This window comes from Anas acuta, chromosome 9 (genome assembly GCF_963932015.1).
Source record: "Anas acuta chromosome 9, bAnaAcu1.1, whole genome shotgun sequence".
Taxonomy (NCBI): Eukaryota; Metazoa; Chordata; class Aves; order Anseriformes; family Anatidae; genus Anas; species Anas acuta.
In genome coordinates this window covers 3598100-3742278 of record NC_088987.1, presented here as the reverse complement: position 1 = coordinate 3742278, position 144179 = coordinate 3598100, and the positions used below count along the sequence as shown (strand labels likewise).

General features: G+C 34.7%; 3 long non-coding RNA genes across 5 annotated transcripts; all 3 read left to right on the top strand.

Moving 5' to 3' along the window:
• The first annotated feature begins 48497 nt into the window (after positions 1 to 48497).
• Positions 48498 to 112289, top strand: LOC137861202 (uncharacterized). 3 transcript variants are annotated; one of them, XR_011099460.1, is made up of 9 exons: positions 48498 to 48671; positions 55922 to 56078; positions 71375 to 71450; positions 96050 to 96182; positions 108645 to 108737; positions 110218 to 110358; positions 111093 to 111197; positions 111295 to 111387; positions 111493 to 112289. It is a non-coding gene; the product is annotated as an uncharacterized lncRNA (long non-coding RNA). The 3 variants fall into 3 exon arrangements; XR_011099461.1 differs by lacking the exon at positions 111295 to 111387; XR_011099462.1 differs by lacking the exons at positions 71375 to 71450; positions 96050 to 96182; positions 108645 to 108737; ... (2 more) ...; positions 111295 to 111387; positions 111493 to 112289 and adding an exon at positions 59968 to 60232.
• A 5269-nt stretch (positions 112290 to 117558) lies between these two features.
• LOC137861221 (uncharacterized) lies at positions 117559 to 127514 on the top strand. The gene is made up of 3 exons (XR_011099479.1): positions 117559 to 117743; positions 118701 to 118723; positions 121135 to 127514. It is a non-coding gene; the product is annotated as an uncharacterized lncRNA (long non-coding RNA).
• A 5838-nt stretch (positions 127515 to 133352) lies between these two features.
• On the top strand, positions 133353 to 140500 carry LOC137861350 (uncharacterized). Its single transcript, XR_011099557.1, has 2 exons — positions 133353 to 133470; positions 140004 to 140500. It is a non-coding gene; the product is annotated as an uncharacterized lncRNA (long non-coding RNA).
• Positions 140501 to 144179: the final 3679 nt, after the last annotated feature.

Genomic DNA, 144179 nt, shown 5'->3' with positions numbered 1-144179 from the left:
CAGATATCAGCTTCCATTTCTTATCTACAGTTAAATATAATTCATATTGTTGATTAGTTCTGCAAGTAAGTTTGAACAATTGCTAGATTTTTTAGAAAATTTCAGACACCAAAGAGTAGTTTTTAAAAGTAAAAAAAAGTTTTTATTTTTTAACTGATTTGCATAGACAATATATCCAAATCTTTATCCAGATCTTTTTTTTTTTTTTTTTTTTAACCAGTCTTTAATTTAATTTAATGGGGTTTTTATTGAAAATGAGAATACACATTTGCTTTCTAATGTAAAGTACTCTAATTTAATCAGGAGTATGTAATTATTTATGTTTGAACAGGTATGTAGTACAGTGATTTTAGAGAATGATTTTGAATTTATGAAAATTATGAAAAAGGACTCAATTTTCTACATATATATCCGTTCTAATATAGGCATCACGTCTCTGAGTCACTCTGCCATTTCTACAAGAACTGAAGTCCCTAATTGCTTTTGCTGCAAGCATGCTGAATGATACAGAAATTAGCCTTGCATCTGCTGGCACAACAGTAGTTAAAACATGTTTTAATTCCTGAAATAATTGGAGATCCCACTTTCATTCTCTGTATTTATTTATATATAGTGTATATCTCAATGTAGTAGATACATTCTAGTGTTACACAGGCCAGAAGTGTATGGAAGATGTAAATGGGGAGTGGGGAAGCACTTTTATGCAGTTGGAAATGTCAGAAAATGATCAATATGTTGAACAAAATTTCACAGAATATCTTTGGAGTCCATTAATCAGTAAGTTAGCCTTTTTGACAGATGCAGTCATACGAGATCCAGAAAACCAGTTGCATTGGTTGATATTTTATGTCCTTTACACTAGAAAGTGCACTAAAGGTTACTGAATAACAAATACCTCAGTGTCCACAAAACACAGTGTCAGGAACTCTGGACTTATCACAAAACTTATTCTTTTACAACCTTATCCACTTCTCCCCTCACTTTACAAACTTTTTTCTCTAGCAAAAATCAAGTTCATAGCTGTGAATGGCTCAAGGTAGTCTAAGCTTCAGGAACAAGGTTGTCTGAATTTCCTGATCCTAAAAGTCTTTAGAGGTAGGAATGTTGGGAGGGTACCTTTTAAGGAATTATGATAGTTACCTATTAATGATGCATGTCCAAGTGAGTAGTCAAAGGAGTCTGTTTTCAAAAAGAAGCTCATTTTTTCCTCATCAGTTTCTCATAACACAGCAAATTAGAAGAGTAACTCATCTGACACATCAGCCATTTTGTTCACTTGGATCACCTAAGCAATTTATCCTCTTCATTTACTCTCCTCAGTGGTAAAAGTCAGGACAGTAAGACTTAGAAGTCACTAGGGAATCAGGTGGGGCTCCTACAGGTGTGAAGCTTCCTTCTTCGGGTTTAATGTTTGTGAATATTTCAATGTCTTTCACTGCACTCCCAACAATATTTTATACTCTTTTCTTACTCTGTATTCATTGTGCACAGCTGTCACTACAGCTAAATGCTGTTGGCCCTGGATTACCTCAATGCTTTGATCTTTCACTGAAAGTAAGCGCATAATAACTTTGGTACTGTACGTAATGATATTCACTGTTTCTCAAGGCAAGACAAAATGCAGCCTCATTCAGCAGAACAACAAAAGTGGGTCATCGTGCTAGTTTTGCTTTAATGTCACATTAGCTATTTCCCTTCACTAACACATTTCACATTTCTTTGTAATAAACATTCTTCAAGTGTCAACTGTTGGAAAGAATTCTTTTCTTCGCTCATTTTTGTCAGAGTGGAAGTTGCTGATGTACAGATAAGACCATCTCCTGAAGACCATCGCCAGTTGTTTTTACACTAGTATGCAGTATGTTACTGAAGTGAGAAGAATGGTTTTGATAGTGAAAGCTTTGTTATTCTCCTATTATCTATAAAATTAGTATTTGATTCCATACCTTTTAGAGTCAGTGAGGGTTTCCTTGTTCCTTTGGTAGGCTTTGAAATACACACAGCTAAAGAAACCTTTAAATTATATTATGTTTAAATTAAAAAAAAAAATCAAATGTTAATTTTTCAAAAGCATATATGCTGTACTAGCAGACAAACAGTATTGGGACTATTTAAGGAAATTAAGGCAGTCTTTCTCTCATGTATTTATAAGGCCATTAATTCTTTATCTCTGTAATAATTCTCTATCTTCTAGTTCTTGCTGTTAACAAATTCTTGAATTCTTAATTTTTTATTTTATTTTATTTTATTTTATTTTATTTTATTTTATTTTATTTTATTTTATTTTATTTTATTTTATTTTATTTTATTTTATTTTATTTTTTACTACTACAGAGTTTGCATGACTATGTAATATTGTTGCCATAGTGAACATTGTCTGATATCAAGGGGCTGACAATCAGGAAGAGTTATGAAAATAAATGATGTACTGTTCATAGTATTCAATGAAACTCTTGTTACTAGAGAAACATGATGATGTGTTGAAATTTTGAAAATGAATGATTGTGAAATGAAATAATTCTGTCCTTTACTTTTAAACTAGAAATGGTTTTGTGTTATGTGTGTGTGTATACACAGTATACATATACATATAAGCGTATAATATATATATCATGGAGAAAACTAGAATTTTTAACATTTATTTTACAGTATTCTTAGATTTTTCACCAAACTATGTTCATGCTGTCACAATGCTCTAGTTAAACTGTAAAAGTGATAGTCTAATTAGCAGACGTCACTAGGCCACTTATGTCAATTGACATTAATTAGCTGAGGGAAGGCAGGAGAGACATATAAGCCTTTCAGCCCTCTGGGGGAATCAGCCAGCCATGGTCCATCTCTTATCTACGCACAATAGAAAAAACAGAATGAAAAGGAGGAATTAGTTGTGGTACTTAGTTTCAAATACCTTGATTGAAATGTTCAAACTAACTATGGGTAGAACGTTGAATCCTAAGAGGACTTGCTCTTGTGCATAACAAGCTTGGAGGATAGAAAATAAAGAAGCTGTGCCTTAAAGGCTTACCTTGTGACAGGGAAGACAGGGTAGATCCCAAGATCTTCCAAGATCACAGGTCCTTGGAATGCTGGAGAGGGAAAATCTCATTTTCTTTCAACATTGCAACTTAAATAATATGTTCACTCTTTAGGAAGGGTTATAGTTACCTGTTTCAGTAAATGAATCTAATTCTAGTCTCAATTCTCATATGATTCAATACATGAAAGGAATCAGCATGTATGATCTTCCATTGATATTAGCCATTTATGTAAGAGGAACACAGAGAATGAAACAGAAAATGTAATCTTCTTCCCTTCTTCCCTCAAAATAATATAAGTAGTCTTTGAAGTTTGTATTTTTCAGATGTTTCTGCATGGAATTCACTGTAATGTTACCTATGGTATGTATGATTACAAATGTAAGTAGGCCTCATTCTCTTCCTGAGTTACTGGTTATGTGTTATTTTTTTTTAGTAAAGTAGAAATTATTAACCTCTGATATTAACGGATCTTAGTCCTAATTTTGACTATGAGTACAGTAAAATTTTTTTCGCTGTGTAATGTTAACTGATCAGTTCACATTAGTGCCTTGAAACAATCAATATCACACTGTGTTTAGAATTATCTTTTAAGGGACACAAAGTAGTCAGGTGGAAAAAAAATCTCAAGAGACCAGCATGAAACTAATAAGATTTGCTAATAGCTTTTGCTTTCGTAATTTGAAGAGAAACCAAAGAGTAGACTCTGAATACCCAGACCTGTAATTGGATATTGATCTAAACAAATATTCTCTTTCTAAGTACCTGTTAAAATCACTTATTGCTATTTGTTAGGACACATTATATTTATCTTTATTTCTGTAGAAGTGGTACTGCTGTTCTAAGTTATACAAAGATGCATTAGCAGTACGCTTTTAATAGACCTATTAGATTCACTTTGCTTTGATTTATTTATTCGGTATTTGAGTGTAGGTTGAGTATTCTATACAGCTGCAGAAAGAGGAGTATTGAAAGTAATGTAATTATCACCATTTATGCTGCTATTTATTTTGTTAATTTGCATGGAGCAATGGTTTATGAAGCATTTGTGTGGTATCTAGTTTTAAACCTGCCATACATGTATATGTAGCTTAATACCGTTTACCCTCCAGTTCCACTGAAAGATCCCATTTTCATAGGCATTTTCTGTTTTGCTTTTGCTTGCTTCCTTGTTTTTCATTGTTGTGGTGTTATAGCACAGCATTAACCCAGAAGTTTTTTATCATTTCTTTTCCAGACAGACTCCTGTCAAGTTAAAATGATGTAGTCACACAGGCAGAGATGTGCAAAGAAACAGAAAGTACCAGTGACCCATTTTTTCCCTTTGCTGAGTTTCTGAATGATTAAAAAAAATAAAATAAAGAAGCAAAAAACACACTCAGAAATTTGGAGAATTACATAAATTGAATAAATTTAAATTTAATACATTTAATTTAAAATAAAATGAACATAAATAAAACTTTTGTGGATACTTTTGCTCAGGAGAAAGTAAGACTTGAGAACTAAAGCATAAAGATCTAAGGCTACTTGAATTTTGAGGGTAGCATATATTTAGAATTTCATTTCTAGGTTCCTGGTGCTGTAATGTATCCAGAACTTTATGCTTCTAGGTGGGTTGAAAAAACTTCTTGCTCTGACAGATCTTCACGGTACAGGTAAAATTCCTTTTAAGGATCTTTAATAGGCAGCTGAATTGACTATATTGGAAGCAAGTCAAGCATTCCAGATCCTTGACTCTTAACTGAGTCAGAGCCTTCCACACCACAGAACAGTCACAAGCACGCTGTAGATTGTTAACATGAGTGGTACTTTAAATCCACAGTGTGCAACAATTGTACTAATAAAATGCATTACTTGCACTTCTAAATCTTCACTCTACAAATTCAATTAATTTCCATGGAATCCAATTTTGAAATACAAGAACTTTGCTCTTCTGCTGTCACTTTGTAAAGCTTCAGCATCTCACACGGTATTACAATGAATTTCGTATACAAACATGCCATCATGGCTTATGATGTGTGTTTGTAATTTCTAAAGCAAGCATGTAGTCTTGTTTAAAGACAAACTGGTAAATAAAAGTTTGAAAAACATGCATTGCCTTTAAGCATTTCAGTTTCTACCATCCTGTTTATCTCAGAAATTTTGGCAGTATTCCATCCTCCACTCATTTTATGTACAACAATTTTCCTGAAATTTTATTCATTTGAATGCATGTCTTCATCAGTTCTGACTTAGAAAAATAATTGTTTATTCTCTTACTTTGCATCAATGAATTTATTTTATCATATTATAACTCTAATTTTTCCATTTCGATCCATTGCTTATACAATTGTACAAAACACATGAAGCACAGTGCATTATTCACTTAAAAGATAGCCATGGACTTAAAAACTTTGCTGAATCAAGACCTAAAATACAGCACTTCAAACCCACTGTGTTTTAGATTATTTTATTAATAACCACATTTGTGTGTGTGTGTGTGTGTGTTATTTAGTTTAGTTTTGTTTTTCTAAAAAACCAGTAGAGTTTGGGGGAATACAGTAAAACTTTTCTGTAATTCAGGCAGTCTATGATCTTGTTATCCATGGACAACAAATATATGACATGCATAAAGGGGACTTATAGCCTTATACTGTGCTGATAAATTCCTTCCATGATTGTATATGAACAGTTAACACACTAACACACACATTGTAGGAACAATAATATAGTATATATTCATACATAAAGATATTTAAATATGGACACAATGCAGTCTGAAATTCTTCAACTGCTCCATTAAGTTTTTTGTGCAAAAATTTTTTTTTTCAATTTACACAACATCAGGATGAGAAGCAGAACTGGAATTCATCATAGCAAGACCCTTAAGCAATATATGTAATTAGGTATTATATGTGATTAGGGGTTTGAATTGCTTACATGCAAGTGGCACAGACTTCTTTAAGGTTAGATGAGTGCTTTATATAACTCAGGAACTGGGAAATTCATTTTATCTCTGGTATTGTGGGAGTGCAACTACTTTTACAGCCTTTCATTTGATGAGTTATAGGAACACTGAAAGACCTTCATCCCATGGAGTTTCAGAGTTTCACTAACCTGTGTTAGAAGAACCAGCTTCCAAGTTTGTGAACAGACTAAATTATCTAAGTTGCTTGAAGAGGAAAAAGTTTTGACAGCAGAGCTCATAGACAACTCTTGGCAAGAAGGACTGTGCTATGATTCTAGAGAGAGAAAAAAAAACAAAAAAACAAAAAAAAACAACAACAACAGCAAAAAGCATGGATTTTTTTTTTTTTTAAATTTATTTTTAGATACAGCATTTAGTAATGTTGTGTTTAAACGACAAAATTTGGCCAAATTAAGGTGTACTGCATATTCAGATGTTCAGCATTAGTCTTGAGGGAGAAGACTATAACTTCTATAAGACTATAACTTAAGGTGAATGAAAATTTATAGGTTGCTTCCACTTTTTGCCACTTTGCTAAGACTTGTTCAGATTTCAGAACATGTTTCAGGTGTCCAGTAATGCTGAGGTTACTGCTTAGATTTATACGTTCGGATACATTGATTAGCCTCTGTCTGTAGAGCTGTCTGGTGAATTGCCTGGTGTTTACTATCATACTGCTTATGATTTCTGAGAATATATATCTTTTATATATATACACACATGTAGCTATTTTTCATACTGTTATTGAGTTTTGTCTCAGAAACAGAGCCTGCAAGAAAAAAGTTCAGCTAAGAGATGAGCATAGTTAACATTAAAATTCCAATATTCTTGTACGTTTGTACATACTACCAAGGATTAATGTTATTGATAAAATTTTCAAACAATAACCTTATCATCTTATCCTTAATTCCTTTGCATTAGCATTAATTATGATGATCTAATTTAGTGTTGCATGAAAGATCAAAGATATAAGCAGGTCAATGGGATTTCCACTGTAATTCAAAATTAATTAACGCAAACATTAGTTTAAAGTCTTATTGTGTTTTGAAAATACTCTAAGCATATTGAGAAAATATTCTAGTGTTTGTGCTCACAAATGCGGAACATGTTTTATTAGAGCCTAAGCATGCTCATGGCAAGAACCTTCCTTCTGCCATTTTCAAAAGCTCAATGTGACAGCAAGTAGACAAAATTTAAGGTAAGACATAAAGACATACTAAAACTAGATAGTAGGGGCTAAATTATCATATTGTATAAATTACATAGATTCTTTAAAACCAGTGTAATCAGTGTAGATAGATTAATTTAAATATATCCAAGTAATTAGCCTTATATTTCATTACTGAAGGGAAAATGATAAAGCTCTCAAATAAATAAGAACACAGTGAAGATGTCTGTCTTCTGTTTGGCAACACAGGGTCTATCTTCATGACATAGTCATTGTGACTGTGCCTGTTTCACTTTCTTTTTACCTTTGGATAAGGCAATGAGAGCATAAAGCAGCTGAAGTAAAATTGTGGTCTCCTTTTTGTAGTGAAGATTGTGGCTGAGCTGCTTGATGACATTTAGAGAGTAATATAGTTTAAGGACACTGCTAGACCTGTGTTACCTTCTGCTCAGAAGAATAATATGATACTACATTTGCTTTTATTTGGAATATTTCTTGCCTCATTACTTTCAGTATCAGAGTGGCCCACAGTACATGCTATAATGCCTGACAAGAATAAAGGTCTCCTGGGAACAATATCTGGTCATAATCCCAGATAGTGATATATGATTTATGATATTGATATAGTAATGATATGCTGCAAGATGTAATTCGGCAGATAACAGAATGGTGTTCAGTATACAAATTATTGTGATTTCAGAGTGCAGGATACGATAAAGATCAGTGCATTGACATAATTGTCTTCATGTTGGTTACCTGCAGTTTTGTGCTGGTTCATGTCCTGAAGCTTCAAGAAGTCAAGGATTGCGACAAAGGTGAAGGTATGTTAATAGAAACTGGGTTAGGCTGCATTTTAAAAATCTGTTCTTTAGGTTCCCTGTTAGGGAGGAGTAGTACTTTAGGCAGAAGTACTTTAAAGGCAGATGTATCTTTCCTGGACATCTAAACAAAAGTTTGTGCCTGTAGGGCTTTACACTTACACCCTTCTCTTAATGAGACTTTTGTTCTTTACTTTATGAAAATGTGTTAAGAATTGAGAAACTCTTTGTAAAGCCACAATGAGATTAATAAAGATGAGATTAACATAAAAGCTCAACAGTTTTGTTTTTGAATTGGTTGATTCAGAACTGGAAGTCTTTTTATGTTAATCAAGATAAATTTAATTTATTTTTTTTTTGTTTTAAGATTTTATTCCTATCCTCGCCAAATGTATTTGCATTGTGCATCTTCATTTTTATAATAATAACAATAATAATAATTGCTATAAATAGAAAATCTGAGGTTTCAGAGCTTCCATTTGTAAATACACTAGAAGTTTTTCCAGCTGTGATAATAGCTTCCTCTACTTAAAGTAGGGTGATATATTGCTAGTGTTGAAACCAGGACTTCAAGGAACTATCTACTGAATACTAGGGCAACTAATTGAAATGACATTATTAACTCGTGTACCACTGCATTATCATTTTCCTTCCAGGGCATTACTTTCTTAATCTAACCAGTACAACGTACATGTACTCTGTTTTTACTTAGTTTTACTTACTTACTTTTACTCCTTAGACATGAGAAGCCATCCAGTTAATGGTTGTATGTGCAGTACTGTGTTCACATTTTGGAAAGAGCGTAGAGCACCCTAAAGAAAAGAATTATTATTAATATTCTTTTATGGTAACTGCAGTTTGACATCTGCACAGACTTTATGAGCAATAGCTGAATGTAATTAAGATAAGGAGCATTTATTACCATCCCACTCCTGTTTGTAAACAAGTAACTCATAGCTTCCAAATAACTTGTGCAGAAACTCAGACAGAACTAGTTAGGATAAGAAGAAATAACAGAACATTCATTTTGCAACAATAAATGAAGTAAGATTTCTCTATAAAATAAGATGAAGGAGTAGTCAAGGAATTTAACCTGAGAAATGGCACCTTTTAATTAATGCATTTTTTTCTGTGGTCTAATTCTGCCACCTTTTGTTTAGCTGAATGCACCTTCGTTATGCAAGCACTTTTCTTTGGAACTGAGTTGTGTGATAATGCTCAGAGGAATCAATCTTCACTTCTGCTTTTACCTGTGCTTCTAGCAAGACACAGATTAGACTCAGATCTTTTTCACAGAGTTCCATCTTTGCCAGCCACAGTACTAATGTAGGAATACATGCTCTGCCATTTTAGCAGACTGACCCTTTTTTATTCAATGTCTTTCAATATTTTAAAAATACCTTTTTTTTTTTTTTAATATATAAAAGGGAAATCATGATGAATAAAACTTACTAAGAGCTCTAGAAGTCAACAAGTTCTATTTTGATAGAAGGGAGATTAAAGTAGAATATAAAAGAAGACACAAATACAAAATTTATTGAAATTTAACAGTACTTCAGAAGATCACACTTCACTGCAGAAGAGGATTTTTCACTTTCGACACAGGGCAATGCCTTTGAAATTCAAGAGCTAAATGGAGCATAGACTGGGGACATCTACTGTTCTCCTCACAGCTGCTGCCACATCATGGAGAATATTGCTAACACAATGGAAAAGGAAATAAACTGCCCATCTGTGCAATGTAGACTGTTTTGTATGCTCATGGTTGATTAGTTAGAGAAAATGGAGTTGTGCTAATGTTAGGGCACAGTTCTGGAACCCAGATTCAAGTCCTTCCTCTGGATGATTAAGGTAAGAGCTTTTACTGCTATTTCCCTGTATTTCATTATTTCAGCCGTATTTCAGTGCTACTCCACAGCTGCAGTTTTCAGTTACCCAGCTTTGAGTTTTACCTCACCAGGGCAAGCTCACTGCTGAACTCATGATGTGAGGCTAAGTTCATCTCTGCAACTTTTGTTAGTTACATCCACAGCTTAGCAGAAATGTGCCAAGACTTTCTAGGAGGCTGACATGCTTCTTGAACTCAACTACAACTGACTGATTTTTCCTATGTATTTCACCAAATTTATTTTAATGTCTTTCACTGTGTTCTTTCCCCAAAATGGCCTTGGTAGCTCTGGCCTTTTACTATTTGTAATACACTCAGTAAATTACCTTTAGCTTTGATGCAGGAAAAGAGTGGTTTGTATTTCAACAGTTCAGGGACCCTCAGCACCTTAATTAACTTTTATTTTATTTTATTTTATTTTATTTTATTTTATTTTATTTTATTTTATTTTATTTTATTTTATTTTATTTTATTTTATTTTATTTTATTTTATTTTATTTTATTTTATTTTATTTTATTTTATTTTATTTTATTTTATTTATTTTTTTCTGGTTCTTTCCAAAAATTAAAAGAGTGTGGAGTGAGAGAGGGAATGCATATTTGTTTCTATACTTACATAAAAGAAAGAGTATATGAAAATGTTAACTGATTTTGCTTACCTTAAGATATCTATTTCAGCATCCATTTCTATTCTGTACATTTTTATTTCTGTTAAAAGATTTAGCTTTTAGTGGTGAATGAAAGAAATACCTGAAGCCTAGTTACTCTGAGATGGAAATGTCATTTTGTCTTTGGTAGCTAGAGGGATTGGTAAGAGGAAACATTTCCCAACATATCACAGAACCAGACAGTATCTAAAAGGTCATTTTGACTAAAAGTAGGAGTTAGAGAAATCTTGTGAAATCTTGAAGCCATGTCTGTCAACCATTATATCTTACTTATCTTACAGTGCAAAATTTGACTGGGTTGAGCCACAGATATGGAAAAAAATGCACCTGCTATTTTTTGATCTCAAGGTCTTTCTCCCTGCTTTCACTTTGCATCAACCATTGCCATTGCTGCTTCTAAAAGACATTATATTTTTTTACATTTCCCTCTTTTAGGTACAAAAGGTAGGACTGTGCTTCCTCAAATATAGCTTCCATCTAAATACTACTGCTGGCTCTCCACTTCTAAATCCTCAATTTTAATTATAGTTTCAAATATGTTTCTTTATGTCTATATGTTGTGCTACTTGCTTTGGGAGATTAGATAAATACATATATTTCTAAAATTAGAATAGTGTAATTTTCTTAAAGTCCATTTGGCAGGGTTGATCACAGTTTTTTTAAGTTCCCAGTTAAAACTCTGTTGAGGTCACATTTACTATTATAAAAATCAAGCAACCAGCAAATGAAAAAAGAATTAGAACAAATTAGAATGAAAATGAATTTAATTGTTTGGAGGTGAAAAAACTTTCCAATCTAAAGGCACAGTGTCTCTAGGGCAAATCAGGTTAAAATAAGTCTTTTACAGTTGACTTTTAATCATTTGGAACTTGTTCTTTGAGTGGTCAAGAATCATTTTCTCTGGATTATATGATTAAAGAGATCAAAGGGTTCATTATTGCTCCAAGCAAATGCTAGGAAGTTCTATTATTCTGCATGCAAAGAGAACAGGTCTACAGTTATCTCCCACCATTTCAAGACTTACCCCAAAAGTGCCCTATGCACCTTAATTAGTCATGTATCAAAGTCATTTTTTCACTAGGAGTTAAAAAAGGGAAAAGGGGTGAACTTTGCTCTCAGCTATGCCAATGATGACAGTGAAATTAGAGGGGTTATTCAGCTCTAACTGGGGGCAGAATTAGGGTCATGAAGAACACATAAGTTCTTGATGTTTGGGATTGTTTTGTCTCTGTTAATTTCCTGAAAATAAAAAACTGGCATTTTACCTCTTCATTTTTTTTTAAGCCTCTCACTTGTGTTTCCTGACTTTGATTCAGTTCACTGTTTCAACTTGCAGCCATGCAAGGAAATTGGTGCTTCTCTTGTTAGATGCTGAGAATGAAATGGCCTCTCTTTGGCAACTGCAGCTCCAGATGGACCTTGTGCTATGTGAGCACTCATCTCAGCCTTGGGATCACTCCAGGGATGCACTTTTTCTCCCTCCAACTTCCATCTGTAATCCCAAGTCCAGATCTACCACTGTCATGACTGAAATGGGGATTTTTCCCTTGCAGTTTTGTTTACAACTGCCAAGTTTTTACTGTTCTTGCCCTTTCAGCTGGGATTATTTTAATCCTGTACAAAGCTTCTTAGAATTATGTTCTCCATGGTAATTCATCTTGGATCACAAAGGGTTATCTGAGAAAATAACCCAACCAAGTCTACTGTAATTTCAATTAGATTAGTAAATTCTTAATTATCATTTTACTTTGATTCTTCAAGAATTTGTGGAGCTGTCCTGTTTTTCTCCTTTCTGCTTCACTGTAAACAGCTACACTCTACCCTCATCTGTCTTGTCTAAGGCATTAATACTGGCAGCTACAGGCTTTAATGACTGCCTTTAAATTTAAAGTGCCTTCCAGGGCAATTTACTACCATAGCTGACTCCTCAAGAAAACAAAGCAGTAGGACTAACGGGGTTATCATATCACTTAAAAAATAAGTGGAATTGCCTTGTTCAAACTGCTAGTACTTTTATTCTTAAAGGCACAGTCTCATAACACAAGGATTTAATAAGACCTGGACAAAATGTTGATATGGCCATTAGCCACTCCATAGACTCATGAGGTTGAGATAGCAGTTGGAATTTTTTGTTAAATGAGGAATGTGAAAAATTCAGGCAAAGGGTTTTCCCCTTCCTGTGGCTCAATGTATGAAGCACCATGATACTTGCTGTGTTAAAGAGGTTTTCTTATAGAACTGTCATGTCCAATATATAGATAACATTCACTGTCCTGGATTATGAAGGTATTCTCATAAATGTTCAGTCAAATATTTCAATACAAAGTAATGCAAATGGGAAATAAAATCACAGAACACAATTCATTGTGGATTACATGCTGAAAAACAATATGAGTATAATTACTTGCATTTCACAGAATGAATAAAGGAAGTCTGGAAAAATGATGGCACAAGAGAGTGCTTATTCTCTTTAAAAAAAATACCCTTTTATATTCAGTATGTACAGCAACACTAAAGCTAGAGTCCAGGATTACTTTTCCTTTCTGTAGTAGACTGTGCTGCCTACCTAAATAATTTTCTTCTCTTATGATGTTAAAGGTACTGTGTCAGCTGTACCACAAACATTTCATTTCTTTACTTTCAGAGCAGTCACTATGTCTCTTAGGGAGTCCTTACAAATCTATTAACTAAGCTAATGTAAGTTGTGAGTGCACGCTTCCTCTTTTTAGTCACTCAGCAGTTCTGAAAAGTGAAACAATTCTGTGCTTATTTAAAAGAATAAGGAACCTGCATCTTATGACATTAATTTAAATAACTATATCATACTGTTAACTTTTTCAGAATACATTTAATCCAACTTGCACACAATCCAATAGAAACAAAAATCACTTTTTACTTCATTGAGCTTAATGTTTTATTGATTATAAAATTCTATTTTCTTCATAACAACACTTTGGAGATATGAGAGAAATTTTCTGGTTTCTCAAAATAAGTTTTCCCTTTTTGTAAATTTTAGAAATACAAAAATTTACATGCTTTTCCAGAGACTCAGGATTCTCATGAGAATCCTTCTAAGTGTTTTTCCAAACTATACATAAATTCGAAACTTTCTTTATTTTTCCTAGCATAGATTTTAGCACTTTAAGTAGCAGTGCAAAGATTGTGCATCTGTAATTTATCAAGTACTGAAATCCTTGATCCTTGCATGTTTCTGGAAAACAAGCATGTGGGCTCAGTGACATGTGGCAGAAAAAAAAATACTGTTCTCAAGGTCATTGAACAAAGTTATATGTATATATATGGAGGTATGTTTGGTTGCAGAGTTGGTGTTTTTTTTTTTTTGTTTTTTGTTTGTTTGTTTTTTTAATAAGTAATGGAGGATAAAACAAATTGTGTATGGCAGTAGGAGGCAGGATTTTTTAAAATTCCTGTATATTTGCTTGAATATCATAAAGGTTACGTATAGTGAGGCAACTGTAAGTTAACTTCTTGTGAAGACAGGATTTGAGTTACACCTAATTTGCATCTCTAGAGATTTGACCAACATTTTTCTCCAAACTCTAAAGCATTCGATCTAAATAGAAGGGATTTATTTATTTATTTAAGGACAATACAAGTATGTTTTTTTTCAGTGGTTTAGTTAAGGCAGCTGACTCTATATCTGAACCAACTTTTCTGTCATACAATGATGACGTTACCTACTTTTTTAAGAGCATGTTGATCATCCTTTTAGGAAGTATGTACTATCAAAAAAGTATTCATTTCAATTCATTTCAATGAATTAAGTGGAAAGATGCAGATAAAATTGACTTTACTAAATTTTTTAAATTTTACTTTTCCTTTTTTTTTGGTATGATTCAACTAAATTTGCCTTTCTTTTATCCTGCCAATGCAAAACCTGTTTAAACTGGTCCAAGGGAATAGCTTTTTTTTTTTTTTTTTTTTTTTAACAAATCCCACCCACAATATTTATACTACAAATTCTTCCCTTGTAGCATAAATTCATCCCACTACAAATAATTTCCAAATAGTTTATGCAAGGGATGTTAAATATGAAAAAGGCAAAGCTAAGAGGAACACTGTAAGATGTCAATGGAAACATTGAAAAAGAAGACTGTCACAGTGTGTGCGATTAGAAGTTCAAACAGGAATCTACTTTGTTCATGGGAACATCAATCAAAATGCTGCAGCAGAGTCATTAGAGGAAAGTTTATCTGTGGTGCAGTTAAGAGCTTCTAAGACAGTTTTCTAATACAGGGTGTAACAAAGAGAACGTTTTGTAAATATATCCTAAGATTATGAATCTTTTGCAAGCTTGATTGCATATTTTAATTGCACTATAATTGTTAAACATATCTGCTTAGTATAATTTTATTTTTTAATTAAATCTAAATTCTTGGTGTTAGACAAGAATTCTGATGTCACATTTACAGTTCATTAGATTCATAATTAAAATGTGTAACTTGAATAGAGAATTAGTGAATATTTAATTTGGAAAAGCTTTTTATTTCATTGCCTCTGGAACAGGCTAGGCTAGGTTTCTGAAAATGAATTGTACATTTAACATCTACAAAAGCTCACTGCAACAGGAGGATTTCATTCTGTTACTAGCGTGTTCATGGATATAAGGCTCATACATACTACTTGCTGAAAGTCCCTGTAGCATCTGTGTTACAGGTATGCCTCCATCTCAATCTCACAGACTTTTAAACCAATGCTGCAGAAAAGTCTACACTGCAGAAAAAGGAAGCAAACAAACAACAACAAAAAACACAGCAGTGAAGTATCAATGTTATATCAAAACAAGGTAAATGGAAATAGGATCACGTCTTTTTCTGACTAGCTGTGCTGATTCAGACTATGAAATGTAACAGAACCCAGTGCTAACTTTTCATGTTTGATGGCAGTTTGTTCTAAAACACAATACATATTCTGCCCTCTTACTTTTACTCAAAAAGTAAAAATTAATCAATTACAGCAACAAATAGGTATCTGGAACTACATATACTGCATAAGAGAAATTTGATCTCTAGAGAAAGTATGTGTGATGAAAATTCGGTTTACTGAATCTGTAGATTGGCTTTTTATTCTCCAAGCAAGGACAGTATCAGTAAGGAACGCAGTTACAACACATTTTCCTCCTTGGAAACTTGACTCCTTTGGATGCCTTCTGTGACCCCTTAGGGACTGCAGTTCTGACCATTGAGAATTGTGCTGTGGAATTGTTTCAGTAAACAGATCAGTAATGAAGGTGAGAAAAATATTTCTGTTTGGGGTAGGTACTACACAGATAGAATGTTTTATGTTACATTTACTACAATTACATGTCACAGGAACCTTGTGCTTTAGTCTGAACCTTTCTTTTGGCCCCTTTTGGAAAGGGCTCAGTTGCTAAATTAATCATATATTTCCTTTCTAAACTTCAGTCACGCTGAAAAGCTGCTCACTGACCTCCATATGGAAGGTGTTCATGCAACCAAATACTAATATCTGGAATAAATGTGGAAAACTTGCTTCTCATGTACTGAAGTTTTAAGATGACTGCTGATGTTTTTATAATTCTAAAATGTGAAGGTCCTTCTGGCTCCATGTGCATGTGTTCTAGGGAGTTGATGCTGTTAGTTTGATGACTTGTATACTCTTTAGTTACTGTTGATTGCACAAAAGTATAATGGAGAGCTACAAACAGCAGTGAAACTTAATGCTTCAGAAATTTTAGTAGAGTAAAAAATTTAAAAAGGTAAGAAAATGAATAGTTGTCTTTAATGTGAATGACAGAAAAGGTGGATAACCTGGTCTTTCAGAACTTGATGAGAAATTTGAGAGGGATGTCTTCTGCACTGACGAATTATAGTTTATATATTTTTTCCATTTCTGTGTTACTTACTGCAGTTGACCGGTGGGAAGGGAAAGACCTGCCCTAAAGAAGATAACCCATCTCCTAGGTCTTGCAAGGGACAAAAATCAGCAATATGTCAGTTCTTGCTATGTCAAAACAAATTATTTAGATTAGTTTGTATTTACAGTGCATTTATGCTGATGATACAGGCTGGATATTTGGTAGATGATTCCAAACATATATACTTCCTCAGTCATAACCTTTCCTTACCAATAAGCTTATAACTATACATATGTTGTATTTGTGTGTGTACGTATACATATGTGTATATATCTATACATAAATATGATATATGATATAGCTTTTAAAAAATGACCAGATCAGTGTTCTGTTACCTAAAATACAATCTCTCTATATAGGAACACTCACTAATATAATATGCATATTCTATCAAACCATCAAAATTAAGTATCTCTGGCAGGGAAAGTGTATGGATTTCAACATAACTATGTGATATTTTCACTGATGCCTATAAAATATTGTCATCAATAATTTCCCTGTTATTGAATTTTTATGCTTTCTCTACATGAATTATGAATATAGAATTAATTAACAAGTTAAAATATATGATAGTTATATTTTCAAATAAAATTCGATTCAATTGAGTTAAAGTAGTAAAGTAGTAAAAGTAGTAGTAAAGTTAAGTAGATTTCAACATAAAAGATCTATATCAAAAAGATTATTTTAGGAATGTGAACATTCCATTGCCATTCCGTTGAATATAGGTTCTTTATTTTCAAGGACACCTAATAATTTAATAGTGTTATATACTGTGTGTTTTTTTTTTTGTTTTGTTTTATTAACAGAATTTGTAAAACCTTATAGTTATAAAATCACTAAATGGTTATCTTTAAAATTTATACTAGAATAAATGAAATAACTATCTAACCTGTTAAAACAAAGCTCCTCTGTAAAATTTCTACCTTGTAGTGATGTATTTGAATCCACTGGGTAGAAAAAAACAACAAACAACAACTATCAAAAAACCCACAGCCTTCTAAACTTTTTGAAAAAAAAAAAAAAAAAGTGTGATAAACAGATGTTTAAAACTAAGATCTTTTAAATCTTTTATCTATTTGTTTCAGCTGTAAGTTACCAGTACCTTGTAGACTCAAAGTTGAACTTTTATATCTTTTTTTCAAGACAGGTGATGATGGGGAGAAAATGAAATGATGACACAGAAGCAAAGCAAGTAAGTGCCATACAAAATGTGTAAACTTTTTCACCAGCCTGCCTGATTCAGCTTCCTTTATGTACTGTGAAATCAGAATAATGTTAGCACGTTCACAAAGTCATATTTATTCCTTCATAAATCCTTCTGCTTCAGAAACTAGACAATTAATTTCTGGTTATATGGTTTTAACTCAGTATATGATTGTTCTCCCCTCTTTTTCCTTTTGGTTTATATGCATGGCATTTGTTTTGATATTACACAATTTAACTGTTTTAGTACTTTCTGTTCATAGAAATGCAATTTATTATTATTTTTTTTTCCTGTTTCAACTTGTAGTGAAAACAAGTAATTCAATTCTTTAATTCTTTTTGCGTGTGTGACAACCCAGTTTTATTTTGTCTGTTTCAGTCTCTGAGTACTGGAGCTATTTGTACCCTCTATCACTGACACTTGCAGCCCTAATGAGTGTTTCAGTAGAGGCTCTGCTACAGAAAATGCAACAGACATATGCTTAAATATTAAATCTGCACTTGTGTGCAGAATTGTAAAATATAATGGAATATTATCATATTAAGAGGTTCATTTTTTCTGTTCTTGGATCTCAAATACATGTTATATAAAGCATGAAAAACAAGAAGGCTCTCTCAAATGAACACTGTCTAGATAAATGTACTAAAGTGCAGTGACTCAAGGCAAGACGTTTTAAGTAAATTTATATATATTTGGACTATTACAGGCTACAAAATCAGTTTTATGGTATGGATTCTTAATATGGTAAATATATGGCATCTAAGCTTCTAGCACTAATGACAATTTGAGACTTAAATAGATGCAGTGCACATGTCCTGTCTTTATCAACTCCATCTGTAAAACATAGATCACCCTCTTTTAGTCCCGAGCACCACTGAGAAAGCTATCTTCTAAACATTATTTCTAAAATCCAATATAAGTAAATATCTGTGGCAGCTGTCTACCAGTTTCACTTACTTCTTGTCAGAGCATTGAATCTGATCAGTTCTTCACTTACTTCTTGTCAGAGCATTGAATCTGATCAGTTCTCTTAATGTTTCCACGTACACTGTTTTCTCTGGTTCTTAATAGTCATCTGGCAGCTTTGAGAAAATGATTATCAATGAAAGACAAAGACCAACTTAAAGAAATCTGTTCTAAGAAATAAACTCAGAAAATGTAATTGAGTCTATAAATAGAAAATCAAAGCTTGCTGTTGAAGTAGGAAACAATGGAATATTTTTCAGTATAGAGGCATTTTTCTTTTCTTTAAGACAGGTCCTATTTTTGCTCCACAGAAATAAATGTAATAAAAATATCAGTACCAAGGACTTTAATTACAGAAGGATTAAATCCCTAAATATTGATTGACATCTATAATGGAAATAAAATTGGGACTTGAAGCACAAATACTGATATAAGGAAAAATGTATGCTAGTGTAGCTGTCATCAATTCAAAATCAATGATACTTCTCTGTAGTGCTCTGCCTAGCATTTCTCATTTGTCACTGGGAACTCATAAATATTTAGTTCAGTTTCTATATTTCCTGAGAATTCTAAATATATCAGATAGGGTCAAAAGCTTTATCTCTAAACCAACTAATGCAAGAGAATTTACATCAGAAAATATAATATTGGTTTTGATATGATTGAAATAATACATTTCAGTTTAGAGTAATACTTTAGTAATACTCTCACCTTACTTAATGCCCGTGTTTAATAGGTATAAATCCAGAGAGGCCAGTAAAGTACAGAGAATTTGACACATCTCAGAGAACGTGGGTATTATTTGATTTGTTCTGTTAGCACATCCTATCTCAGAACTAGATGGTAAGCCACATGATGCCTGGGGACATGCCCAAAGCTCTCCCTCAGGCTCTCACTCATTGCTGTTTTTCAATGCCACTTGCCACTTTGATTGCAGTTTGAACCCTAGACTCATGAGTAGAGAGAGTAACTCCACTCTCCCTTAGACCATTTGGGAGTCGTTTATGTCCAGCTCTTACTGGATCAAGTCATGAAAAAAACATGAAGATAGAACCAGTCGTACATTTTTTTGTTTTTACAATGGCTTCCTTAAGTACACACTCATGATGATTAATTTCAGTCTTTCCTAAGTTTAAGGAAACAGCTGTTTCCAAGTCAGTCAAACTTGTTTAAAGTTAAGATCTATTTTAATTCTGACATGTGCTATACTTATAAGGATAGTGGCTACACATTTTGGTCATCTCTGATCAAAGTAAGTCACTTCAACAAACCGAAAGTATTTCTTTTTTTTTTTTTTTCAATCAATTATTATTTCTCTCTCTCTCTCTCTCTCTCTCTCTCTTTTTTTTTTTTTAATTATATTTGTATATTATAGTGTATGAGAAGATATCCTGATGCCATTTAATATATATGTATATATATTTGTTCTTGCTATAATTGATATTTTAGTATTGATTATTTTTCATGCTTTCTATTAAAATAATTTCATATTTGTATGTTTACTATTCATTAAATTTTTCAACAAAAACACCTTTCGAAAATGTTGGAATTTTTCTCTCCGCCATTATCCACACGGTTCCTTTATACAACTGAAAAGCAATACAATGGATATGAAATTGGAGTTTTAAAAAATATTTTCTCGGAGAAGAAATTGAACATACAGTCAAAACAGATGACACATCAGGATCATATTCAGTGTTTACTTTAGCAAGCTAAGTACTTTATCTCAAGCTTATGAAAAATGTTATTGAAATATTGTGAAGTAATTGCACATCCTTTAAATTAATGGAAAAATTCTTTTCTAAAAAAATGGCAAAATAATTTCCATCTTGAATTGAATGATATTATGGAAATATTACAATTTAAACTCATAACTGTAAAAACTTACATTGTTATGAGAACAGTATTTTGAACATATGTGATGTTAATTACCTTTTCACAGTTTTTTGAGCACTGCTGTTTTAAAATAATTAGGCTGGCTAAGATAGAAAACATTTGCCATGTTAGTGCAAGCTGTTTCATTTTGTTAGTTGTATTGTGGATTAATAGATTATGAAGATAGCTTTAGAATGCATTTTCTCTCCTTTAGCTCAGATTTTTCTGATATTTTCTGTATTGGTCACAATAATAAACAGACAAAACCTTCCACCATATGAAAATAATACTATGCACAAAGAATGCCTTTGATAAGTATGGTGATAATTAAGTTTTCTCATTTATCTTACACAATTTTTGACAAGGAATAACAAACATTCTAAGTAACTTTGACTTGTTAATCAGTATTTTTTGATCACTAGTGGAGTACTCAGCGTTCCTTTATTGTCTTCATGTAATTTCCTTTTTTTTTTTTTTTTCCTTTAATGAATCTGGAAGAACCAGGAATACCTTCAGAAACTTTTTCTGATTTACTCTGAAATTGCTGCAGTTCTTCAAAAATATATTCTTTTTCATATAAATACTTATTTAAAGTGTACTCTAAGTTATAATACTTTATAATACTTTTATAATACTTTATGTATTTTAAGTTACAATTTTAAGTTATTAAGGTCTAGATCAATTGTAACATATCTTATTAGTTAATAAAGGTAAAAAGAACAAGAAGACAATAAATATATGTTGATTCATTTTTGAAGAGAGACAAATCATTTAAAAGGAGAAGAGACTGATTACACACCCTGATTAGGAATTTCTTAAGTGAAGCACCTGCTTTTCACAGCTGTGGTCTCTGAAGATGTAAAGAAAAAAATATTTTCTCTTTGCAGTGCAATCACTTTAATTAAATTCTGTAATTAAAGTATGGATATTATATTAATATTTTGAAATTTGGGCCAGAGGAGAGGGAGGATTGAATTGAATGATAGATGGCAGGGGAATAAACGAAGATGGTGGGAAGATAAATGCAGCAGAAAGACAAACTAAGAAACATACTACTTCATTTGGAATGATTCTATTTCCTGTATTTTGCTGTTATTGACCTGTAGGGAAAACTTAAAGTACTAATGAAGTGTTCTAAGCCACGGTGTCACTGCAATTTAATAAGTTGCTATTTCTTGATTGAGTCTCAGTAACTGACTCTGATTCTCTAAGTTTATTCCAAGTGCAGAATTAAACATTAGCTCAAAACTTTATAATTACTCCATAAACGATATTAGTTGTTTTTGAAGACAAAGAGAGGGTGTCACTGCAAGAGAAAATTAATATAAACTGAATATGTATAAATATTGTAAACTGGAAGCACTAGATAAATCTATTTTGCATTCCTATGATGGTAGGTATTTTACTACACAAGGTTCTTTAAAGCTAACTTGGTATTTGTTCCTTGCAAAAAAAGTGATTTTTTTTTTTTTTTTTTTTTGGGGGGGGGACGGGGGGAGCAAGACTTTGTCAACTGTCATTATGAATTTCCACTGCTAACTTGTATAATTTTGAAAGAAGCTTCATAACAGCAAGTAGTATTAATCCATTACATTTGCAAAATATAGTAAAACATGAATTTTTACATAAAGGGATGATACCAATGTAAAAAAATACTCACTGAGCTCTTTGCTGAGGCACCTTGCAAGAATAAAGACTACAACGAGCTGAAGGACCAAAGCCTACATCTAACCAGAACACAGACAGCATATCTGGCAACAAGCCTTTCATAAGGATTTAGCTGCCTTTCTACCAACTTTGGTGACCTCAGTGATCTTGCTCTGTGACAAAATTTCTGCAATGCTCCAAGACAGTCATAGATCATGCCCTCTTTTGTTTGAAGATGGAACTAAACTCTTTTGGACCCCAACTTAATGCACTGTGTGTTCTTTTTTGTGAATTTTCCATATCCACAGTAAATACATTTTTATAAACCTAAAAACCCAAAATTAATCTAGCTACAAGCAGGAAAGCATAAGATAAAAAAGCTATTTTTCTTTTCCTGCAGGTGTTTGAGTTAGTTAGGAACCAAAACACATGCTTCCTACAGTGAGAGAAATCAAAGCATCCATATGAAAGCAAAGAACACTACCTCTTCAAGTAAAATAAACAAGGTAACTTTTCATAGTTTTTATTTACAGGAGGAAGCTACAAAACTACTGTGGCTGCAATTATATGGATGCAGCAGCTTTCTAAATATGAAATAATATCTAGATTACATGTTGATCTGTTTATTTTGGTTTGTGCTTTCAGAATTTTTGGTTATTTTAATACTGACTGGCATGAAAAATCCACAGGATTCTGCACTTTCCATTTTCTTCTCACTGTGCTTGCTGACTCCACAAAATGCTGAATCTTAATTTCACTTAAGATTTTCCATAGTAGCAAAGGCATTATAGAAGAAGTAAATACACTTCTAAAGTACTGTGGACTCAAAAAGGGTACATTCCTTTTGCTTTTCAACAGTGGTATTTATTTTGAATACAATATAGGTTTGCAATATTGCAAATCAACATGTAATTTATATTCATTATTGATAAAGCAGTGACTTCAAATTAGTGAAAGTATACTTGAGTACTGCTTGACTAATACTGACATCATGAGAAATGATGAAACAGCCATTAGATTCTTCAGGAGGATATTTAACTGTTTTATTTGAAGAAGAAAGATTAACAGTACTTTTCAAACCTGTGTTGTTTACCACTAGACAAATATTTAACTAGCACATCTGAATTGTTTAAGACTTGTGTTTAAGCAAAAGCAATATTCTCATTATTGTCAAATCACTGCGATTGTCTGGTGGCATTATTGTTATTTTATTCTCATCAGACATGACCTTACATTCTGCAAGGTCTCTCCAAATGTTGACTGAATTGGTCATTTATTGATCATACCTTCATGCTAATGCATTGGAACTTTTCATATGCAATTGAAATAATTCAGAGAAAAGGTGACAGATAGATTCTCACAGAAATATACATTAAACTACCACAGGCAAGGATATTGAAAAAAATAAAAGAAAGAAAAAGAAAAAGGAAAGGTATTGAAAGGTATTTAGAGAAGGCATATCTTTTATTTATAGTCTTCTGAACTCAACAGTTTATTTTAGCTGCATCAGTATTTAAAGAAACTTAAAAATGGTATATGCAGTACTTTTAGTTAATTCTGAGTATTCATAATACAAAATGTAAAACATGAATGGTTAGATGAAATCATGATATATCATATGGTAAAGACAATAGATCAATAGATGTATTGAACTGTGAAACTGCAGAATAAAATCAACTCTACTCTCAGTATTAACAGAATGTGCCTTTGTAGACTTTCTCACATTTGGTATAGTTAAAATGTACCCCACATGCAAACTATTTTGAAGATCATGATGTTAAACAAAAAGAAAAAAATTAGTATGCAGTACACAGAGTCTTAGATAAATTGCCTTCTGGTTTATTTGGAAACTGTTCTTGAGTGTTGCTTTAATAAAATTACTTTACTATCTGTTTTTCAAACATCTGGTTTAATTGAACTCTAGAGATATAGGAGCCTAACCTCTAATTTACTATGTCATTAAGTAGAGAGGAATGCATAGTCTTACATACCTAGTATATATGGTTATTGTGAAATGAATTATATATTACTTCTTCAGATGAGTTCTCAAATATCAGCTCACAAATACATTACAATTATATGCACTTTCAAAACAATATGACATAAAGCAGAATTGTTTATGCTATTTCTACAATTAGAAACCCATGCAAAGGTCTCAGAAAGTTATGAAGGCCCTACATGGAAAGGACATGAGTTTCCAAACTGATAAAAGTCTGTACAATATTACTTCATTGGAGGTGGACTTAAGGACAAAAACGTCTTGAAAGATGAGACCAGCAAAAAGTACTGAGTTCCAAGTGTGCTGAAAGCTACATAGATTGCTCACTTTCTGTATGGTGGGTTGTAGCAAGCTTTCTAGCTTTACTCTCCTGGTATTTCTGTCACTCTTCCTTCACATAAATGAATGGATGCTTGAAGTTTTGTTTTCTACCATTCTTGAAGTGCTCTGACAGTAAATGGACTTCAGAAGCAACTCACTGTCTCTGCTTCATTCAGCCTTGCTGGTTCCAACTTCATGACTGCTAACAACAAAAATGTTTCATACATTTATTTTTTTCTTTGGTAGAATTAAAAGTTGTTCAGTTATGTTTAGTTTGATACAATCACATATGGAATAATAATCAAGGTTCAGCTTTCCTTCCTGATTTTTTTTTTTTGACTAAAAACATGCAAATTTTCATTAAAGTTTTCACCATACTGGAAAATTGATTTTTTAAAAAATGTAATTTTTCCTGTGGGAAACAGATGGAATGAGTATTTCAGTTTGTACAAAAAAATACTTATTGAAATTCAACTCTCTACCTACCAGTTAAGGAGATTTAGTTGACCCTAATTATTTTTTTCAAAATTAATCATATTGAAAATGAAGTGTGAAATCAAAAGCAATGTTGCATATGTTCACAGAGTTTTACAAACTAAAATCAGAATTTTACACAATTTATATATTGATCATTGAATTTATATCTAATTTTCTCCTTATTGAACTTCATTTAAAAAAGCTTCTAGATATAGCTTTCAGAAATCCTAAGATTGTGGTAATAAGACAGAAAATGTGACTATAATTGGACTGTGACTGAACCTGAAATTTGTTGATATTTAGGACACCAAGTCTAATTAATATATAAAAGAATTCATGTGAAATTTAGATCTGGATTCATTTTAAATGCTCACCAGCTTCAAAGTGTATGTTCTTATCTCTTCCTTTCCATTTTAAACTAGTTATTTGCAAATGGCCACATTGTAGAAACTCACTGTTATGTCTAAAATTAAATGCTTTAACTTAAAACTGTAATCTTCTTCTAAATTCACCTCTGTTCATATTGTTATAGTAGTATGACAGCCATAATTTGAGTATCTTTTGCAGGCTCTGTGTGGGATGGTTAGCTAGGGTGGAGATATTAGATGAACCTTTATTTTTAGTGAGAGACACTGCAGTCTTCTACAGTCTTCATTATCAGCTTTACCTGGCCTTAGCTTCACAGCTGAGACATGTACTTATCGCAGCTGGAAAACGTGACCTTAACAGACTAACTTGAATAATTTATCTTGAACACTTTAGTTTGAACATTTTGCTTTCTCACAGATGACAGTTTGTCTCTGGCCTTAAGAGAACAGCGTAATACTTTGAGGACAGACTATCTCAGAATATTCTAGGCCTTGTCCAAGCACCAGATACGGCAGCACAGAACCAAAGGGGATCCCCCAATTTCACATGCATGCTCTCACAACTGTGCGTTGCAGCCACTTCCATGCACTAATGTCTTTTGCCATTTTCTGCTACTCTTACCTCCTATTCCTGGTCATACTTGAGTTATAGTTTTCAAATTATTGGTTTTATCAGCAGAGCACTGCTTCACAGCTACATATAAAATATTCATACAGGGAGGAGGAAAAGGGCAGAAGTTTAGATCAAGAGGTATCCCTGCTTAAGCAGGGAGTAAGCTTTATTATTCATGATTTCATTTTCTGCACTCAAGACCTTCAGGTCACCTGCACACAAACATTCTTACAATTCTACATCTCTAGCTGGCTCCAACACAACATTTCATTTCCCCAGATATATCAGAATTATTTTGCAGGCAACAGACTGCACAAGTAACCCATTATGAAAGAAAAAAACTATTAATTAGGTGTGCTTTGTGCAGGATATTTTAAAACCCTCATTCACTTCTTAAGTCAGCATTAAAAGACCAGCTTTGAGGTGTATTTTATATATATTTAGAAATAAAAGTAATATTTTCAGACTTGAATGCCATAAAATTAGGTGCCTAAAGGAATATTTAGCTTAAGTATCTATGTTTACAGTAGTAAGAACTCACAGATTGTATTAGGATCTCAACAATCTCAACTCCGATCACTTAAAACAATAAGCACGGAAGCCAATGGTAGCTTTGTTTAAGTTAAAATGCCAATTTAAACATTTCAAAAGCTGCTAGTGAAGTGTATACATATCTGAATGACTCTTTAGAAATCTGTCTTCGCAATGGATGGACTCTAGTGTAAAGGCGTGAAATTGCACGACTGTTATTACACAGTAATTATAAAGAGTAAGATACCTTTTAACTTGCATGTATGTATTCTATTAAGCTTATTTTAATGATGAACTTCCTGAAGAAATGAGAGGTTAAATTATTTGGTCAGACTTCTATGGAAGAGAATCCAGAAGCCCTGCCTTGATTTACATTCTGCAATGTGCTTGAAAAGAGAACAGGGAAAGAAGATACAAATCTTTCTGGATTGGAGACAGAGTGACTGAGCTTTCAGAAAAAGCAAACCGAACACAGGCAGTAAGTAAGAACGAGGCTTATTCCTGTCCAGTGAGACAGAGATAATTCTGGAGAAGACCGTTCTTTTCATGATGTTTGCATAATTACATCCACTGCAAGTTTGAGCCTTGAACAGCTCCTGAAATGCAAGATAAAGGATCACTTCAATCTGTATTTGAAATCTTTCACCTAAAAAATATCTTTATTTTGCTCCTTTGTGCTGCAGTGCAAACTTGTTTTTTTATTGCAAGTGAAACAGCAGCCGCACATTTGGCAGGAAGAGGAAGTGTATTAGGTATGGGTCTGGTTGTGCAAATAGTTGAGGAATAGAGCAATTAGTTAACCAGTGGCTTACCGTTATTTATTATTTTTATGACAATTACACACTGCTTGATGTGTTTTATTTTTATTTATTTGTAAATCATTTTGCATGCCTGAGTGCCCAGGGAAGATGTGTGTATTTCTCAGACAGAACTCAGCACTGTCAGCTCTAGTTGCCATTTTTTCACATTATGGTTTGTCATTGTGACATATTCCTTTGATTCAGTTGGGAAACTGGAATTGGGATAGACATTATAGGAAATGTAACTTCTGTAGATTCCACCCATGAATAAAATAACAAGGAAGCAATTCTGTTATATAAGAACTAAGCAAGGCCTTTAGCTTTTGCTAACAGAGCTACATACAGTCCTAGTTCAGGTAAATGCTGATGGTATGTGGTAGTGGGGAAAAAAAATTCTCTCGTGGCTCTGAATAAATTGATATAACCTTCATATTATTTCCTTTGAACACTTTGAGTCAAGTGTATGAAGTTTTCCTTTGGTATTAGCAGAATTTTATGAAAGATATATTTTTTCAAAATGTTAACCTCTTATTAAAAAATATATATTGTTTTCTTTCAGTTCTACCCTGTTCAGGATCTACAGAGACTAGACTGATCAGTATGGTCTCTTTACACTTTTGATAGCAACCACTCCCTGTAATGGAGGAAATGTTGGTGCATTTTGTTCTGCTGAAAGGCAGATGAAAGATATTGATCTCAGATAAGTGCCAAAAAACGCAGACTCTAGTGAACTGGGAGAAGTGATGCCCACAGGCAACACAACTGTTTCTATCTGATTTATGTGAAAATATATGCTGGGTATTCATATGCCTGGGGTGAAAAGACTTATTGCACTTTTATATGTAGTCCTCTCAAATAACTCACTTAGTTGCTGAAGTAGCTGTCCCAGTAAATTCTAGCTGTCACAATGGTAGTGTGCTTTTTAAATTATTTTTATTTTTTAAATTGTCCTATGTATCAATAGGCATGGTGTATACACTGAAATTGCCTTGTGGCAGTTGCAATGACCTCTTTCTTCCTTCTTTTTCTAATTATCAGTCCAGATTCATTAACTGAAGAAAAGGAGTGCAGGTTTAAAACCACAGTGTGCTTTGTCAGGGCCTGATTAAAGTTGTCATGCTAAATGTTGTGCCATGATTTGCACTTGTACTAATACTCATAAAAACTTCTTGGGCTTACAATTATATCATCTGATGTGTACTATAAAGAGTATTTTTATTTATTTTCTGCAACTGAAACTAAAACCACATACACATATGCACATATATGCATATGCATTCAATGTAAAGCCAGTAAATAATATGCTCTTGTTCTAAAGATGAAGGTGAAGCAGAGAAACCATATCCCAGCTAACATTCATTTTCTTCTAATTTTACATTGAAATATTGATAATACATGTTTTTCATTTGAAATACAAAACACTAAAATGTCTCTGGCAAATGAAGAAGTAGGAAAGATACTTATTGTTCAGAATTCAGAAACAAGCTTTGAAAATAAATGTCTGTCTTTTTCCTATATTTTCTCCCTGTGAGGAAGAAGAATTTGCTTCTGAAAGCATTTAAAGTTGGTGGTACGTGATAGCAAGTTTAGACAATTGTCACAAAATCCCCAAACTTTCACAAAGTTCATATTTATCTCTAGCCTAGAAAGAGTTAAGAAGCCTATTTTCTACCGGAAGAAAACTTCAGACAGAGCAAAAGTTTTTGTTTTTACTTTTTTCTTTAAGATTTTGATTGAGATACTATTTGGAGGCAAAGTACAAATTTAATTATACAGTTTTACTACTAAAAAACAATTAGGGCAGATTCATGAAGCAATTACATCAATTGCCCTGTGGCTCCTTTTAGATTTAGTAAATGCTTTCATTTTTTTATCGGCTGCTTGAGCCGTAATAAAGCAGATGGATTTTAGTTGCTCTCAATCAGTGGTTAATTTTCAGATTTTTTTTCTTTTAGTCTCACTGAACTAAGTAGTGAGGGCCATAAGTTGTCATGTAAACTGCTAGCATATCTTTCAAAGGAAACGGATATTTTGTCATTGCAACTGCCCAATTACAAGTTTCCAGGCAGTGTATGAGCAGCCATCAAATTAAGTGAAGTCAAGTTTGGTAACATCAGTTCGTAATCTTCAGTATTTAATATGATTCTTGTCTTTGTAGTCAATTTTTGCATATTGGATTGATTTACTCAAATTGTTTGGTCAGTTTGAGATTGTAGGCAACATCAGTACAACACAAAAAATATTACATTCTTAATTGGCATTCTTAATTTTTTTCCTCTGAAGATAGTAGAAGTACTTGAGTACCACAGAACGGAAGTATCCAATCTTGCCACTCTTCTCCTATCATTTTAACTTAAGCAAGCTGAATTCTAAGAATTAGATCTGGTTATTTTCTCTTACACGATATTTTCTAGTCTACCAGAGAAAGAAATAAAAATTTCTGTAGGAAAATTATTTTAGGTATGTTATACGTATTTCATAAATATAAAGAACAATTCAAAAAAAGTTAGGGCTGAGACATAATGAAGGCAGAGTGTGTAAAAAATAATATTTTTTTTCCAGTTAAACATTGAGTTATGAACAACTTCTGTACTGTTACTTCCTGAGAAATTAAAAAAAAAATCTACAATTCTTATTTTTGAAACTTGCACATTATCCCAGTTCTACCCAAAATGTTTAAACTGCTGGAAAACAAAACTGTCAAAGTGCCAAAGCAGCAGCATCTTAGATTTACAAGGTAAGATTTGTGTAAGAGTGATCAAATGTGGTTTCTCTTGCCTTCCATTTGACTAAAGAATACTTTTGAAAGGAATGTAATCTTAATGACAGCAAAGAAGAAGCCAAATAATAAACATTACTGTTTTGTATCCCACTGTCCTCAGTCATAAAAATAGTAGTATGCGCAAGTGGCCTTTTTATGTATGTAGCATGAGGATAAATTTTGTCTCCTTGCTTTCAATTGAGTAGTAAACAATAAGCAAGGTCTATGATGAATCTTGATATTAGTACAGAATTTGTTTGTACTGAATTTCAATGGATAACAGAGTTAGCTAGAAAATCCATCATAGAGTACACGTAGGAGATGTACCTAAAGAGTTTTAGGATTATGAGATGCACACAGCTGGAGAGTTTTAAGATTATCACTAGCAGTATATTTTCTTTTTAACACTGTTCTTGTTTTGTTAAAATTAAAAAAATAAACTATGGTTCAAAAATGGTTTCTTTCTGGAATGCCGGTTAAGTAAGAGGATTGTAGAATGTCCTTTACTATACACTGAATTCTCCTTAATTGCTTTTAATCTGTAGACGACCACAAATGAAACACAATAAAGGGACTAACCTTTTCCTCTAAGCTTGATCGACAATGATCTGCAATTTCCATTTCCCGCTGCACTGTTGGAATGATTAAGCTTTGTTTGTTTGAATTTAGTATTTATGATTATAAATTATCTAGTCATAACCAAAGTCATTTGCATAAGAAAATTATCTTCCATCAAGTATGATTTTACTGCAAGTACTTTAATATTGTAACAGCCTGTTAGTACTATATGGATAATTAAAGGGATACTGTAAACTCAAATTTAGCCTATAATTTATACTTGGCTGCCCTGAACTACCATCCCCCCCAAAACCAATGAACCAAAACCAAACCAAACTGTTATTAAACTTACCATTACAGCTGAAGTGTTTTCCTGAATCAGGTCTTAATCCCTACATTTTGTTCCATTGGATGTCAAACTGGAAGTGGAAACTTCAGTATATAAAGTTGGAAAATGTTTACTTTTTCACTCACTGCATTTTTTAAAACCTTTAAAAAAACTCTCTTGAAGAGCTAATAAAGCCTAGTAGCTGGGGGAAAAAAAAATCATTTTATTGCTTTTTCTACTGGGTTGTTTATTTTTGTCTTGCAGGAAGGGAGGATATCTTCATCTTATGGCTGTGGTATGTGTCTAGAAATAAATTAATCTTTGAGCTTTCTCCTCCACCCCTCTCTTAAAAAAAATCTTTAATCCTTATACAAGTCCTAGCACTCTGGTACATGTCAAAGGGACTTCCTATCAGGTTAGTCAGACTCTTCTAGTCACTTAAAGGAAACGTAGTAGAGAAAGACTACTAATCAACTCTTTACTAGCAAGAGTGAAATTATTTGATAAAAGCAGTAGATAGTTACTGTAACTGCTTATTGTTATGTTAATTATTTTATATACTAGAATAGCCTTATCCTATCAACATCCCTAAGAATTTATTTCTGGACTTAACACTGTAACTGCTTTTAAAAGATCTCTTGCCCATGAGCTGGGTGAACAAGAAGACAGAAACAACTGCATAAACCCTGGAGCTACTTTAGTCTGCATGTAATATCTGTGCTGGGACCATGCAGAATTTGTACAAAGATTTGTAATCTGAAAACCAATTTTTAATCACAAGACACATGACCACCTCTAACCTGTCTTTATATGTTTCATACTTAGATGTGCAAAATATCATATCTTCTACCAAGCTCTCTTCCCAGTGTAGCAAATAGAGGAGACAGTAAATGAGAAGATCCTCAGGCTGTGTCGGTGCTGTGAACTCTTGAAATAAGATGTGTGACTTCATAAAAATAATTTTGTTTTCTATTCTGTTTCTCAAAATAATCACCATAGTAAATACTAGTGGTGCCTTACTCTTCCCAGATTAAAAATGCATTGTTTGCTCTGAACAATCATTCCTACATGCTTATTATAATCTCCCTAATTCTGACTTCACTGAAGAGCTAATCATACTTCAACTTTTTCCTCCTTATTCGTGCATTCCAAATAAGTTTTTTTGTTTATTTGTTTTTGGAGCACTTCAGGTTTTATAGGTTTTCAGTTTTTTTCCTTTCATTAAATGATTTTTAGAAGTATTTCTTCATCATAATAAAACCCACTCCTAATTTCTTTTCCAACTCAAAAATATTAACACTACTGTTTTTGGATTCATCTACTTACATCAGCGGTCACTACTTTGAACTTGTCATCATTTTATGATGTATGTATTTTGTAGGCTTCTTTCTGTTATTTGATCATTGATCACTTTTTCCCGTTCTTTACAATAGGTATGCCAATATCAATTAGTCTTGAACCTCTTGTTATTTTGTGACCTTTAAAAATGCCATATTGCATGATTTATGTGCTTCTGCTGTGTGTGTTCAGATACAGTTTTGCTGTGGTAGAACCATGGGTCTTCTTTGATTTGGTAATTCATTTCCTTTTTCTGAGTGAAAACCCATCAAGAAATATTGACATTCTCACTGTAGTGGGGACTAGTAAATCTTACCTGAATAACTGTTCTGTTTAATTTCCTAATTTTAATTGCTTGAGGCAATTCCTCCAGTGCTTAACTAATAATAGGAAGACTTTCTGTAGGAGACTTCCTGAAACAGTGAAGTGAATGAGATTCTGCTGTAGACAGCAGAATCCGGGAGGCAGGAGTGGATACATGGGAAGACATACATGTAGGTGTCATTTGGCAGCAATGAGTAGTGCGGCACTGTGAAGAAGGGAAGAGAAGGAAGGGAATGAAGAGAAAAGGAAGAACAGGTGGGTATCTTCATGTGGAGAAGCAGAACTCTATTTTAAAAAGAAAATGGGTAAGTTTTTATTTTTATATTTTAAATCTGGCTTCATTAATTTATTTTACTTCTTATGTCTAGCATTTTAAAGATCTCAAAAAATAAATCTAATAGTATAAGATTTTTTCTTTTTTTTTTATTTCTTTTTTTCCTTTTTTTCCTTTTTTTTTTTTTTTTTTTTTTAAACTAGTTGAAGTGATTCTAATGTATCAAAATTAAATTGCCCTTTTTAGGTCATTTTTTAACAAAAGGATCATTACCCCTGCTCCTGGGTAAGTACAGATATTCATGTTCTTATGTTAATCTCTTTCTTCAGATTGTAATAGTCATGTTCTTTCTCTGTATAATTTAAATAGACTTCACAGGAGAGAAATTTGCCTGGAGGGGCTGGAGAGGGTAAATATTTATATAACTTTTACAGTTGGTGACTCCTGGTATTTGAGCTATTGGTAAGTTCTGGCTTATGTGGGACCTGGAGTCCATATTTCTGACTGACTTGGAGGAAATTGAATTTGAATACCAACCCACCAAACAGAGTATGGCTGGGACAGTCAGTGTAAATACGTTTCACATCTCATATACTTTCTTACTATAGAGTATCTTCTTTTAAGGATCACTTTCACAATTTATTTATGTAATATACTGAAATGAAATAAAATATTACATAGTAAGCAAAGTGTCGCTGACCAAAGTTTGAAGTACCATCTCAAAGTAGAATTTATAAATGAAATCACATCACTTATTTGGAAATAAAATTTTGATCAAATACTAAGTATTTAAATATATTAAGTTCTTTAATTCAACAAATTATGTTATATTAAACTTTTTGTTTTGTTTTGTTTTCTTTTCTTTTCTTTTTTTCAGCACAGAAAACATCATATTTCATTATTCAAACTAAAGAAAAACTTTTTCAACTGTGATTTGGACCAGATCAAAGTATTCCAGCTTCAGTCATGCGCCTCACTGATGACAGGCAAGTGTCACCTAAGTGAAACGAAATGCATCCAGGCTAATGAAATCCTTGCCTTCTGGTTATTCCTATGGAGAGCTGCATTTCTAGAGTTACTAAGGTCAAACTATTTTGAATTGAGCTAAAATCACCAGTAATTTAACGTAGCCTCCCAGGCCTCTATTCAAATAGGTAAAGATTAAAAATATTGCTTCCTATTTCATTCCCCTGAACTACCCCAAACCTGAAAATCTTAAGCCTATGTTTTCAAGTTAGAAACGTATGTGCTAAACCAAATTTTTGCATAGTCACACCCTTCTTTATTCTAATGTCCAAACTGTAACCTTCTTTGCTACCTGGCCAGGCCAGAAAAAATGTCCCTCTCTATTTCTCTTGTTCATCACTCTTAATAACAAGGTTGAATTTTCTGCCTGAGAGGTGAATGAGCCATTGTAGAAACCTATGACACAAAATCATGGACAGACAAATAAAAGTATGACTCTGTTATTTATGTAGTCCAAAAGTTAGAAATGTTACCATCTTTGTATGCAGTTGGGTATTTAAATACACTGTGCCCTTTTAACATACATCAGGTTACTTCAGCTCAGTCATCTGTTCTGCAGTATTTGCTCACGTGCATAGTTTTAATTTGAGACAAATATGAGGTAATGCATCCTGACCTAAAGTCGCTGACTTTAAATTAAACTGAATTACTTCACATTTGTTGTGAACCATGAACCATGAACACTCACATGGACAAAATGAACTAATCTAACAGTGTAATTTAGTGAGACAGATAATTAGTCTGTGGGACTGGCCCTTATATCTTTTTGTGAAGAAGAAAAGAGGAAAGGATGAAGAAAAGCACATGTGATAAATGTTTGTCACATCTAATGATCTGGAAAGCCCTGGGCTAGAAAGTAATGTAAGAACCTTAGTCTTTCTGAGAAAATGGAGGCTTGCACCTTACTTTCAGATAAATTGTGCTTGCATGAGGCAGTTTAGAGCTCTAAGTCTCTGCAGACCAGCTTTCTTAGTGGATACATTTCCCAGAAAGAAGAATTCTAATGACACAATCCTAAAGATTATTCTGCAGAAGAAGTTATGAAGTATGGGTTTCTATTCAATTACATTAAGCACTACGTTTAATATTCACAAATATAACATTTGTAGCACTCAGAAATACTAGTCAGAATTAAGAGCACAGTGTTGAGTGTGCTGAGCAAACGATAAGTCTTTGTATCATAAGGTGTATGCAAGAATTTCTTAATGGAAAATAATATATCATCTAAGCTATCCAGATTTAAAGAACTGCAATTTATCTCAGGAGTACCTGTCATTAAGTGCCTATCTACACTTCGGAAAGAAATGACATAGACCCTTATAACATGCATAATAGGCATTTATAGCACGCAACAGAGTATATTTTGAGGTATGAATTACTTACATGTTCTTAATCATTCAAAGTCTGCTGATAGAGGTTATCCTAACAGGGATGACTCTGGATTTTGCTAATAACTGGAATGGAGTTTGCAAAAGAAAATATAACACACCTAAGAAACTTTTCAAAATCCCTCACAGATGTTGTTTTGTGGAAGCTACATATACATGCTCATGAGTATCAATAGAAAGCTGTATCCTGCCAATAAAGAGGGATTTTTGTGCTAGCAAATAACTTGAGGTTGAATTTTGAGCATTGTAGCAATAATGTCTTCTATATTCAAACAAATGGCAAAACTAAACATTCTTGAAAAGGACTCAGAAACGTGGTTTTAAATCATGAATTATTATGGCTATGTTCTGAGAGCGTGCCACTTGTTGTGGAATAGTTTACTTGCTATGGAATAGTGTGTAATAAATAACTGTGGAAAGTCAAGTAACACTGCAGTTTTTGTGAGAGTTGCCATGCAATTTAAAGGAGTTAATGAGAATCTAGTCTTTCAAAAAACAAACAAACAAACAAACTATGAAGAAATAACCTCTAGATTTTAAGACAGTGATATCTACTTGTCTTCACTGGTTTAGGAAACTTTTCCAAATTTTGTTAAATGTCTACTTTCAAAATTAGACTGCAAATAAAAGATTAATGTATATGTTTGAATATGCAGATAATTAGTATAGACCACATTTTCTAGAAAACATTTTTATGGATATTTTAAGCATAAAATAGTACCAACATTTTGAAAGATAACATTAAATTAACAGATAACAAAATTCAGGAATTTCTGTGGCAAATCTGTTATTCATGTGATAAAAAATATAATGAAGTAGGATGGTATATACTGTAGAGGTGCTCTTGCACAATTCATCCTCTAGAAAGTGATGAATGGTCATAATAGCTCCTATTTTACACCCTTCTCCCTGTGAATGAAAGTTTCAGTCCAGGAACCTAACAGTGTGTTTCCTTGCATTAAAAACATATGGCAGACAAAATAACACCTTAACATATTTCTCCAATTAAATTTCTTTTAAGTATTTCTTGGAATTGAATCTGTATTGAAGCTACCTTTTGCTCCCTTGGCTGTGCACAGCTTTTATATTTCATAACACAGAAGCTGGTGTTTTTTTGTTGTTTTTTCCCCCCCCCCCCTTTTTTTTTCCTTTTTTTTTCTTTTTTTTTTTTCTTTTTGGGAGATGAGGAGAAAAACATATTTCCTGACTCTTCAATGTGAATAAACCCTTAAAACTTCCAAGCTATTGCTGTCATTTTAAAACCAGAAGAGTTGTCACCTTTCTGAGACCAGTGGTACAAGCAACACTGCTTTGTACTTCCATAGCGTTTGACATTTTATTTTCGAGAAATATTGACTCCAAGACTCCCTTGACAGAGGACAAAAATTCATTTGTGAATTGTATTGACAACCAAAGTAGGTTTTCTTTTTCACTTGAATTGGCTGCTCTAATTTATTAACTCAGTCTTGAAGGTTTTGAATATTTGACTCTAAATTCCAGATATATTTATAGTACAGTGTTTGTTTTTATATTAAAGAGACATAAGAGGGAGGTTACCGTGCAATCAAATTATTCTAAAGCTTCATATAACATCCAAATGATAAGTAGCTATCCTCATATGATAGCCCCTAGCTATATAGAGGTATACATAGGTATATATCAGTATAAATTCTAAAAAGTTAAAGCTCACCCATTTCAAGTTAGTAAAACAATTTTTCTTGTAAATGAGCAACTAAAAAATTACAATTTAAGTTATGCACATGAAGCTTCAAACAAAAGTGCCTTGTAATAAATGATACCTCTACCCTGTCCAAAATGTTGTATTACTTGAATTGCTGTACTTGAACTACTTCATACGGTTATTATAAAAGGTCACATATGTGGGTGGCAGATCACACAGTACTTATTAACTCAACTGCTGAAATGCAAGTGCAAGTACTAATGAACTTCAGAAATTTGACTGGTAGCATCTTCTTGATGATTTCTCCACTTAAAGTAAGTAACTTGAAAAATGACAAAGAGCACAAATGAGGACTTTTAGGTTGGTGATGCAGCTGGCTTCTGCTAGGAGAGAGCCATTTCTAACTGTTTTGAGCAGGTTCTGGAAACATATAGCATTGCTGGATTTGTTTACTTATTTATTTATTTTTATAAATAAAAATATAACCTATAACCCTTTAGGCACTAGGGTTTCATTTGCTGAAGTCCTTTAACACATTGACCATTTTACTAACCTTTTAATTCAGTTCATCTGTTCTTTGGCAATGAGGCCAGCTGTTCCTGTCCTTCTGAATGTGCACACTCTTTAAGGTTGATGAAAGTGGTTGTCTTTGACAGTCGTCAGCTTAATAATAATCAAAGAATAGAATCACAGCCTATCCTGAGTCAGAAGGGACCCACAAGGCCCATCAAGCCCGACTTCAGGTTCCACACAGCACCACCCAAAAATCAGACCATATGACCGAGAGCATTGTCCAAATGCTTTTAACTCTGTCCGGCTTGGTGCCATGACCACTTCTCTGGGAGCCTGTCCAGTGCCTGACCACCCACTAACTGAAGCACCTTTTCCCAATATATAGATTTGAATGTGACATAATATCCAATAAGTACTAAAATCTTAAAATCATTCTGCCATCTGTATTGGATTGGAGAATTACTTCTCAGGAATTAGGAATTAAGTAATTGTTATGGGAATTGGCTTGCATGAGTGTTGGCCATAAAGACTTACAAATTGGAATATGGAGGAGATTTAAACTTTAACATCTTACATTACTTTCTTTGCATTTAATAAAATATGGTATTCTTCCATGATGTTTCATCAGCATGCATAACTTAATTACTTTTATCTTCTAGGTGCATCTAACGAAGTGCAAAATTTTATAGCATGCTGCTGCTGAATGAAGCTTTTCTTCTACCTTCCTTACTTGTTTCAATGGGTTTCATAATTCCCAAGTTCTGGAGAAAAATCTTGGAAATCAGTTTAACAATGTTTTAGGTCTAAAAAGTACATGGAAGAACAATATGTAACCAAAGTGCACAATATGTACAGTTTTAAAAGCAAAACAAAACCCCTGTGTAATCAAATGAGCCTTCACACTTTCTTATCACGACAATTTCCTTACTGGAATGCCTCTATTTCATGACAAACTTTCCATATTCTTAAGGAAGTCCCTTCATCTTGAACATTTAGAAAATAATTTTTATTTATTTATTTATTTATTTATTAAGTTACAGTTATTAAGAGGATAATAAATAAATACATAAATGCTCAAGCATCACTGAAGACTACCAGGTTTGGTCTGGTAATTATCAAGCATTCTGATTAGACAAGGAAAAAAAAAACAAACAACTTCATGAGATGAAGCTAAATAATTCGTACAATATAAACTGTGATGAGCTCTTCGTTCTATCTGCTCCTTCTCTGTTCTGTCTGCATATATTTCCAACTCAATATAATCATGTTTATTTACCTGAAATATCTACCTTTCTGCTAGCTGTTCAGCTGGCCTTTTCAAAGAATGACTACTGTTTTAGGTCACTATGATGCGGTCTGTCTGCTGTATATGTACATCTTCGGCTGGTATCTTTACAGCTGGTTCCCACTGCTTAGTTATGGTTAGTAACACGGACACATACTGTTTTAACTTGCAGAGTTAGTTAGAAGGTTTTATGAAGCCATTTTTAATTGAGTGGATATTTTTATTTCTTCTGGCTATCCCTAAGCAAAGTGCAAATAAAAAAAAAAAAGTGAATTTATCAGAATGGATGAAATTTTTACCTCCTGAAGAGGTGAAGAGAAACTGGACTGATACTCAGCCTCATTAGTGGTGAAGAACTCACAGAAGTTGGTAGGAGTTTTGAATAAACATTGACAGCAGTGTAATGTCCTTAGAGGTTATTTCTGTTTCAGAGGAGTCTTCCTGTCCTGCATTACCACCTGTGCTGTCCCTTGTTTGACAAATTAAAAAGAACCATTACAGATATTTTAATGAAAATCACAGAATGCTGCCAACATTTTAAAGGAGAAGGAAGTGCCACAGTTTTTTAAAATTCAGAGTAATAAATAGCAGCTTCAGAATATTTCAGTCTCTGGGCCTGTCAAACAACATTATCCATCCACCTAAAACAAAATCAATAAATGGAAAATAAAGTAAAATAAGTTTTCTAAAAACAAAAGTAATAAAACCTGTAACTTGTTTTCTGAAGAAAGGATCAAAGAGCAAACAGTACGTTTGAGTGTTCATCTTTCACTTGAGCTGTTGAAAAGTGCTCAAGTTGAGCAAGAATTGAAAGAAAATATAATGAATAAAAATTTGTTTTGTGGATACTTTGCTGCCTGTTTTGACTTGCCTCATTCCCTTTCAACACTGTTAGAATCTGTTTTAAAGATACAACCGGGTCTTCTGTTTGGGAGATAAAAACACTTAGTTTTCAATCAGATTCATCCTTTCTAAACACAGTATTGACATTAATTGTCATCTGTTTCATAATTAATAATCCAGATTTTCACATAGTATTGTCTAGAGACAATCAGTCTCTTGTTTGATGTTCCTAGATGAAGCTTATGACTACTTGAGACTAAATTTCATCTTCAGTAAGTTACTTGCTAACTTTAACACAGTTAAATACACAGTGTTGTGTGTGTATTGGCATTTTAACTACCAAAGTTTCGTCCTTTCCTGTCTCACTTTTCCTTTCCATACATATACTTTCTCAGTCAGACATTGCCTTGACTCAGAGGGATGTGGGTTTCCTCTTTCTGCACGTGCAAGACAAAGAATACTGCTAATTCCCAAACTACCTTTTATATTTTTTCTTTGACACCCTCTACTCTCTGTTTCCCTTGAGTTATCCTTGCTTCTGTTGTCTTGCCCTAAAATTTCATTCTGTCCTTGGCTCACCAGATACTGCCACACACTCTGATTTGATCTGGGTATCCCCCTCCACCAGTTAAATGAGTTTAGTCTTTATGTTGTCTGTCTCATATTGTAAAACATTCTGTGTTGCTGAACTGTAGTTGAAAGGCAGAATTTAGGTCAAACAGTAGGAAATAGAGTTAGAAAAGAGCTTCAGATATGTCTTGTCTGTTGTCTTACCTTTAGAATGTCATTCCTTAAATGTTCTTGTCCTTGTGTGTTGTCTTTTCTTGTTATAGATACATGTTTCAGGGCGTATGTATTTGTCCTCCCTCTAGAATCTTACCTAGTAGTTTCCTGAATTGTTGACATTTGTTTTACTGGAACAAATTATCTTGATTTGGCTGTACTATTTCCTCTCTTACCTAAACATTGTCTAAGAATTGCCAAACTTACAGTTTTATTTTCACTTCTCCAGAGCAAGAAAGGAATATGTCTTAATTTCACATGTTGTTGTGCACCAGTTGGACCTTACATTAAGACTGTTCAGTTATTGTAACTTTTTATATATTTATTTTGTGCTAATATACGCTAATTTAGAAGAAGTCTAAACTACAAAACATCTATATTTTTAAAATGTAATATTGTTTACTATCTGGCTATCCTCATTCATGTTTTTCATTGGAAAGATACAAATAATGTCAGTGCTACAGCAGAGTCAACAGACTATCCACAGTGAACATAATTGTGAACACCACAGGATATTACAGTAGTTAATAAATATGTGCATTATTAAAACAGCTATAATAGTTGTAGCTGCAGCAAATTGCATTCAATAGTTCATCTTACTTATTCGAAAAATTTGTAAGAATTATTTTTTCCTATCTGTTTTATTTCAGAGTGGTAGATCCTTCATTTAACAAAGTTTAAAAACAATAACTGTGATTCTTGTTTTCATAGTGTAGGTGGCTGTCAAAGGAAAGTGCGTTCAAATGAAGAACCAATTTTTCATGGATTATCAAACAGCAAACAGGCTGACAATGATTGGCTGCTAAAAGAACATTTGAGTTAGTCAATGAATACAGGTAAAAAGTGTAAAGTGCTCAGAAACTTTTCCTAGTATTTGATATTAAATTTTCTGTGCCCTTAGGAACAGGTGTTTTTGATGTAAGTGTTAGAAGTCTTTGATTACTTTCAAAATAGGAACTGGAAATATTTTCCAATTAAGAAATGTGTCACAGTTTGGAATTCTTTGATTAGAATACATCATTTGACAATGTACAAGGTGGTGGATTCTGACTTTCAGAGGAAGATGATGTTTTGTTGTAAAAAGGTAGCTGTGGAGATGTCAATAGATGTTACTCATTGAACATGAGTATGCAGATTGAGAGTTCAAAAACAAAAGAAATATTGTGCCTTGGGAATATTTCCTTTGTTGTTTTCTTTTCTCTTTTCTTCAGAGAGAGAGTTGTTAGGAGACTAAGAATATTAATTATTATAAGTATATAAACAAATTCTGAGTTATGTCTATTTCATAAGGGGTATTTTTTATGAGATTATAAACTGCTGGACATACTGCTTTTCCCTTATTGTTTGAAGTAAAACCAGTTCTGAATAATTTACAAGATTAAATGAAAATGTAATTTATAACTCAGTGATTTTTCCTTGGTTATTCTGTAAGATATATGTGATAAATTAGCTGTTAAAAGGAGTGGTAACTTGCTTCATAGTGAGTCATAAGTAAATCAAAATGGTATTCAATGTAAAATGTGTTTCATGAGAAAATATGAGTAAGAGCACAAGGTTACATAGAAATTCCATTGTAATTTAGCGTTTAGTTTACACTTACAGTTAAAACCTGTTTTGCAGCATATTTGCTAATGTACTTTGAATACTCTGTTTCCTAGTACAGGTCTGGAGCTCCTTGGGTGGACAGATGAAGTGGAATTCCTAGTTCAAAAAACATTTATTCTACTAAACATCTTGTAAAGTTGCCGGCTTGTGTTTGTTTGGCTGGTTGCTTGGTTTTGTTTTGTTTTGCTTTGTTTTCCTTTGCTTTTTCTCCCATATGCTTTCAAATGCAACCATTCATCCTCTGCCAAAAATAACAGCAAAACAACATACAAACAAACAAAGAAAAAAACTACTTTCAAAATTATTTTAATCTTAAAAAAAATATATATATAAAAAAATCTGTGTTCAGGCAACAGCTAATAGAATGGTGACTGTACTGATTCCCAGTGCTCTAGGTCTGCCTAGTGTAAGCTGGCAAGATTTGCCCTGGCCTATACACTAACTAGCAAACATTTTGCTTTCAATGTTATCTCTCTGCCCACTGTATACCTCCAGCTTTATCCTATTCGTTGCACAACATTTACTAGAGATAAATATAGTGCAGGTAGACCTTGCATTTGCTTCTGATGATACCCTTCAGAACTGACCTTCAGTTCTCCTGTAATCTCATTGCAGGGTCTTACTTGGGCAGAAGTTACCAAATTGTACTAAATTATAGTGAGCTGTGGTGGTCTGGAGATAACAAGAATCTATACAAGTAAGTGCATCTTACTTCCTTGCAACTTTCTAACAAAAATTCTCCACCTTAGCTAGAGGGATCTGAATTTGTAGCTGTGCAGATGTTTGCTGTTCGGCTGGCATTCACATAACACTGTGCATGACTTGCAAGATGGAAGAAGCACTGTTACCTACCAGGTTTCCCGATTTTATAATATTCTCTGGATATTGAAATTTTATTCATTTGTCCCTGGAATTTGTTTAATACAAGTCCTGAGATGTGATGGGCACCATTTACATCAGGCCTCAAACATCAATCTAAATTTGTGTTACTGAAAGAAAGGAAGCTGGACCCATGGATGCATCTGGTTGCTTCTTTCCGTAAGGTTATCATCTGGATGCCAGGTTTGTAATCAGTCAGAAAAAAAAGACTTTTCAGCAGTTCTTGTGATTTTGTTCACAGAGATGATTCTGAGCTTGTACCAGATTCAAAATACAAAGTTTTGTTTTCAGGCAGGACTAAGGGTGAAATCTACTGTACAGAAGTATGGAGTCAAATCATGAGGTCACTGTCATTAAGAGCAGAATTTCAGTGATTCTGATTTTGAATAAAGCCTGTAGGCTTTATTATATTATTTATTTTGAATAAAGCCTGTCCCATGCTTTTTATAATTCAGCCAGAGCAGATTTCTTGCAACCCTGTTCTCACAATGACAGCTTTTATAATTGAATGTTTTCAGTATTTTGACTCCCACAAACCAAAAGGAAGCCTTTTTATGAACAAGTAAGCCTCAAGCTAGGAAACCAGTCAGCCTGGTAAAATCCATGCTGAAGAACACCTTCAGTGCAGATTCATTCAAGATAACCACTTTCTGCATCCCTTAATGTCCTCAATTAGCATATCACCTCTTAGAAATAAATATGTATAAAAATATATAATGGGTATGTGATATTAAAAATGATTCACAGCTCTGTCAATTACATTGAATCACACATGAAAGCTGAAAGAAAAACAGGAAAAAACAGGAAAAAAAAAAAAAAAACAAAAAGAAACACAACACAAGCAGAGGTTACAACACCAGAGGACTCCTACACAAGCACTCATTCAACCTTGACAGCAAGCATTAGGTAGGGCAATGGTCACAACTGGAGCTTAATAGGTAGCTAGTGAGATTTCTGCTGAGGAAGAAAAAGAGAAATTCACAGTAAGAAGGGAAAGTCTTTCATTTTGCACTGATTGTTGTAAGGTAAAACAGTCTATCATTAGAAAGTGACAGGGCATTTGATGTGCTAGCTGGAATTTTTATTTGCAAGGTCTGGCTGTAACCTGAAATGATGCAGGTTCCAGCCAAAACATCTCTTACTATGCTATCTGGATCTTTCCAGCACAAGGTTTTCCATGTTTAAGTGCAACATCATGCTGACTTCATTATTAGTTAAGTGGCAGAAAAGCATACATCTTTTCCTTGAAAATAATTTTTGAATTAATTGAATCATTTGAAACATTTTCATGTGTCAAAATTAATGAGAAGGGTCTAATTCACCCTAGACACAGTAGTATTTATGAACAACACTTTCATGAAAAACGATTTTTCAAAGCAATTGTACCTTTGCATGCTACACTCTTCTGCTTATATTGCAAAAATAATTCTCTCCTTTAGGCTGACTTTATATTAAATATTGAATTTGTTTGTTAATAATATCAAAGCACCCATTCCTTCCATAGGTATAATTCAGTTTGCTGTGATTGGTAAATCTATCCTGATAATGTGAGTTATGCCAAATTTCTTGATCTTTTTTTTTTGTGTGTGTGTGTTCCTCTTTGGAAGCAGCATGCAAAGCAGAGAAAATATGCAGCTGGTTTGCTTAAACTCACCTCTACTTTGACAATAAATATTGATATTCCTTAAGAAGCTGTTCATGAATCCATCAAATTAGCATTATTGAGTACAAGTGTTATGTCTTATAAGTCATTAATTATTAACAAGGTTTTTGCTGATTCGTAGTTAAAGATAAGCTTCTCTGTGAAGCCCCTGATTGCAGCAGGCAGATGGTGCAATGGTTTGAAAAATACAGATGATTCAGATGGCATATTCAAAAACATCCATGGCTCAAAAGCTGGATTTGTAGAGTTTTAACACCTAAATTTAACTCTTAGAAATCACTGACACTGTCGTTGCTAATTAAAGTCTTGAAGTATTTAAATTTTGCTAATAAAGTCCCTGTGACATCTGTTTTTCTTTCTCATAGTACACAAATGCACCACCAAGGTGTGACGTTTCTGAGTTTGTTGGTGTTTATGCTCTGAATGAGTTAACAGATTAGATCTTCTGAACGTTCTTTCTCTGGGTCTCTCATACAGAAGTGAGTACAACCATATTGTATCAGTTGTTATATTTGCCACAGACCAAATGAATATCCTTTTAACTCTTTACAGGATGTCTAAATTGAGATTAAGAAAGGATTTTGGTGTTCATGCAGTTACTGAATGGTCTGGTTGTCATTTCATTTGCAAGGGAAAAAAAAAAAGAAAAAAAATAATTAGAACTTGGGTATAATTTTTATATTGGAGTGTGCTGTAACTTCTAACACACCATAAAAAGGCAATGGGTATGTCACAGCACTTTATTTCACGCTTAATCTTGTAGCGCTAACCAACTCTGCAGCATGAAGTTCTCAAGTTGCATCCAGATAGAAGTATCCAAATGTTAGCAAATTCAGCTATTTTAAAAAGGCTAAAGGAGATAGAACTATGTTTTATGCAGTGTTTACTCAGCCTTAGAATTAATTTCTGAAGGAGCCTAGAAACTCAGATATTATTGTGGACACTGATTTTGTTAAATGAAAGCCTGATGATTAGTAATTTTGTGATCAAGCATATAGGTTTTGTACAGAACATGCACAGTCAGATCTCTTACCTTGACCTACTATAAGCATCACCACAGGTTTCCATCACCGCATGAAACCATTGCAGAATGTGTGAGATTCTGGGCTTTTTGAAAAACATGACATTTTGAAATTCTCTTTTCGGAGCTGCTAGGGCACCTTTTTTACTTTCTCTTTAGCAATGGAGAATCGAGTTGTTGTAGCCACTAACAGAAAGATGTAAAAATAATACATGAATAGTAACACCTTTGAAGAATTCTACCACAGAATTAGAGGCAAGATTCGAGATGGGTATATTAAAATACAAGAGCAGTGCTAGTCAGGATTTGAGTCTCATTTCAACTCAAGGCAGTTTGTTAAAACAATGAGGGATCATGTTTATCTTCCCATTAATCAGATTAGATGTTTTCCCTTCATTTTCTCCATTAATCAGTCTTTGATTTTTTCATGGCCAACTTGCAGTGCAGTGGCTTTTAGAGTTAGTAAACAAAGTAATGAATTAAATAAATAAAAGAAACCCTAGGCTGCTGAGCTGAGTTATTTCAATACCTCCTTGGATAAGCCTTCTGACTCATTAACAGAGTCTTTGCTGAGCTGCTAGACCTTTTAAATGCAGTGCAGTGCACTTATCTCTGTTCATTTGAAAGGAATAGTGCTTGATTTAGTTATTTCACATGGTAATGTATGTCAGTTGATAATTTTCCTTAGCTTACAAAGATTACATATTACCTTGCATTTACATTTGATTTGCTGGCACATATCAACATTCAGGAGCTTGTGGATTAAATATAAATAGAGTGTGCCTGCTTGATACTCCAATTCCAGTGAGTTAATAGCTAAGGGTGAATTACAGCAATTGAACCCTAGGAAGGTTACAACATTTTGTAAAATTTCACAGAGTTTTCCCCACAGGCCCCTAAGCTTTTCAGATAAGTTGGGGAATATATGCAGTCAAATTTTCCAAAGTTTGTAAGTAGATCTCACTATGCTTGTATTGCAATCCAGAAACAAGACTTCAAGTCAGCTATGTGTAATTGAACCAAGTCTAAATAGAACGCAAGTAGTTAGTGATATGATGGTGCCAGCCTGTAGCTGACTGACTGAAAATTCAATCTGGATGCCAGAGAAGTATCTGGTTAAAAAGCCAACAGGGAAAATAATGCATTCCGCCTACTCTTTTCTCAGGAGATGAGTTAGTTTAAAACTTGTTTGTGTCGGTAGGCATACTCTCAAGGGAACCATTGAAAGTGCATTAGACTTGAGCTTAGGTGTTTTTAGCCCATAGGCATGGATCCAGCTGGAATAAATTGGCATCTGCCCAGAGAGGTGGGCAGGTCTATGGTGAACTGCAGCTGCTGAGGATCAAAGCTTGTCGATGGTAAAGTATTAATGCAGTGGCTGTGCCTTCAGTCACCCCCAGTTAATGCAGTGGTAGTGTGGTTTTATGAGTAACTAGTGCTTTGTAGGAAATAAATGTGCTACCTTATTGCTAACATTTGGAATTGTAGAAAAGGGGTGAATAGTTGCTGGAGCAGGAAAACATGTGCCCTACATGACATTTAGGATATTTTCCAACTGAAAAGCTGAATTCCACTGTATATTTGAGAGTTCCAGTAGAATAAAAAAAGGAAAGAGAAGAACATATTCTGAACAGGACCACTGACATCCTCTCTGTGGTTGCTCATAATAATAGAGCCTGTATTTCCCACAGTCCCACGCACTTGCACTGCAGACCAATTTTCACTGGCTGGTTCACAGAGCAGTATTTGCCTATGGGCTCCTTTTAATGTTAGGGAAAGATTGTGTTCACATCATGCTCAATTCAGTAGTGCCAGAGACTGGCCTGCAGAGCAGTTGAACTCTAGCATGCACTTTATGGTTGTAGAGCACTGTGGGTTTTTGTGTTCCCACTCCCCTCCCCCCGAATGATCTCCTGGGCTTATTCTGACATGAGTTATCACTCAGACTTCGGTGGAAATGCCTTAGGATCACACAGCTTATGCATATCTGAAGACCAGTGCATCTCTGTGGGACTGTCATTTTAACACTCCTGTTGGCACCCACACAATCTGTACCACCCTATTCAGATTTGTGCCTCTCATGTCATGCTGTCGGGGTGTCATCTGAGTGCTAGCAATGCACTAATACATGTGGCCAGCCACTGCACGTTTTTGTTACACACTAATCTCTCTGCCAGATTGAGTTTAAAATATTGATCTGCAACTTTGTAATGGGTTTTCTAGGTGATATCCACTGCTCTCAGGGCAGATTTAGGATATTTTCTTCCAAAGCTACCATCTTTAGAGATCTCAGAGAAAAACATCTTCACACAGTTCTGTCAAACAATTCAGATGCCCTTCTCTTTCTTTCTCTCTCTCTCTCTCTCTTTTTTTTTTTTTTTTTAAACTCTCAGTTTCACAATTCTTTAATCTTTTTTATTATTATTCTTTTCTGTTAAGATAAGACAGTGCTAGTACTTTGCTGAAATTTTTGATCCTTGGGTGCATTGTTCCAAGACTTGTAAGTGATGGACTCCAACCTCTATAGAAATATCACTGCGAATTACTAAGGGCTAATGTTTTGGTACATTACGCTTTATGACTTTGGAAGAACTTTAATATCAGAAATACAGAATGCTAACATTAACCCTTCAAAAGGCTATCTGAATGCACTGTAAGGAGTAATGTCAGCTTCAGTAACTTCAACTGCTATCTTTTTGGCAACAAAATTCTGTTCTCCTGATATGCTTTTTGCCTCAGTTACCAAACTTCCTCAGTTAATCAATCTTATTCACACTGTCATTGCTTGCTTGATTGCTGTTAGAAGCTGTGTTGCTGTACTCCCCCATTCCCCCCTAATCCTCCCCTTCACTCATAACCCTGCTTGGGTGATAACGATTAGCACTGACTGTTTGGCAGACAGCTGAAAGCATCTGATTGTGATAGCCAAATTGGGCTCAAGGTGGATTTGGGGGAGATAAATCCAAGGGCTAATAGAGCACACACCAACCAAACAAGGCAGTACACAAATACAAGTAGTTGTCAATCATCTTACCCTGTAAATAGGGGACAGCTAGAGCCCATTAAGTTCTCTTGTACTATAGTGGGCTGCATGCTAGGATCTTCTCCTTGAGCAGGGATGCATCTCAAGGTTGCTCCTCGTTATCGAGAGACTCTTCTACCTGTGACAGATACACAGTAAGTGACTAAAAGCTAGCTTGTTGAAACTGTTCAAGTAATTTGCTATGCATGCTGAAACTGTAATATGATCTAAGCGATATAAAGAATTGATTGTGTATGTAATCCTTTAGGCACAAACTGTTAAGTCTGGGATTGGGATAGGATCCAGTCATTTCTAGACTCCTTGGAGTTTGGATGACAAAAGGAACTCTATTCTGAACCTTGTCACTCAGTGTGAGGGTCTCCCTGATGCTTTTAGTCTGACCCTGTCCTCCATGCAGCAAATAATCAAGTGACTTTGCCATCATGAATCTGCTTAATGTTGCATTTACTATTAGAGCTTTATTAAGTCACTGTCTTATTCATGATTAAGCCCTGCTAAATCCCTATTTTCTTCAATAAATATATTGCTGCTTCTCTCTTATGAATGAAGTGCATAATTCCCTTGTTGACAGAAGCAAATTAGCTGGTCAACAGCAAGTCTTTCCACCTACTATCTAGTCATGATCACTTGTCCTGGTAGAAAGGTAACTTTTTTTTTTTTTTTTTTTTTTCGCAATCAGAATGGGATAGATGGAAATGAGTGGTATAGACCTTGTGCATACCCATCAAAACTGATGGAAAGACTCCAGGTATTATGAAAAGGCTTAAGTTCAGTCCAGCAGTGAGCAGTAAATTAATCATGTAGATGTGCTGTAGGCCATCGAGTGACTCATGACACAGTTTGAGACTGCTGGTATGTGTATTAGCAGACAAACCAAAGAGGAAAGTTATCTTCAACTTCATTTCTGTCTAACTTCCCAGAGCACTGTATGATAAACAGCACTTACTTTCTTTTTTTAAATGGAGTGATTTTCAAGTAAGGTCAAAACAAATGAATATGGAAGTAAATGGGCTCTTTAATTGCAGACAACATTATAGCTTTTGCATAAAATACCTCAGATCATTTGAATTCATCATTTGCCAGAATAAGAGGAATTGTTGTGCACTTAAAGTGTCACTCAGAAAGTCACCACTCACAAAAGGATTAAATAAGGGCATGAACTGTCTGTGTGTGCACCAGCCATGCTCCCCTTTGCCCTAAGAAAAGATTACCCTTGAAGGCCAAATTTTGACCTGCAGGGCATCATGGAGACAGAATTATTCATTTAGTCAATTACTGTAAATTAGCAGATGAGCTCTAACTTCTAGAGATATTATAAAATAGAGTCAGCTTCATAGGAAAATTTCTCATCTGCTTCCCATAAATCTCAGCAGGTTGTGTCCTGCCATGTTTCAGATACTGTTGGCATATAATAATGGATTCACTGCTTTTAAAACTAAATTGGCTCTCCATCTCAGAAACGATATACAAGCAGAGAGCAAATGCAGATAGCGGAAAGGTTTCCTATCTCTTAAAACCTCTGTTAAGATCAGTCCTTTTTGAAGAGAACTCAAATACCTGAGGTACTTGAGGAGGGAAAGAGGTAGGGAGGAGACTGCAAGGAGAGCTTCAGGATATAAAGAGCAGTCAGTCAGAGTACCTATTGACCAGTCACATCAGTTCTTTTTGTCCTAATGCACAGAAGCTCTAGGAAAATCAATAGAGTGCTCTTTTTTTTCTTTTCTTTTCTTTTCTTTTCTTTTCTTTTTTTTTTTTTTTTTTAATAATTTATTTATTTTTAATAAATTTTCTAGAAAGCAGTTTTTGGAAAGATATCAGAGAAATGGGGGGACTATGTTCTGAAAAAGAACACAACCATCCAGTTTTATTTCTGTTTTTCTTTCATTTTATTAGTAATTTTGTTTGGATTTTTTTTTTTTTTTTAATGATATTTTAAATGTGTTCATTTTTGCTGTCCCTACTTGCACATTTTAAACATATACTATATTTCTTTACTGTGTCTTTATTTTCAGAGTCCAGAGCAAAGAATGCTTCAGTGTTAAAACAAAGGTCTTGCAAAATTGCCGAACACATTCATTGCGAAAAGTTTTCTAAAAATAACTACTCAGTGTTTACAGTCCTGTGTGTTTAGTTGTGGTTCAAAGATGTCAGGTTTTCCCAAGCTGTCCTAAAGTTGTCCTACATTTTAGATCGTGGATTAGGTATTTTCAGTAGACTGGGTATGCCTCCTGTCAGAAAGCTATAATGGGGGAAAAAAAAAAAAAAGAAACAACATGAAGTATAGAACATATAACCACTGAGGCAGTGGTGTGCAAAAGCAATTTACTACAAAGTACATTTTACAGTTACACACAGCCAACATTATAACCAAATAAGTAGTTCTTGCAGCATTTTTATAATTGTCCTTGTGCTTGTTTTTCACATCACATGAATCCCTGAGGCTTCTGCCAAGAATCTAGGGTCTTGTTTAAGTTTAATGTATGTTATCACTTGCGGCTAGCTTACAGTGCATCTTATGTAATTATATGCCAAATACTTTTATTTTGATTTTTTTTATCATTATTTAGAGGTGCTCCAGGCCAAGTAGCATGTCCTTGTGAAAATTTAGCAGCTACCGAAGCAATGACTATAATGATTGTACTTTGCATAACGCCAACAGTCAAAACCTTAAAAAGCTAAATAATACAAAACATTAGTGGCTGGTCTTTTTTTCATGCATCTCAGCTACTTTAGCAGATGTAATATTATTAGCTTCTTCTGTTCACAATAAATTAGATATGCAATCAGTAGGGGTAAGAGACAGATTTAGAGAATATGAGAACGGCCTGTAAAAGATTATTCACAACAGCAATTAACAATTGCTGAAATTTGGAGCAGGAGAAGTGTTTTGTAAACAGGAAAAAACATGGTTTATTTCTAGAACTTAATTGAGGCAAAGTACGTTTTTCTAAATGCCAATGCTGTATACCACTTTGCGGGTGGAATCACGTCTGTGACAGGTGGTTGGTGACAATGACTGGAACAGCTTGCTGCTCATAGCCAAAGGAGTTTTCCTGATATTTCAAGTGCTGGGGGTCTCTGTTGTGTAAAGGATTTACAGTGCAAACTGGTTCAGCATGGCAAAGCCTTATCTATGCCACACTTCCAGCTGGCTGTAAACCATTTAAATCAGTTATATGACTGGCTGCTTTGGTAATTGTGCTTTGTTTTCTTTTTTCTTCTCTCATTTTGGCAGACGCCTCTGATTCAACCAAACTCTGTTTTGTTCATGCTAACTTACCAGGTTTGCTAACCAAGTAGGTTTGCTAACTTAGTTCCAATTAGTTAATCCTGTGCCATCAGGTTACTGGGAACTGCTAAGAATGACACTTTGTCTACTGAAATTTCAATAAGAGGATGATGATGACAATATCCCTGAATACACAAGCTTCAGTTGGAAATCTGGGGCTGCTTTACAAGCTTTTTTGGTTAAATCTCAAAGAATTCCTAAAATGTCTTCATATGACATCCTTTTCTCATAAAGAAAGAGAGGTATATAGAGAGAGACCACGCTGCCAAGATGTCAAGTTAATCTTGAGTCAGGAACAGTAATGTCATCTGTTACTCATTATAATTATTCAATTATTTTTTTAAGTTTTCTGCATCATAATTACGAAACCGCTACCTGAAATGAAACAGAAATTGAAGGCTAGATTCTCACTTGACATAAAAAAAAAATAAATAAATCAATGTCGGAAGCCATGAGACAGGCTGAAGTCAGAGAGACCAGAGGGATTTACATTATTTTTTATGTTACGGATATATATATATATCTTGATTGTCTGTTCTCAGTGATATTTAAAACAAAAACTGTAGTCATTACAGTGGGCTTTCTTTTTTTCTTCCTTTTATTATTAGAAACAACTTGAAGGATCTGTAGAATGATGTGATAAATCAGTCAATTTACATTTGGCAGTATAAAATTAACATTGCCATTACTTCATAATAGGGCATAGCTATGATTATGGAATTGATTTAAGAATAAGACTGATAAATTACAATTTTGTTAATATTGAATTTTAAACAAAATGATGAATTGCTGATCAATGCAGTTGAAGAAGCAACTTAGAAAAAAAACACACCATTGTTCACTTTTTAAATTGTGTTATTTTACTGGTCCTACATATTAGGAAGTTCCTATAAATAATATTACATTTAAACCATGGATGCTTGTGTAATTCAAACTTCCATTTCTTCTGGTAGAGAAATCATACCACCAGAGATAGCTCCATTGTGTCTGATCTCAGATATACGTGTAACTGAGCAGATAACAGTTGGTGTATGCACTTCTTTTCCCTAGGAAATCTCTGTAATAATAGAAATAGAGAAAATGTTAAATTGGGCTCAACCTGGCCCTAGACTGGGAAGAGAGGTCTCTTATCCTCTGTGTAACTTACTGGGCATCCTTCTCACAAATCATCACCATCCAGAAGAGAAATATAAATTTGTTAATGTAACGATGCCTCATTCTTATGATCAGCATCCTTATTTCCTTACAAAAGAGAACAGAAGTTACCTCTATTAGAGTGAGAAGGATTTACAACTGAAAATGAATATTTGTAAAGCACTGCTTTTAACATACTTTTCAGCTATTGTTTTCACAGCTCCTGTAATAATAAATACAAACAAAACAAAGTAAAACATAAATGACAACCAAATGGCAGCTTGCTAAATTTCCAGTGGATTGAAATGAAATCAATTGCTAAATCAAACTAAATTCATTTGGATGGAACTTTGAGAAGTGCTTATAAGCTTTCTCTTTACCTAAAATATTCTCTTTAATATGGACAAGATAATAATTATTAATCATGTCTCTAATGAATCCCCAGAATTAAACACTGCTCCAAAGTGAACACAATATGTTCAGTGTCTTGGAAGAAATGTTGAATAGGACTAAAAAGGCTTTTTGCTCATGCTGTGCAGTTTCATTAATGTAAGTGGGAGTCTCAGAGATGTTCACTGACAACTCGGAATGCTGTCTTGGGAAACACTGGCACTCCTCAGAGAAGAGATGTGAAAATCCTCTGCTTGGGCATCTTTCCATAACCAATGGGTTATTCCGCAAGCATTCTTCTGGAATCAGTTGAGGCATTCAATGCATGTGAAAATAGACATGCCACCATCCTTTGTCAAATGTTCTTGAACTCTATCCAGCAAGAAGGCTTACCAAAGTGAGGTACTGCTCTGTGACTAGAAAGTGCAAGCAGAGAAACAAATGCTTGTTTAGTTTGAATTTATTTGTTTTGTCATAATTTCTACCTTTTCTATAGGAGCTGTTGTACAAAATCTTTATGTAACCAATTAAAACAGTACCATGCTAACAAATATTACCCTTTGGGTAACTCTCCAGTAGAGGTTGTTTCTTCATTAAATTACTCTGGGAAAGTCAAATATATATTTCAGCAAGATGAAAGAATGCAAATATCAGGAGACAGATTTCTTTAAGATTTTAGCCAGGGCTTTAGAAATTCCACTCTCCTAGCCCCTCGGAGTCATGCTTGGTGCTATGCCTGTCGCTTGCTGTGCTTTTCACTACAGGAAATCCTGACTTTCAGCATCATGGGGATTAGGCTATTAAAAGTGTTCTTTAATAGCAGATTCAGGAAATAATTCCACAGTCTGGAACTTAAGGTCATTCTAATTCTGCAAAGACCTCTTAATGAAACATTTTGCTACACCTTTGTCGTCCAGGGTATGTGAAATACTAGTTTTGCATTTTTTTCCTCACAATGTTTTATCCTGTGCTATCTGTTCAAATTTTAACTAGCACCAGTTTGGGAAGAAAATGACTAGAAACTGCTGGTTTGCTTTTCTCCAACCCTTTTGTCAACAGTTGTAGTCTGCACACTGAGGCCACACATTCTGCATCACAGAGGAATTGGCCACAGATACATGCTTAGGTGCAGTCAGAAAAGTGCATTTGAATTTCACCTCTGTTATGCAATATGAGTGAGAGACGTGCTGAGACAGATTTTTTTTCTGACTGTTATTCCTTGAGGCTGAAGGTTCAGGTCTGCAGGATTATCCTGTTTTATTTTTGGATTTATTGGTTCCAAACCTGACGCACATAAAGACACAAAAAAGGGGAAATATTGATAGGATAATCAAGATTTGTAACTTTTCTGTTCCTCAGGAAAACAAACAAAGAAAAAAACACTATTTAGGAATGCTTTTTTACAAAGCAATTATCTTGTATATGGCAAATGGGCCATTCTCTGCTGTTTTACGCTACACCTCCAGTAAAGGTTTCCTCCAGTGGTTGAAGCAGCATTTCAGAAGCCTCCAGTGAAATAGAATAACATATTTTTGCTCAGAAAATCATCAAAACTGGGGAGGTTATGATCTTTATCAGCAAATTATTTGCATTTCTTTTACTGAAGAATCAGAGACAGGAAAAACAGACAGAATTAAACAAACAAACAAAAAAAGATGTAGAACTGTTTGGCAGAGGTTCTAAAACAAAGACTCAAGTGTATTTATGGTTATAATTTTGCACAGATCACTTGGTGCTCTAACACCGTGCTGCTGATCACAACATAAATCACACTTTAATTTTAACCTTTGCAATTCATCAATAATTTCAATATCAAAAATAATTCAGCACTGACACTATTGGTTTACAGGTAAGTGAAACAAGAATGGAGGAGACTTAGTAATGGATTAGCAGGCCTGTCAACAGAGGCAGAAAGATTCATGTTGTCTTCTCTATGTTTCTATCACATGCACAGAGCTATAAATAACAGTAACAGCTAATCAGACACAGGAAAGATATATGCTGTTACTGAAAATCAGTTATTTGTACCATCTAAGCTTTAAAAATTTAACCAGTAAAAGGGAGTTTATTTTTTGAAAGCATTTTACTGCTTCTTTTGCATAACCTTATCTATTTAAATGTTTTTCTATTGAACCTTTTTTCTTTTCTTTTTTTTTTTTCTTTTTTTTTTTTTTTTTCATGGCATAACATTTTTTAATAAGTGTTTTTGCAATTCTGGAGCAATGTTTTTAGGAAAATAATATTCAACTAAGCAAGCCTTTTATGTTTGTTTATGTTTTTCTTTGAATGTTTGAAGACTAGAGTTTGCTTTATTTTCCTGCTAAATGTGAAAATAAAGGATTGTCTGCCCAGCTGTTGCATTTCTTAGTCTTAAGATGTTCACTCTGACACTGGAATTTGAGAAATGTCTGTTCATTAATAGCTTAAAGTTTACAGCAGCCCCTGAATGCAGCTTTCCATTCTGAACCCAACAATTCAATGGGATGAACAAGCAACTAAATCTACATTATGGTGGTGGTGTCAGTGATGGAACAGGCTCCTGCAAAGTCTGACGAATATCTTTCCTTGCAGATATTCAAAATGCTACTGGATGTGACCATGAGTAACCTGATTTAACTTTGGCATTAGCCTTGGTTTGAGTGAGAGAATGGAGCAGATCCGATGACCCCCAGAAGTCCATCCCCACTTGAATTTTACTATGATTCTGTATGGAGACCTCATTCTCTTGGTAAGCAGTTTCTAATTATCTCCTAAATCTATTTGCCTCTCATTTTATCCTAAATCTGGCTTAGGTTCTGTCAGATTACTCCTAACAGAAGCGCAAATGCTCTTGAAGGCTCTACTTAGAATACAAAGCCCTTGATATTCAGTTTTATTTTTCCTTGTGCTTATTTATTCTGTTGACTGAATTCTTTCCATCATACTAAATAGCTATATGAAGCTACTAATCCAATGTTGATGATAATATTAATTTCCCTTGTGCTAAACTTTATATCCAGAATATTGACACATCCATTCTATTAAGTTTGTGATTTGTGGTATAATGTCAGTATGCTGCAATGAAAAACCCAATGACAAATCGCTCTATGTAGATATGTCTGTGAGCAAGTCTTCTTCCCTCTCCTTCTTGTTTCCAGTTGTTATAATGGTTCTGGAGTAAGTGCTAAAACCGTTTAGTAGCACACTGACACGCATCTTTCAAAACAGCTTAAGATCTTTAGAGAAACAGCGATGATTGGAAAGGTGCCAGTGCTGGTCATGGAATACTTGGCTGCATTTGTGAGATTACAGAGCATAACTCAAACCAGCCTATGATTCTATGGTAAAATTTTGAAGGCAAAGTATGTTACTGTATCATAGACTACTCTGATATTAGGATAGAAGGATGAGGACTAAAACTTTTAATTTCAGTAGAAATTGTAACTATCAAATCTCCATCCTCATTCAGGGATTTAAATATAAAAATACAAAATGTGCAGCAATGATGGATAGAATGATATTCCAAACATATTTTTTTGTGTATACTGCATGTACCCTACAGATGCCTGCTGACATCTGTAGGAGAGGTGTAATCACAGGTACAGATCACAGTCTTTGCGAAAAAGAAATGGCAATACAAGAGTGCTTGGGCATGTAGAGACTACTGCTTCCTTGTCCTTATAGCTGAAAAATCTAACTGAAATGGACTTTCAGAAAGGTCCTAAACTGTGTTTTTTAACTTTCAGTCCTCTGCACAAATTACTGCTTATGATAGGCTTGATAGGCTTCATTACTTCCTTGAAATCTGGCCATAATCAGTAGTAGAGAAAGAAGGAGTGCTTTTGATTATTTCTTTGAAAAAACACTGCATACTCACCTCACCAAACAGTAATTGTACATCACTTTCATCGCTATTCTCTGACATGTTCTTAAAAAAAAAAAAAAAAGCATCAGAGTAAGGTAAAGAGACTAATCTTGTTGAAACATTACGTTCAAGCTAATGGCTTACGTTAGAGGAAAACCATAATTTAGGCTCAGAAAAAGAGCTTAGTCTGTGACTGGATCATGGAAATCTGAGTTCAGAATCTCCTACAATACTTCATGAGGGCAGTTTAGACTGTAGGTAAACAAGGGCAGTCTAAGTCATATCCCATATTTAGGTATCACAATGCCTAACGTGATAGATCTTATGTGGGACCTGCAGGTATAGTACAAACAGGAGTGTAGCTCGATACCAGAACTCTTAACTTAAGAGAGTACTCTTTTACATAAAAAGAGGCCAAAATTAAATCCATAATGCATTTTCAGTATTCATGGCTTGGCATAGGTACTGTACTGTAAGAAATCTGCAGAAATGGGACAGCTGTCAGTTGTATTGTAAAGTTTCTCTCTTTTCTTTTTTTTTTTTTTCTTTGTTTATTTTTCAAATCTTCACTAAAGAAGGAAAAAATGCTGATTCTTCTGGAATGCCTGCAGTGTTAGCCACTTCATATTGTTCAGTAGCAAGATTAGCAACTCCTACAGCTCTTGCTTTTTAAAAAGACGCTGAAATCATGTCTACTCCAAAGACCAGACCATAAATACCAATGCGTTAGATAAAGTCAATGCATCATTTCCTGTCATGTCCTACAGCATTTGCAGGTTTGGCTGGAAACAGTTTAGATGGCAATTTCAAGCTCTCAGCTCTAAAGCAGAGGTGTAGATCTTGTCAAGGCATTGAAAAGGAGGAAGAAGTTGCTGAACATACAAGAAAAAGGATGGTTTATGTTTGTGTAGTCTCTGTTCTATTATTTCCCTTCTACTTGCAATTGTAGTTTTTTAACTGTTTCTCTTGCTACCTGAAAAGGTAATATTTTTGCTTCATCTTGAGATCAGCCCTCAAGAACACATCATTAATGTTTTCATTTCCTAGTCACAGTGTTACTGTTTACTGGTTCTGGGTTCCATCATGGTGCATCTCTCTGTAGGCACCACTACTCTAAAGAGGTGGATAGCTCGACATTGTCTTTCAGTTGGGTAACTCCTTTGCACCCCTCATGCTCCACCCATTACAACTTCTATCCAGAAACCCACAAGCAGCTCCTCTGAGCTGCTGCCCTGGGAGGGCCACTTTTCTACTGGGTGCACCGATGGCAGGTAGCTGTTACTCACTGCTTCTCTGGGCTGCCCAGCTGTGACTGAAGTATGCTTCTAGTGTGAAAGGCAACTCCTTTATAGCTCCTTTGACACATGACTGGCAAAATGGGGCTGTTTTGGAGGAAAGTGGGAGAGTACTCCAGTCCCTGAGCCTGTGTGCCAGCTGTACTTGCCGGGGAGATCACTCTGAACAGCACATGGTATCTCCTGAACAGTGACAGTAATTATTAACCTATAATAAGGAAAATATTGATAACTTACACTATTCTTTAGCCTGTTGTTGATTGTTATTGAAAGAATATTGTGTTAAATGCAATGGAAAAGTCAGCTTCCATGTTCCCTAGCATGTTATCAGCTATCACTACCCTAGCTTGTAAAACATGAAATCAATTGTGAAAGGTGTGAGATTAATAAGAGGTATTTTAATCTCCTCTTCATTTACTGCAGCACAAACAGCATGATGTGCAAGGGTGAATGCGGGGAGGAAACAGGAGCTGTTCTCTTTTTCTTAGCTGCCTGTTAAATCTATCACTCCCTGAAAGGAAGCTTCAGCAGCGTCAATGATAGTTAAGAACCTGACAGATTCAAATAAGTCACAGGCCACATGTGCATCAATGTACCTCTTAGAAATTAGCTTCAAATGAGTGCCAGCTCTAATAGTTTTAATGAGTTCACACTGAAAAGCATCCCCAAAATTCATTGCCAGCAGAAATTGAAGGTGGTCCTGCAGCAGTGTGCCAGCAGCCTACACTGCACCGTGTGTGCTGGTGCATTTTAATGGCCCACACAGAAGTATTAACACAATCTCTTTCACCTTTTACTCTGTAAAATATTTCTTGGATCTTGAATCAACTTGTTCAAAGCTCTCTGCCTGGGTTTTTACTACTCCAAGTAGCACATTTCATATATTCTATTTGTGAGGCTTCTGCCTGATCAAAATCTGTTTAAGACCATCCTGCTGGTCATCCTAGACTTTTCTGTAGTGAATTTTTAATTTCGCTTAGGGAAGGAGCAGTTTGGTTGCAGACTTGGTTGAAGGTGGAGGGCTTATTCATACAAACAGGATAAGCAGCTCAGAGCCCTAAAACTGAGAAGTAATCACTGTGCTAGGACTGATGTTTTTACAAAGATGTGCAGCAGCAAGAAAACTTTTTTAGCAATCCCTTTATAATCAACTGCTGTCATGGCAGGGAGCATTTCTCAGGCCCTCAAAAGTAGTAAAACTTTTTTTTTCTGCCTCATCTCCATCTTTAGTTCTCTCTTTCCAGGTCTTTCCATTACAGACAATCATGCCATTAAGACAAAGTACTCTTCCCATAGACAGTAGCTTGCAAAAAGAAAAAGAAAAAAAAATAAAGGCAGAAAGAAAAGAAAAAAATAAGGGAATATTTCTTTGCAAAGGGCAGCTGTCTTTTACAAAGAAGAAAATGTTGCCAGATGAGTTTCACAACATTATTAATCAGTCTAAGGAGACATTTTTCTGATCTTTTTTTCCTTTCTAGGAGGAATCTTTAGAAACAAACAATCCAGGCAGAGGAACAAATACAAACCCCTGCAACCTCAGATGGGGGGTAACTTATTTTTATTAAGGTAGTCTTCACTTCTGTCTTCAGTGGAAAATTTAGGGCAAGATATAAACCTTCTGTTTAAGTTTATACCAAAATGTAGGCTTTAAGTGCTTATGGGTTTTATTTTTTAACAAAAGTCTCTTTGTTCTTTGAGAAGCTCCACTCAGCATCATAATAATAAAAATCATGTTTAATTGTTTGTTTGCACCTGTCCAGATCCTTGACTGAAGAACATCACCATCACAAGTTTCTACAAATGGCAGAGTTTTAACTATGTAAGGGGGCAAATATCTGTTCTGTGACTATTCTTTACAGGGAGTTGCTTAACTATTGGGAATTGTAGATTGTAGATAAGTATATATTGGTATATCAAAGCATTTTACAGACCCTATAAAATAGGGAGTTAACACTCTATTGATTCTTATTTTAGGCTGACAGAAAAGTTGAGTGATTCACTCAGATTCCAAAAGCAAAGGAGACTTCCTCTCCTTTCCTGTATAGTCATTCTTTGGTTCCTATGCATAAGTCCTCAGGAGGTATGAGGACATATAAACTTGCAAAGTTTTTCAGTATGAATAGAAAGTGCTTTCACTAGTATGGGATTTTTTAATTTCTTTGTTGTTTATTAATGAAAACTCCCACTGTTGCTCTCTTTATGAAAATATATGAGGGATTTTATATCTAAGATCCGTTTACAGGGATAGATGAACATGGTCTGAACTTTTGGGTAGACCTGTGCGGTGTCAAGAGTTGGACTTGATGATCCTTAAGGGTCCCTTCCAACTCAGGATATTCTATGATTCTATGATTCTATGAAATATCTGCATAAAGACAATGAAAATTCGGACTGAAAAAAAACAAACATCAAAAAAAAAACCCCTGAAATTTACTTCAGAAATGGGAAATAAGTGGGGAGAAAAACAGTTCTGAAACAAACAAAAAACTAAAGCAGACTTTTTCAAAAAGAAGAGGACTCTTCCAAAATAGATGAATTGGCCCGTAGTCTTATTTTCTGTATCTATAAAATAGAAAATAATTATTCTAAGAAAGGCAATTCCACTTACTACAGAAGTAAATATAGCACGTGTAAGTGAATATAACACACATTGATATTTACGTATGAATATGTACAATTATATGTAAAGTCATTTGAAACTACTGAGTGAGGTGATGAAGAACGAAACTTTTGTGCACAGTGAAGACTATTAATTTCTACTATAACTGTTATTGAAATGTTCCAGCAGTACTAGTAAAACAAATTTAAAATTTTATGCTATTTTATTTTCATATTGTTTATAAACGTTACTGATATCATCGTTGTTCCTAGCTTATGGTTTCTCTGAGTATGTCACATTTGAAAGTGAGGCTGACACTTAATAACTGTATGGAAAGGCTCTCACTGACATCACTTATCATTGAGAACAATGAATAATTGAACATGTTAATTTCTGTCTTCTCTCACCTGTTGTGTTTATCAGTGTAAGTAGCTCTGTCCCAGCAGTTCCTAAAAAGTCACATAAGCAAAAAAGGAACAATACATTATTTTTAAGCAATATAAGAGGGAACATAGGATCATGAGTATCCATCAAAACTTTTTTTTTTCTTTTTTGAGTTTTGCTCTCCCGGAGTAAGGCTGCTAGAGAATGCAAATAGTTGGGAAAAGCTTTGTGTTTCTTGTGGCCCTGCTGCCCTCAGAAATCCTGCTGAGGAGTCACTACCTCTGGTCCTGTTTGCTGCTGCCCTTGGTAACAAGAGAGCAAAGACTTCCAGAAGAAAAGCAAAATCAATAGGAAGTTTATCTGATTTTCAGTAAGATGCCTGCCACTGGGCATGCATTCATTTTCTACTCTGCCCTCCTTTTTGATCAGTTAAATTAATGGTTGAGAAGCTGAACTTACGAAACAAACAAACAAACCACCACCTCTACCACCATCAAAACCAAACCAAAACAAAAAACAAACAAACAAACAAAAAACACAAATAAGCTAACAAAACTAACCGCCAACAATCCAACAACAACAAAACCCACAGATTTTGTACTGGAGAAGCTAACATATGAGGCATATTGCTGGCACAGGATAGGAAAAGGGAGGGAGCTTAGAAAGATCTGGAGAGTTCAGAACATTGGATTAAATCCAGGAATTTGTGGTTGAAAGTGGATAAATGCAAGGCATTTCTCTCAAGGGGCAGGAAAGAAGAATAACAAGCAGAAATAAAATACAGGAGAGCAGGACAGAGAGCAGCAATGCAGAAAAGAATCCGAGAGACAGCAGGTAACAAATTAAATATAAGTGAAATGTGAGGCTATTAGGGGAAAATGCCACAGCTATTTTGGAGTACATTCCTCATGAGGAGAGAAAAGCAATAATTCACATTCCCATAGCCTTTCTGTGATTATAACTAGACTATTGTGTTCATTGGGGGAGAACCACAAGGAATTAATGATGCTGATAAACTGGAGGTGTCCAAGTAAGAGGTACCTGTATACTTCCTCTGTTAACAGGGTCCTTGGAAGTCACTGTGGTTTGCCAGTGATCTATGACGGCCCAAAGAGACTTAAAAGAATGCTGCAATGCCAGGGAGACTTTTGAGAGGGAAGATTCATTTAGCATCTGGACAGCTATATGATAAAGACCTTTTGCATTGCTGTATTGTAGCAATAATTGACTCTTAAATTTGAGAGGCTATGGAACAACTGTACTCCTTGCTGATGAAGAAGTATGTGACCAAAACAATCAAGATGGAGATGAATATTTGTGCAAGTATATATTTTGTGCATTGTACCTGATTTTCTCTCTTCCCCCCAAATTCACAGAATTTGAAGCGTACTCTGCCATATCCAGTGAAGCTATCAAAACAGATTTGTGTTAATCAGGAATTTGAAACAAATATTTCATTTTCAGTGTGAATTATATCATGCTGTGCTAATACACATGGAAGCTTTCAAGTTAGAGAAATGGAAGATAATTTTAGGATTTTCTACAGTTCTCTGATGTGTATCAAGGATGGTTCAACCAGTTAAACAGATTTGTACTCTAGAATCTGCACTATTTCCTGACACTTCAGATTATTTTCTGGTGTAACTAACATTTTCATCTCAAATTCTTTTAAAAGATTTCATAAATAGTTACTGGATGTCAACAAAGTGTTAATTGCTGCAGAGTCATGAGTGTTTGAAAAATAACATAGTCTCTGGCTTGAAATAAGCATTCTTTAAAAATAATAGAATCATAGAATATTCTGAGTTAGAAGGGACTCACAATGATCATTGAGCCCAGCTCCTGGGGGAGTAGGAATACTTGATATTTATTTCAGTAACAAATGTGTTAAAAAGCTTTCTTACTCTAAGCTACACATTTAGAAATGGCAAACTCTAGTTACATTTTCCACGTTATTTTTCCGTATTCTTTGAGACTGACCTCCTTTGTTTGATTTTAAGTCTATGCCTCTCCTCTTATTAATATTCCAAAAAAAAAAAAAAAGAGCAAGATATGAATATAAATAAATAAATATCTTTGTATCAGTAAAAGGTGAAAGGCTCAAAATCTCTCAATCACATTTGAAGTGACATTGTAGACAAGCCACAACCATTTTCTGATTAGGAGGTGTAATTTTTTTAAAGATGTTGCACTGACAGGAACAGTTAGTGACTCCACTTTGTTCAGATATCTCAATATATTTCTGGATTCAGGTTAATAATTATACTGGAAAATGCAATAACATTCTGTTTTATGATAGATTATACTGCTATGGGTTATAAATTCAATGTTTTCAAATGACATTCATTTTTTACATTCTTTTGAAAAGGAAGAGGTTGATGAAGTCTACAATACCCTGGGTGTTTTTGTTGTTTTTTTTTTTAATCTTTTTTAGGTCTTCGAGTCCTTGAGGCAAAATATTTTTTTAAATTCTCTTGTAGATACTTCCTAAAATCATCTCTCACATTTGTTTTCTATTTGAATCATTTTTTTATTATGGTAAAATAAATAAATACATTTGTAGTACGTATATAACTCTACACTGCGAAGTATTTCTTACAGGCTACAAGATTTTGATTGGGGATGTCTAAATTTTTACCGATTTTTCACTGTCGTTACATTGTAATATCATATTTTCTCTTACTTTTTTTTTTTTTTCTTTTAGGGTTTGTTTAATGAACATTAATGCTAGGTGATTTTGTTCGGGGCATAGGTGAGACAAAACTTTTTACCAGAGCAGGTAATTATTCATCACTCATTCCAAAGAGCAGTAATATAATAAGTTACTGCAAAAAAATTGTGCATATGTGCGTATGGGAGAGGGAAAAATCTTTGCTTTTCTTCTGACCAAAGCTTAGTTTCCCTGTTTCTAAATCTATCCTATTTCAATTTAAGACCATTCCCCCTTGTCCAATCATTATCTACCTGAGTAAAGAGTCCCTGTCCATCTTTTTTATAAGACCCCTTTAAGTACTGAAAGGCAATAAGGTCTCCCTGGAACTTCAGGCTGAACACCCTCAGCCTTTCTTCATAGGAGAGGTGCTCCAGCCCTCTCCTTTGATTATCATTGTAGCCTTTCTCTGGACTTGCTCTACCAGACCCACATTTTTCTTGTGCTGGGGGCCCCAAACCTTGATGCAGGACTCCAAATGGGGCCTCATGAGGGCAGAGTGAAGAGGGACAATCACCTCTCTCAGCCTGCTGGTTACACCTCTTTTGATGCAGCCCAAGATGTATGTGGCCTTCTGGCTTGCAAGCATGCATCGACTCTACATAATATCATTTTTCACTGGTATCTTCACTATTTTTTTCATTATCTCTTTCTCCAGAATTTCCATTGGGTTTGGTAGGCATTAAATCAGCTTCTTGCTGTTTTTCTTTTTATGCTGATTCTTTAGAGTGAACATGTTGAGTCAGGAGCAGGGGACTGATCTTGATGGAACATCACACCCACCGCCTTCATCTTTATTCTTCACTTAATATCTTCCTAATAGCTTTTTTTCTGTCATACATTTCCTCTTAGACACCCAATCTTAAATAAAAATAAATAATACAGAGCCCTAAGTAGTCCCTGTTGGAAGAAATTTCTGACTAACATTTGTTCTTATTCAGGAGACGTTTGCTTCATAAAATTGGTTGACATTTAAAATTCAATCAGTTATAATCTTACCTCAAATTCTGTGCTAGCAGAGTCAAGAGCAAGCAGTGTACAACAGCTAAATCATAAAACAATTAGGAATAATAGCTCCTTTAGGTAATAATAGTGTTACATTAAATGAGGCTTTACATTAATTGTCTCAGATGTTTCTGATCAACAACATTATATGATATTTCAAGTCACATTTTAAGACCTTTTCATCTCAAATTTTGCCTGTTAGGTGTAGGTTATTTAACATACAAAGAATCAACAGTTTCTAATCTCTGGATTGTTTTTTATCCATGTTATTCACTTCATTTTTTCACAAAAAAAAAACAACAAAAACAAACAAACAAAAAAAACTTTCTGACTGATTGGAATTTCCATAATGTGAAATACTCTGACAATGAAGAAAAGTAAGAAAGGAGTCAGTGACCTATTGTTCAATTTTGAAAGTGGCTCTGTATTTGTGAATGGGCAGAGAACTGTTACAGAGTACTAGAGAAATAGAACTATGTCTGAACTAGATCTCCTCTGTAAGAGAAACTTGATCAATTGATTGCTTGATCAATGCCAGGATTTATTTTTTAATTTTGATTTTTTTTTTTTTTTCAATAGCTAGTACACACAAAGCAACCAGGATATCTCATTAAGTGATGCATCTTTAAAAAGTAGAAGGTGCACACTGAAACCATCTGGAATGTTTTTCCAACCATCTATTGGGAGCGGAGAGCTAAGAGAAGAATATAAAGTCATTAAATTGAATGGCTGCTGTACTTAAAGGCTTTTACACATACTTTGTAGGTTGTTATGAGCTCCATTGAGAGTATTACTACCTGAGAAAAGCCAATGTGTTTTTTTTTTTTTTTTTTTTTTTTTTACTGGGAATTATACAAGTAAGTATTTTCCTTCTTCAAAAAAAAGGTATTTTTTCCTCAAATGTCAGTAATATTTTTGGATGTTGGGGTATATATTTTTTTAAATTTCTTTTGAAGTACAACTTAAATACTATATATATATGTGTGTATATATACATATATATATATATATATATACACATACGTGTGTGTGTGTGTGTTTATATATATATATATATACATATATATATTTTTTTTTTTCCTGGAAAATCTGAGTTTTACCGCTTTGCCCGAAAAATTAATCTGGTTTCCTCCTTTGTTAGATCTTTGCCTTCTATACTTCTTCCAGAGCTAATGAACTTGAATTTGAATACAATAACTGAGCTCATTCACAATTTTACCTCATAATGTTTATGACATGATTAAGCAAAAGAAAAAAAAAAGTTTAGCAGCACCATCCTTACACCATATTATAGACTTTAGAAGCATTGAATATAATCCCTATGAGACTGTGAAGGCCTCTTGCAGCTATTTTACATCTGTCTTAATAGTACTGGGTAAATGTCTATGTCTTGAAAATGTTTTAAAATAAATTACATTATAACTCTAAATGACTGCCTTTCACTATCACAGTCTATAAGAAGGTGCCTTTCTGAAGACCCCTTCCAGTTAGCTTTCCGAATACTCATACCACCTTCTAACATGGCATTAGTGCTGAAGGAGTCATCACATTATAATATAATGATGTGCCTTTCTCATCAAATTAAACTCCCATGTATCAACATTGCTGAGAGATGATGAGGGCCTTTTAAAGTCTCTCGCTGTTTGTGACCTTGAAAGAGCTGTCTTGTGCTTCGGCATATCCAAATTTCTGCAGACACTCCAAAACCTTTCAGAGGACAGTTTGAACAACTGCTTACATATACTGTTGCAACAGACTAGGCAGAGCTGTAAAGATGTATTATCATCTCAGGTTCTATCACAGCAGGTGTCACCTGTAGGAAAACTCTTCAGAAATAAAATTGCATAATGAAGGAAAGGGGCGGGAGGGAGGAGAAGGCTTGCATAATTACACCCAGTGAGAACAATCAGCTAATCTTGGTGATAAGTGGAATTTGGATGTAAGCCAAATTGTACACCAGAAAGGGCTTTAGTACACTGTTGGATTATCTCTTTCCTCAGTTGAAAGAAGTGCAACTCTCATTTTTCTGCTCCTTTGCACTACTGAATCCTGCAGTCCTGCCCAAGACTGGAAGCCAGAGGGTACAGAACTGCTCCAGCAACACAGAGATGCAGCCTGAGCATTGTCTGGAAAAACTGCTTTTGATTTCTGAAGCTCCCTTCTGCCTTGCCATTAATGCACAGCTCTTGGATAAATCTGTAAGAGTAACACTGTGGCTGAATTAGAGATATGGAAGTTGAAGGTTCCTTTTAAGAGAGAAAGATGTATTACAAAACTGTAAAATGACTGTAGGATTAGCATTTTCCTTTAACCTTTTCTCTTTCCTCTTCAAAAATTTGAATAGCTGACATTCCTTGCCTATTTTTTTTCAGTTCTGAGGTGCCTATTAGGAAATGCAAATCTATTTAAAATATACATATGCCTCTGAATAGACCTTGAGCACAAAGCAGAGTCCTATCCTTTTTACAAGCCTTTTTCTGTATCAAATAATACGCAGCCCCGGGCAGACACTAAAATATGTGTGAGGCATTGGACATGCCATGTCCAATTTGTGTTAAAATTTAGAGACAAAAGCTACCTGGGCAGAGCACCCATTGGGCCAGTTTTTAGATGGGCTTTTTGAAGTTTTGTTGAAAGCAGGTTTTAACAGAGCACAAAATTCAACACGAGGTATTGTTCCCACATCTCTTTAACTTGGAATTTCACTACATATAATCAACTTGAGTCCCATATAACTATTTTTCTTCTTTGACTTGACAGACAGGCTAACATTAAGATGGGAGTGTTACTTATTCTGAGAATAACTAAATATTACTAGGCATTTGAAAGAAAGGTAGCCCCCTGAAATAAAAAGGTGATATTATGGAAACTGCAAGTACATATATTATGATGGCTGTTCAAAAGAAAATCTAGGGAATGGATGAAATTATTCTTAGTGTACATTATCAAGAAACAAATCTCATGCACTTTGAGTATAGTGTTACCACTTGCGCAAAATAGGTGATAAAATTAAATATGAAGAACCATAGACCCAGTGGCCTCCTATCTAAAGCATTAAATGTCTTGCTTTCATCAGTGTAAATAGCACTGTGTATTAACGATGTTTAGTCAACCAAAAGAACTGGTGGGCTTTTGGTCAGGTTCTGTAGTCACTTTTATGTGATCAGTAAAATACTGTTTTCAAAAGTTTAAAAGAGACATATCTTGGCAAGATCTAGAAATAGCTTCTCTGTTAAACTATGCTGTGATTTATATAAATTGGTATCTCTTCAGCCTCACTGTGAAGTTAAACTCCACTAGTCCCAAGATACTGGGGTAACTGTTATTCTTAATTTTATTTTGATAGGTGTAGTGAGTGTACTGAGTACATTTAAAAGTGGAACAGTCATTCGAATTTTTCAGAGGAAGTACAGTTATGAATTTTTCTCTCCTTTACTTCCAGATACAGCTTCCCCCAACCCGCCACCCATACCCCCCTTTCTTGTAATAAGTGCTGGTTACTTCTTTTCTCCATCAATCAAGCTGTGTATCTTTCATATGAATTATGGCATGCTTATTTAAGCAAATGAGTAGAAAGTAAGAATCTGCAGTCCTGTTTTTCCACACAAGAGTATTCCAAGAAACTTGTAAAAAGAAAACTTGTAACAGATACACGTTTAACAACAACCTAAGATTTATTGTGTCTCAATTGTTGTTTGTTTCTTTTTTTGGTTGGTTGGTTGGTTGGTTTTTGAGGATTCAGTGAAGAAACAACTGACAAACAACACTCCTGAGAACTAAGGAATTCTATGAGAATAAAATGTTGCTTTTTTTTTTTTTCTTTAATAGTCTAATCATGTACAAATCCACCACTATATGTTTCTCAGAGCAGTGAAAAATAATTGAAATTGTATCTCTGTACCGTATTGCAGAGACCTAGTGCTGTGTTGCAAGATTTTTTTTTCAATGGCAGGATTTGAATTAGAAGCTGGATAGGTTTAAAAGTGTGAAAGATGAATTTTTTGCTGGTCAGAGATGTATCAGATTTTTTTTTATCATTAACTGATCTCTGTCTCTCACTCACTGGCATATACATAACTTTTGAGACTATATAGGAAGGCCACAGTAAGAGTGCATATTTGGCGCTGACATCTAAAACAAAACAATTGGAAAATAGCATCTTCAAATCTTTCATAGTTCTATTATTTGAATGTCAATATCTGAATTTTACAATGTCATATCGAGCCAAGTCTGATATTTTGAAATATCATAATAAAAATCATAATAAAAAAGTGGGCAGAAACACCTACATAAGTCCTCGTAGGAATGCTTCTATTTTCTTGGAAGAACAGCCATCAAGTCAAGGCTAGAGCTTTCATTTTTTCTTTAAACAGTGGATGCAGTTTTGGAGCTCAGAGTGTTTTTCTTGCAGGCTTTCATGTGCTATTATCAAAGCCAGATATTATTATATAGCTTGTGTGTGTGTGTGTGTGTGTATAATTTTATTTTTAATGAACTTTTTGCATAAATCAATAAATCTGGAAAAGAATAACCTTTACCCAAATTTAACCAAAAGTTAGATTTGAATCCCATTACTAATTTTGGTTAGAAAATGTAGGGCTTGGAGAAAGTGCTAGAAGTGAGGTTTGCTCTCTGGGTTCAAGGTAGAATCAGCTTTCCTAACACATTTCTGACAAAATGTTTATCAAATCTCAGTCCCTAAGTACTGCCATTGGGATATCTGCGTGTTACAGAGGAGAGACTGACTCCTCAAGTACCTACCTCACTTATATGCTGTACAGCAAACAGCTGTTATGCTGTTTGCATAAACAGCATAGCAATAACCTCATATCTGCACAAACCTCCTGTTAATTCACAGAGCTGATCTTTTTGAGTTATACAAGATACTCAGAAATGTAGGTTGCATTGCAATATTCCTAAATATAAACTTCAAAATTTATTTTGTGCCAGTCAGCATTATATACTCAAATAAAGAAGGAAACTGATGCTGAATGACTGATTTGACTAGACATTAGTCTGGTAACTTTTGCAACTGAAACTTATTGCACCTTTTTTTTGTGAACTATTCACCAAGGTAAAAACTATCCCAGATAAGATAATTAAATAATTTTGGAATAATAAGGCTTAGAACTATGCAGCTCATTGGAAAGAATTTTGTGAACAGAAAATGGGATCATCTTTATGAAAAAAAAAATCACTTCCCTTGCTGTCTCTATTACCTCACACCCAGCCAAACCAACAGGAGAGTGGCATTGATAAAACACTGTGAAACTTAAGTGAAAAACCTACAGATGGATTAAAACTCCTCATAAAGAGTGCTTCATCTTCTGTGCTGTATCTTAAGATGCAGCTGGAAAAGAAATGTTCGTTTTGAAGTCTTCATGAAAATGGCAGGTTTCAAATAATCTGTAATTAGCTGTCATGATCTAGCACATTTTTTTCCACAATTTTCAAAGCAAAGGGCAGACATCTCTACTCAAAATGAATAAACAGGTTTAGTCAAGAAAGCAATGCTATCTGCAAGATATGTTTCAATCACAATATTCTGTTATGAAAAAGTTTGCAAGTTGAAGGAATTTGTTGTTGTTGTTACTTTTAGCAATATCCTCATCATTGAGGGTACACTTTTTTTTTTTCTTTCTTTTTCTTTTTTCTTTTTTTTTTTTTTTAAATAGAAGAGTGAGTTTATTAGCTGCAATGTATTAACAAATACAAACACTTCTGCCATAGATATTAATGAATATTTATCTGTTGACACTCATTTGTTCTGTAAACATCACATTGCTTTACAGAATGGTTAGCAAAGTAAAACTTAACGTACTAGAAGAAAGAACAGTTTCAGCAATTTTTTAAATTATTATTTTATTTTTTTAACTCCCTGGATATAAATATTTTTCTGAATCTGATACATTATATGAAAGATCATTGATAGTCTTCACATAGGAACAAACAAAAATAACTGTAAACATCACAACAATTACTTAAATTAGTAAAGCTTTTAACATTCACCTGCTGAAGTGTCCTAGAAGTGACTTGAAGAAACAGGAGGAAAAAAGATTCTCACGTGGTGGTGGGATCCAAGAGCTCCACACACTTCATTGCTCCTTCTCCAATGAGTAGTTTGGCATTATGGAATTTAGTATTTAGTGCTGGATATTTACCCTTATTTCTCATTTCTTGTTTGCAGTAAAGACAAATAAATGAAAGAAGTTCTTGAGCACTTACTACTGTTCACACTAAAGAAGATCATGCAAATGCCAGAGGTATGGACTATATATTTTTTTTTTACTCCATGATCAATTTTTGCTGTTTTTAAGTCACATCATCTCCACTAACCATTGTTATGAATAACTTTTTCATTTTCAACTCAGTAATATCTGAGTGCTCTATCATCTTTTATGCATTTATTGTCGCTGTGCATGGTGAAGTAACCTTTTTCATGTACTATCAATGGTACAGTGAAATCTATGGCCCCAAGTTCACGGGTATTTATAATTCTATGAATCTGAGTTCACAGGTATTTAATGCTCTGTTCCCAGTGAAATCCACACTCTTGAAATGATACAAAACCTGCAGAAATCAATAAGTTTAAATGATTTTGAAATCAGGTCTTTATGGCTTCCTTGAATGTATGAGATTCCAAATAAGAATTTGAAATCAGGTTCCTCATTGTGTAGGTTACAAGAAATACAAAGTTATGACCCTGTATCAACAGTTTTCCATGGAAATTCAGTGCTGAAATATCAACTGAGACCTTCATTTGGTAAAAGAATGCTTCTCCCACCCCTACCACTAGGGAGTAACATTCATTATTCTGAACATTTTAAGACAGACTGAAGGATCAAAGCACATTTTTGCACAAGTACCTACTTAAGCTTTATATTCTGTTCATGATTTTCTTATATAAAGTTTTGGCTTGCAAAAACAGCTGTGAAAATTGAAGCCAAGGTGAATTTGTTGTTTGAATTCATATGGAACAGTTTGTTTTATTCACCAAGTGGTCATTAACACAAGAGTATTTGCAAATTACCAGTGAGAACAGTCTTTTAGGCAGTCCTGCAAGATCTGTATTGTTATATATATTTTTTTTAATGACTAAGAGGTGATATTTTTCATCTATCTGAAACCTGATGGGAACTTCTAGTACTGCAGAAACAGCTAACATCCATCAGGTCCATAGATGCAGTACTAACTTGGAGGTTATGTCACTGTCTAATGAATCATTGCTAACACTTTCTCCAAGGGTTTGGTAGCCTTGGAGGTTTCATTGCAGAATTTTTATTTATTTATTTATTTATTTTTGAGATACAGTGAGATCACAGCACCGGGTGACATAAATAAATAACCGTATGTCAAGTAAGCATCTAGCACTCTCATAACCCATGACTACTTGGACACTAAGGAAGCATACAATTTATAACAATATATCAGCTCTGTTTCTGCAAACAAGTATGCATTAAACTCACATTCTGCATTTGCTCAATTTGCTGGGCTTCAGACTGGTAGAGTAAGGAATCTGTTATAAAACATCTGTAATAGCCATCTGGTAAATAGCATAATTTGTTACATAGCAGATAGAGGGAAAAGGAGGTTTACAGTGGAGAGCTATATCAATAAGTCCCTTGGTTTCAATCACAAGTGCATCACTTTTTTATTTCTTCACATAAGGTGATAATGAAGAATGATGACCTCATGTCTAGACCTAAGCTTTTAAGTTTGTTGCAGCTCTGGGGGTTTTAATGTTTTTCAAAAAAAAAAAAAAAGCAATCAATCAAGTGCCAAAAACTGTCTGGCTAATTACCTCTGAGACGTTCTAAAACTCTCTATTCTTTCCTCATAGAAATGCAGTATTTATGAATTGCTTTGTTGAAACACAAGCTAGGTTATGATCGCGGCCAATTCTTTCTTCACTTTTCTTTGCTTCTGCTCTATACTCGTGGAAGTGCTAATATTGTGAATCTCAACATTTGACAATGTTTCTTTCTAACTGAGATAGACATCAGTATTTCCTCCTGCACATTTCTGGAAAACAACATGTTTTGGCAGTCTCGTGATATAATAGTAACAAGGATATTCAATTTGTAAGTATCTCAGGAAGGGAACATAAGGAAGCATAAGTAATGAACTCCCAGTCACCCAAAGATCTTATTTCAGCCAGGGTCTTGTGAGATGAATAGCAACAATGATCTGACTAAATATGAGGTTTCTTTGAATTATTTATTAATCTGGAAGTCAGAGGTATTTCAAACAGAACAACGTGCAATCAAATTAGTAATTTTAAAAATAGGCTAAAAAGGACCTCTGAGGGTTTTGGAGTTTAATCTGCTGCTCCATGTTGGTTGAATTTCAGTGCTAGAGGAAGAAATTCAGGGTTTTAATTTTCATTCAGGGTTTCAGTTTAGTTTTGAAAACCTTCAGAGAACAAAATTCTTCCAATTCTTTGGGCAACCTACTCCAATGCTTAATCACTGTCACAGTAAAGAGTTTTTTGCTTATGTCCCTTTCTACCTGCTTGTTACCTGCAGTTGAGGCGGCATTGGACTTTCTGTATTAAGATCTCAGTAAGAGGCTAATACTCAAAGCAGCAGTCTTAAGGTTAAGCTACACAAGATGATTTAATTTTTTTATGTTTTGGTCCAGATGTCCTAATGTATAGGGTTTTGTTTTTGTTTGTTTGTTGGCTTGTTTTTCTAAAAGTACATACAAGCACTTCTGTATCCAAGAGTTGGAATAGTTGCAAGTGTATGTCTCAACTGAAATGAAAATATAAAAAAATAAAGATCAGCTCTAAATGGATGAGGTGAAGTTAAATATTTGGTGAGCTAGTAGCTTTATATAAATATTATGTTTAGTGGAACAAATAACTGACAAGCCTAAACTTTCAATCCTGAAGTAGCATTCACACATTCAGAGTCTGGTCAGTAACTCCACTTATGAGCAACTATTTGACTAGGAGGTGATCACGGGCCAAGAAAGCATGCTTTCATTTCATAGACAGAATCTAGCAAGGTGTAAAAATATCTAAGATCAAAGAATACGCAGTAAGGCTCTGCAGGAATATCCATCATTTTATCAGGCTAGTAGGACTACAGGCAAGGAGACCCTTGCAAGCAGACATAACTAAGGTAAGCGTGCACGACAGAACCATATATCAAAACAAGTTTGAAGTTTATCATTAATTTGAATACAATAAAATAAAGACACAGTATGCAATGAGCTTTTTTTTTTTTTTTTTTCCTGAGTAAACTGAAGTACTGAAGTAAAACTCCAATATTCTTAGAACATCAACAAAATCAGGAAATGATTGCAACTGGCATTTATAATAAGCACTAGTTATGGTTGATGTATGAGATAATTATAATGCTTTGCAGGAAAATCTAACAAATCCCAGAACAGTTACTCTGTAAAATCTATTTTTATGGAAATTAGGGTATGAATATTGCATCCATTATAGCAAGAGGGCTATACAGGCAGTTCTGACAGTCCCAATCAAAAGTGGTGTCCACTCCTGAAAGGTAATTATTCCTGAAGTTTTGCACACATAAAATAACAGGTGTTCCATTTTCTAAAATGAATGCTTTAATATTAAAACATGAGAAACTTTATAATCTGCACAGCTTGATGAACTTCAAGAGACAAGCACCTGTTTTGACACAGAGGTTAAAAGACTAAATAAATTGTGGTAGATACAGTTTAATATTTTGGGACTCAATAATGTAACAAGTTTGAGTTAAACTTCTGGCATATGTAGCATCACAAGACTAACCAAAGCTTTGGATATATATGCGTACACTAGATGTCAGTTATAATGAGCAATGCTTTAATTTTAATTATACAGTTAAACTGAAAAATTCCATTATCATTTTTAGAAGAGGTTAGTAAACTGGAGTTACTTTTAATTTACACAGTCCAAGGAAGGAAAGCTGGTTATCAGTCTTCCATTTTCAATTCTTTATCTTTTATGGATTTGAAAAGCAGAAGACAGAATATCCCCTAGAGAGCTGACAGATAATTGTGAGAATAACCTGTCATTCCTAATCTTGGTTTTAAAGTGTTTCTTGAATGCTTCAGGTCCTCTTTTCCTGAGAATGCTTGTCGAGTTTTCATCTCTAAAAAATGATAGAAAGCTATTAATATGACTTTATGCTTGTCTGAGTTCCCCAAGGACAAGCTTTCAGTATTAGATATCTAAAATAGGCATCTATAATCCATTTTGCATCAACTAGAACTGCATTTGGACATTTGCAAGAGATACATCCAGTAGGTAACTTAATGCAGATGCCTAATTTTAAGTACGATAGCAAATGGTTCTGGAAAATATCCCAGTTCTCAATAAGTAATTTGCTTAACCTTGAACATAAAATTCCTCTGAAAGCAGTACAACTAGCAAATTGCTCTCATATTTCCTGGGGTCAGGGTTGATTTAGAAACTTAGAAAGAAGATCATATGGATTAGATAGATCTCAGTCTTGAGAACTGTCATTTTTTTCCACTGGTACTTCAGTTGTAATTTCTATCACCAATATTATTATTATTATTTGTTTTTAATAAAATTAAAATGAACAGAAAATACCCTTCTGGAACAGTAATGGTGAACAGATCAACTTCTTCATGAGATATGCTGCTAGAAACAAGTTTTGCCTACACCTTCAACTAATTTTTGATTGGTCCCAGTTGCAATTTAAGCTCAAATTAGTTGCAATATAAGCTTGAATTGCAACATACTTTCTTCCTTTTAAAAAATATTTCTATTCAGCCATCTCACACTAAGCATATTTTATCCATACAGTTTACTCAAGTGTCCTAGCCTCCCTGACATTATAACATTTTTTGTCATATCAGAATAAGAAGTATAATCATAAAACATAAGGTGGAACTTTAATAAATCTTTGCATAAGATACTCAGTTTTTGATTCAGAGAAGCTGACACACTCTTCATTTGTGTCTTGAAGGTATTAATTCCCCTTGAGTCAATTCTCTAATCCTTTTGTTAGAGTTCTTCTTCTGTACCTGCTTCTTTGAGGAAAGCCATTTCCCTATAGAGTAAGATATTTCCAAAAGAGAAGCGATATGAATCTTTGAGGAGCAGAGTGACTACCACATGATAATGGGATATATTTTATCTGGATTGAGAAGCATCTGCCAAGTACATCTCAGAGGAGCTGTCTGTTAAGAGGAGTTTAGAATAGATTGTTTACTCCATCAAATATCAGCAGAAACTCTACTTTTGCCTTGATTTCCTCCATTTATATTCTCAGTTGGTAAAGCACAAAGAGATTTTAGAGAGAAACAAGAAAATATTACAGCGTAATGCAGCAACTAGAGGAAAAAAATAAGTTTTTTACTGGTAAAAGAATGAAATTACTTACTGTCCTGTTTCTATAATCTCCTATTCTTTTTCCTACCTAGTGCTTATAATTAGAAGGATTAGGGTCTAGATACAAAGCCTGTTGCTACTACTGGGAATTCTGATGTCAGCAAGGTTCAAATCTACATATCTGAATACAGCCCATGAATACAGTTTTATCCAAGAAGGGAAATAAAGGCCCATAGGGGTCTGTTTGTTTGATGTTGTTTTTGTTGTTGTTTGTGTGTTTTGTTGTTTTGTTTTGTTTTAACTTAAAGCATAGATTCTCAATTCCTCAAAAATATGAACATCTATTAAGTTAACAGATTAATCAGTTTGGGCATATTTTTAATCATTTTGGTAAACTGAGGCCTTAGTAAGGACTAATCCATGTGCCCTGATAGTAGGGACTCCTGAAAGCATGTGAGAAGAACTTAAAGTTGGGGCATTCCAAAGAGCATTATCCTTGTATTAACATAATCTCTAGAATGAAAATATTGATGAGAGCCTGGTAAAAGAAACTGGGTTTCTTACATTTTAATTTCTTCATTAGATTTTTAATTTATTTCATTTCAAAGGGTTTAACTCTTTTTTTCTTCAAGAACCTTTTGAAAAGTTCATGGAACCACTACAGAATTAAAACAGTTTGGTGGGTGCTATAGCATACATTATCTCAAAGATATTATTTTACCATGAACAGCTTTTAAAACTTAATCACCTAACCAGCACACATTCCTAATTGATCTTTTCCTCTAGGACTGCTACATTTTCTTGACCTTTTAATAACTGATGGTCTTAGAGAAAAGATTTTTCAGATAGCTTCTTGAAAGTCAAAAGAAAATCTGAGCTATATTTGCAAGTTCCAGAGAAGACATACATGTACAACAAGTTGTGGCCTTATCAAATTCTGATTTCCTTTTGCTTCCCATGTGTTGCCTCAACTCTTCCAAGAAGAGAAGTTGGACATTGGGAGCAGCTGAATTATTCTGTGTATGAGGAAGCTTATCTGGGAGACATCACCTACTGCTCCCTCTGTATGTTAGCGTGTGGGGATTATTTAGAATTTAAATACTTTTAAAATCTGAACTTTTCATAGAGTGTTCCAAATTTTAAAATTATTCCAGAAATGAAAATGACGTCTATTTCAAGTTCACATATCAACGGATGCTAAACACATATGAAGGAACAAGTAGGTGTTGGTTTTTCACCTGCCCTGTTTCTTGTACTAAGCCCTTTCAAGATATTAAGTTTCAGAAGTTTTCTTCAAGTGTTTGTAAATGAATGTCATCTTTAATTCAATACAGCTGTAGATTTCAGGTCTTTAATTAACTTCTCACACTCTACATGTGAATTTTTTTTTTTTTTTTTAAGATAGATTTACATGGTGTGGGTGACACTTTTTTCTTTTTTTTTTTTTTAAAAAAAGTCTTTGAAATGACTTCGCCAATGTTGCTGCTGATTTCTTCAGCAGTGATGTGGCCCCATGTGTAGAGGTTAGGATTGGATAACATCTGCAGTGCCTACTTTATTCTTGCTTACGTATCTAATGACAGCTGCCCCTTCCAGCAGCCAGTCATGCATGTAATTGTAGTTCTGACTGGTTGAAGCCTCATGCTTAAGCAGTTGTAATACTGACAAGATTATGACCTGCATCACAGGCAGAGTATTTCCACCTTTCTGTGAAACAGGAGCCCAATATTGGCTACAGTTTACTGCTTGAGCTTTATACTAATAGAATGCTACTGTCTTCAGTAGCATTATTTTAGTGTGAAAGTGGACTTACATGGTGAAAATCTGGGCTGAATTTTCAAGTAGGAAAAGATTTTCTGATGAATTAAGTCATAGTTTTAAAAGTTTGATCTGGCCTGCCTATACATGTATGTTTCATCTGCTTTCTATGCTGAAGGAAGATTTGTTTATAATTGCTTTTTTTTTTTTTTTTTTTTGTTTGGCATATGTTTAGGTAAGAGTACTTGCCAGAAAATCTGTAAGAAGTATTCTTCTTGTTCCTTCCCTGATATAATATAATATTAATTGTATGATTCCTCCTGAAAGAATGTGGGTTTATTTGTTCCATTGTCATATTAGTACAATTTTGCACCAGCTGGAGGTCAACCATTATTCATTTTGAATTAGAAAACAGGATATTAGAGTAATTTAACTAGAAGGGGCTAAAGGTATGAAAAGTACTCAAGAAAACTAAAGTTTGGTATTGAAAGATCTTGGGTTTACTACTGATTTATGGGGGGGGGGGAAAAAAAAGCAATTGCCTAGAGATGATGCTAAATGTTAATAATGATCACAGCCAGTTTATTTCAACAACAGCAACTAATGAGGAAGAAGGAAGAGGTTTGAAAACTTCCAAATCCACTATAGAACTAGAAGAAATAACAGTTAGATGACTTGTTTTAGTTGGCTTGCCTGACAATTGACAATTGAGTCATCAATTTGGAACTGAAATCTATTATTTTGACTAGTCTGAGACAGAAAAAGGATTCAGAAGTTCAATAGTAGCAAAAATCCCCAGTTGTACATTCAAGAGAATCTCAAATCTAACTACCAAGGGCAAAAGTTACCTGTGGAAGTATAGAAAGGATGACTAAATCTATCTGAACTGTCAAATCAGCAAGCAAAAAGGCACTTAAGAGACATTAAACTCAGCTGCCTTGAAAATCACTGTAAAGTCAAGTAAAATCTAAGTAAAAGTGGAAGTTAAATAAGTAAGCATGTAGCTATTGTCACCAAATGCCTGGTGGATGACACTGAATACAGCAGCATATGCTTATGTTTCTATCAAAGGGACACGTTGTCTACTTGGGGTACAGAAATGGGGCAGTTAGTATGCTTAGCCATACTACTGATTATTTTATTTATATGAATTTTTAATTAATTCTGGGAGTGTATAAAAAATGTTAACAAACATTTGATTGTTGGTTCTACAATATTTTCCTGACTCTGCAAACACTGGGCATTTGTGCAGAGAGCAAACCTCTACCACTGCATGGCAACTCAGTGCAGTCCAGTGTGTACCTGAATACATGTACATCAGCTGAGCTGTAGGAATGTACAAGGTGTGTTCAGATTCATTATTACTCTTAACTGCACTTTAACAAAAACGTTCTTGATCAAAATTTAACTGACTTCTTAAAATGATGTCTTGCCTAACCAGGAAACAGCTATACATACACTCCTGTTTCTTCCATATATTTCCCATGAAGATTTCACATTGCTGTGACACTAGCCATGCACAATGAATTTATTCTGTGTTTGAAATACATTCACAGTGTTGTAGTCATTTATTTTGACAACACAGTCATCACAAAGCAACAGGGTGTATAAGTTCTTTGCTGCAAGGGAACGTGGGATTGAATGTTTGAGTTCCCTTGTGAAAACGAAGCTGGAAAAAAAAAAAAAAAAACACACCTGAAAGGTGACGGTTTTAACGTCTCAAGTGAAGAAGCAGTTCTTGCAGTGCTAACTTCATGAGAAACTTTAATGTTCTTGCTTTGATTCTCCAAAAGCATGAGCACTTTGGAAACTGCTGAATACATTAAGACAATAAACATACTCCTTCATTAAACTATTCCAAAGTTTAATAGTTTTTCCTTGCTCAAACATCTTAAATATATAATTTATATCCTTGGAAATCAATATCAGAAAATACTATTCAATTTTTGTATCTTCACATGTCACCTTCACTGAATTACAGAGTACTTCAAACTGATTTAGAAGAAACAGTAGTTGAGCTGACTATCAAAATTTAAGTTATCTATCCAACCAGGTTTCTGCATAAGTGCAATAACTGAAAACCAACCTGACTGTTATAAAAATAAGATAAAATAAGGGCAATATTAATTATATTAATTTTAGTCTGGCCTGATAGTTTGCTTATCAGTCTGGTTAAAAAACTCAACACTTCTCTCCAGTCTGTAGTCCCTTGGTGTACATCACCTGGGTTGGGTTTGGATCATTGTGATTCAGATTTATGATGCAGAGTAAAATTCTAATCTTTTGTGGGGTGCACTAGGTCTTTTGGTGATTTGTGCTATTGATAAAAAAAAAAAAGAGACCTTTCTGCCCCCCCAAACTTGCCCACTCAGGTCACAAGTAATAAGTCATCTAACCATTAAACTCACGCAGAAATTATTCCTTTACTTTTACTTCATTTCTTTCAGACCGGGTCACAATGCAAAGTTTTTCTGATAGTTGAAATCTTAAGAAAGAGGCAGATTATTTAAAAAATTATTTTGCTTGGAAAAAATTGTTAAATTGATGAGGAGACTTCAAAATGAAGTTTAAGAACTTACTTCACAAGTTCTAAAAGCCAAATTTTTCCAAACCCATGTGTATAAAAGGCCTTAGGCATTAAAGAGATGGCGATGGTTACACCAAAGCAGAGTTGTATTTTCTCTCACATCAAATAGCATCGCTAATTATTTCATTTGAAAAGTATTTTCTTTTGAAGAGTTTTTTCAGAACAAAAGTTTTCTAACTATAATAATTTGTATACATAATACATCTTAGGAGGAATGGCAGATCACAAAGTGATAAAGGCAACTTAAGCTTCATCAACTCATTATGCAGGAGCAGAGTGGGAGATGCTGAGATATGAAACGGAATGGGAAATTACATGAGAAGAACAGTGGCCTGTGTCTCTCTTTACAATATGTAATTACTTTCTAGTACATCTGTGTATTGTGTGGTGTCCACTTTGATACTCTTTCCTCTTTAAAGACACGAAATCTCACCTACCTTCAATTGAAGTCCAGGGCAAAACTCCTGCTAGTTTCAGTAGGGGCAGAATGGAGCCCGTGGTTCCCTCTTCCCCAAGGAGAATACACTGAGAATATTTGCCATACCGTTTACTTCAGCAGTTCAAAAGCATTGTTCAGAAGATAGACTATTCATGTTTTGTCAAATGAAAAGTTTTCAAAAGAGTTCAGTCATGAATTATGTAACTTAGAAAACTCTCCATGGAAATCTAATTTTGAATTACTAAAGCATTTTTATTCTTTTTTTGTAAATAGCCAAATGTTCATGAATTTGTTTTTAGCTCTTTTTTCTCTTCTGATCTGACTGACCAATGGTCTGCTACAGATTTGCAGAATTTTTTATGTCACAAAAAAAGGAAATATTATGTCCTCTCAAATGCACATGTTGATAATGAGGAAATGCTTAGAAGGTTTTTAGTTTTGTCACCAAGTTCTTGTGTGAAATTTTGTGGAAGTCTCTGTTCTGATTTTCATTTTTCAAGAAGAGACTTCCTCCATGTGACTATTTAAATTCCAATATCTGTGTGTATAATCTCCTTCCTCTTAAATTTCTCTACATCACAGACAATCAGAGATGAAACATGAGGTGAAAAATGATTTGATTAGGTATTACTGATTTAGGTACTAGTCTTCTCATAAACTATCAAAAAAGAAGAAAGATGGAATTTCATCTAGTTAATATCATAGGTACTGCATGAAGTGCTTGTATCAGCTTCTATTTCTTTTTTTTTTAACTCGGAAGTTTTGTATTTATATCTAATCTTTATACTACATCAAAATCCTAATATCACAGATTATAACATACAGTTTTATATGTAGATACACACTGTTTCTCTTCCTTGAAACACACTATGACTTTTTGTGATTCAATATCTTGAAAATATATTTTAGGAAGAGGATATATTTGCCAATAAAAAAAAAAAAAGAAAAAAAAAAGATTTCAGTAATCTTGTATTTAATCAAAAAAAAAAAAAAAAACACACAAAAAAAAAAACACAAAAAAAACTATTTTAATAGAAGAAGTAGTGTTGATTAAATTCACTCAAAAAGAAGGTCCAGATGCTCAAACGATCCTCTTGCTGTTCACACAGAAACTACTCAAATATTGCAAGTAATAATTGGATAAAGAAACTTTATATGTTCCACTCTTCTGAAAGGTCATTGAGAGATAAGTAATACACAGGTAATAGGCAGAAACAGTTAACATATCACATCCTGACTCCTGAGGGGAATCAGTGCACAGGACACTAGAAACAACATGCTATTTAGTTTGCGTTACCACAGGATACAAATTTACAAAATGAATAGGACAAATTCCCATCTTAGTGCCACCAAAGTAAATCAGGGATGTCCCAGCTGCCTGTGGAGGAATGGCTCTGAATTGACAGCGCAGGAATGAAGAAGAGGTTCTGGTCAGGCACCAAGAGCATTCAGCATAATGAAACACTTTGAGAACAAATGCATCCAATGGAATAAGATGAAGGGGCTCTGGTCCTCACTTCTACCATCTGGTTCGGTCATTAAGGGGTTAGGATTATCATCCCCCAAAAATGATTGCAGGAGGACTGGCGTACTGTAAGACTGATTGTAAAAGAGATGTGCTTGCATGTACAGTATGAAATTTCAGCTCTGTTTAGATAATTGAGTTTAGCTATTGGCTTCCATAATAGCTGATTACAAGAACTTTATTTTCATAGTACCTCCTAATCTGTCAGGATAATATGAGGAGAGAAAATTGGAAATTTTATCCTGTGAGAGGCACTGAAACTGCCTGAACTGTGTGTCCATGCTGTATCCCAACAGGACAAACTGCACATTGGCTTTGGAGAACGAAGACATTGGGGAGTGGATCCCCACAAGCTCCAGGGACCCTCCATCTCCTCAGACACTCAGAAAAAAAAAAAAAAAAAGAAAAAAAAAGTAAAGCTCAGGTGAGATAAAACTGAGTTTGTGTGTGTGTGTTTTAACAGAAAGTAAGCAGAAAACTGCCTTCAGGATGTCTAGGGTTGTAGTTTATTCAGGGACCACAGTTAGTCTCTACTGATGTGGAGAATCCTCTGGGGGCTGAGGATTGCCCAGTCTCTCTGACCAGCTGTCAGGTCAAATCACAGATGTGTAGCTAGAAAAGATCATGTCCTAGTTCACGGTAAACCTTTTCATATTCTACAGAGTGCCCTGTGCTGTGTGAGGAAGAGCCTCTGTCATATACTGAGGGTATCTCTGCATCCTTGTTGTCACGTAGTGTCAGTGCTGTGTCAGCAAGGAAGCAAAAGATAAGATGACCTCTGCTCCATGGCCCCAGGAACCAGGAATCTGTCCAGAGTAGCCTATGGACATTTGGCAGGAATGGGCACCTGAAAGGCAAGCACTTCAATTTGCACCAGTGACTGTAGGCACATAAGTTAATTTTATTGCAGATAGTGAATAAAAGTGTTATTACAAATGGTAATTATATAGCCTGTACTACAAATAGATCTTATTGTGTTCCTGCACTCTATCTCTGGTAACCAATAAATATATGATTAACCATACAGCAAATAACAATAATTGAAAAAAAAAGCAAAAGCAAAAATAATGTATTCTTCTTCCATATATCTTCCATACATCTTCTTCTTGCCAGGTCCTGCACCTGGGGTGCAATAACCCTGAGCAGAGCTACAGGCTGGGAGATGAGTGGTTGGAAAGCTGCCAGGCAGAGAAGGACCTGGGAGTATTGGTTGATAGTGGGCTGAATATGAGCCAGCGGTGTGCTCAGGTGGCCAAGAAGGCCAACAGCATCCTGGCTTGCATAAGAAACAGTGTGGCCAGCAGGGCTAGGGAGGTGATCGTCCCCCTGTACTCGGCTCTGGTGAGGCCGCACCTCGAGTACTGTGTTCAGTTTTGGGCCCCTCGCTACAAGAAGGACATTGGGGTGCTTGAGCGGGTCCAGAGAAGGGCGAGGGGTTTGGAAAACAAGTCCTACGAGGAGCGGCTGAGGGAGCTGGGCTTGTTCAGCCTGAAGAAAAGGAGGCTCAGGGGCGACCTTATCACTCTCTACAGGTACCTCAAAGGAGGCTGTAGCGAGGTGGGGGTTGGCCTGTTCTCCCATGTGCCTGATGACAGGACGAGGGGGAATGGGCTTAAGTTGTGCCAGAGGAGTTTTAGGTTGGATGTTAGGAAGAACTTCTTTACCGAAAGTGTTGTTAGACATTGGAACAGGCTGCCCAGGGAGGTGGTGGAGTCACCATCCCTGGAAGTCTTTAAAAGACGTTTAGATGTAGAGCTTAGGGATATGGTTTAGTGGGGACTCTTAGTGTTAGGTCAGAGGTTGGACTCGATGATCTTGAGGTCTCTTCCAACCTAGAAATTCTGTGATATAGATCTTTTCAATGCCAGTGGGAATGACTGGGAGTAAATGAAGACAGAATATCACCCACAGTATCAGTAGGAGCTTGCTTCCCACACTGATACGTGTGCTTGGATATTCAGAAGAAATTATATGCTCCGAAAATACAACACATTGTGTCACAGAACCTGGTAATTTTGAAGAAAAAAATAATTAAGAGCCAAGTTACATGCTACACCAGTAAGTATAGCTTCTGTTGACATCATATTCATCCCTAGCAGCAGGAACCTTCAGTGTTAGATTTCATAGCTGTGTTTTGCTAATGAGCTTTATGAAAATGGTATTTGCAAAGAACTGCATATTTCACAACATGCAGTCTACCTAGGACTCTTACCAATTTACTGTATTTTGCTTGTTCTAAAACTTTAACAGTCCTTTTTAGTACTTTCAAAATGTTTTACCCGGTTGTTTTCTTTAAGGCTTTTTTTTTCTTTTTTTTTTTTTTTTTTTTTTTAATTTTTGTTCCCTGTTGAGTTTTGGCATGAGGTGGCAGGCATTGTAAGGACTGAGAACAGTTCTTACAGCTGGTCATGATGAAGAATCTCTTCAGCACTGTGTTTTTCTTTCCTTCTTTCCTCTTTTTTTTATAGCACATGGTGCATTTTTATCTTTTTTTTTTTTTTTTTCTTTTTTCTTTTTTTTGTCTTAGTGTTTGTACACTTCAATAAAACAAGGACTTTCAGCTTCCTGGGTTTTGGAAGATGACTGTGCAAATCATCCTGTAAAACCCTGCTGAGTTGTTTGGGGCTGGAAGAAGCACGCTGCACATAGTGTCCCTTAGTGCTTTCAATCTCATCTTTTATGACAGCTGGGAAGGAGGAAAAAAATGTGAAAGTGACAGTAAAGAGTGGAGAGGCACAGAGCTGCAGTGCTCAGAGAAGATTGGAAAGGACTTGGCTTTTCCAGTCAAGGCAGCTTGTACCACGCTTTGAACTTCCAGGCAAGAGCAAAAACAGGTTTGAACAGGGAAAGAAGAAATGTAATGCATTTGCAAAGCAAAAGACTTCTACGTAACAGACCACTGTAGAGGATAATTTGTTCTAGTGTAAAATATCAGTGATATCTGAAGTTATCTGAAGTTATCTGACTTTTATTCTCTTTGATTATAGACTCTTAGTCTATAGATGTATGTCATTTATATGGTAAGAATTACCATTATGAAGCAGATGTGAGATCTGTTCTTCATATAGGTCTTATGTATAGGTCTTACAGCAAGACAATACTTTTTTTTTTTTTTTTTTTTTACATATATATATATATATATATTTTAACAATGGTAGTGTTATTAATTGTGTTGTCCCTAGATTGTATTGCAGTATTGGAACTTGCTGTCCCTCTGTTTTTTTGCGAGCCTGGACACAGTAAGAACAACTAAAAACATTGTAAACATTGTTGGACAGATTCAAATGCAGACATAAAAGACAAATTCGTTTCCTACTTCTTCCTTCAAAATCAAACACCTTTTACTTTTTCATTTGCTATTAAAGGCCTAAACTCCGTTATGAAACATTCATATTTTGCCAGATATCTCTTAGTTTAACAAGGGTAGAATGAAAAATTGTTTGTGCCTCCAGAGAGTTTAGGTTTAGGAGAAAAGAGATTTCTTTTAATTTTTAATTCAGGTCTGTTGCTTTATTCATTTTATTCCTTTTCCCTGCTAAGCTTTATCTCATTAAAAAAATTAAAGCTCTACCTTTCTTTTGATTAGGATAAAGCAATAGAATACCTGAATAGTCAGATCATATATATATATATGCATATATAATGTTTGCTGAGGTAAAGTTGCATTATTCAGATCAGATATATTTTTAATTGACTTTTATGGCAACTATGCAGTCAAAAGTTATAAAGTTTATTTATAAACAAGAACATAAATTTTAAAGCTTCATGTTGAGTGAAAATCTATAAATATAGAAAGTTCAGAAACAATCTTCTGAATGTGACCCGTGACACACGGAAAGACATGACCAAGACTCTTCAGTCTGCTCCCAGAGTGACACAGCTTAACAGCTTTCATGGAGAGCCAGCATAGTGCAAGGCCCTTCCAAGAAAGATGTTCTATGGTCAGAAAATAAATGGAAGTAGTGTTGGATAAGCAGGGAAGATATGGATATCCAAGGCCTTCTTCACTCCTCTAGTGGGTATTTGCTCAGTTGCATGGAGCAGATGTGGAGCAAAATGCCCTTTGCAGGCACTTCTCTGAACTCTCTGTACTAAATTGCTTCCAGTTATATTTCACTCTCATAAACATTTTGTAATATAAGTGCTAGGCTTCCTAAATATTCCTAAATAGCCTTTTTTTTTTTTTTTTTTTTTTGTGTGTGTGTGTGTGTGTGTGTGTGTGTGTGGTTTGGTTTGGTTTCAGATATCTTTATCTGTGGGATACATTGACTCCAATAAACTGATTTAATTGGAAGAAAGGTTAGAAATCAGTTAACTTCAGCATATCAACAGTGTGAAGGAGGAAACTAAAGGAATATAAACTCAAACCAGTAGGCACACATTTTCTCAATTATTAATAAAAGATCTTATTTTTCTAATGTGAGCATCTGGTTTCTCCAAAAAAGTGACAGATGAAGAAAATGATGGAAGGGAGTGAGTGTGATCCTTGTCACTTAACCACACAGCAGGTGCTCAGGCACTGTCACATTATTCTTGGTTTTTACTCCTACCACCAGATTTTGTCAGGTGGTTTGTTGTGTATATTTGGGGTATTTCCCATAGCTCTTCATCTTTGCCTCATGGTTAGAAGTATGTTTCTGATAGGAACAGCTTGTAAGAAAAAAAAAAGAGCAGCCTAAGAGATCTTTGAAAAGTTCTGTGGGTCTTCGAGATAACAGCCTGAGTGCCAGCAGTGCATCCTCAGGATGGTGATTTTATTGGAAGAAAAGGGAAAAGGCCACTGCAGTTCTGTGACAGATGTCAAACATATCAATAGCAGGTAAAAAGCAAACTGCTTGTCTGATAGCAGGAATGAGACAAGACTTAGCAGATTACCTGCAAAATCTTTATTTCCTATATCTTTATGTCAGTTTTATTTTCACAAAGCAGGGATATATAACTCTGAAGGAGACAAAAAGTCAAGCAGATTCCCCATTGGCAACTTGAAGCTAATCAACAGGCAGTCGGCAACCGCTGTGGCATTTGTTAATATTAATCGTGTTGGTGTGACACCAGGCTAAATTTATTGTAATGGAGCTAGAAATATTTTACTGAACAGAATTTAAAAAATGTCATTGCATGACAGAAAACAAATGTAATTGTGGAAAGAGGGAGCTCAAGAACCCTTTGCAGTTACAGAGAGAAACTAGATAGAAGACTCGGACAATTTGATCTTTATTATGATATAGATCTATAACAGAACTAGCATTTTTGAGTGCTTCCTTGAATTAGTCAGATTTTTCAAATTCCTAGTACCTGGCTGAAATAAAGGTAGATTCTGCTAAGAACTTTAAAATAAAGTGTAAAAATGCATTTTCAACAACAAAACTGGGACGTTTAATGCACTGTTCCCTTTTGTTCCATGACAATATGGTGCATGTGTTTGTGTGTGTGAGAGAGAGAGGGATAGATTCAGCACTTCCTTGCTTTACAGAAAAATCCAGCTTTGCTTTTTGTTGCTGAACAATATGTATCTATTTGTATTTCCAGTTTTATGTAGATTAGACATATTTAGTACATAATGAAGAAGACAAAATGACTTTGTATTGGTGTCAGGCACTGCTGTACTAGCCAGTTTACCCGACTGCTGAGACCTGAATGGGCATAACAGCACCTCATTATTTTCCCTTAATCTCTTAGAGAAGTCTGAGATCACTTTGCAGTATCAGAGCAGCACAAAGTAGCCCTATATCTTGACTTTATAAAGTGTACAATACCTTTTATTATTCTTTTCTTACTTAAGTCTTATTTAGACAATTCAGTTCACTGTTTAAATATATTTGAAAGCAGCAAAAGCAAGGTATTTTGTTTTCAGTTCCATTCTTCCCAAACATGATAACCTTGTTTACGTAAGCCCCATTTAAATTTATAGACACATAAGCCTTGAAAGAAACTTCATAAGACTCTGTGTGTATTGCGAGTTCCATTGATGCCAAACTGTAATAATAAAATTTGGAATAACATTAAATCAAGAATCAATGCAGGTATTCTCATGCAAATTTGGTGCTGATTAGCTGTACTAGTGTTAATAATATTTAATAGCAACAATTTTGGATGAAATAAAGCGATATTGTTATCTTTATTGTATGCAAAAGTTTCTTTTTACATTTTTATTGTAATTTTGTATTAATTCAGAATCTTTTTAGATTTTCCCCCATAGCAGACCATTTAGTCAGATCTTTTTCTTGCTGTTGTATTAATTTTCAGTACAATTTCTGAGAGAGCTATCTTGAGAAAGTTAATGGAACTACTTAAATGCCTACAGTGAAAAGATTGTGTTTAAAGGCAGTATAAATTAAAGAATTTTACCATCAGTGGCCTTCTTGCTTATTCTTTACCTTCTTGTTGCAAGTAAATATTTCAAAGCACTAAGAAGCAAGATGCATGGTTTAGCTATGTTTCTGACAAATTCATTATAACCTTTTGAGACATTTTTTCCTTAAGTACAACCTAATACATCTGCAATTTTATCACCTTTAACCACCTTTATCAATTTACTCATTACTCATCAAACATTATAAGAATTACATTAATTTAAAATTCTCCCATATGAAAATGATCAATGACTGACACGACTGTCCTAATGCATTCATTGTAAAATAAACATATAAGAAATAACTTATATATATATATATATTTCATATTTAGTAAGAAATTCATCACATCATGAAGCAGTGGAAAAGAAAAGTCATTGCTTCAATTTTAGTTCTAGGTAAAAGATTGTTTTTACTGGATTATCAATAATTACAAATCAGGACATGAGCCCAGGAATTTAATGTTACTATTTAATCACGTGTGGGTTGTATCCACTAAACATCATTATGAGACAGTTTTATCACTGTTTCATTATTTATCCTGCTAGAATAATACTCATCAAAAAGAGCAATGAAACACTATAGATGAGTTCAGCTCACTTATACTTTTTTATATTTTCCAGCCACAAATGAAATTGCACTTTTTAATAGAAAGATTCCTCAAATTACCTGAAAGACACAAATTTTCTATGTTCAAAATATGGTCTATCAATATTAGCCTAAATGGATAAAGCTGGTTTTGATCCCTATGTAAGTATAGTTTAGGTAAGTATTTTGAATAAAATATGTTTAAAAAAAAAAGTCTGGAACATGGTTAAATAATCAAATTCATATTTTTATAAATGAAAAAAATAACAAAAGGAATTAAACAGCATAGACACAAAGCAAATGAAGTAATTAGCTTATTCAACCAGTTGAATGAGAGATGATAGGTAGTGTATTAACTAGCAGGTAAAGCCATTAAGACAAAATTATTAATTCAAATTTCTAAGTATATAGATTACTTTGTTAAGCAGAATGGAAATTTAATTAAAAAAACGAAAACACAAAGGATATTTAACTCCATTTAGACTGAAAATGAGATGAATGAATCAGACATTTTGTGGGAAAAAAAAAACAATAGTGAAATGTTCAATACTAAACAGGTTAAAATGAAGCACAGAATTAATGTTTTTTATTCAGCCTCTTGAGTATTTCCAGAGTAATATATCTCATCAGAGGTCTGCTTTTTGTAGCTTGTCTTGGTCTCTGTTTAATAGCTTAATCACAGAAATGTAATCTTCCTCTTTTCTTAATTTTTTACTTTTACTGATCACCTTGAACAAAGCAAGGTTGTGAAAAAAAAAATATCATGCAATTATGCTTTTGAACATTCTGGACAAAATTTTCAGAGGGGGCATGGTATCCTTCTCCTTGAAATTAAAATTATTCCTTCAGTAGAGGGCCATGAACACTTTTATCTTAGTTTTAACATGGTGGGATTTGCTTACTTCTGCTGTCTCAAAATATTTAATGCATTTAATGTAAATTCCCTTAATACTGAATCTTTTACATAAAAGACTGGAAGAGATTCTGATGAGAGTTTCTGTTAGGCCACTATTTCATTTATTACTAGGATTTTATGTACGTATATGTTTATATATGTTATTTATTTTATTATAAAATATTAAGTTTATGTTATATTTGATATTGTATTATATCACATATATCACACTGTAAATTTATAATATACTACAAAAAATGTATGTAATATTAAACATATTATATCAATTGGACTAGCCACAAGAAGAGTTCCCACTTCCAGAATCCTAGTTACAGCATTAAGATTCTGGAGAAAAGCTATTCTGCAAAGCAAAGTTGCCTGGGAAGGCATTTCTCTTACTATTTCTCTTACTACATATCTCATTACTATGAAAAAATGCATAGTAGAAGATCAAGATTACATTCTCAGATTTAAGCATGTACTGTTGTGTCAGCCTGATGGGAAAGCAATAATTGTCTAATCCTGCCCCCTTATTCACTCTGAATACTCTGAATACTATTCTGACCTTTCAGCCTATACAGTCAGTACGACTATTCCACAAGAGCAAGGTACAGAAATACTTCATATGAGTAAGTGGGACAGAAAAGGTCCTCAGTGGCTGTGCTGAGCAATCTATGTAAGAAGTAGTTAATGAGGGGCCAGGAAGAGCATGCCAGAAAACTCTCAAACTAAGTTCTAGAAACTTATCCTGAGAAAAGGTTTAGAAAGTCTCTCATAATGCACAAGTGAAAAAGCACCTAAGCACCACTTTTGTTTTAACAGAAATCTTAATTTATTTATAATTAACCTCAAGACTAGGTACCCTTTCTCAAGTTTGCTTTACTGCACAGTATAGAAAAGGAAAGTAGAGGAGTAAATAATGAAATATGTTGTTTTTCATTCCTTGTTACTTAGGAATATTTTATATGTTTGTATTTATAATTGTTCTTTTAGAAAAAAAAGGACTAGCAGTGCCTTATTTCTTGCTGAAATAGAGAGTGGAAATGAAATAATTTGGGAAAACCATACATTATATTAGAAGTGTTTTTTTTTTGTTTTGTTTTGTTTGTTTTGTTTTTTTTTTCATGTTCAAAAGGTGTAAATAAACAGGGAGTGGGATAATGAAAAATTGTTTCATATGTATGTTTCTGAGGCCTTTGTATTCAACCAGTTAGCGTGAGTGTACTTTTTAGGGTTTTGATGGTTATTTTATTTCAGTTGTTTTTATTTTTTTTCTTTCTTTTTTCTTTTTTTATGAAATGGACCTTGGACTAGATCTTGATCCCAAGTGATGTCTCTGAATAATCAGAAAGCAAAGTAGCTTCCACCATAAAAGTGACATTAGCTTATTTTTCCTCTGGGATAAAGAAAAAAAAATTAAATCTTAGTGGAAATGACTAGTCATTAAAATGTTTGTCTGAAAGCTTCTTCTGTGCTGCCTTAACCTCCATCTAACTTCTGGGAAAAAAAAAAAAAAAAAAGAACTGAGACCAACTAAAGAAAGTATTGTATTTCTGCATGTTTTGTGAACTCTCTATTGCTCCTCAATGTATTTTTTGATTCAAAACCAGAAGAAATACAGATTACATTTATACTTCAGTGGCATATTATCTATCATTAATAGAGCATATTTGCTTCACTGTGCCATATATATATATATATATTTCATATAAGATACATATGAGATGATGGTTAGAAACCCTCCTTTATATCCTAACTAAAAGAACAACACTGCAGTTGACAGAAAGCCCTACCTGACAGAAAGAAGTGTCAGAGTGCAGGCATTCCAAATTGGTTGATGTTGTCCACTTATTCAGCAACTACTGCAACTCTTGAAAAAATTTGGTTCAAAAGGATTTTTTTCTCTGAAATTAAGAACATAAGAATAGATGCTATTTTTTTGAAAACAAGTCTTTTTTCTTTAGAGGTGTTGCTGGGTCTTCTAAAGAGGTACTATCTACTTTTTGGCTTGATATTGATGGATAGTTTTCCAGGAATTTAATATAAAGTTGACTGTTCAAAGTGTGAGAGGAAATAATAAAGTAAGGTAGAACATCTTTGGTCACAGGGAAACCTTTTGGGAAGGTCTGAGAAATGAAAATCCATTGATCCAATTTCTCTGTGATTAATAGGTGAACGAAGAGCTATAGTTTTGAGCTGCGTTTCTGACCATCCTGTCAGTCTTTCATTGAAGATGAACATTTAGCCACAGGCCAAAGTTTTACTGTATTTTTTTTTCTGACGTTGGCCTGTAGAAAATCAGTCTGTTTTTAAGCCACAGTGATCAACTGCAGTGACAATGACAATGTAATTCTGATCTAATTTTGCAATTGCATTTGCAATTTGCATTTGTGTTTGCAAGGAAATGCATTTCTTTCAGTGGCATACCAGGAAAAATATATGGCTCTTGTAGGATTCACAAACAATTCGCAATGAATAATTCACTCAGTGAGCTCAGAGTCTGTTTCTCAACATGGAATCATCATGAGTAGATTATAATTTCCTTGAATACATTCATGATTAGATTGAACTTTTGTGAGTTATTTTCCTCTGTGGATTAACTGTCAGCAATTAACTGCATGCCTGATTCTTGATATTTAGCATTTGAGGTGTGTTAATTTGTGGTGATGGGCCCTTACTGAATGTTACTTTATCTGTATGTCTCCAAAGGAGATTGGCTGGCTGACAGCAGAGAAAAAAGAAACAGTTATTAAACAAATATGGGACTTGGTGAATAAGAATGTTGTTTTTCCGAAGAAAATATTTCCCTCTTAACTAGAGCAGAACCAGACATCTGTTATGCAAAATAAAGGTTGTTTTCTAATAGCAACAAGGATGGTGAGGAGCAGCAGTACACTGAATGGGACAGACCGATAACCCGTGGCAACAAAACTGGTGGTATCTTACTTCTGTTTATGCAAAAGATTTTAAAAAACACATAGATGAACAGAAATAACTAAAATCACTGTGGATTTAAGTGGGATGGACTTCTATGCTCAGTTTTGTCTTACTAAAGGCAGCATTAGCTCTGAGTTTAATGAGAGTAAATTCAGTCCTTTACACTAACATTTCCATTATTATTTTAGAACTACAGAAGTATAATTCTACTGTGGCAATATTTACCTTGTCCTAGTTTATACCTCTTCCTTTGCTTCTTCTATGTTCTAGCTTTCTCTAATCCTAATAGAAAGAACTATTTAAGTCATTACATTATTTTATTTGAAGTACTGACATTTAAAAATTTTATGACAAAAATAATTTAATTTTATCTTTCATTTGGGATTCACTTGAATTCCCTTTACTCTATGTCCAACTGAATTCTATCTTGATGATATAGTTTTGTTTTTATAGTTATGTTTATCTAGCTGTAAGATAAAATGAAGTAAGTGTTTCCTGTTAAATGGCTTGCTGTTGTATGTATCATTTCTTTTCACTTTCTGAAGATCCCATTTATTTATTTTTCTTCTGCTATGTAAATTACTTTCTCTGACTCTACTCTGTTATTACTTTCCTTGTGTCTGAAGATTCAGTACAATTGCTGAAATGTTCAGTTAGCTGCTGGGAAACAGAAACACTGGGAAACAGAAGAGTCACAATTTTTGAAGTGCCAGCTCCATTGCAAAACAGTCGTGATCTCTGTCGTGATCTGCTCCATAATTTTGTTGTGTGGGCGAGTGTGATTTTTTTCCCCTTGTGTTCCCTGACTCACAGAGTACTTGATAAAGTGTGTGGAGAAAGAACGGAGAAAAAGTGAGAGCGCAGACCAGCCATTGAAGGTGTACTTGGACTGCAGTTAAATGCTTATTCTTCCCTAAGAAACATCCTGAGCAAAGCAGACGTTTTAAGACCCAGAAATGCACAAAACCCTGTCTATGTACTGTAGTACCCTCCTTTCCAGTCCCACTTCCCCAGAAGGTTACTGAGGGCATGTCACTGGCATATGGCACAAGGAGTGTTGTGTTTGACCATGATAGGGATCTATCGCCTCTTCAATCTCTTACCTCATCTAAACAATCTACCTTATAGCTTACCATGGAGAAATAGCAGCATAAGACTGTAGTGCTGTGGGTAAATGGGTGGCTAGCAGTAAATTACTTTGACCAAAAAAGCTTCAAATGCAATGGAATAATACAACAATTATGTATGAGCAGGTATAATAGCATATAGTAGTAAATAATTTTATATAAAATCATAGAGCAGTGACATATTTTTTCTTCACTGAAATCTACCATTTTAAAAGCGTACTTTTAATATTACCAGATGGATATATATGTTTATAAAGAGAAAGAAAATTCAGTAAAAAACTAAAAATTCATTAAAACTAAAAATTCTGAAGAAAAAAAGTCTGTAAAAATTCTATGATCCCAATTCAAGAAAAAAAAAAAAGGAAAAAAAAAAGATAAAATATTTAGTATTCACAGACTTTAAATAACCCAGTTATTTTGCATGTTAAAAGAGATGAATGGAGAAAGAGAAAGGGAAAATGAGACAGAATACAATTTAGTTTAATGTATATCTGTCAAAATTCTTCCTCAAATGATGAAAAACGACAGGCTAAACCTATTAAATAGTCCATTTCATAACAAAAAAAAATAGTGTTTTAGGTAAATTTTCAGTTTTTATAGTGCCTGATGTGTGATGAACTTGAAATAATCCATGTAAAGAAAACTGGAGATTATGACTAAAGCACTCCTAAAACACTCTTTCTTGGGTATGTGCAATACCCATTGAAGCAATTACAATCACAGAAGGAAATTACAATCTATAAACTACTTTCAAATTGTATTAGCATTATATAGCAGATCAAACATATACTTGAAGTAAATTCATTTGATGGAGCTACATCAAAGACAAATTCGGTTTAGTATATTTAATTTCCACTGTGAGTATTGAACTGGAGAGTGTTTAAGCTCATAATTGGCACACCAATGTATGGAAGAGAAGTAAATATGCTATTAATTAGGAGATAAATATTGACACATAGCAAGATTAAATTATATCAAAACATTAAATGTAACTTGCTTAATGCACTATTAAGTATCCAAATATTGTGTATCTGGAATTGTAATTATATGCCAAATTAACTATATGGAAGGGAAAAAAAAAAAAAAGAAATTTTTCCAAACACTTGGGACAGACCTGTCCTTACTCCAGCAGCAGTCAAGTACAAAACAGAATTAGTCAGAAATGTATGTTGTCCCAGCTGTACAGCATGACACAAAGAACTGTTGCACTGCTGCTTACACCTGAAAACATGGATTTCTATTAGTATATATGGTACTAAATAAATATATTACATTAAGAAAATCCACATTTTTATTTTATTTATTTATTTATTTATTTATTTTTATTTTTATTCAGTGCCATGCTTCAGTACAGGAGAAAGCGGAGTGTTGCTGAGCCTACACTACTACTGTTTTAGAATTTGTCTTTTGACTGCTTTGTGTCAGGCATTCAATATTAACTTCTTGACAACAAAAACACAACAAATTGGGTAAGTAACTTTTTATAGCATGTACAGACATTCCTCAAAACATAAGCATAGGAAAAGAAACCGCTAAGGTAGAAGGACAGACTGTAATTTCTCACACAAGTTTCAGACATTCACAAGAAGTGACATTAGAATTTGCAGCACCATAAGGGCTTTGGGAATGCTCAAAAGCATTGGTAGCAGAGAAAACAGAAGAGAATATGAATCATATTAGTGTCTATCATTGGTTATTTTATTTCACATTGTGCTTCCAGAATTCTTCCTTGTGAGACATCAAGATATTGATTTAAATCTCTATCTCAATTTGCTAATACTCATTCAATTCTAAAAAATTAAAAGGCTGGATGCCTTAGAACCAGGAGATGGAAATACATTAATACCTGTGGATACAAATGGGAGGAAAAACAGTTTTTAAATTAAAACACTTTAAAATAAAGAAAAATAAATATATAGCTTTTGACATTTTTTTCCCCTAGGTAACACTATTTTTATTTTTTTTTCTCCATGAGATAAAAAATCTCATGTACTTTAGCTTTTTGTTCATAGTATATTCTATTCACAGTAGCTGAAGTAATGCCATTAGGGCATAAATATGTATAGGCTGTTAGTATAATCACATTAATTGCTTAAGTTATGCCCATGTAGCTGAAGTAACAAAGAAACCTTGTCATTTAGCTATGTCTTTATAGTGATAACTGCTATACTGGAAATCAGAGTAAGAAATACAATATAAGAACCTATGTATATGTTATTATTGTAGTCATAGGTCTATGTAAATACCTGTCATGAAATATATTTTAATTTAATAACTACTTTCAAATACTTCTACTTAGAGATGATGATTATGCATGTAAAAACTATAAATATGCATAAATTCATGTATGTATGTAAAGGTAAAAGTAATCAGGATAAATACAATAACTTACACAACAAGGGTAGAGATAAGATTATGGCTGGTCCATTAAAGTCTATGAATATCTGCCATTGGCTTCAATTAGCTTTGAATTAGGCACTTAAACAGCAGGAAGCAAATGGAATATTCTATTTGATTATCCTGGTCAACGAGCAATGAATGCATAAAAATAACTGTATGAAGACCCCTATGGAATTGGCCTCTCTGAACTATGCTGAAGAATGGCAACTTTTTACAATGTTATTCTTACTTATTTTTTTACTACTCAAAGAATGCTGGGTGTTTCATAGGTAATGAACTGACTTCTGTGTCTGCAGTGAACTTAGGTGCACTTTCAGACTTGCTGAAGAACAGGGGTCCAAAAGTGCATATTAATATTAATGAAAAAATATTTCAAGTTTTTTTTTTTTTTTATGTTTTCAATTTGTTTTTCACTACAAAGTCCAGCAGTTTTGCTATATTTTCATGAACACAGTCAGTGGCAAGTTCCAAAGGAAAGAAAGACACCAGTGACTTTAAACAAACCATGCCTAAAGTCACCACCACTTCTGCAGTCGTTAACAGGAGGACCCGACACAGGTGAATGAGCACAGTGCTACAAATGATAGGAGACCCAAACAGAACCTGGCTAAATAACATTTAATGGGCTGGGATAGGCAGTGTTTGGGTAATAAACATATCGACTTACAAAATTTACTGAGTGGGTCAGAGGTTAATTGTGGAATTCGGCGGACTGCCAAGTCTCACAGTCCTGCTGTGAATCTCCTCTGCTCTCTCTGGTGTCAGCTAAGGTGGTATCTCATAGGGTTTCCTTGACCCACTGCCTTTCTGTATTCAGGGCCAGTGGATGATGCCATTGGGTTAATCATTCCAGATGCCTCCCTGCTGCCACCTCTAGCATCAGCAGTTGCTGTCCCAGAACAACCACCCAAACAAAATAGGAGCTTTCAGGCTGATGGAAAGGATTTTCTTCTGTCTTCTGGGGTGGCCTTCTTAGTCTGTATTTCTTCTCACTCTTTGATTGTTTTCTCTGCCTCATATTCTTTTGTAGTGGTCTTGTATTTATCCCAGACTTTACGAAGCAGTTTGGATGCCTCTGGATCTGAAAAATATGCCCAGCTATCCTATGCCAATTGCTGTAGCTATCTAGCAGAAGGGAAAGTATTAATTACTGAAAAATACATATATATGTACTTTTGGCCTTTTTTTTTAATCCAAAGCTGATCTAAGCCATTAAATTTTTGGTCATGGCTACAGATACAAGGTCTTGATGCCATCTGGAAGGAGCAATATTGGAGGACCTATGTGTTTTCCTCTGCTGGATATATCTGAGGATATCAGAAATGACAAGCACTCCCAAGAAACATTTAAGAATAAACTAAACAGAAAAGAGCTTGGGTTAGCATTGACAAAAATCACTGTTATATCTAATTTCACTGAAGTGAAAGCATATGTAATGCTGATTAATCTGCAAAAGCAACATGCTTACTAAAATTGAAGGTATTGTTTAGTAGTTTTACACAATTGCATGCACAAATGAAATTTCAAGTAATAAGCTTTTTTTTTATTTATTTATTTTATTTTTAAGGTAACTTAAGTAAATTGAAAAATATAAGGTCAAATAGATGCTGGGGTAGATGAGCTAAAATACTCTTCAAAAGCCTAGAGCTATAAAACTAGCAGTCTACCTCTGGGAGTCAATGCCAAAAGAAAACAAATACAGTTAGGTGCTTCTGAACATCAGTCTGACACAACACACAGGTTGCATCTTGCAAAATTAGTTGGCCAGAGCAACTATGCAAAGTAAAAGATTCTCTAGGTAGAGAAAATGTATCTAAAAAAAAATAAAATAAAAATAATATCAACTTAGAAACATAGGCTGTCAAGATAAATAATAGTGACTAATATCCAGAGCTGAACTAATACCTGCAACACTTGAGGAATGATGGGCCAGCTGGAGTAAAATACCATTGATGTATTTTACAATAACAATTTGCATATTGATTAAAACCCTTAATTTAGATTGCCTTAGGTTTGCTCTGAGCTGTTATACTGATACCTGCCAGCCTCTTAACTGTGGATGGAAGAAAATTACTTGTACTGTCAATAGCTGTTTACCTATATTAAAATAATTAGCAATCAGAGTGTACTCCACTGGCTTGCACACTGGGAGTCTAATTAACTTTCTTCTTTGGATTTATACATCTACTAGTAAATAAATGGAAAGCCATCCCATGTCCTCCATCATGGGGATGTGTCTGTCATTATTTTGGAAAGGCAAATACCAGTTCAAACAAGGACATGTTTTATGTCAGAGATTTGTCACTGTATCTTTTCAGTGCATCGTGCCATTATGCTCCCTTATTCAACACGGAGCATTATTCAACATGTTACACTGAGCAATGCACTGCAATGACAAAGTGTTAATCTCCATTAAAAATTTAAAAGACATACAGCTATTTTCATCTGGGAAGCTGGTGCTGATTCATCTGCAGTCCTTCCCAGCTGAGGCGAAGTGGCAGTCGTAACTCCCGTGCTATTACACGTTAGTGAAGGACCATCCTTCAGTTCAACTTCCAGCAGCAGAAGCTGGAGAGTAAAATTGTTTCATAAAAGAATGAAGTCCAGTGCTCTTTTTTTTTTTTTGCTAATATATTGCTAAATGAATGTAGTACGACTTTTCTATTATTTGCAGATGATTGTCAGAGACTTAAGTACACTAGGCATCATTACAATCTCAGACACAATTTTGCTCAGGAAGTGTATCAATGTACCTACACCTTTCTGTGGGTGGGAGGGTTCCAGTTAATTCTGTAGCAGTTTCTGCTCATCTACTCAGGGTTTGGGGAAGCCACTGTTCCCTCCAGGGTGCAGAAGCAGGATTACAAGTGGACTGGTGAAGGCTGAGAATAAGAAAGCTTTTTCTTCATGTTTACTGAAACTTCCTTTTGTGATGGTATTCAATTCATACTCCTATAAATATTAATAATGGTGCTTTTCACTAAGAAATGTGTTAATCTGAATAATGAAAACCTGAACAAAAGAAAAAGAGGGAAGAGGCTGATGGCAGAAAGCTTAGGGAGGATGGTGTAGGTGCTCTCAACCAAATGGATAGAGTGATATATACATAGATTGGTTGATTTTTAAAAGATGTAGAAATGCAGATTCATTTCATGGATTTACCTTGGACGCAGCACATGAATTGTAGTGACACCAAAGAGCTCAAAAGATCCATGCAATGTTGGGAAATGTAGTGTAAGGCAAAAAGCAATGCAAATCCCAAGAAATCAAATAGCCTGAAGGGACATAGACCATGAGGAACTATGGATTCCCTGACCAAGAAAACAAGACCATGAACAAATACAGTAAATATGGAAGGTAAAAAACAAATCTGGGAACAAAAAAAGACCATAGAATATAAAAATGGAAAAGCTTTTATTGTTTTAATTAAGAAAGATTGTGAGAAATAATGAAAAACATTACCATGAAAAATGTCTGAAAATAGCATAAATTGTTAAAAATGCTTGATGGGTGACAGCAACCAACTATGTTGAAGAAATATCATTTTTAAAATCAGAAATAGAAGAAACAAAGACAAACAGTGAATTTATGTTACAGATCTGAGCACTCAGACATTCTCATGTGGTTATAAATAGGACATTTAAATAGGGTAGTTTGTGGGGCACGTAATTCCAGCTGACACGAGGAATTGTTGAAAAGCGCGAGGAAACCTGTGTGCTGCTTGTTAGAGTAACAGCTTGTGACTGCACTCAGAAACAATTCTCTTAAAGATCTAGTCTCCTTCTGTTACAAATAGCACAACAGAGGATTTTTGACTATTATGGGGAGTGCCACAAGTAATTATAAATAATGGTAGGCAAATATGAATGCACTATCACAAAAATTTTAAGTGTAAAGAATGTGAGTAAGAAATAATGCAGAAGAAGCATGGCAAATATTTTTTCAAAGATAATTTAAAAAATAGACAAAAAAAAAGTAGTGCATCCTATTTTTTTATTTTTAAAAGATTGATCTTTAGAATCACAAAAGATAAAGATCATGTTCTGCGATACGCCAACATTGTATTGAGCAAATATTCCTTGACTCCATTAGCACAATGACAAGCCAAACTTATAATTAGATTTGGCATAGTACCAGCATGGCTTTTGGTTGTCTTGATGCATGAGTCAAGTCCTGTAAGAATACACCTTACATTGAAATGCAACATATAAACATTTCTGGAGACATCTAGCACCTTGTACAGTTGCTCAATACATTATTGTAAATATAGCATTCTTCAGCTTCTACAAGTGTTGCTCCTAGATGGACATCCAGTTTTACAGCTCCTTACAGAAGTGAAATGTATGTCGTTATGGATTTACAGGCCTCTTTCCTTCATTTTGTCTGTGGTTACATATTGCCTAGCAATGCATCTTGCAGGTGTTACTGTAATATAAAAATGAATATTGAATGACTAGGAGAATAATGGTAGTACGAATTAAGGACTTTACCTCGTGACTTCACATCACAGTTTCATTGTTTTCCTGTGTAAATGCTACTACTGGGAAGGCAGTTTTAGGAAAGCTCAGAAAAAATCCTTCCTATTCATTTTAACTCTATATGAATCTCTGGCTATGAAAGCAACAAGGAAATTTATTTTATTCTAGTCATAAACTAATATTGATATGTATACTTACATATTTTTAAAAATCCAAAAGAAAAATATGAAAGTTACTGTTACTTGGAAGGTGTTTAGCCTCAGAGGTGAGGAAAGCTAAGACTATAAACTAGAATTGATGTCCTGGCTCTAAGCAAGCTGGTGTTTCTTCTCTGGGATCAGCTGTGGGACCAGGTGTGTGCCTCATGAGGGAAGCTATAAAAGTGGGTTATGGGACACAGGTCAAGACATTTTGTGGAGCTGATCACGCAGATGCCATGATAGGAAGATAGGAAGCTGGGGGTAAGGTGGCTTCCCTAAGATGAGGGTAAGGAAGCAGATGCTGTGAAGAGTTGAAGCTCAGTGCTGGTGGGGCTCTATCCAATCTGAGAGGTTGTCAGGGAGGGTTAAAGGAGAGGGTGTTACATTGAAACACAGCAAAGGCGCAAATTCTTCTTACATCTTTGAAAAATTACTAAGGAGTGAAAATAAAACGTATTGATCTTTGCTCTTCTTCAAAGCCTCTGTTTCATGTATTTCATACCTATTAGAAAGCCTGCTTTAAACTTTTTTTCTTTCTTTATAGGAGTTATTTGTAATCTGGATGGCTAACCTGATCCCTCTACTATAGTCTACCACACCATTAATTATCAGGGAAACAAAACCAGGAAGTGAGAATTAAGTTTTTAATAATAATGAGCTTGACCTCGTGAGTTGAGTATGTTAGATAAATTCAGCTGTAGTACATGGCTGAGTGAAAAGTGGGCAGAGTTAGAAGGAGGTATAGCTTATTTGAATTTAATGAGGATGTGATACAACTCTTGAAAACCTACTGGGTTGTATAACCTAAATTAGTAGAAGGCTACTCATCTTCTGGAAACAGGCTAAATGCAAGTAGCAGGCAGTGTTAGACCCTGCTGTGCTGCGAGATGTCCTGTAAGGCATTTCAGGCTTGGGTTTAAGCTTGTGAATTTCATGACTAGTCTGGGAGTGGGAGTAAATGTCAGATTGTTGAATTTCTAGTCTGATATTAAACTAGACAACTCCTGCCCCAAAACAGGGACTTAATGTAAGAGAGCCAGGGAGATCAGGCATATGGGAAGAGCACACAAAATGAGACTCTTCTGATATAAACAATTTACAACACACTCTGAATGGCTGGTAGAAACCTGAGGAGCAGTAGCGCTCGCAGTGTGCTCAGAAATCTAATTGGAACTGCAAAATGATTTAGAAAATAATCCCAATACAACCCCCAAAGCCCTTGTTTATGAAGCACATCTGAGGGGGTGGGGGGGGAAGGGGAAGCACTTTCCCCCTAGAGCAGCAGCCTCAGCTGCATCTTGATATAGTGGCATTTTGTAAGCATAACAAGATAAACCATGAGCCTTTTGAGGGTGTCCAGAGAAGGCAGAGTTCAGAGGCTTGAGGGAGCTTGAGTATCCTCTTAGGAAAGACAGAAGGAGATAAGTTTGCTTCTCTTTATATTTGCTTCTCTTTATATTATTAGAAGGCCATAGTGGGAGTCTAGATTCCTGGTACTCACCATGTGCAACCATTACCTGACTATGTACCACCTCTCCCTGCTTACTGAAAGGAGGAAAGTCACCTTTGTTTTTTAAACTCTGTTATTTCCAATTGATCATGTAATCATGTATAGGAAATGTCTGAAGGCTTAAAAAGAAGAGATTCTATGGGTCTCTAACTGCACTCATTTTTTCAAAGTATTGAAATCAAGTGTTATTTTCCTTATAGAGAAGGCACCTTCTGACTTTAATGACAGCTTGAGAAAAAGCTCATAAAATACACTTGGAAAGTTGCTTGCTGATTCATGTGACAACAACTGGTGTTTGAAATAGAGCTAATTAATATTCTCATTATGATAATCACCTTCAACATTTCCCTTTATTTTTCCAGTCTCTCTCTTTAGCTATCTGTCTCTGAGATAAGAAAATTATTATCAGTGTATCAGCCCAGATACATTTCAGGCAAAGAATAGCAAGAATTAATTCTGGTCTGTCTGAGGAGAGTACAATTAGGAAGCCTTCATGATGAGACTAAATCTCCAGATTATTCAATCAGATATCCTCAATTCAGACTACTATGAAAATTTAGTACTCTGTTCACTTTCCAAAATGCACTTAGAGATAAACTCCACTATGGAGGGAAAAGTATTCTACCTGTAAATAATCTGAATCAAAGCAGTTATTTTGTAATCACGGAAACTTGTTTGCAAAGTTGAAGCTAAAATATATGGGTCATTGAATGTATGGATTTTTTTTTGCCTTTGCATAAATATTCATTGTGTTGGTTCAGTGCAATATTTCCAAAAGATACAAGATTAAGACATCAAAAGTTTTTACCCTTCATTTTTCACTTTTTCTCTGCTGCTTGGACCTATGATCATGAATAATTGTAATAGATGGTAATGTCTGAATTAGTTTCACAGGAAACTGATTTGGGTAGCATTATCCAAGCTTTGACACATATGGTTTGCCATGAATTTTGTAAAGAATTCAGGGGGGAGGGGGAGAAAAAAGCTTCAGATTTGATTGATGTTCTCTACAAAAAAAACAACAGATGAGTTTCTCTGACTTTCACCTTGTCTTTGATTGTCCAGAGCTGTGAGTAACTTTTTGTTCCTGATCCCCTGGAGATCATGACTGTAACTAATGAATACAACCATTAAAAGATTCCACTGCCCAGAATTCTTGGAAACGAAGAAAGAATAAAAAATAACCTGACTTCTAAATTATACCAGATAACGTGAGAGTGATTTAAAAAGAGCTATTCATATCTTTGAAAACTCTTCCTTCTGAGCCACTTTGGAAAAAATGGTCAACAAGCAATTCCACCCAGGTGTCTTGGACTGGTCCCTTTTAGCACAAGGTCTTGAATTCTGGAGCAGTTTGTAGTAGATAACTCTAAAAGTGGTTGTTTAGTAGACTTGAAAATAACCTGGAAGAAACAGAAGGACAGTGAAGTCATATGAGAAGTGTTTGTACATTGCATAGTTTTGCTGGAACTTAATCCTCTGTACTGAAGATGGAGTACCTCAGTAAGATTAGTCAGATGAGGGCTTGCTGGTATAAAATACAAACAGACCTATCTGGAAATCTGCTGAAGTAAGCCACAAGCCTGATATCTGTTAAAAGAAAAACAAAACTCCCACACACTTGACTTAATAGACTCCACTGAGAACTCATTGCTGTGCCATCACCTTTGTTTTCTGCAAATGTCATCCAACACTGTTTCACGTTTGCATTTTGTGCTTTGTTTACCAGTGTTTAGTTTGGAGTTTCAGATTCAGACAACCCCCAAAACACAGCATAAAACATACATAAGGCAAAGGAGCTCTATGAGGTTTCCTCAGCTGGTTTCTCTAAGAAATTGAAATATTTTTCTGCTTTCAAACAACAAACCAACAAACGCTTGCTAGTTTCTGGTAAAATTGTCAGCTCCCAAACCAGTAGGAAACAGAAATCCGCAGAGCAAAAAGTTTTGCCATAACTTTCATGTATGCTGCCCATGCTTTGTCTAGAGACAAAAATTCAGATGCCAAAGTTTTTCTGTTACAAGCCTGTCAGTCTATTTTCACCTTCAAGATTATCTCATTTCAATTAATCTACTTAGACGTTACAATCTTCAACTTCATGCAAGAATGAAAAATGTTTTAAGGCATAAATAAACTTTTCTGCAACTGATCAGTTATAGGAAAAAAATGTGGAAAGGTATATTTGTATAACCCTAGTGTAGAATTTGTCTGTGATCTAATATGCCCATAAAATTTACTTTCATCCCCTATTCTGAAGTCCTAGTGTTGGGATTCTTTTAGCTGAATGAGTTAGGTCTTACATTATGTAAACAAGAATCCTTAAATAATTTGAAATAGAGACTTTTTGAGGATTTTAGATTTCATGGTAAAGAATTATTCTATCATTTCATAAAACTGGTTATTGATTTGTAGTTCAAAGAAGAAAATATTTGAGCTAGGTACATAGTAAGGGGAGTGGAAGATTTATAATGGCACATACCTTTCATTAAAAAGAAACAGAACAGATCATGAAATATTTACTTAAAATGAATTGAAGAATTTTGTTGTTACCTGTTAAATTCTGCACTAATTTTAGCATTAATCTAGTACTAATTTTGATAATTAACATTTGTACTTTTAGAAATGTAATAATTTATGTCTTTGCACAGTATTTTATAAAGGTATTAACTCTACAATTTGCAGGAAAAAAGCAGGGTGAGTGGCTGGACAAAATCACACAGCCAAGTCCAAATGCAAATTTCACTTATCTGCATGTGAAAGCTGCATAATGTAAATGTATCTTCCAAAGTATGTTTCCCTGCAGGAAGATGACCAAAGGATGACATCATTAAGGATCTCACTAACTAGCCAGGTTTGCTCCTGCTGCTGAGGCAGCTCCTGGCTGGACTAACTGCCCAAATAGAGCTGCTTTGCTATAGCAGGGGTGGGAAATCTGCTGAGAAGCTTGGTGGTTGGTTAGTAATGAATGCACGATAGAAGCGCTACTTGTACGATGGGCTTACTTCAGAGTGAATAACGTTACTAGCTTCAGTAGAAGAGAAAGAATAGATGAAGAAATCTAGGTTGATTCAAAACAGAATAATGAAGTTGCTAAAGGACAAATTTGTCAGAGATATTTCTGTACAATTGAATCATTTTCTTGTACTCCAAGTGCAACTTTCATTCATTAAATGCACTGACAGCACCATAGTCTAAGTTACATATGTCCTCAAGTAGTCTTTTTTTTTTTTTCTTTTGAAACTGTGGATTATTTATCTGCTGTTTGTTAATTTTGTGTTGATGGGAATTGGTCTAATTCTTAAAAGTTTTTTGGTTGTTATGCCTATTTTTAATTAAACTTTCTCAAAGGAATTTTAGACCTAAATCTTCTGGGCCTGTATCAGGGAAAACATGTCACACACCATATACTATTTCCTTCTCCTTCTTCCCATGTGCATGCTTTGCCCCTGAGAGTAACTTGAATATGCTTTTATCTAGTTTTATCAGGCTGTTCTACAGCTGAGCACTCTGCAATATTGGATTCTAGATAAAATTATCTTTAAATAAGTCAAGTACTTGGCAACAGCACTCTTTTCTAATATTTTTAGAAGCTGGTAGTAGTTTGGGGCATGAATGGGTGAATAGTAAGAAACTTAGAGTAGTTACAAGGAAAAATTAAAAAAAAAAAAAAAGATATTTTTAAAGATGTACTTTCTTTGTGGATTGGCTTTTCCCCAGGTATTTGTATGATCAAGTATTATTTCTCCCCCTCCCCCCTCTCCCCCCCTCCGTACACACAAATTTAAGCTCGTAATAACAGGCAAAAATATATTTTATTAGCGCCTAATTGACCACAGCAATAGGGTAGATTTTAAAATCCCTAGCCAGAAATCCGGTGTCTTCAATTAAAACAGGTGGAAACAAAAAACAGCTTCATTCTTTGTATCTCAGCACCTGCTCATATGACCATGAGAAAATAATAAATTCAAATTTTGCAAACAGCCAATAAATCTTATACTAGCTAGATGGGAACTATGAGCCAGAAAGAAAAAGCTTGAACATTTTCTGTAATTCCCTAACCCACTTATTTTCCAACTCTCCCAGAGTGTTTCAAAGCCTTTGAGAACATGAATAACTCTTCCTGTTTTAGAGAATCATATTCATCCAGTCGAGAAAGGGAAATTTCCTGAATGTGATTATGTGGTTAGCCACAGCTGACCAATGAAAATCACACGCAGGTTTGGAGTAATGAACACTGATGTTCAATAAGCAAAACACATTGGAGGGAGCAAGTATTACATTAGCCCAAATAACAAATTTAAACAATTGAAGATGTGATCATGAATATTTCATGAACTGAAGATGAAACTAAGTTTGACAAGCTATTAGTTTTCCATTTCTGATAATAAGCATTTTCATTTCATGTTTCATGTGATTTTATCCCTGAACTTTAATAATAAATTGTGTATTAAGAAATATTGGAGAATTAATTCATTCATAATGTATGAAGAAGGGGAAACAAACGACTTGCCTTTGAGTTTGGAAAATAATTTCTTATTTCTTTTAGTAGATAATTCCTTAAAATCACCTATCCATGTCACTGTATCTGTGTGGAAATGAAATCTGTTACACTGCTGTAAATACAATATGTTGTTAGTGGAAAAAAACATCTGAGACTTCATTACTTTTTTAAAAATGCACGATTCAAGTATAGTCTTCTACACCGCTTTATGGAACAGGGCTAAGATCTCTTTGTTCCTACTTACTGTAAAGTTCATTAAAATGTCAAACATATATTAAGCATTGTTGCCCTTTTTGACCTTAACAATTTACTAATATTTGAACTATTGGCAAGATTGATCTCTGCTGAAAAACTGTTTGCTGAGAAATTGATTGCATGCTAATGATGTAACAGTCCTTATGGTATAAAATTTTCATAAATTCTTGTTCCCTGAGCTTTTGTGGGAGTCAGAATACTCCAAATCTGATTAGCCATATCTAATGGTGCTCAGGGTATCCTGTCACTACAGATTAATGAGATTGTATTGTAATTCCATCATCATTCTTTCCTTACTTTCCATAACTTCTTGCTGAAGTCCTAGCCCTTGAGAAGGGAAATCCTTCTAATGCCTACAGTGTTATCCATAAGACACAGCTCTCTGTGGTGAATCCAGAAGTGTGCCCATTCCACTTGCAGTCTGTGATGCCACCAAATCCAAGACCCACAAGACAGCAAATGCCACTCTTCCCGCTTACATGTGAGAAATTTAATGCTTTCCTGACCATTTTTGTTCTGTACTTTGACTGCATGCTTTTCTCTTTAAATTCCAAGCTAAGTTTCTTCCAGTTTCTCTCCTTGTGCAGGCAATCTTTACTTCTTTCCTTCATCAAAAATGGAAAGGCAGTACCAGCTCCACCTGGCTATCAGCTACCTGGGAGATACAACTGGGCTGCAAGGTGTGTGCTTCCAATGGCAGACTTGTTTGCACCATCACAGAAAAAAACTTATAAAAAAATCATTTATATAAAGAGAAATACCTTCTACGGTGCTGCTTAAGAGTGTCTTAAAACAAAAGCTGTACACTTGAGGGCAATGAAATAGTTGTTTTCATCTCAATTTTACTTTACGCTGTTCTTTGATCTAACATGAAAATCATTACAACTTATGAGATAAGGCAGCAGACAAGACCTTGGGGGATTCTTAGTTATGTAACTCTACATCCAATTCATTATTTTGTGACTCTCTTCCTCAAATAGCTTTCTGAGAGATCAAGTTAGTCAAAGCTACCATGGGTTTTTAGCTTTGCTAAAATCTATGGTATTATATGCTCAGTGAATTTCCACAGCTTTTGTTTGAGTCACTGACAGCACCTGTCATTTGCCTTTTTATGTCTTGAAAGCTGCTGGTGGCAGCATAATCAAAGATGCTGAGTAAAAATATATATCCCAGAGCAGTGGCCTATAAAAGGCTCCATATATTTTAGCATAGACTTGCATGTGTCATAACGTGTAGTTTTTTTCATGTATGTATCAATGCTTTATTGCATAATCGGGTATCTAGTCAAGTTAGTAATAGAGAAGTGCTGCTAAGGTAGAAAATGAAACTAAAACTTTCATTTTTTTACTTGGAAAGGGGGAGGAAATGTTTGCTTAGCCATTGAATATTATAGCTTAGGAAAAAAAAAAAAGGTCACCTTCACTTTCGAGATGTTAGTAGCAAAATGATAATGTTCCAGGGCTTATTACTTACTGCTCACTTCACAATGGTTATAAAAGTGCCAAGATTAAGGAATCAGTGTTTCAACTACAGCAGAACATCCTAGCTCTCCTGTCTAATGTTTGAATCCAAGAAAACAATTTTTACCTCTTCTACCTTTTGCCCCGTAAAGAAACATAAGTATAAATATTTCTGATTTTTTGAAAAAAAAAGGCTTGAAATTTCATTTCTAAACTTTTGCTTTCAAAGACATCTTCAGAAGATAGGCTTCTGTCTTGTTCACTCTGCCTTCAGCTGTGGCAAAAAGATCATAGAATCAAAATATGATTCAATGACCCATAAGGATCATTGAGTGAAGTACTCATAGTATGTTCCCTGCAGAAGATGGCATAGGATGGTCCTCTCCAACTCTTCTGTCCTAACAGGAGGAAACAAAGGAGAGAAAAGTTGTGCTCTATGCCCACCATCAGTGGGGAAAGGGCTCTCCTTTAGAGGGTAGAGCTATTAATACAACTATTTTCCTTCTCTCCTACCTGTGGACATCTCTATATGGTTGATTACAAAGGGAAACTTTATTGGACTGAATGATAGTAGAGGAAAACTGAAGATATTTTTTTCCTGGTCCTCAGTAATGAAACACACAGCTAACTACTATGAAGCTTAAGGGATGGTTTAAAAACAGAAATAATAACACTATCTTCAAGGTTATAATATTTCTAGGTCTACAAGCACTATACTTTGTGGATGAAATGCAGCTGAGGAGGGTCTGCAAACTGGTGTGCATAAAGTGTTTCTGCTGTTTACAGAGAGCACCTTCTACATCTGTGGGGAAGCACTGGAGAAAGACCAGAAAATGTTAAGGTATGGGGCTAGGCCTTACCTGCTGTTCAGAGGCAGGTAGCTACCTTTGGAACCAAACTTATGTCTTTGGAGAAGTATTCAGTGAATCAGTGGACATGGCTGAAGCCGATGATTTTCCACACTGAGTGGTCATGAGCAGAAAATGCTGTATTTTAGAGTCAAAAAAGCATATTATTTTTCTGTAGTAATACTGTAAAGCACCTGTCATACATAGACAGTATCATGAAATACTTTAGTCTTCTCTTCTCCAAATGCAATATACTTTTAAGGAATGAATCTTTGATAAAGTAATAGCCTAGTGTACTGCAGGCAAGAACATGCAGTTTTCTGTACATTAACTGTGAACAGCAGCCACTATTCATTAAATATGTCATATACTCTGAGGCTATGAATGTTTGTTTTTTTTCAGCACCAGTTGTCATTAGGTCTTTGGACAGGAATATTCTTCAGATTTCTGTAAACAAAGTAGACTTTGTGATCAGATTTTGCTAGCAGATTTATTCCTTCCATTCAAATAATTATTTTTGTTTGCCTAAATGAAATGTTGAGAGGTGCACATGCTATAAACCACCCCAGAACTCAGTGGGAATTGTTTCCTGTTCTGTGACTTCTAACTCACCCAATCAAATTCCACAATAAGGATGTGATTTTTGTGTCATTGTTCAAGACTCTGTATTATGGGGTATTTTTTAATTACATGCTATAAGATATTTTTTTCTTTGTATGTTTTCAAGAACTCAACTACATCAGAAGATGTGAACAGAGTGATGGCTCTGATCCTCAGGACATCAGAAGAAAAATCTGCTACCTCCAAGCAACAATACCTTCATATGCTTTAAGTCAGTAAACTACTACATGTTTGAAACCCAATCTGGATTGCCACCCACTGAGTTTCTGTATATTTTATTTATGTGTTTATTTGCTTGGTCATTTCAGGGACAGGGAAAAAAGTAGCAGTATGCAGGGAATTCCTAAACTCTGCCATTTGGGATACATAGTAATTCTGGGATGCAACGGATCATCTTAAAGGTGTATAGAAAAGTATTTTTCAATGTATTGCATGCATTTTAATCTGTGGGAGTACAGGTAACTGTTCACAGGAGATTTATAATTTGCATTATTTTTTTTCTATAGGTTTTAGAAGGCATAAAAATTCCTTTTAAAGGCTTTCCTATCACAGTCTAGCCTACTGGGAAGAGGAGGAAAAAAGAGGGTGAAATTTCTGCACATCTAAATGACAATCTTGGAAATGTAAGCTTTTGCCACTGTACGCAACAGTTTGTGAATCTTTTGTAACATTCATAAGGGACCATAGAATATTTCTAGGAAAGAAAAGTAGGTTAGACTAAGTTATCCAATATCCACAAAGGCTCTGAAAGATGCAAGCACCCGCATTTTTCTAAACTGGCAGGAAATATAAGAATCACTTGACAGAATCAGTTGGAAAATAAGTTAGGTTATAGTAAATCTAAGTAAAAACATGGCAAAGAGTTTTGTTTTTTTTTTTTTTAAAAAAAAAAAAAAAGGTTGTCCTTTTTTAACACAGTCAGCAGTATCTTTTATTCATATTTTTTAAAAATATTTTTACTCTATTTCTCTTTATATAGATGGCAATTTGAGTTCAATGCTGTCCCTACATTTGTATTTCCTGAATTTTGGAGGTAGAAACCCTATATGGACAATGGTTAAATACTGCTAAGAATAAAAAATGGTGAAGTTAATATAAAATGCTTCTGACAGTTCTACTTGAAAAATGTCAGTCCTTAAATGTATCTGTTTACAAGTCTGCAATACTGTTGAACTTGAGGTCCTATTTCAAATATCCAACAAGAGCAACTCTTTTTTCTTTTTAAAAGTGAACGATTTCACTGATAGAATTCTAATTGTGTGGGAGCTGTGACAAAAGTTCCCAGCGACGGTAGCCAGTAGGGTTCTTTTGCAGAACCTGGGCCATGGGCAGGCATCTGGACTCAGTTACTTGTTGTTGTACATCCTTTATAGCTTCAGGAGTAGATATATTTCCAGTTTGTGTTTATTTTGGAAAATACTTTCATTAGGGATAGGATGTGTTTCCAGTCCTGATGAATGATCTATATGCATGTGAAGTTGGTTTAGAATACATTGCATTTCTGTTGTTGCTGTGTTTCAAATTGAAATGTCACAAATACGTTTTGGAGGAAGGTACTTTGCTTTTTTGGGGGGTAGTAGACACCGTTACCTGTGCAACTGTTCTTAGGTTCCTCTGTGACTCCATTATACTCATTCAGAGGTGAATGTTTTCCAATGCCTAGTTTTGAGGAGTGATCAGAAACATAAATTTGCTCTGAGATAGTGCTTACATTTCAGAAAAATGAATAATTAAAGACCTGTTCTTAACTCACACTGGGAGTACAATTGTTTGAAGGGAAGAAACTCAGGTTTAAAACGCTGACCATATAAATACAAAAAGAGAAGCTACAACAAGCTAGCTGAGCTCCACTGCAAAGGGAAGTTCAGCCTGCACGAAACAGAAGTTGCCAACTGGCCCCAGACTGCCCATGCTGAAGAGCAGTCCTGCAGTTGTGCAAGGCATGAGACAGGTGCAAAGGTACAGATCAGGGACAGTAATGTGCTGCAAAGACATCTATTCTTGCAGGAAGACTTTTCCAAGCATCCTTTGGAAGTAGGTTGCAGCTACTTTGCTGCATAGGGAGGTACAAAAAGATAATCATCAAACATTGCTTCTATCACCTGTCACTTCTGTTTCCTTCCTTGGAAGAAGCCATTAAGGATAAAAGTTATCCTGAAAAGTATTTCCTTAGCAGAATATTTCTTTGACTGACCAAGCACTCCCTTAGGTTAAAGGCTCCTTATTTAATCAGGTAATGCTCAAGTGAAAACAAACCCTAAAATAAGTCTTAGTACACTATGATCATCTTGCTGCTTTTTAATTTAGAAATAGCAGTAGCCTAGTTCAACTTCATTTTATTCTTCTCCTGTTATGTTATTGCAGTGCCGGAGATAAATCAGTCTTATGGAAGCATGTGTTGTATATTTCAAGGGATTGTGAACCAAAGGTTAGTCTGAGAGGGAGAAAATAAAATTTCATCCCTGGAACTGCCAGTATGAGGACTATGGCTCAAGGAAAAGAGAACTCAAATTGCTAGGAGACACTGCAAGTCCATGGTAGTAATTTCTTCACAGGCAGAATAAAAAAGGCAAATCTTGCAATGAGAGGCTGCAGTTATTTACACCGTCTGAGGAAGCTTCCACTTTCCCAGATATCAGCCATCAGCAAGACCATTTTAAATGTGTCACCTTCTACCATATGCTCCCTCAGGAAAATAATTCAAAGTATAATACATTAAAAAAATAAATAATTGCTTAACTTGGCATTTTGCAAAACATGGCATTTGTGAGAAGCTGGCACAACAATTGTCAAAGTGTCTGTATCAATACAAGGATGTAAAACAAACTCCCTGGCAGCAGCATGTACAGCTGTGTGTGCCCACTCCCTCCTGCCTCTTCCTACCATATAGTGCTTTTTTGGTCCGAACTGTTTGTGTGATTGGAGGGGGGGGTGTGAGATTGGAAATGTCTTATAAAAAAAGAAAAGACCTTTAAAATGCAGCTAATGCTTCTAAAAAATAATTCTTCACAAATTTGGCAGTTGCTTAAAAAAAAAAATAAAGAAATCAACAACCTGGCATGTGGAAATGTGGTACATGGACAGCTAATACTAATTAAAGTATCTCTGCTGTGCTTCATATCAGCCTGTTTTGTTGCAGCTGGGATACCAAGCAGATCTTGGAGGTCATTTTTATTGTGGACAGCCTACCCCAAAACATAAGTGTATGTTGTAAGTAATAGGGAGGTTTGCCTATCAGGGTAGGGATACTTTTTTGAAATAGCACTCTTTAGGAAGCTCAGGCCCTAAGTTCTTGTGAATTATGGGTAGTTTTCATAAGAAGGTCTCAGCTAATGAATTGCAAGGATTTTATTCAGCTTGAGAATTTTCTGATTTGCAGAGTTGGGTTCACCTGGGCTTCTAAGGATATCATCACTGTGTTGCAGGTCTTTAAAACAGAATAAATTAAAAGAAACAAAATTACGTGTAGGTTGCTTATGGCTGCAGAAGCAGTTGATATGCATTCCAATGTTAACTATAATGTTTATTTTAATATCATTTACTTGCCTATTTTGGGGTGTATTATACAGCTTGAAAATTCGTAGCAGGCATTTGAAAACTATTAGACATTATTACTTCCTTAAAATCATACACTTAAATCAGGTCACCCAGCTGTTTAGCATCTGATAACAAGATTAAAGGGATTGATTGGACTCTGGAAGTCTGCAAATACCTATTAATCTAGGAGACCTTGGAAGTTAATCAAAATGATATTTCTCTTCTGAATATGATATAAACAGTTGAAAATACATTTGTAATTTGCAATGGGTATTGTAGGCTCTAAGATACATTATTCTTGTTGAATATTAATCTTTTTAAGTGCTTACAGTAATTATTATAACTTTGCATAGTAGATAGTTAATTCTCCAAGTTTCTGCAATTTAGTATATTGGAACTGTCCATATTTTCATTAATTCCATCAATCAAACTTAACTCTCTTCCACCTCTAAGAAGTAATTATAATTATTTTTATGACCATATATATGCTAATGAAATAACTATTTCATGACATTTTAATTAATTCTCAAAATGCTTATGGACTCAACACTGACATTGTCTCAGAAGGACTAGCAAAGAAAAAATCAAATTATTCTTGTGGCTAACGGGAATAATGCAGGAAATATTGCCAAATACAATCAGAGCCACCTTATTTTGGTAATTTCCTTAGCTTCAAATTTTCCTTTGTTTAATTATGAAATTAAATTCAAGGTAGTTTAAATCTACATTTTGCAAAGATTTTTGTACACAGATACTTTAAAATCTTTAAGTTTTGTTTTCTTTTCTTGTTCGTTTGTTTCTCTCAACTTTGTCAGTAGGCTGGCTCCCATTCCCTGTCTTCACTGTTAGAGGAAGCTATGAAAATGGCAAGACACTTTTATGTAGATAAAGACAACACATTTTCTGCATTAAAATTGCAATTTGCAAAGGTATCCTAAGCTACTTTGATGCCCAGAGTAGAAACTGCCCATTGAATGTTACAGAACACTGCAAGTCAATAAAGCAAAGTGTGTTGAAAAATTAATTGGATATTCTTGAAAATAAAAAGGGTGGGAGGAAAACTTCCAAATTTTTTATTCAGTTTGAAAATTTTGCCTTGTTTCATTCCTGAAAATTCCGGCTATAAGCATACTCTAGAATAAGTGTTTGATATTTTAGGATTTTCACTGACCATCTAGTATTATGGGAGTCATTACAGTGTTGTCATATGAGGTGATTTACTGAGGAATGGGGCTTTTGGAGAACTGCAGAGTGATGTTAGTGGAGAAAAAATATGCTTGAGGTCTGTGGCCAGCAGAAAAGCCTGCACAAGCTTCGGTGATTAGGCTGCAGGTGGCACTTTCCATCATTTTGTAAATGACCCTCACAAGTGGGCTGACTCTGAACCACTCAGGGGATGGTCTCTAAAACCCCGTATCCCTCGCTTTGATCGCTCTGTGTGACAGCCATGGAGCTGGAAACTCTAGCCAGTCCTTTGCCTTAGGTCAGACTCTAACTCTTCAGATCTTTTGTTTTCATCTAGGCCTGAGCTTCTATCTTCTGCTCTGAATTCCTGCGGTCTCCCTCTGGCTGAGTCTCCCTCAGTGTCTGAGGAGAAATTTCTGTCTTAAACCCAGAGGAACTTCAGAGAGTACAGTGATTTGACAAATATTTACTTTCTAAAGGCAAACAAGGTTGAACATTAAAGATGTGAATTATGTGCCAGTATTGGCACAAACATTTTTGAAGGGAAGAATCTTGCAGAACTAACAATGTCATTTCTTTTTCTGCTCATCATTATCAGTTCTTTTGTCAGTGTGTGTTGTGTTCATTGGCCCTCTCCTGTCAAAAACAGTATTAAGGGCAAATGCACTGAGTTCAGCTATTTCTGGAGCACTGCATTTCTTGTTCTCATGCACAACAAACCTAAAAAATATTTCACATTTCTATCATCTGGAGGAGACATAGATACAAATACATGCAGAGCTTTGCAGATGCTTATTCCTCTAGGGGTCAGATTCTGGCTTTGCAGTGGTGGCACTTGTGGCAGACTTCTTTGGGGTCACGGACATAGTGACTAGGCTGGGTACCAACTGTACAAGCCTCATTCCTTCCCATGAAAATGTCTGCATAGTGAAGCATCTTTATTTCATCCTCTCTTTCAGCATGAATGACCCCTTCTGCAATTGCTTCGACAGAAATAAAATCTTGCTGTTGCAGCTGCCTCAGAGCCAGTGACTGCTAGGCCGAAGGAAATATAATAGCTGCTTTATAGGATGAAATCTTTATATCTCCAGCAGACTCAGATATGATGTGTTTGTTTGCTTTCCTCATCTGTGTAATACGAGGCTTACATGAGCTATTTTTGGTGTCACCTCAATATCAAGAGTTTGCCTTGTTTTCATCTGAGGATGACAGGCAGAAGTGCTACAGGTTGGAGCACATCTTGGTTATGTATGTCTTTTCCTTCTCTTCTTCATTTCTACTTTCCCCCTCCTTGCCTCATATAGTTTAACTGAAAGCAGTCTTTGAGCCTTTTCTATACACAGCTTTCAATGAAAGAATATCAGCATCTCTTTGGAAATGCTGTTCGCTTGTCTGATGAGTGAAATGAGTTTCATAGTACTGGATCCCGATCATGCTTTTTTTTTGCCAGTAATTAGTTCTAATCTAATGAAATTCCTGCAGGGATAGTTATATTAGAAGAAGACCTGAAGTCTGTGCCCAAATATATACCATTACACCACATCATAGCTCCTTCTCTGAAGTATTCAGCATATGATACTTTAGCCAAATTCCACTAAAAGTAAAAAGAAAAAATATATTATCAGTGGAATTTTATGGCTTCTATACATCAGAACTTATGATTTTGAATTTAGCCACTTTAAGGTATTATGGCAATCATATTATATATATATATATATAAATGTACTCCCTAAGTTTTCTTTAATTATATCCAAAAGTCATTGAGAAAGTCAGTTGGATAACATCTGATTTTGAAATAGGTATAAAGATAGAGCAGTGGATGCATTTTTTTATATTGTTTGTGTTTTGTTTTTTTTTTGTTTGTTTGTTTTTTGTTTTTAGGTACGGTGCTTTGGAAGGCATACTAGACTTTTACATTAGACTATAGAAGAATGTCCCATGCCACTGTATGCCAATTTCACCATGGGACCTGGATGAAGATAACTTGTACAGAATTAACCAAGGCTCTGTTGATAACTATTGAATATTCAAGCTTGTAAGATTTTTCTTTTTCTGGTTAATTTTCTCTGAGTGTATCAGTAATACTGAAGGTTTTGTGTTCTGCAGTTGGAGGAATGTGACTCCTCCAACTTAAAAAAGGAAAAAAAAGATGAAAAAGGGGAAAAAAGGAAAAGAGGAAAGTTACTGGGGTAAATGCTCAATAATTTGGTCAAGATTCATTTTACATGGATAGGCTTTCTTTGCTAAAGTACACTGAATGTGTTTGTAAGGACAGGGTGAGGAACAGTGCTCACTTCATGTACTATTTGATTGATAATTGCAGAGAGTGATTTGAAGTATTCCTCAAGCTCACTTGCAAGCTCAACTGTTTGAACACAAATGTTATTGTCAGTGCCAGTAGCTCAGAAGCAAGTCTCTCACTCCCTTGTAGTGCAGACAACGCTAAAGCATGCCAGTCTGTGGTTAAGTAGGCTAAAAATATAACTATTCTGTCTGTCTGCAGCTCTTTAAGTCTATACCCCAGCTGCATTCAGACTACCTGAGAGCACTTTCAAAGAGCCTCAAGCACATCCATATCATGGGACTTCCCCACAGTGCTTGAGGTTTGCAGTCCCCTGAACAAGAACTGAAAACCACTGCTGATGTCCCGGACACCAGCTCTCCCCTAGTGCCTCTGCTTCCCTTTCCTGCAGAGGCTGTGAACACAGAACACATGTCCTTAGATGCTGATGACTTAAAGCCATCTTAAAGTCATCCAAAGCACCAGCTGAGGGGGACTGGAAGTCTTTTATGGTACATGGAACATCCAGGAATTTTCCTTGGGGGCACCACAAAGAGAAGCAGTGTGAGCAGGGTGGAGTTTAGCCATGGTAACCCTAACCAAACTGTCTTCAATAATAACACCAATGATTTTATTCTGTTTTATACAGTGTCTGTTTTCTATTTTCTACTACTAAAATTCTGCTTTTTTGTTTTGTTTTGTTTTTCACAGAAAAATAATATTGAGGAATCACGGTAAGGATAAACACCTTTTTTCCACCTTTTTTTTTTTTTTTTTTTTTTTTTTCTGTAGTTCCTAATAGTTGTTTCTCTTATTAAAAAGAATTGAGAAAAAGGTATTGTTAAATTTTAATTTGATTGATACATGAATATTTGATGATGGAAGTAGAGAAAAAAAAATCAACATCTTTTCAGGTAAACATTTTGCATGGGATTATCTTTCTTAACATAGTTTATATTTAAGCAGGAGACAGTATTCCTGTGTTTTGATCCAGAGTCATGTCAAAGCTGCTGCGCTATGAGCCCCCACTTAAGTCACTTAGGTCAACTCCTATGTAATTATAGAAAGGTGGAAATGCTGGTGGAAAAGAAGAGTTTGGAGAAGTAGGCTTTGCTGTATCTCCAGTGCCAGAGCTAGAAGTAAAATCAAGCCATGACTGTTGCATCTCCTAAACTAATGTTTTGTCTTTCTTCATTTCCTACCACTCCCCCCCCTCCCCTCCGAGGCAGTGACAGGGTGAGTATGGCAATGCAGACTGGATGTTGGGACCATGGCAAATTTAAGACCAATGGCCTCAAAAAACAAACTTTTTTGTATACTGATTTAAAATACGTTACATTCAAAAATCATTACTTTCTTGAAAAATGTCTCATCTTAAAAATGTAAATGAATGTTTTAATGGAAGGAAATGTTACTTCTAATGTACCGTATGAAATCCTGCTTCCTGAAAATGAAACTGCGTATTGATGTGATGGAGACTTTGAAAACAAAAACAACAAAAAAAGTGATATACAGACAGATGATATTTAATTGATTTGAATAGAAGGTAGGTTTACATCTTGTAAAATTATGTAAATTTCTGCCTAAATTCCATACTACTGTGTAGTATACAAAGAAGCATATTAAAATCTACTAGAAAGTGACAAGATTAAGCATGTACAATAAATAATATCAATGTGATAGAGTAACTGATGCTGAAACTGCAGGGATATGTGCACAGTATTATAATTAAATTTCTGAGATTTGCAATGCAGGTGGTAAATGCTGTCATTGGACTCAGCATGCTACAGAAAGCTGCTAAAATTCATAGACACAACTGTTTATAATTAGAAAACACTGCCCTTCTAAATCTAATCACGTGTTCAAAAATTTGGGCAGTAACTGTAGAAATAAATTGGTATTTCTCAGTCATAGTTTGATTTCTCAGACTGTTAAATGGTAAAACTGAAGTGTTGCTCTACAAGGTGTCTCAGAGCTTGATTTCCTTTAAGCCAGCCCTCACTGTACTGTGTTATATTAGAAGCGTGAATTTAAATTTCAGTTCAGAATTGAATGTTCTAGTGGAAACACTATTAGGTATACGTGTTTTTGTGTCAGTTCACACTTTTCCAACTGCCTCATCCCATGGTTTTAAAACTGCAATCCAATGCAAGAGATTAAGTCAAATTAATAATTGTTTCCAGAACTGAATTCTAGGCTAGAATGAGTTTACTTTTGATTTTGTTCCTATGACCTGATCCTGCAATCCCAATGCAAGAAGAAACATTTATGTTTGAACTTGTGCCAAACCTCACTACTAAAATTTTTTTCTTTCTGCTTGCCTCCTCATTTCTTCTGTAACATTAAGGAAAAATTAAAATATTTTTACCTTGCCAACATGTTGTTTTCCTCTTTTTCATAATGCAAAAAAAAAAAATAAAAAACAACAACAACAAAAAACCACAAACAATGTTGCTTCAATTCCTTCAAATGGGAAGGATTATTTTTATTTAGAAGGCTTTTTAAACATATATTTTCTTGACTACTTATAAATCTTTATCATCATGAAACTCCAATACAATCAAATAAGAACAGTTGAAACGGTTCAAGGGAAAAAATATGGCTCTCCAGCAACCTCAGTAGCTTTAACGATCTGGTAAAAGACCAAACAAACAGATATAATTATCATAAAAAAGCTATTGCATACCTCATCCCATCTGATTTGTTTATGGGATAAAAATTGAAGTACTTATAACTATTGGAGGTTTTCTCTGCCTTCAGATGCTACCCTTTCCTACTGAGCTCATTGCAGCCATTAAGGCTGCCCTGAGAAGGCCTCGGATAATGAAATCCATACTTCTCTCTTACTGGAGCAAATTGGCTTAGTCCACTGATTTACTGGCTGTGCTGTACTGTCTGATGACACCAGTATTTGAGTATGCATCTGCGTTGCAGGTATCTCGCTGTTCCTCACCATAACGTTCAAGTCCCTTAAAGTCTGTGGTGAAGAAGTATTCTGGATTTCGTATGGGAATAATGTAGTTTCTGGTCCTTTCCCCTATTCAATGTAAACAATACACCTTGGTGGAGAAAAAAAAAAAAAAAAAAAAGAAAAGCAGCTTGTGAGTTTTTAGAGATTTGTAATGTATTTTCTGTTTTCTTTTAGGTCCATAAGTTTCAGAAGATCAGATTAGATCTGAATTTGTTCTTCAGCTGAACACAGCAACCTGGAGAGATCTCATGCTTACCGAAGGTCACTGATGCTTGAAGATCTCTTCAAACAAGAACAAAGTTATTCATCTGTAGGTCTGCTATTGCCTCTGGATCCAACCCTAGAGAGCAGGGCTAGGTACGGGCAAGGGGTCTTGGCCTGCCCGTCAGCAAGTGGCAGCGGGGGACACTTCTTGTACTTCTGCAGTCTGCTGTTCAAAGAAAGGTTTTGTTTTCATAGCCTGTGCTGCCATGTGTATCACAGTTAAGGCTCTTCCCCTAACCGCGACCTGTAAGCATTTTTGTACTACTGAAAAGTAGCTCTTAAAATATATTCTTGAGTACTAATTGGTGTTTCCACTAAATTTGCCTTTCTCCAGTATGTACATGTTATATAGCAAAGTCAAAGTGTGCTTGTGGGGTAGACTTGACTTATGACTAGATGTTTATTTCTGTTTTAATGATTGTGGTAACTGTTTTGAGGTGATTTTTATTTTCTTTTTTATTTATTTATTTATTTTTTACTTTTATTTTTATAAACCTTTGGCAAGCCTTTAAGGCAAAGTACTTTGTACTCAGTCTTTATTTATGCTGCGTATATGTTGACTCAGACAGGTGCTTTTATATGGCAGGTTTCTTTCTGGTAGTGCAATTGATATGGCAATTAAATAAATTCTCACATAAAATTCACTAGGAGCAATTGATATGTCATGGAACAATGAACTAAAGGTTGGGAATTTTTCCTTGCTTGTATTTCTCCCTCTAATCCCAGTTTTAACAATTCTTATTCCCCCCCTCCAAAGACTGCACTTCATTTCAATCTGTGTGTGTGCTCAAGCTGGGGTTGAATGACCCTAACAAAGCAAAGAGGGAAGAAAAGCCAGGAAGTGGCAACCCCTGTAAGCCTGAAGGGCCTGGTGTTTTTTACTGCCCCAGGTGGAATCCTGGCATAAATAAAAATCCCGTACTGTGTGCACCCTGTCTGCAGCCTTTTTGCAGAATTTATTGCGAAGCAAACCCTAGGAGGGTGCACTAATGAAGTAGCATTTGCTGCTACTAAATTTAGTAAAAAATCAACAATCTCTGCATTGCATCAGTGAATTAAAGACAGAATACTCAAGAGAAATATGAACTGCTCCTGTAAGTGAGAGCATATGGCATGTATATTGGTTTAATATATGTAAAACGTTATAAGTAAATATAATGCGGAATTGTCAGTTTGGGAGACAAATAGATGGTCTCAGTTACCTGAGATCATATATACCTGCCCAAGGAGACTGACACACACTTGCTCAAAGACACTGTAGAAGACCATAATGGTGAGGAAGCCATAGCTCCCTTCCACAAACAGGAAAAAAAACAGAAGGGAAACAGAATCTTGGAGACCCTAATATGGGCAATGTCAACGAATGGTTGTAAACCTCAGAATTTATTGCTTCATATATGAAAATGGAAACTTTTTTATAATGCGATAAAAACAAAACAAACAAAAAACCAACACCTTATCTCCTTGGTGAGATTGAATCTCTTTTTCTCTGTGATATTTTTGTTACAAATTACTTTGAAATTTGACTGCCATAGACAATTGCAATTTGACAGCCAGAGGCACTGGACATCCACCTGTTTCTCCCATGCTGTAAAACCAAGAATTGAGCTTTTGCATTACTCAGGTAACATGCATAGCCAGATCTCCACCTTTGAGTACTCAAATATGTGCTATAGAGAAGCTGAGTTTTCTTTTTTCATTTTCTTTTTCTCTGTCCCCATTCCTTTCTGTCTCTGCTCTCCTGAAAAGCAGTGTCCTTTTCTCCTTTTAGTAAGTTTAAGAAGAAATGAGTGAAGTAAGAAAGTAAGTGAAGCAGAACAAGGAAAATGTAGGGGGGGGGGAGCTCTTCAGAGGGATGAGTGCTTGTTTATTATTAGCAAAACAGCTGCAGAGACCCTACAGTAGAGGACAATAAATGAGATTATGAACAGACTTTGCATAAAAAAAATAATCAGTGGAAGCTTGAGAACAGTGAATCAAAAAGTTATTTACATCCCACAAGGTTGTTGCCAACTCCCTGGCACCCACAGGTGGGTTTTCATTTTTTGCAGTCCTGCTGAAAGGCCAGTGGGAAGCAGGTTTCCATTTGCACCATGCACTGTACAAACATAATCTCACTGAAGAATGTAAAGTAAAAATAGACAAGATAATATCTGACGTTTTCCAGATCACAAGTGGCAGAAGATATTACTGCTATGGTTTAAAGCACCACAGTTTGTCAGCTTCTTTGGGTGAAGTGAGCAGGGTTTTAGCTATACAGAAGAAAAAAGGTAAGAAAGGGCACTAACAGTGTGGCAGGGTGAGAGAAGAGGGAGAAAAGGTGTTAGATAAGGTGAGGATGGACTTTCTTGCTTTTGGTTTTTAGAATAAGAGAGGAAATAGGGAGCTGAGAGAGAGATCCGTGTAATCTGTTCACAGCAATGTGAAACTGGGTTGGTGGCAGTGTTCGTAGCTGACTGGAAGAGGAGGAGATGTATTTACCAAAACTGAATGAAAACAGAAGAGAAAAACAGTAACATTGGGAAATTAACATTTTACTGTGTTTGGTATTTGTGAATCTACCCACATTAACACATTTTATCATATCCTAGTCTCACATTCAAGTTTCACTGCCTTAAGGAGCACAATTTCAGATTTTGCTTTCTTTATTTGTTGTGAAATATTTCAGTTGGAAGATAAAATGCTACTCTGGGTCCAAACTTTATGTGATGGTTGTTGTGTTGACGCTCAGGACTGGGAGATAAACAGAACTGAGAGGATGAAGTGCTACAGATTGAGCTAGAAAGTGTGTACTATGGCAGGTTTCCAGACTCTAAATTGATTACAAAGGTTATGGTTGTTTGATTAAGTACAGGAATGGCTATTGAGATATTAATTTTATTTTTTTCTGCTGTGATTCACTCAATAACACCTTACACGGTATTATTATTTGTTGGATACACATGTGCATACTCTGTAAATACACAGAGCAGAGACTGTTGAACAGATAGAACAATGAAAAAGGTTGAACGAGGAAATAAGAATTAAAAGTTAGGAACTGAGTCAGGCCACTTATGTCAGGCTTTGTCCTAGGAAGATCTTCACAGCATAGCTGTAGAGTACAAGACCACTGCAAATCTTTTCTACGTGCAATCATGTCAGATGGATTAAAAAAAAAATAAAATGTTTTCTCTCCTTCATATTTAAAAGAGGAAACTAAAAGATTTCATTTTGGTTAAAATGTTTCATCTTGTGGTCTGAAATACTTTGCTTTGTTAGTCTTAAAGATGGAGCAAAATAATGGAGCAAAATAATTTCTTCGTGCCTGTGTAGAGAACTGGGATTTAGTGGTGTGCTTGGTCTATATTAAGGTATGAGAATTTCATGTTATCTGGGTTTTATGGGCATTTTTATTTTCTGGGAGTGTGGTTTTTTTTTTCTTTTTTTTTTTTTTCTGACTTGTCAGATATACCTAAAGTGCTAGGTCAGTAACCTTCCAATTGTTTCAGAGAAGCAAAGGATTAGGATATAACAATAATAATCCTGTAAAGATCTGTGAAGAAATGGGAAAAAAAAATGACTTGAGATGTTTGGACAAATGGAAAAATTAAATTAAACAACATCAAGAATTACTTCAACACCTGAACTCTGTTTCTGGACTTTGGGCAAAAATCCTAGAGGGCCAGTGTAAGCCACCCTTAGGTGAGATACACTTGTGTGCTTAGCTGACCATCTAACATTCCTTATCAGTGAAAACATGATTTTCCTGGAATTCAAAGGAGTTTTGCAATCATTTTCCTTGGGGAGTCAGTATTCCATCTTTTCACTTCAGAAATATTCATTAGTTTTCATAATGTCTGGCAGCAACTTTCCTGTCTTCAGGATGTGGAGAAAAGAGGGTTAGTGATCACAGAAGATAAATACAGACAGTAATGATTAGTGAAAATGATTGATAAATGGGGTTGGGAATGGGAACCAATTTGAGACACTAAAAGGCAGAAACAAGTGTTTAAATTTAGAATTCTGTCCTCAAAAAGTCCCTGCCTGTCAAATATGCGGAAATAAATTATGAAAATCTTGGCATTTGATATTTCACAACGACAACTATGACATTCATGAGATGTATGCTGCTAAGTCATTGCCCACGGCAGGTTTATACAGTGTGTACAGCTTCTCTGGGTGATGGGCAGTGCACTTGAATATATTTTGGGGACGACAGAGTACACTGACGGGTCCAGTCTGTTTCCTAAGATGAGCTGAAATCTTGCAGTTTACATCATGTAGCACCGAGGTCCACCTTCTACACCGCACACTGAGTGCCAGTTTTGTCACCCACATAGATATGGACAAAATAATGTTAGGTAATTGAATATTTATCTCAGAAGTTCAACACTTTAAAGTCAAAAGTTTACAAAGTACACTCTTAAAAACTGGATCATGGCATCATTGACAGAACTACTGATTTCAGTGGAACTGCATTTCTTCCACAGGCTCCTCAGCTGTTCCTTCCATGCTTAATTTTTAGAGAATGCATAAAATTCTGCATTTTCTCCTGTATATTTTTACTTTTTGTAATTACTAGTGAAACAACAAGAGGAAAAGCTGCCTATTGATGAGCAGCTGATGGTCCATCTCGTCAGGCTAACCATTTTCTTTTCTTATTTCCTGTACTTCTCTGTCTACACCTGCCTCCTATTTTTGGTGTAGAACAAAATCTTTTCCTCCTATTTGAACGGCACCTAGCACAATTGATTCCTTTACCTAGAGAAGAGTGTCTAGTTGCTGTGATAATGGAAAAATTAAAGCTTAATCACATTTGCACGCAGAAGTAGGGAATAATACAAAAATATTCCTTTAACGAGATTAATATATATATGTATATATCTGTGTGTGATCTTTCATCAAGGCGTATGAATTTGGAAACTGTTAATGAGCTAAAATAGTATAATATTTTATAAGAGGGATTTTTTCTCTCATTATTTTATAGAAGAAAATAACTTACATTCAAATGTCCTAATATAATATTACATGGAACTTGTATTTATTTTTTGAGTTACAATATTTAAACATCAAGCATCCCCTAAAGAAATAAATTATTCATTATAATTATAAAATGTAATTTAAAAAAATATATATATCATGTATTGGTGGCCAAGCAGCATATTCAGTGAGAATGTTTCTTCTTTTCTACAATAGCTGTGTACTTTGAGATAATGTTCTAATTAACCTAATTGCAGCCATTGTATTGAACTGTAGGTTGAGATCCAAAGTGTCATGGCAACTAGCAGAAAAGCTCTGCAAGTCTCTGCTTTCTCAGTATAGTCTCAAAAATAGCTCTTTATTATAGGAAATAAGGAGGTAAATCCTCTTAACAAGATAAAGCTTAAACCAAGAAAGAATTTTCCCCTTTGCACTTGATGGTAAAGCATAAATTAAGCATTTCTGCTTCAATTTAATTAGCATAAGCCATCATAATAATGTACCCCATAAGTGTTTGCTTTTCCCATCTAGAGCAAACCTCCAGTGCTCAGGAGATTTACTGTAAATCATTGAATATTAATTTCTTGGATTTTATTGAAGAACATTTTACACAGTCAGCTTAGGAGAGAGAACAATCATTTTCTTTCCCTTGCAGGAAAGATCTTATTTAATACTGTGATAATAACTTTAAGGAACTCCATGAAATGCTGCTCCAGTTTTATGATCTTGCTAAACTCTAGAGACAGCAGGAAGTGGAAATTTTGACTAATAGGAAGTGTATATTTTAAATATGTCTGACTTAAATGCCTGATAGCATTATGTCTCTGTGCACTTGCAACTCATGTAATCTTTCATTTCATTAACAATTGTAATGCTAATTAGAAAATTGATTCTCAGTTTAATTCACAGAAGTATATGATTCTATACAGGCTGAATAATGATTACAAAATTGCCATAAAGTCAGAAGAGTACATGAATAAAGATCACAAGATGAGCCTAGTGAATTATATACATATATAACGTAATAGATTGGAGTCTTCTTACTTATTGGTGCTTGGTAATATAATCAAACAAAGCAATAATGTTTACTCTGTCTTGTTTTTCATAAATTAATAATCTTGTCTAATACACAGAGCTTTTCCTCCACATTTGCTTTTTTGTTTTATTTTGATTTTCATGAGAGAACTAAAGTTCATGTGTATTGGGTTTTATTTCAATGAGATACTTATGTCTGTGTTTTTGGGAGCTCTCAAAATATTGCTCCATCTAATCATAATTTCATGAGACTTTTATATTCTCTATCATTAACTAGCTGATTTTGGAAACAAATATTTATGACTTTTGTTTGTTTTTCATATGTTTGCCTGGGAAATAGGGCAGCTGGGAGTAGCCTGCTGCCAGCCCAACCCATGCTGCCCATGAGCAGTTCCCTTCTGCTTCCCACAGCAGTCCAGACAGGACACAGGGCTTGACCTCAACTAATTGCTGGAATTTTCTGCTTGTGAACAACCCTTTTCTATATCAAATGTTCTTCCTTTCACACAGGAAAGACTTCCTAAAAATATTTCCTTAAAAGCTGACCCATGTACTTACACTGAGTAGCTGGAAAGAGTAGACATGAAAAAAAAAAAAAAAGTCAAAATCTAGTGACTATTCCCCCTCCCCTAAAATCCAGTCCAAATAGCAATTTAGTAAAAATAAATAAATAAATAAATAAAAAGAATGAAAAAGAAAAAAGAAAGTGATATATAATTAACACTAACACTGACTTTCTATATACCATAATAAACCATAAGTGATTGTCCCTTGAACCCTGGGAATATCAATAAGTCCACAATAAAAAGGGGGTGACATCTGTTACTATGTTTCTGTGGTAGGTTTTGGTAAAATAAGGGCCAAATATTTATTCTGGTGTTCCGGCAGTTGTTCACAAAATACATATGTGCAAGGCTTCTGCTTATGGTATCTCATATCCAGCCATTTGATATGCAAAGAGAGGCACTTGCATAAATGAATCAGAGACTTGAATTTCCAACTCTGCCATCTGTACAAAAATGTAGCTTGTCTGCACAATTTTGTAGTCATAAACATTTATATTTGCAAATTAAAGCTGGTCAGGAGGTAAACTCAACTAAAATACTAAAACAAATGCAGAAGTAGTGACCTATGCAACACAGTACCTGGTTGACTGCACTTAATTTCTATTGTGAGACTTTAGGCAGTTAAAGCAAATCCCAGACTGAAAATTCACTCCAGCTTTCTGATTGTTGGAAAGCTGGAACTGGCATCCAAGCTTTTATGATGACTGATATAAATCTCAATGAATCGCCCATGAATGAAATGAATTGCAGTCTCCAAAGTTCTCTTATTTGGCTTTAAATTAAACCAGTGCATATTTCTAAACTTTTTTTCGTCTATACCAGTCTGAATGTTTTCTCTAAACAGTTCTAAGGACTCTAAGAACATGTAAGTTTATACTTCTAAAACCCTTTTCTGTAAGGAAAAGAATATATGAGGCCTACAGAGATTAAGGACCCAATTTAAAAGTAATCAAATACTCACTTTTTTCCTATGAATATTTAGACAGGTGACTTGCCACAAGTCACACCTGAATCTGACAAATTCTGAGTTTATTTTGCCTTGGTCAAGGACCATCATTTTTTTCCCTTCTGTACTCCCGCAGAGGATTTTTTTTTCATGCTCTGTCTACCAGTGTCTGCTGGAGCTGCTGTGAGCATGAGCAGAAACAGAAGTCTCAGATTCAAGAGCAACAGGAGAAATGATCACATCACAGGACTTCAGATTCTCCATTTCTCTGCAAGCCTTAGAAGCAAATGTGAATTCAGGGATAGGGATTTGAAGAAACAGAATTTTAGATCTAGCTAAAGGCTGTAGAGTTTAGAAACTAAGTTGTACTGCATAGCTGATTTTGTCTTTTGTCAAATGCGATGTTCTTAACCTATATTCAGCTTGTTCTAGTTTACAGTTGGAGTACAGTTTTCCTTTCCTCTTCTTTACAGTTTTCCTTCTTTTTGCTCTAACACAGATGTAAGTAATAACAAACAATACAATATAACTGGGTGAAACTTGATTTTTTTTTTTTTTTTCAAGCAGCCAATTAAAACTTCATTTAAACAAAATTAATCACCTACTTCTTTGTCAATGAAGGTTGATGGCTTTTCAGTTTCTGTGGTGCTCCTACATGTGTTAAAGTATTGCATTATTGCAACGCTGCTGGGAGCTCTTTTCTTTCTAACAAATGTCAGGAACAGTTTTGCTAATTCTTCTCCTACATGTCATCCTTCCTCATTTATTTTCCCAATGACAATGCCATGTTCTCCAGAGATACTTCCCCCAAGCTATCACTTTATTTATTTCTTCCTCTGCCTTGCCTTGAGGAACACGATAAGCATGAGGAAAGTGCAGAGGGTTTCTCACGTTTATTTTATTTATTTATTCTCCTTGGAACAGTTGTGTAGATCTGGTCAAAGCTGGTAAAAATTTCTCTTTCATTTTTCATTTATACAAAGGTATTCTTTCTTAAATATGTATGTAACACTAAAATGGTTGAATGAAAATACTTTGTGACTACAGAGTTCTATAAGAGTTTCTGGTCTGACCTCCAAACAGCACAGCCAAAAGGTTTCAGGCTTTGTATCACCACATCCATCATGCTGCTGAGCTACAACTTATCTTTCATGAAAGTGTTTAACGTTGACTTAGAGAATTCAAGTAATGAAAAACCTTTAATATTCCTAAACAACTTAACAACTAACAAATTCTGCTGTTGAGACTGCATTCTATTAAATCATGAAAACAACTGTTTTCAGCTTCCTTTTTTATTTTATTTTATTTTTTTTTTACATATTGACTTTTGTTAGATTTTTCCAAAAAGTCTGTGATTAGATGAACACAAATTCTCTGCCTAGATTTCTTCCCTTAATAATTTCCACTGTTATGAGAGTTTCAGCTACTGATGTTTGTAATCTTTTTTATTCCTCTGTTCTCGCTCAGGAAGGAACTCATTTGTTCCCTGGCCTGTGGCTCCCTTGCTCACTTACCTTTCTTTAAACAAACATTTGCTCTTCACTTTTTCTTTCTTTGGTGTCTGAGGTAGTTATTATAAGAGTAATACAAACTCTAAATGGAAGAAAATAAAAATTAATGAACATTCACTTTTCTTCAAAGGTCATGAAGGATCCTATGAAAGCTGATGGGAGATAGATAGGTGTGTAATTTACCTATCTTTGAAAATCCTGGCCACAGGCAATATTATTATCTATTAAGATGTACTTGGATGAGTCAGACACTTTCCACTACAAAGGAAGATTTCGTTTGCTAACCCAAAGACCATATGAGGGGAAAAAAAATAAAAAAGGACATAGTAAAAGGGAAAAAAAAAAAAAAAAAAGAAGAAGAAAGGATCTCAAATCTTATCTTGGTGTATATGAGCTCAGAGATAACAAAATCTCTGAAGATATAATGACTTGTACGAGATGAAAAATAACTCAGGCTAACAAAACTTAAAAAGAAAATGGACTTCACACTATTGAAATAGATTGATGTTGCTTTTAAAGAAAATATAAAATTATCTAATCCACAGAAAGAATGCGAATACAATTAGGTGTTTAGAAAAGGTGGTTAGAAAAATAGAAAGAGAATGGCAAAAGGAAAATACAAGAAGGGATGAGAATAAATATCTAGATATATTCCACACATACAAAGATTTAACTTAGGTTCTTATTTCTTTCTTTAATAGGAAAAAAAACCTGCCTAATCTCCAGAAATGTAATTAAATAATTCTTCACATAAAATGTTACCCTCTGAGAAGACATTTTTTTTGCACATGCATTTGTCAGTTTGTAGTAAGTAACTAAGTAATGTTGTTGGAAAATATATTTTCTCATCAAGTTTTTTTAATATTTTGCATGCAAAATTCTGTGTTTTTTAATTATTATTTTTTTCATAAGGTGTTTGTGGCTGTTTTACTATCACAAAGATCATACCAGAAAACAAGAGTATTTCTTTAAATCCTTTGTATGCTAAATCCTTGCCAGACATTGCTTTTGTATGCTAACCAATAACTCATTTGAACCTGTAATGAGAACAACAACATTGCTATTAACTGTCTCAGACTGCCTGTATGGAGTTTTTGTTTGTCTTCATCAGGTGGATGAGAGATCTGATCCATCTGGTATCAGCTTCTTTGCATCTCCTTGTTTATGTTGCTGCATCAAGAAATCTCATGACAGTAGGACACCTTATCTACCCATTTACTGATTAACATTTAACATCTACCTGAAAAAAAAACTTGAGACCGGAATGGTTTATGAGTACTTCAGCAGAGCAGTCAAGGGCATCATTACAAGAGTGATTGAAATGTGCCTTTATCCATACAGGAATTTCCCCCAAACAGCATCTTGTGGGGAAATATCATTGCTGCAATTTTCCAGCAATGTATAAATTACCCTGTCCCTCGGATTCACGAGAAAGTTTTGTATTGTGTGGACTTGTCAGCCTGCAAATTTTGTGAGTGTAAATCGAATATTACATTTACAAAATAAAATCAACACAATCTTCACATTTTGAGGTAAGGAGAGAGATTTTACCGCCTTTTAAACAACTGGGGAAGGCAAGGAAGGAGCAGCAATCATAGGAATATGAAGTGCTGAAATATACAATTAGAAGAGGTGTCTAAAAACTTAATTGAACAATGACATGCTGTCACCAGAAGCTTAAATGCAATCTTGTAATGACATTTGCTATAAACCATGTCAAAATGAAAAATAGGTGTAAGCTGACGTTTGAGACTGTCTGAGATTTCTGGGCTGCTGATGGATATTCCTACAGAAGCAAAACAACTGACAGCAACATAAACTTCAGCAGTGATTACCCTGTAATTAAATGGAAGCAATAAAGGATAGAGGTAACAAAACAGGAACAGAATCATGTTGACAAATGTTTGCTCAGTAATTCTCCTGAAAGATTTGAAGATTTAGGTACAACAATAATAGCTGGTTGTCTCTGGTGCCAGATTTCTATGCCTCCCATAAAACAGAATGGTCAATTCCTATTTGACCCAGTTTTTCCCCATTACCATGTCACATCACATGCAGGTTTATCACTTCCTGGTAATTACGAAGGACCTTGGCAGTGCTTTTCCTGCTGTAGCACATAGCATCTCACAGTCCCCACTGCACATTCACCTCCAGGAGTACTTTTCTGAACTTCCTCTGATTTTCATGGGGAATAGAAATGGACTTTTCCCTTGGCTGTCAGACTTCAGCCTAATTTTTCATTTAATAGACCTTACATATTTGAGCATAGCACTCTCTCATTTGTCTTAGTGCTAACTGTCAACCAAGTGGTCATCTCAGAAGCTCAGGACAAAAAGTGTTTCTTCTTTCCCACAACATTTATCTGCATGAAATTTATTTCAAACAAAACTGAATAGAGATACAAAACATTTAATGATGAAACCCAAAATACAATCCAGCTGCTTCAAGTGCTTCATCAAGGTTCGAACATGTCCTATTAGCTATTGAATGTTTCCTACTGTTTATTAATGGATAATAGTAAATGGAATTTGTTAAATAATTTCAAGTAATGTTCTTAGAAGAGAAATTAGCATTTCTTTCATCAAATACATTTTCTATTATTTACTAACCCGTAGAGTTAATTTTAATAAGCTGAAAGCAAGTAATACTAACAGCAAATAATTCTGCCTAAATTCTGTATTGAGTGCAGCAGACCCTTACTAATCCACATTTTGCTAATCCTCACTCTTTATAACTCACACAAAAGAGTTTCTCCGTTCACCTCCTGTCTCTTTGCAAAGATTTAATATCATAATGTTTCGGACTGTTAGAATCTCATGATTTATACAGCATAAATAATTAAACTAGACCCTTTTTTCAAAATTAAATGAGCTGTGTATTTCAGAACTTGTTACCTTAGCTATAAATTGTTCAAAAAGCTGATCATCTCTTATATGCAATTGAAGTGTTCACTGTTTTGAAGCTCTGGGGCTTCAAAATTAGGAAAGTCACCCAGGCAAGAATAGGCTGTAAAGGGTGCAATATGCATAGCTTACCTGTCAGCAATACAGCACTTATACTGTTTTTTTTTTTTGTTTTGTTTTTTTTTTTTTTTTTCTGTTTTCTTGGAAGCCAAAAATCAGTTGATGTGGTGTCCTGGTACATTTGCTCCAGAACTTCTGATGCTCACCCAGTGGCTCGCCATCTCTTCAGATATCACACACTCTTTGGCAATTGTGTCCTGGTTTTGGTTTGTATAAAGTTAATTTTCTTCAGTGGCTGGTATGGTGCTGTGTTTTGGATTTAGGATGAAAATAATGCCAATAATACACTAACAGTTTAGTTGTTGCTGAGCAATGCTCAGAGCTACAGAGCCAAGGATTTTCCTGCTTCTTGTGCTGCCCTGCCAGTGAGAAGGCTAGGGGTACACCAGGAGCTAATTTGCTCCTGGTAATTTGGTAACTTACCAAAATAATATCTTTTTAAATTTATATCGATAATATCATTTCAATGCATATATTTTTAAAAGACTGGGAAAAAAAAAAAAAGAAAAAAAAAAAGAAAAAAGTTACAATGAAGTATTTTGGCCAACAATGCAATCTATAAGGCAGTGCACAAGAAGGTTGTTTTGCTATGCAGGGAAGGTCTGATAATTTAGATGCATGACTTGTTTTAAACCTCATAGAGTAATATTTGTTGTGTTACCTGAATAAATCTGTGTTTAATCCCTTGGTGATGACAGTCAGAATTTCTCAACTCCAAGCTTTGTGTGTTAACACTTAGCATTTGGAAATCCTGATTAGCAGCACAGATAGTCAGAGGAGTAGAACCAAACAATAGATGATGTTTCTGTGGAAAGCTGTTCATAGCAAAGACAGCTAAATAAATAAAACATGCTTCCTTCACCACCCAGTGCAGCAACTTGGGCTGGGTGTTTGGTACTGAAAAATGTTCATAAAATAAAAACATCTGTCCTAACGGTGTTTAACGTGTCATAGCCAACACTCATCAGTATATATAATCAGGCATTAGTTGTGAACATTGCAGGTACAAATGTGCTTTACTTGTGCAGACAAAACTCCAAATGAATTCAGTTTGATTACGTGCATGTAATTACAACGGCTTGGTCTCTTTATGTATGTGTTAGCTGAAAACAAATGAGATTTGTTTGATGTTTCACATTGCACCATGGATAAAAGATCTGTAGCAAATAGAAAACCTATTGCTTTGATCCTATGCTGAAACAAAGGAATGTAGACTAAGGTCTCAATCCAGTTCTCAGACAAAAGCAAACATTTCTGATCATAACGTTGTCTAACAACAAAAAAGCAAACAAACAAACAAACAAACAAACAACAAAAAAAAACGGAACAAAGGGTATGCATCTTGCCTTCTTTAATTAAAAAAAAAAAATCATTTTTTTCTTACTAATTTTTTTTTGCATCATGATCAGCAGTACATATTCTGCTGTCAAGAAAGAAACAATAAAAGCCACCACACAAAACTCAAACTTAGCATAACACAGTGGCTGTTGTATAAAAAGGCCATGAAAAACAGCACTCTCATGTCTTCTATTGCAGGTGGTGAATTTCAATTAATCAGATAAATACTTATACATTTAAAATTTAACAGAACAAAAATATAGATTGAGACTTTATTTATATGGGTGAAATTCTTGGTCTTTACAGGAATAGCTGCACACTGTAGAAAACAGAGAATAAAAAATATTAGTTTATAAAACCTGTAGAAACTAGCAAATGAGAAGAACATAAATAGGAAAAGAAATATAAACCCAAAACAAACCAAAACAAACAAAAAGCCTTAATACAGATCCTGTTGCTTTTCTTTTCCACTGAGAAGAGAATTAAATTTGAGAATACTTAACTTGTCACTTATTGAGAAGTAGGGAAAACATATACTAAAGAGAAAAAATGGTATCAAAAAGAAGATTTCAAATCGCATTACAGCTTTACAAATAATATACAAGTAAAATGCATAAAACCATAGAAACTGAATGTTTCCATTACCTTCAATTTATTTCAATGCTCATATGGGATACCAAAATGCATCCAAGATAGAATAACCTAATTATTCTTGGAGTTCAATGGAAACTTTCTCCATCAGACAGCTAATTGTTTTAGCCACCTTTGCCTTCTGAATATTAAACCCAAGAAATACAACAGCAAAAAAGGTAATTTTAAGTTTAAAGATCCCAAGTGAAAGGGACAAAACTTTAAAGACATTAACAACAGACTTTGTGTCAATCTTTAAGTTTAAAGGAGTCTTTTGTCTACAATGGCTGAAAGCCTGACTCCAATGGAGACACCATAAATGTTTTGTGCCATGATTTGAATTTGTCCTATTTTATCTTCTTGATTCCTGAGAAATGGTGCTTCACATTAATTGAAGAATCAAGTATCAATGCAGAGAAACAATATTTTTTCTTGGGTGACCTCATTATGATATTTTGGGCAGTATTATACAAGTGACCAAAGAGTACTGAACTAAATGCTGACCTTTCTTCAGGAAAGTCTGGGACTGCAGTTGCAAATACACACTGAAAGGAAAACTTTAATTTCCCTGAGGTGGGACTTAGGGAAGACCTTCATCTGCCCTTCTAGCTTTCTACTTCTCTGTAACTTCAGTTTTCTAAAAAGTGCTTATATTATTCTTCTGTTCCTCAACATACAGCTAATGAACAGGAGTGTAAGAGAAAATGAGAATGTTAGGCTCTGAACATCTTTAAAAATTATAATTTTGTCCTATAAGAAATTGTGAAAATAAGCTTCCACAAGACAAAAAAAAAAAAAAAGAGCAAATACTTGATCTGTCACGGATAGGAGTCATAGCAGAATACAGAATTTTGGAGAACAATAGACAAGGAAATACATGAGCACCTACACTTACTTATTACACAAAATATGTTTCAGCACTTTAGGATCTTCAATGGACTACATTTTGCCTTTCCTAGATCACTTCCCTGTGCAGTGTTTCAGCAGGTCCAGCCTGCAAAGGAATGGCCCAAGTCATCAGGCACTGCCAATAAGTATGAATGTCAATTCTGCAGAAATGAAAATGCGGTATATAACATACTCATAGACTACTTCAGAATTGCATATGTAAAGAGCAGAAATATTTGTCCAGTCTTCTCCAATAATACTTTATAATTGCAAAATGTCAACTAATTCTTTATGACAGAAGTTACTCAACTCTTCCAATGGTCACTTGAAATCACATTGATTTGGCACAGAAATCCAGCTGTTTGCTCTTTGCAATACCATCCCAGTTGCTGTTCATTCCTTCTATTTTATTTCCCCCAAACCTGCAAATCCCTAATTAAAAAAGTCAAAATGCATGATTAATTACAAATCAAGAGTATTTTGAAAGCAGGAAAGAAAATAAACAACTCTGGTAAAGTGAACAGATGGGTTTACAAACTAAATTGCCATCATTAGCATTATGAGTCCTATAATTAGTTATTAGAATAACAATACATATCTAATATTAATATGAGATAACACAACTGTTATTATAGGGACTTGGAAAGGTTGTAGTTAGAGATAATTGAAGTCTGACTTCCTGCTAATATCTAGGTTTGACTTGCAGAGATAAATTTAATTTTGTGGACACATTTCTAATTTAGCAGGTTTTAAAACAGAAATTGGCCTCAATGATTCTCCATATTACAGTGCTCTGCATTATGAGGAAAACCTGTTGTTTACAAGTATAAACCCTGCTTTCCTGGGAGTGGCTGGACACCTGCCTGCCAATAGGAGCAACAAATAGGTTCCTGATTCTGCTTTGCACATGCACTCAGCTTTTGTTTTACCTAGTGAACTGTCCTTATCTCAACCTACGTGTTCTTGCACTTTTTCTTCCCTGATCTTCTCCCCAGTCCCACCTGGGTGGTGCTGAGCTGCCTTCTGGGACTCAGCCAATGCAAAGATTTATGAAGCTTTCTTGCTTATTTTGCTTTAACTGCTGTTGAGTAAGGATAAATTATCTGTATCTTATTATCTATGACAACTGGTAGCTTCTCCATGCCATTTTCTACAGCCCTGTGCTGGCAGTGAATGGAAAACATCCACTGGTGTCAGGTCTCTGAATGGGACCCTGCCACCAAATTCGTCCTAATTCACCAGGTCATGTAGTGTTGCCAGAAAAGGTGCACAGGTGCCCCAGGTGAAATTCTGGATGAAGTGGAGACTTCTCATGATAAGTCATCATGTTACACAAAGTAAAAACTAAGCCTCAACCAAAAACATAGTTAAAACTGATAGAAAACTAAGGTCGATAATAAGATGTTATATATTTTTCTTTTAACTTCAAGCTCTTTTGCTTGAATTAGAGAACCAGAAAATCTAATTGAAACAGCTGTATGCTTAGTTCCATTTAATGGGTTTTATACAGTCAAATATACATTAAGAAGAAAAATGTTTATTGGTGATGTGCTGCATATACTGTATGGGTAACATTTAATTGAAAAAAGATATCATTTTGAATGACTGTTACTTTCCTATCTTCCTAAAATGAATCTAACACCAAAATAATACCCAGTGTAAGCAAAACTGAAGTTCAAAGGTTTGATTTGTAATTCAAGGAAACCTTTAAGCATATACTTAACTTTGACCAAATGCTTAAAGCTATTAACTTCTAGGGCCCTAAAGTAGTCCTTAAAGTTAAATGGGTGCTTGGGTTATTGTTCACACAGAGCTGTCTTCCTGAATCTTACTTCCCTACCAGCAGTAGCCCTCTAGAAACCAATCCCATTAAAATAAGTGGTACTAATTGATGAGGAAAAAAAAAAAAAAGAGAGAGAGAAAGAGAAGGCATAATCTGGTCCTGATATCTGCATACAGTTTTATTTTTTGCATTGAATTCTTTCTTCTTTCTTTCTTTATTTTTTTTCTTTGTTTATTTTTTTCTTTGTTTTCCTAACATTTTTTAATTTGAACATAGAAAACTTGGGTTTAGCTATCTGTTTACTGTACCTTTGAGGGCAGTTGGTTGGATAATGTCTGTGCCTGTGACTAATTGTGAATGAGAAGCTGCCTATGAAAAGTAGAACCATACTTTTTGGGACTCCCACAAAGTAGGCATCATGTACACAAGCTGATGCAACATAGTCCATAGTAAAATTATTTTATTTTTTTTCACATTAGTAAATATAAAGGAAATCCATCCTTAAAAGAATATTTTTCAGCCCCCAAAACTTCTCTGCCAATAAGGATTAAATCTCAGTTTCATAAAAAACAGCCATATCACAGTTACCCATGGCAGTAATGTTAGTTGCACTCCCAGTCTAAAGCAGCCTTGAAAGAGTATATCAGAGAATGTTTGCTGTTTTCACTCAGTCTTTACTAATTGAAGGAGATGGTTTGTTTGGGTAAATTGTGTACTCTCTAAGGATCCCAAAATCAAGCCTTGAATTTTATCTTACATCATATTCTGACTTCCCCAACACCATAGACGAAAGTTTTCCCATTGACATTCACTTGTTTTGGACAAGTCCAGAAAAAAAATTCCAGCTTATCAGTATCAAACCATGTCTTGTCAGAGGAACTATACAGAAGAAAGAAGATGAAGTTTAATAACTTGGATGAGCTTTGAGACATGGTTATTTCAGTCCTGTACACTGTACAGGTATTAAATTATTCTTAGGACATAGGTATTTGATTTTAAAATTCTCCACAGTGATATTGGTTATGTAGGGCTGCCCTTCTTTGTTTTCAAAACCATACCACGCTAAATCCATAGTGCTTCTTTAGACCAAATTCTCCTCTGTAAGAACATTTGTACCTCTCCCCACCACTCAACATAACACACACCCACACATTTCATGTTCTCTGTAATTGTTTCGGTGATTGCTTTGGTCTGTGTTTTGAGAATAGTAAACAATTCAAAAGATGAAAAGAAAGAGTATGAATGTAAAATGTTAGCTTAAATTTGGCATTACATACATCACCCTACTCGGATTTATTGCTAACTACTTAAGTATATAACCACAAAATCTCCAACCCACCATTAAAATTCAGTAGAGTGTGATTGCCCCGATTCTTTCCTCTCTCTCTCAAGCTCTGTCTCATTTGCCAGCTGGCCAGCCCTCCCTTCCTCCTTGTTTTTCCACTGAACAAAATGTTTAAAAAACCCAAACCAAACAAACCAAATAGACATTGACATAAAAATGACAAACATGAAGGATCATAGCAAGAGTGATATGAAGCAACAGCTGTCCTGTTCAGCCTCACTCTCCAGCACCCATCTGTAACCTGAACCATCTGCATATGGGAAAGAAATTACAGGAAGAAAAATTGCAGGAGCATGGGCCATACTGCTGTGTTTGTAAAGGAGAAAAATCCTGATTTCCCAGCACAAATAGATGGGTTTTGAATGTCATCACCCGCAGAGAGGAGATTTCCCTTTCAGGCTACTCTAGTGCTGTAGGATACTTTCTACTGTGGGGGGAAGGTTCTAGCAAGTACTGCTCCTTCTCAATCCAAGGCCACAAACCATGAACTAATCTAATCCAAAGTTTATTAGAATCAACTAACAGGTTCTAGAGAGTGGAAAAACAAGTTGTCTTGGAAAAAAATATAATCTGAAACCTTCAGCAATTAGTTTGGAAAAATTGAACTATTAGGTGATGGCATGTAAATAGTATTTCCCTGTCCTTTAAATGTCCAAACTTATATGAAACCTCTAACCAGGGCTGAAATCTGATATAATGTTATAATGCACAACTTTTTTTTTCTTTTTTTTTTTTTTTTTTTTTTTTTCTTCAAGGAGTAAATATTTTCTTTGAGTCCAGGAAAATCTGCATAATCAAGATCAGGATAATTTGTTTGGATGCCTGGCAGAACAGCCTGATTTCAAGTCTCTTGCCCATTTTGGAGAAGGCTTCTGGAAAGATTAGAAAAATACAATCTTCCTCAGACATATCTTGGTATGGATTGCCTAGTTATCTGGAAATATACCTAGCATTTGAACCCTCAAGTACTTGGTACTTTTTATTTTCATTGAAGCTTTTATTACAACAGACATTCGAGTTTTTGAAAGAATTAACTTTAATTGGAATTTATTGGCTATTCTTCCCCTATAAAAACACATTTTAATTTAAAAGAACATGTTTCTTACAGCTAGGTTTCAGCTCAACTGCTTTTACTTAGTAAAACCCTGTGAAATGCCATTGTGGTGCTCACTCACAGAGAAGTTATTCATGTAAGTAACGGCTGTAGATCAAAGTCCATAATCTTAAATAAAAGGTTAATTTTTGCAACAAATTATAGAGTGGCTCTTTGGCTAGTTTTACTTTTCTAAAAAAAATTTCAGAGATACATTTATTTTGAATATGCATTACTCCCCAAGACATAACTTTTCTTTTATGGGAAGTTTTATTTATATAAGAGTGAGACGTGAATATTTGGAAGAAGGCACGTGTTTCTGAGACATTCCTCTTGCAGGTTGCAGATGAGTCACAGGAAGGAAATTTTTTGATGTCTTGCCAAGAGAACAAAATGCTAGGTCCTTACATGGTGCAAAGGAAAGGGGCTCCATTTTCTTCCATACACATTTATAGCAGCTGTCTGGCTTATATTTTATTTTGTAGATATCTTTCACCCAACAGTCTTCATTTTGAACAGTCTCTAAAACTACAAAAATAGCAGCTGTAATACCTGACACTGGACAGGGAAAACTTTGGAATTATAGAAATGTGGGTAGGAAAAAAGACATGATGTTTGTTTGAGCAAAGCATGTAAGTGATATCTTTATTTAAATGGATAATTATGTGAACACTTTAGAGATGGCCTTTGCCTGTAATCTATTTTTCTTCATTGAAGTTCACTTTTAGACACAGCTTTTGAGAAATAAACTATTTTGCTTGTTTGCACTGAAACATATTTATAATAAACTTTTTATGTGATGCAGGTGCTACAAGCATGACTTAAATATTATGACATTTAATATTAAAACATACTGTAATTTGCTACCTGTCAAAATAATGCTAACTCACAGATAAAGAATTCTGTCTAGCTATGGAAATAAAATACCATCAAAATGATAACTAATTACTATGTGATAAGAGTTGAAAAACAGTACTAAATATGCCATGAAGTGTTAACATACACATTTTATTCCTTATAGTTTCCTTATAGAAATGATTATTTCCCTGCTAAAAAATACAGCAAGTAAGTACTCCAATTACAGATGAAAGAGAAGGTATGTAACCCTATGAATCTGACCATGGCACTACAGCAACAGGTTTGGCAATGTTTTAAATAAACAACAGAATTTTATCTCAAGGAATTATAGACTAAATCTGATATATAACAAATAATACAAGCATTTTGTGATCATTTACAAGATAAGGCCTAAACCATTGTCTGGATAGGATTAATAGGAGTTATTTAGACTATTAGATTGGTGGCTAAGAAGAAATTATATGTTCCAATTGCAAAACTGTAATTTTTTATTACAGCTTTATTTATTGATTACTGTTTTATATTTTTTCAGTCTTGCATTTGTCACAAAACTTCCGCAAGTACAAAGGTATTTATTTTTATTATCATTTCAATCTTAAAAGAAGATATTTTCAAGTTTACATGGGTACTTATGTATCTTCCACACATATTTTTGGTGCATTCTCTTCAATGGTAAGAAGCATATGGTGTATGCAACATTAGCTGCATGCATTTCTTCCAGAAATTATTCTGTCGAGATTACATTCTCCCTGTTTATCTGTTTATCTGCATATTTTCTTATAAAGCATTTGCTTTTTTTCTTTTTTTCTTTTTCTTTTGTGCATTTTATCTAAAAATAATTACTGAATTTTCTCATCAGAAACATGCACATCCCACTATATGGAAATAAGTGCTATTCTGAAGTACACCTATGCCCTTCCCAGTCTTATCTGCAATTATTTATTTTATGTGTTTGTCACTAGATATCTTGTGTGTTTTTATTTGTTTTTATTTTTTATTTTTTTTTCAACCTGAATTTCTCTTCAAAATAAATCCAGTTACAGAATGAATACAAGATCCTCTGTTACAGACACAAAAAATGTCATAAAAAATTCCCATCGTAGGAACAAATAATCAGATTAGAACTTACCTAGGACTTTTAATTCAGTCTAAGGAAGCATGTTGTATTTATCCCACCACTGAAAGAAGCCATATTTATTTATGGCAGTTTTTTAGATTTGCATTCAGACTTTGCATTCAGGTTAACCTTCAAAGAACACTTCTTACCATAGCTTTGATTTTTAAAATTAGACTAGTACTGTGAGTGATGTGTGATGAGAACTCAAGTGTCAGGAGTGCACAAGAGAATAACTCGTAGTCATTCACAGTTATTTTTATGCCTCTTGATTTCTTTAAATAAAGTATAATAATCATGCACTTCATGAAGAGAAAAACCATTCATGTTCCTATATTTAATGCACAAAAGGATAAAAGAAATATATATATATCATAGTAGTGAACAGAGTGGGCTGTTTCACTCCAGCTAAATGGTCATTTTCCTGTAAAGATGAATTTGGGAGACATTTCATAAATTCTGCCAAGTGTGCTCTTGGCATTGGCTTGTCTGAGGCCCAGTAACTCATCTGTCACTTTCTTTGGAAAGCCCCAAAGAAGCAAAATTTTTTGCTGGTTTAAAATAAAATAAAGATCAAACACAAACCTCCTTATACATGTATCTTTTGAGTTGTGTTTCCTGTCTATATCCCCTTACTAGAACTAACATTGTGATAGGCTATTTGTGCTTATAGGTATATAAGCTTAACCAATATGTACCAGGAGATAAATTTGGCTGTGCATTGCATAATGCTGCAAGAACTGCAGTACAGAGGCTGAGGAATAAATGAAGATAAAATCCCCAGTTCTGAAATACCTTATGATTCTGCAGGTGCTTGGAGTATAATAATACGGTCTGGAGATGAATTTAGAGTATGTGAAATTAGATGCCACCTGAATTTTGACTGCATACCTGTGCATAGTAAATAATTGTGAATGCTGAAATATTGGGCATGGTTTGTGAATATATAAATATGCACCAGCATTTGGTATGCAGGAAGGGTGTGTGTCAATGGAAGAAGGCTTACTCAGAGATGGGCTTTGAATATGCAGCAGCTGAACTTTACTCTTTTGCTGAAGTTTGTAGTTCAGCATTTTTATTTTTATTTATTTTTATTTTTATTATTTTTATGTTTTTTTTTTTTATATATATTTTTATTTTATTTTTTTTATATTTATTTTTATTTATTTTTACTGTTTCTGTTGTGAAAAAGCAGCTGGCCAAAGCATCAGTAATTACCATCAAAGCCTCTTGCCCCAGATTTCATAGCGGGGCACAGCCAAAGCTGCACCTTTTCCCTACTTACCAGACCAAGGCCGAGACATCACAGTGTGTCAGAAAGCTGCACGTATGATATACTGCACACCATGCTCCTTCATTAGTAGACTACAGCTTCTCTGTATGCCAGAATTTACTGTATGGGAAGCAGGTCATAGTCCCTTCTTCTGACACCCCTGTCATCATACCTCCCTGTACTCCTCTACCATGCATCATGCAGCAGAGGTCATAAATATTTAATTGTAATTGTAATATGTAATAATACACCAAAAAACCTCGTCACCACCATTTGTATAAGAAGGATGGTTATATTACTTGATCGTACAAAGATAAGCAGAAATAAAACAAATTAGAAAATGGTGATTAGAAAAATTGCTCCTACAGGTAAACGGGCTAAAGCAAATCCTAGGCAGGTAAGAAATTCTGAACAAAAACTAAAACAGAAAAAAGAAATGCAGGGAGCTGTAGTTCTTGGTGCAGCTTTTAGCCCATTACCAGCAAAGACGATGTGGTGATGTGGTTCACAAGAAATTTGCTCTTTCACAACCATAATCATCCTTCTTTGAGGTACACTTTGATTGACTTGACACACTAGGAACAGTAAGTTTG